General features: G+C 34.8%; 10 protein-coding genes and 2 pseudogenes across 12 annotated transcripts; 4 read left to right on the top strand and 8 right to left on the bottom strand.

Moving 5' to 3' along the window:
• Positions 1-49,491: 49,491 nt before the first annotated feature.
• LOC114395032 (spermidine hydroxycinnamoyl transferase-like) lies at positions 49,492-51,409 on the bottom strand. Its single transcript, XM_028356720.1, has 2 exons — positions 50,252-51,409; positions 49,492-50,032 (listed from the first exon to the last, which is right to left on the bottom strand). Exons 1-2 carry the CDS (start codon positions 51,335-51,337, stop codon positions 49,724-49,726), a joined length of 1,395 nt encoding a protein of 464 aa, XP_028212521.1. The 5' UTR covers positions 51,338-51,409; the 3' UTR covers positions 49,492-49,723.
• Positions 51,410-54,390: 2,981 nt separating this feature from the next.
• Positions 54,391-55,610, top strand: LOC114396962. Its single transcript, XM_028359116.1, has 2 exons — positions 54,391-54,472; positions 55,192-55,610. Exons 1-2 carry the CDS (start codon positions 54,391-54,393, stop codon positions 55,608-55,610), a joined length of 501 nt encoding a protein of 166 aa, XP_028214917.1.
• Positions 55,611-72,918: 17,308 nt separating this feature from the next.
• Positions 72,919-76,743, bottom strand: LOC114396707 (transcription termination factor MTERF6, chloroplastic/mitochondrial-like). 2 transcript variants are annotated; one of them, XM_028358829.1, is made up of 2 exons: positions 75,374-76,743; positions 72,919-74,021 (listed from the first exon to the last, which is right to left on the bottom strand). In XM_028358829.1, exon 1 carries the CDS (start codon positions 76,592-76,594, stop codon positions 75,383-75,385), a length of 1,212 nt encoding a protein of 403 aa, XP_028214630.1. In that variant the 5' UTR covers positions 76,595-76,743; the 3' UTR covers positions 72,919-74,021; positions 75,374-75,382. The 2 variants fall into 2 exon arrangements, with proteins under 2 accessions (XP_028214630.1, XP_028214631.1); XM_028358830.1 differs by having other exon boundaries at positions 72,919-73,811.
• A 3,562-nt stretch (positions 76,744-80,305) lies between these two features.
• LOC114395318 (transcription termination factor MTERF2, chloroplastic-like) lies at positions 80,306-81,833 on the bottom strand. The gene has a single exon (XM_028357064.1). It carries the CDS (start codon positions 81,594-81,596, stop codon positions 80,382-80,384), a length of 1,215 nt encoding a protein of 404 aa, XP_028212865.1. The 5' UTR covers positions 81,597-81,833; the 3' UTR covers positions 80,306-80,381.
• A 281-nt stretch (positions 81,834-82,114) lies between these two features.
• Positions 82,115-83,432, bottom strand: LOC114396961. Its single transcript, XM_028359115.1, has 5 exons — positions 83,305-83,432; positions 82,901-83,088; positions 82,616-82,791; positions 82,330-82,429; positions 82,115-82,239 (listed from the first exon to the last, which is right to left on the bottom strand). The coding sequence occupies exons 1-5, from the start codon at positions 83,430-83,432 to the stop codon at positions 82,115-82,117; spliced, it is 717 nt and encodes a 238-aa protein (XP_028214916.1).
• Positions 83,433-94,495: 11,063 nt separating this feature from the next.
• Positions 94,496-95,611, bottom strand: LOC114396960 (protein MAIN-LIKE 1-like). The gene is made up of 2 exons (XM_028359114.1): positions 95,237-95,611; positions 94,496-95,125 (listed from the first exon to the last, which is right to left on the bottom strand). Exons 1-2 carry the CDS (start codon positions 95,609-95,611, stop codon positions 94,496-94,498), a joined length of 1,005 nt encoding a protein of 334 aa, XP_028214915.1.
• An 8,007-nt stretch (positions 95,612-103,618) lies between these two features.
• Positions 103,619-104,056, top strand: LOC114396958 (uncharacterized mitochondrial protein AtMg00860-like). Its single transcript, XM_028359113.1, has one exon. It carries the CDS (start codon positions 103,619-103,621, stop codon positions 104,054-104,056), a length of 438 nt encoding a protein of 145 aa, XP_028214914.1.
• A 2,038-nt stretch (positions 104,057-106,094) lies between these two features.
• Positions 106,095-107,718, bottom strand: LOC114396140 (annotated as a pseudogene).
• A 6,172-nt stretch (positions 107,719-113,890) lies between these two features.
• Positions 113,891-115,171, bottom strand: LOC114396957 (uncharacterized mitochondrial protein AtMg00810-like). The gene has a single exon (XM_028359112.1). The coding sequence runs from the start codon at positions 115,169-115,171 to the stop codon at positions 113,891-113,893; it is 1,281 nt and encodes a 426-aa protein (XP_028214913.1).
• Positions 115,172-120,357: 5,186 nt separating this feature from the next.
• Positions 120,358-121,601, bottom strand: LOC114396956 (annotated as a pseudogene).
• Positions 121,602-122,512: 911 nt separating this feature from the next.
• On the top strand, positions 122,513-123,190 carry LOC114395227 (probable calcium-binding protein CML13). Its single transcript, XM_028356947.1, has one exon. The coding sequence runs from the start codon at positions 122,533-122,535 to the stop codon at positions 122,899-122,901; it is 369 nt and encodes a 122-aa protein (XP_028212748.1). The 5' UTR covers positions 122,513-122,532; the 3' UTR covers positions 122,902-123,190.
• Positions 123,079-126,603, top strand: LOC114395226 (calcineurin-binding protein 1-like). Of its 2 annotated transcripts, XM_028356946.1 has the most exons (5): positions 123,079-123,211; positions 123,446-123,565; positions 123,650-123,690; positions 125,510-125,597; positions 126,384-126,603. In XM_028356946.1, exons 1-4 carry the CDS (start codon positions 123,113-123,115, stop codon positions 125,580-125,582), a joined length of 333 nt encoding a protein of 110 aa, XP_028212747.1. In that variant the 5' UTR covers positions 123,079-123,112; the 3' UTR covers positions 125,583-125,597; positions 126,384-126,603. The 2 variants fall into 2 exon arrangements, with proteins under 2 accessions (XP_028212747.1, XP_028212746.1); XM_028356945.1 differs by lacking the exons at positions 125,510-125,597; positions 126,384-126,603 and adding an exon at positions 124,555-124,753.
• Positions 126,604-144,179: the final 17,576 nt, after the last annotated feature.

Below are 144,179 nucleotides of genomic sequence, written 5' to 3'. Positions count from 1 at the left end.
CTATTGGAAAACCCGTATGCAGATTTTCATTGAAGCCATAGATTTAATCATTTGGGAAGCAATAGAAATAGGAACTTACATACCCACCGTAGTAGATGTAAGTACTAGCACCGCAACACAAAAACCTAGAGATAAGTAGACAGAAGAAGATAGAAGAAGAATCCAGTATGATCTTAAAGCCAAAAACATTATTACTTCAGCCCTAGGAATTGATGAGTATTTTAGAGTGTCAAATTGCACAAATGCCAAGGAGATGTGGGATACTCTCCAACTTACACATGAAGGCACCACTGATGTGAAAAGATCTAGAGTCAACACCGTTACACATGAACATGAATTATTTAGGATGAACCCTAATGAAAACATCCATAGCATGCAGAAAAGATTCACACATATAGTCAACCATCTTGCCTCTTTAGGAAAACTCTTCCCTAATGAAGATCTAATTAATAAAGTTTTAAGATGCTTAAGTAGGGAATGGCAGCCCAAGGTAACTGCTATTTCTGAAAGTAAAGATCTTTTCTCTATGTCTCTTGCTACTTTGTTTGGAAAATTGCAGGAACATGAAATGGAACTCCAACATCTTAATCAAAATGAAGAAATCAACAAAAAGAAAAGAAGTATAGCACTTAAAGCCTCTTCATCAATGCAAGAAGGAAATGAAGAAGAAGAATCAGAAGATGAAGAAGACTTCTCACTCTTTGTGAAGAAGTTTCAAAAATTTGTCAAGAAAAGAAGAATCGAGAAGCGTCAAAACTTCAACAATGGAAGAAGATCCCAAGAAGACTCTCAAATTCTTAGATGCTACAAATGCAACCAACTTGGTCAAATCAAAGCAAATTGTCCCTCAAATGAGGAATGGCCTGAGAAAAGTGATAAGAAAAGGTATGATGAAAGAAGGACCAAGAAGGCCTACATTGCATGGGATGACATTGACTCATCCGACGGTTCAGAGAAGGAGATCAACCTTCTAACCAAGGACTATGAGAGTGATGAGAACATCTCTCAAGAAGATTAAGCAAAAAGTAAAAAATATGACTTCCATCTTTGAAGAACTAGATACTTCAATCATGAAAAAGGTAGCATCAAAACCATTCTCTTTTAAAATTTTATTTTGGTTGAAATTTTCCTTTCAAATAATTTTGATTATGATGACTAACAAAATTTTATGTTTGTCTTGATTGATTGAAATTGTGAGTATGTGTTTATGTGTTCTTGATTGAGTTAATTTTCTTTCTCAAATCATGAAGTCTCCTTTAAATATTTTGATATTATCTATGATCTTTATTCTTCAATACTTGTGTTGATTATTGTGATATAATTGAATATATATATATATATGTTTCCTTTAAATGATTATGTATGATTTTGAATATGATATGTGAATTACTTGATTAAGATTCATTCATAAAGTATTTTAATATATATTTTCTTTAAGAAAGTATTTTGATATTTATTCAAATCCCTTTTCCCTTAAAAGTCATTCAACATTTAGTTTTGGCTATAATGCTCTTTGGTAATCGATTACCACAATAGAGTAATCGATTACATGCAGTTAAGTAAGGTGTAATCGATTACCAAATGCTGTAATCGATTACAACATGTCCCTGCTCCTATATATTCAGATTTCAAAATATGAAAACTGCAACTTCTCATTTTCTCGAAAACTCTCGTTCCCAATTCTTCCTTCTGCCATATCTCACTCATTTCTTGTCCAAATCACTCCCCACAAAGCCCAAACTTCATCTTTTTTCATTCTCTTTCACTTGATCTGATTGAAATTTCAAATAACTCCTTCTAATGGCAGAACCATCAAAGAAGCGAAAGGGTTCTTCGAGCCGAAGCCAATGACATTCTGAGACTCAGGAAACGCAGATTCCTTCCTCCATTTCCTCTTCCTCATTGTTCTCATCCGAAGAACAACAGATACGGTACACAAATATTTTCTCTTCTCGTTCCATTATTGATCCAAAATTCATTGACATGGATTTCTTTTCCAATGAGAGTTTTGAATGCATTCATGCATTTGAGAACTCCAATCTCATTCCTTTCATGTCTTTAAAATTACCTATTTATTCTGAATTAGATAAAGCCTTCTATTCTAATCTTGAAATTCAAGAAGGCACTTTAATTTCTGAAGTTTATGGGATAAAAATGGTCATTGACCAATCCCTATTCTATGACTTGACCCAATTATCTAGTGAAGGTGTACCATTTGAAGGTACACTGAATGATGATTGGAAATTTGATTTCTCTGTGCATGATGCCCGCCAGTTGGTTTGCATCAACCAAGCGGATATGAACGGAAGGCTTCTTACCAGTTCATTGGCTTTTGAAAGCCGCATCCTTCATTATCTCATTGTGCGTATTTTGCTTCCAAGATCTTCAAACCTTGCACAAGTTTCTGAGGAAGATCTTATTGTCATGTGGGCTTTTCATACAGGCCGACAAATTGATTGGGCACACTTAGTCCGATATCACATGCATAAGGCATTGCAATTAAATGCTCCATTGCCATATCCACACTTAGTCACTCTCTTCCTTCAACACTTTAACATCCCTCTTGATTCAGAACCTTATGTTCCAATCAAGAGATCCTTCTTAATTGGTGCCGCTGTGATTGCATCTTTTGGCTACCGTAAAGAGCATGATGGCTCTAGGGTAAAAAAGGGTGCTCCACCCATTAATGAAGAAGGAAACATACCATTAGGAGGGGATTCCTCTCTTCTTCAAAAGATTTTGGACAGGTTCGATGGTCTTCAAACCTTTGTTGGCGAAAGGTTTGATGCTTTGGAGTTACAAGTAGACATGCGATTCGATGAGATGGATTCAAGGATCACCAAGGTCGAAAAAGATGTCTCTTACATCCGCACAAGCTTTGATCTACCACCACTGCCGCCACCATCATCTTAGATTTCTATTATGTTTAATATTATTAGTACTTTGATTTCTAGCCATGTATTTGGCTATATTATTATGACATTTGAACATTTAGTATTTCTTTTACTATTTGCTTAGTATGACTAAACATCTATGATTTATGTTATAAGACTATGTGGTTTATATATGAATTTGGGTTATTCATGTTCTTGCTTCATGATTGGTATAATTTTTTTAATGAATGTCTTGTGTATGATTAGTCATTTAAATATGTTTTATATTTGTCACACACTTTAGATTTTTGTTGATGCCAAAGGGGGAGAGAAAATAGGGATTAAATCAAGAACACACATAACTAAATAACTTAATTTCAAGTAGAGCTTAAACTAAAAAACAAAGGGGGGAATATGTAGAATTAAGTGAGTGATCGACTAGGAACAAGAATGTGTATGTGTTTCTTGATTTCAGGGTTGTCATCATCAAAAAGGGGGAGATTGTAGAAGCAAGCTTCGTGATGATGAATCAAGTTGATTCAAGTAGTTTTGATAATGACAAAGATGATGACAAAAAGCCCAAAGAATGATTTCAAGATTAAGTCAACAAGAAGAAATCAAGAAGATTCAAGAATCAAGTGAAGTTTGATTTCAAGATTCAAGAAAAGATGAATTCAAGATTCAAGAGAAGAAATCAAGAAAACTTCACAAGGGAAGTATTGAAAAGTTTTTTCAAAAAACAAACATAGGGCAATTTTGTTTTTTCAAAAGAGTTTTCTCAAAATTTTCTAAGTTACCAGAGTTTTTATTCTCTAGTAATCGATTACCAGTTTCCTGTAATCGATTACCAGTGGAAAAGTTTGATTTCAAAAGCTTTCAACTGAATTTGCAATGTTCCAATTGATTTCAAAATGGTGTAATAGATTACAAGATATTGGTAATCGATTACTAGTGTATCTGAACGTTGAAATTCAAAATCAATTGTGAAAAGTCATATCCTTTCATAAAAAGCTTTGTGTAATCGATTACATGGTTTTGATAATCGATTACCAGTGACAAGTTTTAAATAAAAATCAAAAGATATAACTCTTCCAATGGTTTTCAGGTTTTTTTTAAAGGTTATAACTCTTCTAATGGTTTTCTTGACCAGACATGAAGAGTCTATAAAAGCAAGACTTTGACTTGCATTTTAAGAACTTTTACATAACTTTTTTTTGAATCTCTTTGAACATCTTCTTGAACTTCTTCTTCTTCTTTTGCCAAAAGCTTTCCGAGTTTTCTGGTTTCCAAACTTTGTTCTTTCTCAGAAAACAAAAGTGTGCTATTCATCTTTTTCATTCTCTTCTCCCTTTGCCAAAAAGAATTCGCCAAGGACTAACCGCCTGAATTCTTTTTGTGTCTCTCTTCTCCCTTTTCCAAAAGAACAAAGGACTAACCGTCTGAATTCTTTTGTGTCTCCCTTCTCCCTTGTCAAAGAATTCAAAACGACATAGTCTGAGAATTCTTTTGATTCTTCCCTTTCCCATAAACAAAAGATTTCAAAGGACTAACAGCCTGAGATATCTTTTGTTTCCCCTTCACAAAGTTTCAAAGGACTAACCATCTGAGAACTTTGTCTTAACACATTGGAGGGTACATTCTTTGTGGTACAAGTAGAGGGTACATCTACTTGGGTTGTTGTAACTGAGAACAAGAGAGGATACATCTCTAGTGGATCAGTTCAAGTGGAGGGGACATCCACTTGGTTGTTCAAAGAGAACAAGGGAGGATACATCCCTTGTGGATCTTTGCTTGTAAAGGATTTTAAAAGGTTGAAAAGAAATCTCTAGGACCGCAGGTCACTTGGGGACTGGATATAGGCACGGGTTGTTGCCAAACCAGTATAAAATTCTTGTGTTTGTCTTCTTCTTCCCTACACTCTTTAATTTCCGCTGTGAACTTTAATTATCACTTTTACTTTTGGTTAAGTTTCTATTTTTGTTCTTTACTTTCTTAACATTATAGTAAAAGCCTAATTAAATCTAGTGACATTAAGAAGGATAGATTTTTTAATTAGTAAAGTTTCATTAATAATTAATTCAACCCCCCCTTCTTAATTATTCCGAGGCCACTTGATCCAACATATGGCTAAGGGCGTAGAAGATCCTGGAAGCAGATGAGTTGTCATGATGCGCTCAGCAAGAATTAGTTAGCTAAGCGCACCACTTGAACCTCCAGGCTGAGCGAGCATGCCTGGCGCTAAGCCAGAAGTCATTTACATGCACTAAGCGAGCCAATCTTCCACTAAGTGCCCGACACTCAATGGACTTGCCTATTTAATGTTGAATCTCGAAATGAAGGGTGCTGTTGAGTTTTTTGGAGAGTTCTGGTTGTGGAAGAGACTGGAGATAACCGAGCTTGAAGAGGAAGCTATCTTGCAGAGAATTAGATGAGATTTTGAGTGATTTTGATGTTTTTAGAGGTGGAGAAGACATCCCCACTACCTGCAATCTTTCACTTTCTCTTCTCTTTGTTGTAAAAGAAGCCTCCCTGCTATGGAGAGCTAAATCCTCAGTTGGTTCTTCCTATGGGGTACTTGATATAAATACTCTTATATCTATCTAATGATGTTACATGTGTTCTTTGTGCTTTCAGTACTTCATTTTTAGTATGCTTTTGCCTTGATCATGTAGATGCATGCTCAGTTAGGGTCATTCAACATTGGGAATTGGTTTGATCCTTAGAACTTAAGAGGATGTGGCTAGTTTATCGTATTTTCACGAGGGATTAGGGTATGGTAACCTAGTTGTTGGTATGTTTATCTTAATGCAGTTCTGGTCAAGTTTAGTCCAACAAAAGGGATCTGAGGACGATGCTTGATTAGGATTGGGCTAAACATGCATGAGACATCGAGGTTTAGCAGTCCAGGAGACAACATAGAACACAAAAACATTGTTAGGTAGAGAACATCATTAATAACATCAGTTATCCAGTAGGAAGACCAACACGTTTTTTATATGTCTTCACACACCACTACTCACGTGATTTTCTGTTGAATAGTTTAGTTTACATACTTGTCCATACCACGCACCAAACTTTCATCCAAAGGCACTTATTTATTGAACCACAACTTTACCAAGTAAAACAAGTTTCCCGAGAGTTTGATACTCGATTCTTACCATTTTATACTACTTGCATGATCCGGTGCACTTGCCGGTCGTCGAACAAGCTGGGTTCTACAAGTGATTAATAAAAGATTTATCAAAAGTTGCCAAACCACTCAACAATTTTTTGAACAAGGACGTTGTGTTTGTGTTCAATGAAGAATGCGTGGAAGCATTTAATGATCTCAAAACCAGACTAGTATCTGCTCTGGTGATCACATCACCAGATTGGGGGCAAGAGTTTGAATTGATGTGTGATGCAAGTGACTATGCCGTAGGTGCTGTGCTTGGACAGAGAAAAGGCATAATCTTTCATGTTATATATTATGCCAGCAAAGTTTTGAATGATGTAGAGGTTAACTATGCCACCACTGAAAAAGAAATGCTAGCATTTGTCTATGCACTTGAAAAGTTCAGATCTTACTTGGTGGGATCAAAAGTCATCATTTACACTGATCATGCAGTAATTAAATATTTGCTCAACAAGGTTGATTCTAAACCTCGTCTGATAAGATAGATTCTACTGCTTCAAGAATTTGATTTGGTAATTCGGGATAAAAAGGGATCTAAATATGTTGTAGCGGATCACTTATCACAATTGGTTAATGAGGAACTCTTTTCGAAAGAAGTTGAGATCAGAGATGAATTCCATGATGAATCCCTGTTCATAGTGAATGAAAGACCTTGGATTGCTGATATGACCAATTTTAAAGCAACAGGAATCATCCCTAAGGATCTAACTTGGTAGCAAAGGAAGAAATTCCTCCATGATGCTTGATTTTACATATGGGATGACCCACACTTGTTCAAGATAGGAGCTGACAATCTTCTCTGAAGATATGTGACAAAGGAGGAGGCCAGGAACATATTATGGCACTGTCACAACTCACCATGTGGCAGCCATTATGGTGGAGATAAGACAACAGCTAAGGTTCTACAGTCTGGGTTCTTTTTGCCAATGATATTCAAGGATGCCCACCAGCATGTGTTGCATTGTGATCAATGTCAGAGGATGGGGGGGGCATCTCCAAAAGAAATGAAATGCCTCTACAAAATATTATGTTGAGGTCTTTGACTGTTGGGGGATTGACTTTGTAGGTCCATTCTCTTAGTCATTTGGAAATGAATACTAAGATTGTAGTGAAGTTCTTAAAGAAAAACATCTTTGCATGATTTTGGGTGCCCAAAATCTTAATCAGTGATGGAGGCACACACTTTTGCAATAATCAGCTACAGAAGGTGTTGAAGCAGTATAATGTAACACACAAGGTAGCATCACAATATCATCCTCAAACTAATGGCCAAGCGAAAGTATCAAATAGGGAATTGAAGAAAATCTTAGAAAAGACTGTTGCTTCAACTAGGAAGGATTGGTCACTCAAACTGGATGATGCTTTATAGGCATATAGAACTGCATTTAAGACTCTGATAGGCTTATCCCCATTCCAACTGGTCTATGGCAAGTCTTGTCACTTACCAGTGGAGATGGAACATAAAGCATACTAGGCCTTAAACTTCCGAACTTTGATGAAGCCGCATCCAGAGAGCAAAGGAAGCTACAACTCTCGGAGTTGGAAGAAATGAGACCGACTGCATTTGAATCTTCAAGGCTATATAAAGAGAGGGTTAAAACTTATCATGATAAAAAGCTGCTAAAGAAGGACTTCCAACCAGGACAACAGGTGCTGCTATTTAATTCAAGGCTGAAATTGTTTCTTGGCAAGCTCAAATCTAAATGGTTTGGACCATTTACCATCAAGGAAGTCAGACCATATGGAGATGTAGAGCTTTGTGACCCTCAATTTAAGAATCCAGACAGAACATGGGTAGTGAATGGACAAAGATTAAAGTTTTACCATGGTGGAACCATTGAAATATTAACCACCGTTCTATACTTACAGGAATCTTGAGGTATCATACGTCAAGCTAATGACGTTAAAAGAGCGCTTCCTGGGAGGCAACCCAGTCCTTTTGAATTTTGTTTTCATTGCATTTTTAGAGTTGGTTTATTTGAGGTTGCATGAAATCATTTTAAGCATGTTTTGTATTGCATAAAAGGGGTTGAACAACTTCTTTGAAGCAGTGAACGGAAAAAAAGTTAACTCTGAAAAATTTCAGCAGTCCACTCACTAAGCACACATCCCGCACTAAGCGGATTTTCCTTCTTGCGCTAAGCGTCTTGACCCCTGATCATCAGCTGTTGTGGTCTCGCTGAGCGCATTCTTCGCGCTAAGCCCAAAGATTTCTCTGGATTTGAATTCTTTCAAATTGGGCTAAGCGCATGGACTCGTTAAGTGCAAAAACTTCTTTGGATTTTAATTCTTTTGAATTGCACAAAGCGAAGCCACATGCGCTAAGTGCAACCCACTACTGCATTTCAGGAGCATGTTATTCGCTAAGCACGGCCACTGCCCGCTAAGCGAGAGTTGTAGGCCAATCAGAGCTGTAGAACTCGCTAAGCGTGACTCTTCGTGCTAAGCCCAAAGTCTTTTCTAGAAAATTTGAATTTTTTTGCATTGGGCTAAGAGAGTTTGCCCACTAAGTGCGTGTTTTTGGAAACTTAAATGTCATGTATGCTCACTTAGCGAGTTGACACGCTAAGCGAGGCATTTGAAACCTCCAAAAATAACGCATAACTGCCTTTGGCAGTTACATTTTTATATGTGCTTTTAAACTGCATTTTGGCATTTCATGGGTGTTTTTCTTCTCTGTGTTGTGCTCTCACTCTTTGCTTGCTCTCCTTGCCTCCTTCTTTGCATCCAATTTCAGTGATCCAAGTAAGCTTCCTTTAACCTTGTTTTTAATTTTTGTTTTAAACCTTAGGTTAGTTAACTTAGTTTATTGCTTTAAAGCTTTGTTTTTCATTTTGATTGCATGATGTTAGGTTAGTTTCTAGTTAGAATAATGTTAGGGGTTTTAATTCGCCTACAATGTATCTCATTTTGACATGTTTTGGTTAGGATTTGATGGCCTAATAGAGGCCTAAGTTGAGGGGGCTAAAAAAGCCCCAATTTTTCTGGAAATGGCGATGAACGCGCTAAGCATGCCTTGCTGTGCTAAGTGAGTTCATCACTTTTTGATGAATATCTGGGTTTCCAGATGAATCCGCTAAGTCGGCCCTGTCCTGCTAAGCAAGTTCATCTTTTCTGATGAATGATTGAATGTTTATGAACTCGCTAAGCGCGGTTGTGCACTAAGTGAGTAATGTGTTTCAGGATCTTAGAAAATTTTTTATTGCTTTCGTGTTCGTGGCTAAGCAAGCTTGCTCGCTAAGCCACTCAGCCCTATTGGCTGAATAAGCCTAGGCTAAGCGAGCTTGCCTGCTAAGCCCAAGGCACTTGTAATTTCTGTATGTCTTGCCATGCACTAAGTGCGCCCTGTCGCGCTAAGCGCAATTTACTCTCTATTTTTGTAATTGTTGGATTTAGGCTTAGCAAGCCTTCTCGCTAAGCCATTTATGTCCAGTAGTGTTGTCGCGCTAAGCGTAATTTGGTTTTTGTTGAGGAATTGGGCTTAGTGAGCTCGCTAAGCCAATTCTACAGAAAATTCTGATCTGTGTCAACTCGCTAAGGACGTGGCTATCATGCTAAGCGCATGAATAATTTTTCATAAGGTGCGCTAAGCGCATCTGTCGCGCTAAGCGCCTAATCTGAATTTTAGTTTTATTTTTCAGCTTGTCATTTCAAATGAAACCTGTTTTAACTTGGTTTCTGTGTTTCTTTTGTGCAGATGGCTTCTAGAAAAAGGAAAGTCGCAGCTTCCAGGCCTCAGTCTCACTACGATACTCATAGATTCACCTCTGAGGATGCCTGGAACCGCTACGCTCTCAACGTTCTTGGCCGGAACATCCTTTCGGAAAGGAACATGAAGCTTTTTGTCACAGAGTTTGATGAGTTCAGGACAAAGCTAGTCAGAAGAAACTGGCACAGGACGCTGACTAACCTTATGGAAGGGAGCATAGATGTGGCTCTAGTGAAGGAATTTTATGCTAATCTTTATGTCCCGGGGGATAAACCTCCAAAGCAAGTTAGGGTCAGAGGGCATTTAATTAAGTTTAATGCAGATTCCCTCAACACTTTTCTGGAGACTCCAGTTGTTCTAGAGTCAGGGGAGACTCTTCCTACTTACTCCAAGTTCTGCAGACTGAGACCAGACCCTCAGGAGTTGGCTGCCCGACTTTGTATCCCTGGTAGGGGATTTGTTCTGAATGCTGAGGGCCTGCAATGGAAGCTACCGAGGAAGGACCTCACTACTCTGGCATAGACTTGGAGCATTCTGTCTTATTTCAACCTTGCCCCTACATCACACACTTCTGATCTGAAGTTGGACAGGGCAAGGTTGGTATATGGATCAGTGATGAAGATGGACATGAATGTTGGAGCCCTCATCTCTGGACAGATCACTCTTAGGGCTCAGTCCAACTCCTCGAGGCTCGGATTTCCATCCCTCATCACTGCCTTACGCATGGCTCGAGGAGTCACCTTAGATTCCATGATTTTTGAGTCCTTCAGCCTAGCCATTAACTTTACTTACATAAAGAAGAACTGCTGGAACTTGGACGACCCTACGGCCAGCTTTCCAGGGACTCGCAAGGCCAGGGCTAGAGGATCTGAGGGTCCATCTTCTGCTACTCCCCAGACATCTACTACACCAGCTCCTATTCCTTTAGCACCAGTTCCTGCTACTTCCAGTCCCTCCGCTCAGAGCACAGACCTCATGATGGCAATGCTGCAAGGCATTCACCAGGGTCAATACCTGGTGATGTAGAGTTTGCATAGTTTGGCTCAACATCAGCCAATTATGAGTATGGAGGAGTTTTCTTTGCAGGTGGCCTAGCCAGGAGTCCAACCTTCTTCTCACGGAGGAGGTGAGGCCTCCACAGCTCAAGAGCCTCAGGCAGATCTGGAGACTACACTTGTTGCTCAGGAGGATGATTTAGAGGCCATTCCCCCAGAGTCATTTGTACCAGAAACTGATCCAGAGGCGGATCCAGTGATTGCAGAGGCCAATCCATAAGCATCACCACCAGTATCTACACCAGTGCCAGAGCTAGCACCCCGTAAGGATCACCAATAGGCACGCCTATGCTGCGTTTGACAGATGATGAGACCATGGATCAGGACCCACCGCAGGACCAGTGACAGGATTTTTACTATCCTGTCTTTTGAACACTTTTATTATTATTCTGTTTTAGTAAACTTTTAATTTGGTTTCATATTTATGTTTCAGTTTTTAAAATTCAGTTTATAGTTTTACTTTAGTTTTTGGATTGCTTGGTAGCTTGCTTTAAACTAGTTTGAACAGTATATTTCATTTTATTCAGTGGTTTGATGTTTGATTTTTTAAAAATTCAATGTTTGTTGGTTTGAATTGATCGATTACATGATTTGAGTGAATTGGAATGTGTAAATCATATGTTTTGAATAAGCATGCAGTGATTAGAAGAGAGAGAACATGGATTAGGATCATGAATGAAAATGTTAGTTAGTTTAACAGTTTGATCGTGAAGGTACTCATTAACCCCAACCCGATGAGTGTGTGATCTTGAATTGTGAGAGAACAACTAGCATTAAGTAATGATTTTTGCATGAATCTCTAATTATGGAATGAATGCATAAGTTTGAAAATGATGAAGCCCATGTTTTGTGTGAATTAACCACTTAGCCAAAAAGCTTACCTTGTGAATGAATGACATCTCCTTTGCACCCATGATTGAGTTGAAAATCAGATTGTTTGATTGAACCTTGAACCTATGGACTACATATCCATCTACCTTGTCTTAGGTTATAGGAGAGCATTATGGTTTAAAGCAAAATTGTCCCAAATTTGGGGAGTTTATTGGCTGATAGCTTCTAATGATAAGAAAATATCAGCACACACGGTAAGTCAATAAAAAGCAAGTAAAGAGCTATTGAAAAAAAAACTATAAGTATTCAAAATAAAAGTGTGTGTGTTGTTATCTAAGAAGAAGTGAAGCTAAGAGCTTTAAGGCAAGTAATTGAAGCTGGAAATAAAAAGAAAAAAAAAGTTTATCTAAGGTTGGATGCTCTCCTAGAACTTAAGCCTTTGCATCCTAGAAAAACCATGATTTATTTACAGCCCAGCCTCATTACAAGCCTATTAAAGTCCTTCAGATTCAGTTTGTGTGTTTTTGAATGTATGGCATGAGATGAAGTGAAAAGACTGAGACTTATGTTGGTTGTTGATTGATGGAAAGCCTAAACACTTTTGCTTGAGTGAAACAGTGACCGTGAGGCTTCGGTTGATGATCCTTCCTTGATACCTGTCATTCTTGCTAGCTTCTTTCAGCTCTGATGCTTAATAATCATGTTCATATCTTTGAAAAGCTGCATGTCTTGTGAGAAGTTGTTGATTGAAACATTGTATGCCATTCATGTCATGTGATTAAATTTTTTGGAACAAACACCTTGTGAATAACCACTGTGAGTTTGTAACTTAAGGACAAGTTAACTATTCTTTCTTTGCTTGAGGACAAACAAAACTGTAAATTTGGGGGAGTTTGTTAGTCGTCTTTTACGACTAAATTTTGTATAGAAAAGTTTTCAAAAATGTATATTTTTCTCCCAATTTATGGTTCTTTTTGGTAGGATTGTAAATATTTCTTGTTTAGTTCTTATATTTGCTCAGTAGAAGCTTTCCATATGAATTTAATGTAAATTTTACTTCAATTCCAAGTAAAAAGGAGAAAATTTTGAAGGTGCAAAAGCTGCTGTCTCGCTAAGCTTGGACCGTACGCTTAGCGAGACTCAACCGCTAAGCGAGACATCAGCCACTTAGTGAGTGAGATGAATATTGAAGAAAGTCTGCCATGTCATCACACACTCAGCGTGTCATCAGCTCGTTCAGTGAGAAGATTGTCTCTTCTGTGCTTAACGTGAGAATGGCACTAATCCAAATTTCACTTACTCGCCCTAAGCGTGAAGTTGGCGCTAAGCGCGCCTTCGCGGACAAAAAGCCCTTTTTAAGCCTGAATTGCAGAGAATGAAGGGAGGTCTGAATAGACTACGTGAGCCCAGTGCTGCACGAAGAACAGAGGAAAAGATGCGTAAGGAAGAAAAAGGCCCTAACTTTTAGGTAGATTTTAGGTTTAGGAGTGATTCCTAGGTTCTTAGAGGTGGAGGAGACATCCTCACTGCTTTGTAATCTGGTATTTTCTCTTGAAACCATTCTCCTATTTGTGAAAGGTACTCCCTTGTAATGGAGGGCTAGAATCCTTTGTTGGGAAATTCTGCTGAGTACTTGATGTAAATATTATTACTATCTATTTGAAGTTATTTTTATGTGTTCAATGTTTCTATTTGTGCTTATGTTATGCATGCATGTGGCTTGATCACCCATTTGTGTGTAAGGTTAGGAGCTTTAGCATTGGAAAATGTACTACATCCTTAGAACTGGATAGAGCAGGGCTAGGTTATCGAACTGTCGGACATAGAGTGCGATAATTTAGTTTTTATCATGCTGTAATTGTAATGTTGTTCGATTAGGCTAAGTTCAACAAGAGACATATGAGATTGAAGTTTAATTTGAATTAGGCCAAACTCGCGAGACATCGGTGTTTGGTATTTGTGCCTTCAGCATAGAACACAAAAATAATTTCCAGTAGAGAAAAACCCTAATTGCATCAAGTATCTCAGTAGAAGGACCCAACGCTTTTACATATTTGTTTTCACACTCACTTGCTCACAATTACTGTTTTTACTTAGAATAAAATTACTTCTGTTTTTACTTCATGATAATCAATTATTTATGCAAATGCCTATTTATTGAATGATGCTTTGCCAAGTAAAACAAGTTCCCTGAGTTCGATACTCGGTTCACACCGTTTTAATTATTTACTTGATGACCCGGTTAGATTTCACATCCACAAAAACAAGTAGTACTAGGATGCGAACAAGTATTTTGGCGCCGTTGCTAGGGAACTTCTCTTTATTTGGGAAAGTTTAGTTCAGTTTGTAGGTGTTTATTCTTTATTCTTTGATTCATTGTTTTGTTTTTCTGAATATTTGTTTACTGCAGAAATTATTTTTCTTCGGAATTGGTTAACTGCTGTTTATTTTTAGTTGTGTATGCATAGAAAGTCCTCTACAGGTAATTTGGTTCTAATAGACTTGGAAATCAAAGCAACTTGTAGAAGGAATAGAGCAGAAAGGTGTAGAAAATTTTAGCAAAATATAGAAGCAGCAACAATTCTTGAAGAACCTCAGTCTTTAGAGTCATTTTCTAGTTTTCCAGAAACAAGGGAATCAGATACAACATTGCTTGAAGCCAACACAATGGCTGATGAGCAACCTAAACGAGTAACCCTTGAAGACTACTCAAGTACAAGTGTGCCACAATTTTTCACTAGTATTGCACGGTCGAAGGTTCAAGCTCAGAATATCACATATCCACATTCTTTGATTAAGCTTATACAGGGCAATCAATTTCATGGTTTACCCAATGAAGATCATTATGCACATCTAGCAACTTACATTGAAATTTGTAACACAGTCAGAATTGTTGGAATGCCAGAAGATGTTGTTAGGCTCAGCTTATTTTCATTCTCACTATCTAGAGAAGCCAAGAGGTGGCTGTATTCATTCAAAGGTAATGCTTGAGGACTTGGGATGAAGTTGTGGAAAATTTTCTGAAGAAATATTTCCCAGAGTCCAAGACTGTAGAGGGAAAGGCTGTCATCTCATCCTTTCACCAGTTCCGAGATGAATCTTTGAGTGAAGCACTAGAAAGATTCCATAGCTTACTGTGGAAAACTCCTACTCATGGATTTTTTTAGCCCATACAACTGAATATTTTCATTGATGGGTTGAGGCCACAATCTAAGCAGCTCTTAGATGCTTCTGCAGGGGGTAAAATAAAGCTTAAGACTCTTGAAGAAGCCATGGAACTAATTGAGAATATGGCTGCTAGTGATCATGCTATCTTGCATGATAGAACACACTATCCCACAAAGAAGATTTTATTAGAGTTGTCATCACAAGATGCTCTATTGGCGCATAATAAGTTGTTGTCCAAGCAACTCGAAACTTTAACAGAAACACTGAGTAAGCTGCCAACTCAATTACATGTTAGTTAGCCTTCACCTTCTTCTGTTTTGCAGGTTACATGTTGCACACTTTCTGGTGGAGCTCATGAATCAGGCTGTTGTGCTCCTACTAAAGAATCAACACATAAAGTTAATTATATGGGGAACCAGCCAAGGCAGAATTTTAATGCAGGTGAATTTTCTGGATTCCAACAGTTCCAACATTACAACTAGCAACAAAATCAGTGGAGGACTTACCCTGGTAATCAATTCATCAAAGACCAGGGTGGACCATCAAATAGGCTGCCATAACAAGGGCCTAACCTTTATGAGAGGACAACAAAGCTGGAGGAGACTCTTGCTCAATTCATGTAGGTTTCAATGTCAAATCACAAGAGTACTGAGTCAGCCATTAAAAATTTGGAGATCCAGGTGGGACAATTAGCTAAACAAATAGCTGACAACTCTTCCTCAAAATTTGGAGCCAACATAGAAAACAATCCAAAGGAAGAGTGTAAAGTTGTGATGACCCGTGGAAAAATGGCAACCATGGCTAAAGAAGAGAAGGATGAGAAGATAGTGGATAGAGAGTTGGTAACTGAACTAGCATCCGAACCGGAGGAAAATTTTTGTGAACTTGAGGAGATAAAAGATGAAAAGAGTGACCAGGAGAAGGAGAATATAATAAGCAAGAATGGGAATGAAATAAATGATGAGAAAAATAAAAAAAAAAGAGAAAGAAGAAGAAAAAGAAAAAGAAAACAATGAAAAAACTGGAAAAAAAAAGATGAAAATAAAAAGAGTAAGAGTGAGCATTCCAGAGAAAAGAAGAAAGAGGTAGCTCCATCTAAGGGGAAAGAAGTGTCATATCCATTGCTACCTTCTAGGAAGGACAAAGAAAGACATCTTGCGCGTTTTCTTGACATCTTCACATGCCCTTCAGAGAGGCCTTGTAGCAGATGCTACTTTACTCTAAATTTCTAAAGGATATGCTAACCTAAAAGAGAAAGTATATCCACAGTAACATAATTGTAGTGGAGGAAAACTGTAGTGATGTGATTCAACACATCTTTCCACCCAAGCACAAAGATCCAGACAGTGTCACTATACCTTGCTCGATCGGTGCAGTCTCGGTTAGTAAGGCTCTTATTGATTTAGGAGCCAACATAAATTTGATGCCGCTCTCTATATGTCAGAGGATGGGAGAGCTGGAGATAATGCTGTGGAAGCAATGACTTCCAAGATTATTTTGATGATGCCAAAGAATCAATAGTTAAGCAAGTTCCAAAGAATCAGGAGTCAAAAATCTTCAAGAATCAAGTTTCAAAGAATCAAGATTCAAGAATAATCAAGTCTCAAGATTCAATCAAGTTTCAAGAATCAAGATTCAAGAACAATCAAGATCAAGATTCAAGACACAAGATTCAAGAATCAAGAGAAGACTTAATCAAGATAAGTACTAAATTTTTTTTTTCAAAACATTGAGTAGAACAAGAATTTTTCACAAAATCTTTTACCAAAGAGTTTTACTCTCTGGTAATCGATTATCAGAAGGTAGTAATCGATTACCAGTAACCAGCATTGTTTTCAAAACTGATTTACAAAGCTGTAATCGATTACCATAATCATGTAATCGATTACCAATGTTTTAAAACATTAGATTTCAAATTTCAAGAGTCACAACTAGTGATAAAACATTTTCAAATCATTTAAAACTTGTGTAATCGATTACACAATACTTGTAATCGATTACCAGTATTTCTAAACATTTTGATTTTCAAATTTAAACATGAAGAGTCACATCTTTTGATGTGTAATCGATTACACTATAATGGTAATCGATACCAGTGACTGATTTCGAAAAATAAATTTCCAAAAGTCACATTTCTTAAAATGACTTGTTTCCGAAATTTTTCTCAAAAGTTACAACTTTTTAAGTGACTAGTTTTCAAAAGAGTCACAATTTTTAAAAGGTGACTTGTTTTAAAGAAATTTCCAAGAGTCACAAACTTTACTTGAGTCATCAAATGATTATAAATATGTGACCATGGCACAAATTTCAAATACAACTAAGACTGATTCCTTTCATTCAAAAAGACTTATTTCTTTCATTCATTTCTCTTCATCTTTCTAAGAGTTTTTGTTCAATACTTTCTCTTTCAAGAAAAGTTTATTGACCAAAAACTTGTGTTATTCTTCTTCTTCATTCATTTCTTTCTCTTGCCAAAAGATTCAAAGGACTAACCGTTTGAGAATTCTTTTGTTTCTTCCCTTCTCCCTCTTGACAAAAGATTTCAAACGACTAACCGCCTAAGATATCTTTTTCCCTTTCTCTTTATACAAAAGATTTCAAAGGACTAACCGCCTGAGATATCTTTTGTATCTCATTGACAGAGAATTCAAGGGACTAACCGCCTAAGAATTCTTTGTCCTAACACATTGGAGGGTACATACTGATGCAATCCTACCCCCCAAAGGTATTGGATAGAAGACTCCAAGAGGATTGGGCTAGAGCTACTAAAGAAGGCCCTAGGGTTCTCATGAACCTTAGGGTAGATTTCTGAGCCCATGGGTCAAGGTTGGATTCACTCTTCTTTGTAAATGTTAGAATTGGTTTTTCCTTCTTTTGGGCCTTGTATTTTGGCCATTCTAGTAGTATAGGGTTTTAGCCTTGTATTTCAGGGCATTTTTAGTAGTCTTTGTAGTAGGGACTTTTTTTTGGTATTTTCATGTATTTTTGGAATGGGGGTGAGCTTAGCTATTATAGGGTGTGTGTAGCTAAGCTCTAGCTTTTCATCTCAAGGAGGTGAGCTTAGCTATTAGAGAGGTATGTGTAGCTAAGCTCTAACTTTTTTAGGAATCTTCTTAAGGAAGCTTCTCAAGGAGGTGAGCTTAGTTATGAGAGGGGTGTGTGTAGCTAAGCTCTAGCTTCTCAAGGAAGTTTTCTCAAAGAAGCCTCTCAAGGAAGTTTTCTCAAGAAAGCTTCTCAAGGAAGCTACCTAGTCTATAAATAGAAGCATGTGTAACACTTGTTGTAACTTTGATGAATGAGAGTCTTGTGAGACACAACTCAAAGTTCAACTTCTCTCCCTTTTTCTTCCTTCAATTTCGTGCTCCCCCCTCTCTCTTTCTCTCCCTATTTCTTTTCCTCCATTAAAGCATCCTCTTCAAGCTTCTTATCCAAGGCTCATCTTGGTGGTGAAGCTCCTTCTTCCATGGCTTATTCCCTAGTGGATGGCGCCTCCTCACACCTCTTCTCCTTTGTCTTCCGCTGCATCTCCATGGTGGAAAATCACCATTAAAGGACCACATTGAATCTCAAAGATCCAGCCTCCATAGAAGCCCTACAAGCAAGCTTCCATCGAGTGGTAATCAGAGCACAAGAGCTTCAAGTAGGTGCTCCTTAAACCTCCATTAATTTTTTGCTTTACCTTCTCTTCCATTGTTGTTTCTTCATTTTTTCTCCATGTATCTCCTCACATGTCTTGTGCTAAATGTTGTTAACATGATTCTTTAGAGTTTCCACCGATTAAACTTGCTATAGAAGCTAGATTTGATTTTCTATGGTTCAAATTTCTTGTTCTTGTTCTTGAACCATGAATTGTGTTGAGTTTTGTTTCCTTTGAGTTTTGTCTTGTTATTTTTTGTGGCTGAAACCTAAACCATAAAATTCTTACAAAAATATTAAAGTAGAATAAAATCTCAAAAATTTAGAGTGACTTGTTCACCTATTGTAGTTTTGTCATAGAAGTCATGTCTAGTCATGAAACTTGTCACATAAAATTTCTTATGTTGTGCTGAATTTTATTTTCTTGTTTCTTTGTCTAACTCATCTGTTCATGAGTGTATGAAATTCTTTTAGCCTATTATTTGATTTGAGTCAAATCTTGCATGTTAATTAGTCCTTAACATGTTCATGCAAAATTCTTAGAGAGTCTTTGATTGTGAACCTTTTCTTGAACTTTTAGGTTTCCTTATGATTGTGTCTATTGTGAATTTGAATTTTGGTGATTGAATTGCTTGCTGAAATGTTGATCCTAAGTGAATATTGAACTCCTAAAACTGTGGTAAACAATCCTAGTGAGTTCAACATACATAGGAAGGTTGAAAGTAAGCTCAAGGCAATCAATATATCATGCTTAAAAAAAAATATCGCTGGTGCTGGCAGCTTGGACATACAAACTTGTAAAAATTACTGAGAATTGGTTACTTCGAATTTTGAGCTGAAATTTTTACTGCATTTTCTAGACATCTGGAAAAAAGTTATAAAAAATGAACCAAGTGATTTGGATGAAAGGAAAAAATACTAAAAATCACACAAGTTGGCAGAAAAATCAGTATCCAGGAAAAAAAAAGTGAAAGGGAAGTGTGCTTGTTGTTTTGGCTCAAAATTTATTCTATAATTGGTGCCTATGTTATACCAATCTTAGTTCCAAAATTTCAATTGAAAATTAATGTGAAAAAAAGTGCCAAAGCTAGAGGTTTGTTGAGTCTTTTTTTTAGTTTTTTTTACTCTACTCTAAAGCCATTCTAAGTTTCTCTTTGAGTCCTAGCTTACTTCTATGTCCTTTTCATTGCTTTAATTGTTGAATAATCCTTGAAAAATTGTCTTGTTAAAAAATCCATTGTCTTAAATTTCATTTCATTTTTTTTGGTCTTTGGTTATTGCTTGTCTCTTTGTTTCCTTGTTTGTAGGTTGCCATATAGGGAATTAGAAGGAGGATTGGTACCATCCCTTGAAGAATTTGAGTCAAGAAGAAAGGGGCCAACCACCTTAAGAGCTATTGGACTAAGAAGCACTCCAAATTGAGTGAATCACCAAAGAGAGAACAACCACCAAAATTGAGGACCATTTTTTAATTTGCAATTTACTTACCTTCATTGCTTTCAAGTTTTGTAACAAAAAGGCCTTTCATTGGAAGTGTGTTGGGAGCCTCCAATAGGTTACCAAACTTCCATTAGTGTGTAATAATTTTAGGTAATTTTTCCTTAGGATAGTGAGTGTTTTGTTGGGAACCTTGAATGTGGTCATCCAAACACTCTTAGGATTCGCCTAGTTTACATTTCTTGCTTACTTTCATAGCTTATTTCCTTTACCTTCCATTGTCAAACCGCCTAGATAGCTTTCCTTTTACCAATTAGTTTTTTTACCTTATCTTTCACACCTTTTTTAATGTTTATTTTGGCTAGTTTCAACCATAGTTTCTTTTACCTTTTGTTTTCAAACCTCCAACAAGAAAGAACCACAACTTAGGAACCAACATGAGTCATCATTCATCTAGTGTTAATGGCGAGGGTACTAGTCAAAAAGACCATTTATCTAGAATCTTAGATGAGTTGAGTTCCCTCATGTTATGGAAAGAAAAACAAGAGAGAAAAGAAAAAGGAAAAAAAAGAGTGGAAGAAATAAGTCAAGATGAAAGAAAGAAAATAAGAGAGGAAGAAAGAAGAAAAATAATGAAAGAAATGAAAAGAGAAAAACATGCCTCCTATAGTAGTCATAACTCTTGCAAAAGCCTAAGTGAAGAACTTCGTGACTATTACAAAGGAAGGCATAGGTCACATCTTATACCTCACTCCCATAGAAGAGAAAAGGAAAGAAAGCCTCAAGAGGCTAACATTAACCTCCCATACTTCCATGGGAAGGACAATGTAGAGGCTAACTTAGTTTGGGAAATAAGGGTAGAGCAACAACTTAAAAAGAAGTCTACATCAAAATCTTATGGCTCTCACTATTATCCAAATAAAGATCAAGGTCAAGGCATCTTAGGGGTGACACCTTCTAAGCCCAAAGATGATAAGGGGAAGACAATAGAAAAGCAAGCCCCTAAGGCTAGTATGCAAGAGAAAACTAGCTCTATAAAGTGCTTTAAATGTCTTGGAAGAGATTACTTCTAAATGCCCCACCATAAAAACCATGATTATGAGGGGTCAAGACATTTATAGTAGCCAAGATAAGGCTACTACTTCACCTTCCTCTAGTGAAAGTGAAGAAGAAAAAGGGGAAGAATCTAGTGAAGAAATCTACCCCCAAGAAGATGGACAACCATTAGTGGTTAAAGAGAAGTGTAAGGAGGTAAACTCATTTTACAATAAAGATAGACATTAAAGAAACTTTCCCTCTTAGACAACCTCCACATCTTCTCCTTTGTAAAAAGACACTTGTTAGCACTGCCACACCTCTTGGGCTTGAGGTTATTCCTCAAGTAAAGGAGTTGTTGGATGAGGGTTTGGTTCGTAAGAGCTTAAATCCTTGTGCTTTGTTGGTGCCCAAAATAGGTATTATTAGGCACCAAATCCCTACAATAAGTGATATGATGAATGTGTTGAGTATTGCAACCCGCTTTTGTAAAATCAGTCATGCACCCAACGTCTTCATGATTCATGTACATAGGGACTCATTAGGTAGGTTTGTTGTTATTTTTGGTTTTAATACAAACTTGGGTGCTCATATGGGACACCTTAGGTTTGTCGTATTTTTTTTTGTAGGAATAATCAACATAAAAATACAGAAAAAGGTACACTTTATTACATTACTTTCCTTAATTTTTTAAATAGTGATCAAGGGGTTCCCACAGACCCTAAGAGAATAAAGGTCATTCCTGAATGGCCTACTCCACCAAGTATAAGGGAAATCTAGGGCTGCCATGACTTAACAAACTTTTACAAAAGGTTTGTCCCATATTTTTCTATACTTATAGCACCACTCATTGAGTTGGTGAGGAACCATGTTTTCTTATGGGAAGATCTCCATGAAAGGGGTTTTCAAACCTTACCCTACTCTAACATACCCAACACCACTAATACATATGTTTTTATTCTTTTTATTGGTGTCAAGGGAAGGAGCCCAGAGTATGAAGAACCTCGGGATTTGAGGTCAAATCCTTTCCAAGGTGGAGGGGATGATGCAATCCTACCCCCAAGGGTATTGGATAGAAGACTCCAAGAGGATTGGGCTAGATCTACTAAAGAAGGACCTACGGTTCTCATGAACCTTAGGGTAGATTTTTTAGCCCAAGGGTCAAGGTTGGATTCACTCTTCTTTGTAAATGTTAGAATTGGTTTTTCCTTCTTTTGGGCCTTGTATTTTGGCCATTCTAGTAGTATAGGGTTTTAGCCTTGTATTTCAGGGCATTTTTAGTAGTCTTTGTAGTAGGGACTTTTTTTGGTATTTTCATGTATTTTTGGAATGGGGGTGAGCTTAGCTATTATAGGGTGTGTGTAGCTAAGCTCTAGCTTCTCATCTTAAGGTGGTGAGCTTAGCTATTAGAGAGGTACGTGTAGCTAAGCTCTAGCTTCTTTAGGAATCTTCTTAAGGAAGCTTCTCAAGGAGGTGAGCTTAGTTATGAGAGGGGTGTGTGTAGCTAAGCTCTAGCTTCTCAATGAAGTTTTCTCAAAGAAGCTTCTCAAGAAAGCTTCTCAAGGAGTGATAGAAGATGTTTTTGTCAGAGTTAAACATATTACTTTCCCTGCAGATTTTGTGGTTATGGATATAGAGGAGGATATTGAAATCCCCATAATTTTGGGACGTCCTTTCATGTCAAATGCCAGTTGCGTAGTAGATATGGGGAAAGGTAAATTAGAACTAAGTGTGGAGGATCAGGAAATTTCATTTGATTTATTTGAAGCAATGAAGCACTCAAGTGATCAGAAGGTCGTTTTGATGGGGAGAAGGTAGAACGAGAGATAGAATTAGCAGCTGCGGCCATGGAACTGCAGTTTCCTTTGGAAAAAGAACTGAATAATCATGTAGAATTTCTAACCAAGGAGGAGGAAGATAAAGTGCAGGCTTGTATTGAAGAGTTAGATGGTGCAAGGGAAAATTCTACTAGACACACTGTGTTTGAAGAATTGAAGAACGGTAGACCAATAGAAAAACCCAAAGTGGAATTGAATGTTGGATCGAGTGGCCTCAGAATAATTAAGAAGGGGGGTTGACTTAATTATGAACGTGTCTTGACTAATTAAAAATTTATCATTCTTAATGTTACTAGATTCAATTAGGCATTACTACTAAGTTATGAGAAAGTAAAGAACAAAAACAATAACTTAGACAAAAGTAAAGCGGAAATAAAAGTACACAGCGGAAAAGTAAAGAGTGTAGGGAAGAAGAAGACAAACACAAGATTTATACTGGTTCGGCCACAAACCATGCCTACATCCAATCCCCAAGCAACCTGCGGTTCTTGAGATTTCTTTCAACCTTGTAAAATCCTTTACAAGCCAAAGATCCACAAGGGATGTACCCTCCTTTGTTCTCTTTGAAAAACAAAGTGGATGTACCCTCCACTTGAACTGATCCACAAGAGATGTACCCTCTCTTGTTCTCAGTATAGCAACCCCAAGTAGATGTACCCTCTACTTGTACCACAAAGGATGTACCCTCCAATGTGTTGGGACAAAGAATTCTCAGGCGGTTAGTCCTTTGAATCTTTGTAAGGGGAAACAAAAGATATCTCAGACGGTTAGTGCTTTGAAATCTAATTCTTAAGGGGAAGGGAAGAATCAAAAGAATTCTCAGGCGGTTTGTCCTTTGAATCTTTTGTAAGGGAGAAGAGAGACACAAAAGAATTCAGGCGATTAGTCCTTCGTTCTTTTGGCAAAGGGAGAAGAGAATGAAAAAGATGAATAGCACAATTTTTTTAACAAAGAACTTTTCTTGGAAGAGAAAGTGTTGATAAAAAACTTTTAGAAAGATGAAGAGAAATGAATCAAAAAATTCTGTAGAAAGATATTGAAAGATTGATTGAAAGATGTGGAGATGTGATGTAAAGGTTGAAAGATAGATGATTGATTATGGTGATAATTAATATTGAAAACTCATGTCGTGGTCACATATTTATAATCTCTTGATGACTTTAGTCAAAGCTTGTGACTCTTGGCAATTTCTTTAAAACTAGTCACTTAAAAAAGTTGTGACTTTTGAAAAAATCTTCAGAAACAAGTCACTTGAAAAATTGTGACTTTTGGAAATGTATTTTTCGAAATCAGTCACTGGTAATCGATTACCATTAAGTGGTAATCGATTACACATCAACAGATGTGACTCTTCATTTTGAATTTTGAAAATTAAAATGTTTAGAAGCTCTGGTAATCGATTACAAGTATTGTGTAATTGATTACACAAGTTTAAAATACTTTAAAACTGTTTAAACATAAGTTATAACTCTTGAAATTTGAAATCTTAACATTTTAAAACATTGGTATTCAATTACTACCTTCTGGTAATCGATTACTAGAGAGTAAAACTCTCTGGTAATGATTTTGTGAAAACTTCTTGTGCTACTCAATATTTTAAAAAGCTTTTTTAGTACTTATCTTGATTAAGTCTTCTCTTGATTCTTGAATATTGAGTCTTGAATCTTGATCTTGATTATTCTTGAATTTGGAATCTTGATTCCTGAAACTTGATTCTTGAATCTTTGGATTTTGCTTGACTCTTGATTCTTTGGCATCATCAAAATAACCTTGGAAGACATTACTTCTACAATCTCCCCCTTTTTGATGATGACAATCCTGAAATCAAGAGAATGTATACAAGTCTTGTTCTACCATTCACTCATCCCTTTCTCCCCCTTTCTTTTTGAATTTATGCTTGAAAAAAATATAATATCTTGATTTCTTAAAATACCCATTTTTCTCTCCCCCTTTGGCAACATCAAAAAGGCCAAAGTGCGTAAATCATACAAAATTTAAAAACATACAGAAAACATATTTTGTAAAATAAATATAAAAGATTCTAAACCATTCATGAAGCAAGACATAAACCACATTATAATCCAAACTACATAGTCATATATCACAATCCATAAATATTCAGTCATACTAAGAAAATGTTAAAAATACTAAGTGTTCAAATGTCATAAGCATATAGCCAAATACAAGGCTTTAGAAACAAAACATAATAATAATAATAAAGTCTAAACTGATGGTGGTGGAGGTAAATTAAGACAGTCGCGAATGATGGTGACATCTTCTTCAACCTTTGTGATCCTTGAGTCCATTGCATCAAATTGCATGTCCACTTGTTGTTCCAAAGCATCAAACCTTTCATCAACATAGGTTTAAAGTCCATCAAACCTGTCCAAAATACTTTGAAGGAGAGAAGAGTCTCCTTCAACCGTTAATTGTCCTTCATCATCATTTGGTTGAGTACCCTTTTTTACCCAAGAGCCATCACGCTCTTTACGGTAACCAAAGGACGCAACCACAACAGCACCGACCAAGAAAGATCTCTTGATTGGAACATAAGGTTCAGAATCAAGAGGGATGTTAAAATGTTGAAGGAAAAGAGTGACTAAATATGGATATGGTAAAGGAGCATTTAATCGCAATGCCTTATGCATGCGATATGGGACTAGGTGTGCCTAATCAATTTGTCGGCCGGTATGAAAGGCCCACCTGACTATAAGATCTTCTTTAGAAACCTGTGCAAGGTTTGAAGATCTTGGGAGTAAAATACGAACAATAAGATAATGAAGGATGCGGGTTTCAAGAGCCAATGAACCGGCAAGAAGCCTTCCGATCATATCCACTTGGTTGGTGCAGACCAACCGGCGGGCATCATGCACAGAAAAATCAAACTTCCAATCATCGTCCAGTGCACCTTCAAATGGTACACCGTCACTAGACAATTGGGTCAAATCATAGAAGAGGGATTGGTCAATGACCATCTTTATCCCATAAACTTCTGAAATCAAGGTACTTTCTTGAATTTCAAGATTAGAATAAAAAGCTTTTACCAATTCAGAATACACAGGTAATTTTAGAGGCATAAAGGGAATGAGATTTGAGTTCTGAAATGCTTGAATGCATTTGAAACTCTCATCTGAAAAGAAATCCATATCTATGAACTTAGGGTCTATGATAGAACAAGAGGAGAAAAGGTTTGTGTATCGTATACGTTGTTCTTCTGATGAGAACAATGAGGAGGAGGAAATGGAGGAAGGAATTGGAGTATCCTGAACCTCGGAATGTCGTTGACTTCTACTCGAAGAACCTTTGCACTGCTTTGATGGTTCTGCCATTTGAAAGACTTTTTCTAAATTTCAATTGGTTGAAATGAAAGATAATGAAAAAATTTGAATTTTGGGCTTTGTGGGGAGTGATTTGAAAAAGAAATGAGTGAGTTATGGCAAAATGAAGAATTGGGAATGAAGGTTTCGCGAGAGCAATGGAGGTTTCTGATTTCTGATTTCGAAATTTGAATTTATAGGAGCAGGGACGCGTTGTAATAGATTACAAAATTTGGTAATCGATTACACTTTTCCTGACTTGCTGTAATCGATTACAGTATTGTAGTAATCGATTACGAGAGTGCTTTTTAGGAAAACTAAGTGTTGAAAGAATTCTTAGAGTGAAAGGATTTGAAAAGGAGTCAAAGTATCTTATATAAAAAAAACTCTTATATGAAAATAAATATATATAACATAATAGATTTAAAAAAAAACTTTATGAATGATCACATATCATACAAAAATCATGCAAGAATCATATGTACTATCAACTTTTTGTTTTAATATTAAACTTCATGCTTCAAGAAAGAAAATAACTCAATCAATCATATAAGCACATAGCAATCAATCAAAACAAACAAATAAGATTTTGTTAGTCATCATATAAACAAGTTAATTGAAAGAAAAAATTCAATCAACTAAATTTAAAAGAGAATGGTTTTGATGTTACCTTTTTCATGATTCAAGTGACTAGATCTTTGAAGATAGAAGTCAAACTTTTGCTTTTTGCTTAATCTTCTTGAGAGATGTTCTCATCACTTTCATAGTCTATGGATAGAAGGTTGATCTCCTTCTCTGAACCATCGGATGAGTCATTGTCATCCCAAGCAATATACGCCTTCTTGGATCTTCTTTCTTTATAGCTTTTCTTCTCATTCTTCTCGGGCCATGACTCATTTAAGTGACAGTTTGCCTTTATGTGACCGAGTTGATTACACTTATAGCATTTAAGTGTAGGAGAAACTTCTTGGGATCTCTTCCCATTGTTGAAGTTATGGCTTCTCTCCATTCTTCTATGTTTGACGAATTTATAAAACTTCTTCACAAAGAGTGAGAAGTCTTCTTCATCATCAGATTCTTCTTCTTCTTCTTCTTCTTCTTCTTCTTCTTCTTCTTCTTCATCTTGTATTGAGGAGGAGGATTTGAGTGATATGCTTCTTTTCCTTTTTTCGGTCTCTTCATTTTGATTGAGACGTTGAAGTTCCATTTCATGTTCCTGCAATTTGCCAAACAAGGTGGCAAGAGACATAGAGGAAAGATCTTTGCTTTCATAAATAGCAGTTACCTTGGGTTGCCATTCCCTAATTAAACATCTTAAAACTTTATTAATTAAATCTTCATTAGGGAAGATCTTTCCTAAGGAGGCAAGATGGTTGACTATGTGTGTGAATCTTTTCTGCATACTTTGGATGTTCTCATTAGGGTTCATCCTAAATAATTCATATTCGTGTATAAGGGTATTGACTCTAGATCTTCTTACATCATTGGTGCCTTCATGTGTAAGTTGGAGAGTATCCCACATCTCCTTTGCATTTGAACAGTTTGACACTCTAAAATATGCATCTATTCTTAGGGCAGAAGTGATAATGTTTTTGGCTTTAAGATTATATTGGATTCTTCTTCTATCCTCATCAGTCCACTTATCTCTAGGTTTTTGTGTTGTGGTGCTAGTGCTTACATCTACTACGGTGAGTATGTAAGGTCTTATTTCTATTGCTTCCCAAATGTTTAAATCTATGGCTTCAATAAAGATTTGCATTCGGGTTTTCCAATAGTGGTAACCCTCACCATTAAAGATGGATGGCCTATGGATGGAGTTTCCTTCTGGAAACAGAGAATTTAAGGAGGCCACGAATCTTGAAGTTATGAAACTTTCTACAAGATACCTGCTCTGATACCACTTGTTGGATCAAGTGGCCTCGGAATAATTAAGAAGGGGGGGGGGGGTTGAATTAATTATGAACGTGTCTTGACTAATTCAAAATTTATCCTTCTTAATGTTACTAGATTCAATTAGGCATTACTACTAAGTTATGAGAAAGTAAAGAACAAAAACAATAACTTAGACAAAAGTAAAGCGAAAATAAAAGTACACAGCGGAAAAGTAAAGAGTGTAGGGAAGAAGAAGACAAACACAAGATTTATACTGCTTCGACCACAAACTGTGCCTACATCCATTCCCCAAGCAACCTGCGATTCTTGAGATTTCTTTCAACCTTGTAAAATCCTTAACAAGCCAAAGATAAATAAGGGATGTACCCTCCCTTGTTCTCATTGAAAAACCAAGTGGATGTACCCTCCACTTGAACTGATCCACAAGAGATGTACCCTCTCTTGTTCTCAGTATAACAACCCCAAGTAGATGTACCCTCTACTTGTACCACAAAGGATGTACCCTTCAATGTGTTGGGACAAAGAATTCTCAGGTGGTTAGTCCTTTGAATCTTTGTAAGGGGAAACAAAAGATATCTTAGGCGGTTAGTGCTTTGAAATCTTTTGCTTAAGGGGAAGGGAAGAATTAGAAGAATTCTTAGGCGGTTTGTCCTTTGAATCTTTTGTAAGGGAGAAGTGGGACACAAAAGAATTTAGGCGATTAGTCCTTCGTTCTTTTGGAAAAGAGAGAAGAGAATGAAAAAGATGAATAGCACAAGTTTTTGAACAAAGAACTTTTCTTGGGAGAGAATGTGTTTATCAAAAACTTTTAGAAAGATGAAGAGAAATGAATCAGAAAATTTAGTAGAAAGATATTGAAAGATTGATTGAAAGATAGATGATTGATTATGCTGATAATTAATATTGAAACTCATGCCATGGTCACATATTTATAATCTCTTGATGACTCAGGTCAAAGCTTGTGACTCTTGGCAATTTCTTTAAAAATAGTTGCTTAAAAAAGTTGTGACTTTTGAAAAAATCTTTAGAAACAAGTCACTTGAAGAATTATGACTTTTGGAAATGTATTTTTTGAAATCAGTCACTAGTAATCGATTACCATTAAGGTGTAATCGATTACACATCAACAGATGTGACTCTTCATTTTGAATTTTGAAAATTAAAATGTTTAGAAGCTCTAGTAATCAATTACAAGTATTGTGTAATCGATTACACAAGTTTAAAATACTTTAAAACTGTTTAAACATAAGTTATAACTCTTGGAAGACATTGCTTCCACATTGAAGACTCTACCTGCACACTTGAAGTATGTATTTTTGGATGACAATGAAGCCAAACCATGTTGGATCAAGTGGCCTCGAAATAATTAAGAAGGGGGGTTGAATTTATTATTAATGAACCTTTACTAATTAAAAATCTATCCTTCTTAATGTTACTAGATTCAATTAGGCTTTTACTATAATGTTAAGAAAGTAAAGAACAGAAATAGAAACTTAACCAAAAGTAAAAGCGATAATTAAAGTGCACAACGGAAATTAAAAAGTGTAGGGAAGAAGAAGACAAACACAAGATTTTTATACTGGTTCAGCAACAACCCGTGCCTACATCCAGTCCCTAAGCGACCTGCGGTCCTTGAGATTTCTTTTCAACCTTGTAAAATCCTTTACAAGAAAAGATCCACAAGGGATGTACCCTCCCTTGTTCTCTTTGAACAACCAAGTGGATGTACCCTCTACTTGAACTGATCCACAAGAGATGTACCATCTCTTGTTCTCAGTTACAACAACCCAAGTAGATGTACCCTCTACTTGTACCACAAAGGATGTACCCTCCAATGTGTTAAGACAAAGTTCTCAGGCGGTTAGTCCTTTGAAACTTTGTGAAGGGGAAACAAAAGATATCTCAGGCGGTTAGTCCTTTGAAATATTTTGTTTAAGGGAAAAGGAAGAATCAAAAGAATTCTCAGACTATGTCGTTCTGTATTCTTTGACAAGGGAGAAGGGAGACACAAAAGAATTCAGGTGGTTAGTCCTTTTTTCTTTTGGAAAAGGGAGAAGAAAGACACAAAAAGAATTCAGGCGGTTAGTCCTTGGCGAATTCTTTTTGGCAAAGGGAGAAGGGAATGAAAAAGATGAATAGCACACTTTTGTTTTCTGTGAAAGAACAAAGTTTGGAAACCAGAAAACTCAGAAAGCTTTTGGCAACGGAAAAAGAAGAAGAAGTTCAAGAAGATGTTCAAAGAGATTCAAAGGTTGTAAAAGAATATATGAAAAAGTTGTGTAAAAGTTGTTGTTAAAATGCAAGTCAAAGTCTTGCTTTTATAGACTCTTCATGTCTGGTCAAGAAAACCATTAGAAGAGTTATAACCTGTAAAAAAACCTGAAAACCATTGCATGAGTTATATCTTTTGATTTTTATTCAAAACTTGTCATTGGTAATCGATTACCAAAACCATGTAATCAATTACACAAAGCTTTTTATGAAAGGATATGACTTTTCACAATTGATTCTGAATTTCAACGTTCAGATACACTGGTAATCGATTACCAATATCTTGTAATCGATTACACCATTTTGAAATCAATTGGAACGTTGCAAATTCAGTTGAAAGCTTTTGAAATTAAACTTTTCCACTGGTAATCGATTACAGGAAACTGGTAATCGATTACTAGAGAGTAAAAACTCTGGTAACTTAGAAAATTTTGAGAAAACTCTTTTGAAAAAACAAAACTATGCTATGTTTGCTTTTTGAAAAAACTTTTCAATACTTCCCTTTTGAAGTTTTTTTGATTTCTTCTCTTGAATCTTGAATTCATCTTTTCTTGAATCTTGAAATCAAACTTCACTTGATTCTTGAATCTTCTTGATTTCTTCTTGTTGACTTAATCTTCAAATCATTCTTTGGGCTTTTTGTCATCAACTTTGTCATTATCAAAACTACTTGAATCAACTTGATTCATCATCATGGAGCTTGCTTCTACAAACCAGTCATAATTAGCATCTCCTTGAAGAAGGCAGAAGAGAATCAGCTGGTGCAGATTTTGAAGAAGCACAAAGCAGCGATTGGATGGCACATCTCTGATTTGAAAGGGATCAATCCATTTTACTGCATGCACAAAATTAATATGGAAGCTGATTACAAGCCAGTGAGGCAACCCCAAAGATGACTGAACCCAGCTATGAAAGAAAAGGTGCGCAAGGAAGTACTTAAATTGTTGGAAGCAAGACTCATTTATCCCATCTCAGATAGTGCGTGGGTTAGCCCTGTGCAGGTTGTTCCCAAGAAGGGGGATATGATAGTGATTAAAAATGAGAAAGATGAACTAATTTCCACAAGAACTGTCATCGGATGGAGGATGTGCATAAATTACAGGAAATTGAATGATGTTACTCGTAAAGACCATTATCCACTTCCCTTCATGGACCAGATGCTTGAAAGACTTGCAGGACAATCATTCTACTATTTTCTGGATGGGTACTCTGGCTATAATCAGATTGCAGTGGATCCCAAAGATCAGGAGAAGACAGCTTTCACTTGCCCGTTTGGCGTGTTCGCTTATAGGCGTATGCCTTTTGGTCTTTGTAATGCTCCGGCTACGTTTCAAAGGTGCATGATGGCAATTTTTTTTATATGGTGGAGAAATGTATTGAAGTTTTCATGGATGATTTCTCTGTCTTTGGCTCATCTTTTGATTGTTGTCTATCGAATTTGGAAAGAGTATTGCAAAGACGTGAAGAGTTTAATTTGGAACTTAATTGGGAGAAATGCCACTTTATGGTCCAAGAAGGCATAATGTTGGGGCATAAAATTTTAGTGAGGGGGATTGAGGTGGACAAGGAAAAGATTGATGTCATTGAGAAACTCCCTCCTCCAATAAATGTCAAGGGAGTGAGAAGCTTTTTAGGACACGTTGGGTTTGTTAGTCGGTTAATACGACTAACTTTTGTGTAAAAAAGTTGTGTAAATTGTATTCGACTCCTTCCATTTACTGTTCTTTTTGTAGTATTGGGAGTACTTTTTGTTAAATATAGGTAATAAGTACTTAGTATCCCACTTTTGTGTATTTAATAACTTTTCCATTTCAATTTCAGGTAAAATAAGCAAGTTTGTGGAAGTACTAATTTTAAGCCGCTCGCTAAGCCAATTCTATGGCTTCGCGAACCATCCGCTAAGCGCAGCAGTTCATGGCTAAGCGAGTAGAAGATCCTGGAAGCAGATGAGTTGTCATGATGCGCTCAGCGAGAATTAGTTAGGTACATGCACCGCTTGAACCTCTAGGTTGAGCGAGCATGCCTGGCGCTAAGCCAGAAGTCACTTACATGTGCTAAGTGAGCCTATCTTTCGCTAAGCGCGTGACTCTCAATGGACTTGCCTATTTAAAGTTGAATCTCAAAATGGAGGGGAGTTGTTGAGTTTTTTGGAGAGTTCTGGCTGTGGAAGAGACTAGAGAGAACCGAGCTTAAAGAGGAAGCTATCTTGTACAGCATTGGACGAGATTTTGAGTGATTTTGAGGTTTCTAGAGGTGGAGGAAACATCTCCACTACCTGTAATTCTTTAATCTTTCACTTTCTCTTTTCTTTGTTGTAAAAGAAGCCTCCCTGCTATGGAGAGCTAAATCCTCAGTTGGTTCTTCCTACGGGGTACTTGATATAAATACTCTTATATCTATCTAATGATGTTGAATGTATTCTTTGTGCTTTCAGTACTTCATTTTTAGTATGCTTTTGCCTTGATCACGTAGATGCATGCTCAGTTAGGGTCATTCAACATTGGGAAATGGTTTGATCCTTAGAAAATTTTTGCAGAAAGGCGTAGAAAAGTTTTACAGGATATAGAAGCAGCGGCAATTCTTGAAGAACCTCAGTCTTCAGAGTCATCTTCTAGTTTTCCAGAGACAAGGGAATCAGATACAGCATTGCTTGAAGCCAACACAATGGCTGATGAGCAACCTAGATGAGTAAACCTTGAAGACTACTCAAGTACAAGTGTGCTCCTTAACAATATGACAAGCTGGAGGCAAGTATATTTTTTTACCATCAGACCTTGGATGCAACAGCGATCGTATACCCATCTCAGCTAGATCTTGACGGGTATTCAAACCATCCTTCGTCTTGCCTTGAATGTTAAGGAGCCTCCCAAACACACTATCACATACATTTTTCTCCACATGCATAACATCTATACAATGTCTAATATCTAGATTAGACCTGTACGGAAGATCAAAGAAAATCGACCTCCTCTTCCATATTCAAGTCTTACTTTTTTTCTTCTTTTGGGTCTTTCCAAATATAGTATTCATGTGTTGAACCCGCTAGAAGACCTGCTCACCAGTCAACGGTATCGGTGCAGTTTCGTGCTCTTGAATTCCATTAAGTGCCTTTTTCAATCTCCTATAAGGGTGATGAGATTTTAGAAAATGATAATGCCTAGTGTAGACTATTTTTCTACCATGTTTAAGTTGTATGTAGCTTGTGTCTTCTTCACAGATGGGGCATGCATGATGACCCTTAACATCGTAACTGCTCAAATTCCCATATGCTGGAAAGTCATTAATGGTACAAAAAAGCATTGCACGCATTTGAAAAGTCTCATTTTGAAACCCATCAAACACTAAAACCCCCTCGTCCCACAACTTTGTCAGGTCTTCAGTTAACGGACTTAGATAAACATCAATGTCATTTCCTGGCTGTCTTGGGCCCGATATCATCATAGACAACATCATGTATTTTCGCTTCATGCACAACCAAGGAGGAAAATTGTAAATTACTAGTAGAACTGGCCATGAACTATATTGAGTGCTTAAATTGCCATAAGGATTCATTCCATCACTGGCTAGTCCAAGCCTAAGATTTCTTGCCTATTTGCCAAAATCTGGAAACAAACGATCTATCTTCTTCCATTGTGAGCAATCCGCTAGATGACGAACCATTCCATCGCAGTTTCTCCCATTTGCATGCCATGTAAGGTCTTTAGTGTCTTCTCCATTAGCAAAAAGACGTTTAAACCTTGGAACGATCGACAGATACCACAACACCTTCGTTGGGGGGCCCTTGTTTGAGTTTTCATCACTACTACACTCCTCATCATCCTTGACTTTGTACCGTGATACCCCACACCTAGGGCATTTGGACAATTCTTCGAATTCACGTCTGTACAATATGCAATCATTCGGGAAAGCATGAATCTCCTGATACTCCATGCCCATCGGACACAGTATCTTCTTCGCCTGATAGTAACTTTTAGGCAACATGTTTTCCTCTAGAAGCATATCATGCACTACTTGAAGTAGTGAACTAAAGCTTTTGTCACTCCACCCATATCTGGCTTTCACATTAACCAGACTTAACACCGCTGACAATAGCATCAAGGAATTCTTGCACCCCAGATACAAAAGCTTCTTTGAATCACTTTGCAATGTATCATACATAGGGGTATGTGCTTGCTGAAAAGAGTCTTGTCCAAGGTCTCAAATCATATCCTCCAAGCGATCTCCCATTTCTACATCAAACGGTTTAGATTGGGACCCACTTTACATGTATGTCAATTCACCATGCCATATCCACGTGGTGTAATTCTACTTAATCCCATCACACAACAGATGGTCCCGTATGTCGTCCAGTATTTGCCATCTTCCATTCAAACAATTGATGCAAGGACAATAATATTTTCCGTCCTCATCCGATCGACTTCTTTCTAAAGCAAATAGTAGGAATTGTTCCACACCTTCCTCATACACAGGGCTCAAATGGCTTTCATTCATCCAACTTCGATCCATCTAAAAAAATACCTCCTTCAAACTCCGAAACTCTTTGAATGCATGATATCTCACTTTTTCAATTAAGGTGTGGCTCTATCCCATTTAGGAAGACACATTTTTATGGTACATTAATGTGTCAAGGTTAATGTTATTTTGTTAAATTTGAAGAAATTTTGGCAGCATTTCGCATTGGTCTCTAAGTACACGCATGAAATCGGTGACATTAATTTGCCGATAATCAAGTATGCACTCAGAGAACAACTAGAAATGCTTTGTACCATAATTTCATCAAATTAAACAAAATAATATTAACCTTAAGACATGAATCTACCATTAAAATGTGAGTCTCCCCAAACTGTCCAAACAGACAATTCAAGATTGAATACAAACTTTCTACAAGAATCATTGTATTCAATCATAAATGGGAATCTAAGGTTCACTCATTATGAACAAAAGTTTAATCTTCAAAAAACCACATTAATGACATACAATTTAAATACAGTGAGATATAAGGCCACACAATAGATCAGGAATAACCCTAACAAAACAAGCAAGCAATGGCTACCGAGTTAGGGAAATAGACGGTGGAGGTATACAGTCTCGTCACACTCACCGCTCACGATAAGTCCTCGGATTGGTTAGCGCCGCTAATGAATCAAATGAGTTATCGTGAGCGACGAGTGTGACGAGAGTGGATACGTCCACCGTCTGTTGCCCTAACTCCACAACCATTGCTTTCTTGTTTGGTTAGGGTTCTTCCTGATCTATTGTGTTGTCTTATATCTCCAAAGAGAAACTAGCTAACTAATCGAAACGAGCGATTGATAATATATGTATACATACAAGTCCGTACGAACGTACCTGGAGTTGCTATAATCAAAGACCTTCCACAGCAATGCGAATTACCAGTAGCAAATGATAACCTGACAAAATGTGAAGTCAACAAAATTTAATGATTTATCTCACAAATTGCCAAGTAGTTAGTTATTTACCAAGTGTATTTTGTCTTTTTTTTAATTTAAATAGTATGTATTTAGTTATAAAGAGAAAGTAGTTAAATAATTGCTTATTGCATGCTTAACTACTTTTTCTTTCTCTTTTCTAAATTCATTTACTCCATATATACATGCATTTTATTTTTGAAACACTTTTAGTTTCTTCACGGTTCACAAATGTATACTTTATTTCCTATCAAGTACATTACATCTAGCACCTTCTATTTCAATTCTTTGGTAATTTACTCCCCTTGCCAACTTTCCTACTATTTACTAAACTTAATTTTTGTTAGTTTATTCCTTCTTAATCTACTTTTTGTTCATCAGCCAGTTGACTCACTAAGTAACCCACTATTTGATTCATTGCCCCCTAACTAACTAACTAACTAACAGACCTATCAAACAGCTTCTTAAGTTGCAGCCCCAAGAACAGTGTTGTTGATTCATTGTCGGGGGCATGAATTGAGTGATTAGGGTGGTAGGGAGGTTGCAGCCCCAGGGACAGTGCTACTGATTCTTGTCAAACCATAAGGGGCATGATTATGCTTACTTTTTGCTTGTTGGGTATATCTAAATATAATAATGTATAACAAAATTCTCATCAAGCCATGTAGTAATTGCTACTGAATTGCAGAATTGACCAGTTCAAAACAGTGGTAGCAGTGACAAGGAGCATGAGCATCCCTTGGCCTTAGAGACAAGAGTTGACAAGTTGAATGTCATGGAACAACATGCATATGAGAGGCTGCAGATGATTTCTTCCTATGTGTGATCTATGGATGTGTCCTTTGAAGTGGGGAGTCCAGTAAATGGTCATACCTCTATTACAAGCACTCCCAATCATAGATCAACAACAACCCCAAACCAGGTTGCTTCTTTGAATGTTGATTCTTCTTCCCCAATCTTGGAGGATAATGAAATCTTTCATTCTGATAAGCAATATCATGCAGAAGATGAATCAGTGGCAAAAGGTTCAAAAGATAATGTGCTATTGAGTAGCAATTCATATTGTTTTGGTGGGTCAGATAATGGTATAAGTGGAAATGTTCTGAAAAATGAAACATTGAAGAATGTGAGGTCTGTAAGGTCATCAGCAGACTCAGTTAGGAATATTGGGTCACTTGGTAACAATCATCTCACTAAGGTAAAGGAAAATGGTGTTAATGGAGATGGCCAAAAGAATGGAGCAAACATTCAAACCAGTGATAGAAAACATGCCAAGGTTTATCCAAGGGAAGCCAGAAATGGCATTTTAGACAACAAGATTGACCAATTGGAAAATAAGATAAAGATGGTTGAAGGAGAGTTAAGAGAAGCTGCTACTATTGAGGTTGCTTTATATTCAGTACTTGTTGAGCATATGGCCTTGACAATAGGACTAATTGCGTTGGAGAGCAAAACATTTTCATGTTTCACATTGGCAGTGGTACTTCTCACGATCAAGGATAAGCTATTCCAAGTGAGGCTACTGCTGGAAACACTCACTTAAGGTGGAGAGGACTTTGAAAATAGAATGGTGAGCTATTTTGTAGAGGAATTTAAAAAGAAGAACAAAGTGGACATTAGTCAGAACCCAAAGGAGGTTCTGAACTGCGTATAAGAGGGCAAAAATAACATGGCACTTGCATGGATAACAAAGTGGACATGTAGATAATGCTTAATGTATTGATATTTTCTACCTCTGTAACTGACATGGTGATATAGAGTTATGCATAGGATAAATGTTATAGAATCGATATACTGAAACATTATATCAAAAGTATTTTCTGAATTGAGTTATAGCATCCATCCAGTTATGCCCAAGTACTAAATCCATGTAATACTACATAATTATGCTTCGTAACTCACCACTTCAAGGAGAATGAAGTCTAGGAGCTTAGATTGTTTATTAAATCATGAAATTTGGTGCCTGATGTGTCATTATTTTCTCCTATTTCTTAACCCTTTTTGTCACCATTTTAATTACTGATTAGCCTTAATAGTCAAATTAATTATGCAGTTTATCATTTGGGCCTACTTGACTAATTTTGTGTTTTAAATTTAATTTCAGGAGAATTATAACCAATTGGGCTTGAATCCGGAATTGGGCTTGGAGTTGTTATTTTTGGCTGATTTTTTGTGTGGTAGTTTCTTTTGATCCATATTTTGTGTGAAAAATACCAGGAGCACTTGGTGTGGCAGTATTTGAGAGAGACAAAAATTATGGGAACTTGTTTTTAGCAAAACTTAAAACGGCCATAACTTTTGCTTCGGGTATCAGAATGACTATTATTATATATGCATTTGGGGTAGAAAAAAATTTCCCATACTGTGGCAACTGGCTTTAAACTCGAAAAATCAGCCATTTACTAAGTTTTTTTTTCAAGTATTATTGTCCTATTTTTCTAAACTTTTCTTAGGTAGTTTTCATAGTTAGACTTTGAATTTTTGTTTGAAATTTTTTGTGCTATCTTTTCATGATTTTAGGGTGCTCTTCACAAAATTTCAGCTCATTTGGGTATCGTTTGAGTATAACTGTAGTTTTACCCCCCTTGTTAGGTGCTTGTTGAGAAACACATTATTTGCTGCATATAGTGCATGACTAAGGGCAATCCAGGTGATTTACAACCCTTTGATCCTGAAATAGATAGAACCATTCATAGATTAGCTAGAAATAGTGTGCATCCTAGTCATTCTATGCATTTTGAGCATTCTGTTGCTGGTGATTCTAAATATTCTGATTTTGAGCATTCAGCTATTAATTTTCATACTGAGAACATGGCTCAACCTAGACCTCGTGAGAGTACTCTTAGGGAGATGGTTGCACCTGATTTCACTTATGAAAGCTTGTGCATTCAATATCCTGATGAGGGTGTTCCATATGTTCTCAAGAGCAGACTAATACATTTGCTGCCCAAGTTTCATGGTCTTGCAGGTGAAGATCCTCATAAGCATCTTAAGGAGTTCCATATTGTTTGTTCCACCATGAAGCCCCGTGATGTCCAGGAAGATCATATCTTTCTAAAGGCTTTTCCTCATTCTCTAGAGGGAGTGGCAAAAGATTGGCTATACTAACTTGCTCCCAGGTCCCTTTTCAGCTGGGATGACCTTAAGAGGGTGTTCTTGGAGAAATTCATCCCTGCATCTAGGACCACTGCCATCAGAAAAGACATTTTAGGCATCAAGCAACTTAGTGGAGAGAGCTTGTATGAGTACTGGGAAAGATTCAAGAAATTATGTGCAAGTTGTCCTCACCACCAGGTTTCTGAGCAACTCCTTTAATATTTCTATGAGGGACTTAACAACATGGAGAGGAGTATGATTGATGCTGCCAGTGGTGGAGCTCTTGGTGATATGACCCCTGCTGAGGCTAGAAATTTGATTGAGAAGATGGCTTCCAACTCCCAACAATTCAGTGTAAGAAATGATGCTATTGTCCTTAGAGGAGTCCATGAGGTGGCCACAGATTCATCTTCATCTACTAAAAATAAAAAGCTTGAGGGAAAACTTGATGCCTTGGTCAACCTAGTAACTCAGCTTGCCATGAATCAGAAATATGCACCTCTTGCAAGAGTCTGTGGTCTATGTTCTTCTGCAAATCACCATACAGATCTTTATCCTTCTTTGCAGCAATCTGGAGTCAATGAGCAACCTGAAGCTTATGCTGCAAACATTTATAATAGACCCCCTCAACAGCAAAACCAACAACAACAGAATAATTATGATCTTTCAAGCAACAGATACAATCCAGGTTGGAGAAATCATCCAAATCTGAGATGGGCAAGTCCTCCACAACAACAACAGTCTATCCCTCCTTTCCATAATGTTGTTGGTCCAATCAAGCCATATGTTCCTCCTCTAATACAGCAGCAGTCACAACAAAGACAACAAGCAACTGAGGCTCCTCCTCAACCTTTCTTAAGAGAGTTAGTGAGGCAAATGACCATCCAGAATATACAATTTCAGCAAGAGGCAAGAGCCTCCATTCAGAGTCTGACAAATCAGATGGGGCAGATGGCTACTTAGTTGAACTAAGCTCAGTCCCAAAATTCTGACAAATTGCCTCACAAACTGTGCAGAATCTGAAAAATGTGAGTGCATCACCTTGAGGTCTGGAAACCAAATTCAAGTGCCTCCACCAGTAGCAGCACCTGCACCTGAACCTGTCAAGCTTCATTCTACACCTGAAAAAGAGGATGAGATAGTTGCACAAAAGAGCAAGCTTCCTAACAAAAATTTTCATGCAGGTGGACCTTCTTCTAGTAATTCTAACTTATCGCAGCCTCCTATCCCTCTTCTATTCCCACCTAGAGCAATTCCAAACAAAAAGATGGAAGAAGTGGAAAAGGAGATCTTGGAGACCTTCAGGAAAGTAGAGGTGAACATACCTCTGCTAGATGTCATCAAGCAGATTCCAAGATATGCCAAGTTTCTAAAGGAGTTGTGCACCCACAAAAGGAAGCTCAAAGGCAATGAAAGGATTAGCATGGGCAGAAATGTGTCAGCATTGATAGGTAAATATGTTCCTCACATTCCTGAAAAATGTAAGGACCCATGTACTTTTTGTATACCTTGCATTATTGGGAACAGTAAATTTGAGAATGCCATGCTGGATCTAGGAGCATCAGTTAGTGTCATGCCTCTGTCCATTTTCAATTCTTTATCTCTTGGACTCTTGCAATCTACAGATGTGGTGATTCATTTGGCAAATAGATGTGTTGCTTACCCCGTAGGTTTCATAAAGGATGTGCTGGTTCGGGTTGGTCAACTTATTTTTCCTATTGATTTTTATGTTCTTAATATGGAAGAGGGATTTTCCCATGGTTCAGTTCCAATTATTTTAGGCAGGCCATTTATGAAAACAGCCTGAACCAAGATAGATGTTTATGCTGGCACATTGTCTATGGAATTTGGTGATATTGTTGTTCATTTTAACATTCTTGATGCCATGAAACATCCATCTAAGGATCATTCTGTTTTTTGTACTGAGATAATTGATCAGATTGTTGATGATTGTATGTTTGATTTTGATTCTGTTCTTTATGGTAGGAAACATCCATTTTTATCTGATTTGCATACTTGTCATTCCTTATGCATTGAATCTTAATCTGAGTTTGAATTTGATCATGTATCTGATTTTTATGCTGAGAATGAATCTAAATTTGAGTCTGATTCTGATTTTCTGGGTGTTGTACCTCTTGATGTTGATTTTTTAGAGTCAGAATGCACTAACCATGTTGTAGGAAGTACATACACTTCTGACTTGCTTTATGACGTACAGGTTGAGGAACCTTCTTCTTCTCCTACCCTAGTTCCTCCCACTGTTCAGCCACCACCCACACTAGAGTTGAAGCCCTTACCAGCAACCCTCAAATATGCTTACTTGGAGGACAAGGAAAAATTTTCAGTGATCATCTCTGCCTCCCTTGCTGTTGAGCAAGAGGAGAAGTTGTTGCTAGTTCTCAAGAAGCACAAGAAAGCCATTGGATGGACTTTAGTAGAAATTCTTGGTATTAGCCCATCTACCTGCATGCATAGGATACTTTTAGAGGATGCAGCTAAGCCAGTGAGGCAGCCACAGCGGCGACTCAACCCCATCATTCTAGATGTGGTGAAAAAGGAAGTGACCAAGCTCTTACAAGTTGGAATCATCTACCACATTTCTGACAGCCAGTGGATGAGTCCAGTCCAAGTGGTTCCTAAGAAGACAGGCCTCATAGTGATTAAGAATGAAAGGGATGAGTTCATCCCCACCAGAGTGTAGAACAGCTGGCGAGTCTGCATTGATTATAGGAGGCTGAACCAGGTAACCATAAAAGATCATTTTCCCCTGCCTTTCATTGATCAAATGCTTGAGCGCTTGGCAGGTAAGTCTCTTTACTATTTTCTTGATGGTTTTTTTGGTTATTTACAAATTCATATTGCTCCTGAGGATCAAGAAAAGACCACATTCACCTGTCCCTTTGGCACTTTTGCCTATAGGAGGATGCCCTTTGGCCTATGCAACGCCCCTGCTACCTTCCAGCGGTGTATGCTTAGCATTTTCAGTGATTTTTTAGAGAGTTGCATAAAGGTGTTTATGGATGATTTTACTGTTTATGGATCCTCTTTTGATACATGTTTGGATAGTCTAGATAGAGTTCTTAGTAGATGCATTGAAACTAACCTTGTGCTGAATTTTGAAAAATGGGCATATCATTTCCAGTAGGGGCATAAAGGTAGACCCTGCAAAAATAGATGTTATTTCATAATTGCCTTACCCCTCTTGCGTGAGAGAGGTTCGTTCTTTTCTTGGTCATGTAGGGTTTTATAGGCGCTTTATCAAGGATTTTAGCAGAGTGGCCCTTCCACTATCCAATCTGCTGCAAAATGAGGTGGAGTTTGATTTTGATGACCAATGCAAAGAGGCTTTTGATTGCCTCAAGCGTACGGTGACTACCACCCCTATCATTCAGGCACCTGATTGGACAACCCCATTTGAGCTAATGTGCGATGCATCCAATTACGCATTGGGGGCTGTCCTTGCTCAAAAGATTGATAAGCTGCCTCGAGTGATCTACTACACTTCCAGAACTTTGGATGCTGCTCAAGCAAATTACACTACCACAGAGAAAGAGCTATTAGTGATAGTTTTTGCTCTTGAGAAATTTTGTTCATATTTACTTGGTACTCGTGTTATTGTTTATACTAACCATGCAACTCTGAAGTACCTCTTGAAGAAGGCTGAATCAAAGCCTAGATTGATCAGGTGGATGCTTTGGCTCCAAGAGTTTGATTTGGAGATCCGTAATCAGAGTGGTGCACAGAACCTCGTGGCCGACCATCTGAGTAGGATTGAGTGTGTGTTTGAGGACTCACCCATTCGGGATGATTTTCCAGATGACCATTTGTACATTTTGTATAGTATTTCTGATTCCTTCCCTACTCCCTGGTTTGCTAATATTGTGAATTATTTGGTTGCTTCTGTTTTTCCTCCCTTAGCATCTAAAGCTCAAAATGATAAAATTAAGAGCGATGCTAAGCATTATATTTGGGATGACCCCTATTTGTGGAAGTTGTGCAGTGAGCAAGTTATTAGGAGATGCATTCCAGACCATGAGATTGACTCAGTCTTGCACTTCGGTCATTCTTCCGCACCAGGTGACCATCTTGGCATACAGAGGACAGCTCGCAAGGTGCTTGACTGCGGTTTGTATTGGCCACCATCTTCAAGGATGTGTGGAGAATCTGTAGCACTTGTGAGCCTTGTCAGAGAGCAAGCAGCTTACTTTCATGGAGACAACAAATGCCTCAACAACCCATGTTATTCTATGAGGTGTTTGATGTCTGGGGTATAGATTTTATGGGGCCTTTCCCTGTCTCTTTTGGTTTTGTTTATATTCTCCTTGTTGTTGATTATGTTTCAAAATGGGTGGAAGCCAAACCCACCAGAACTAACGATGCTAAGGTTGTTGTGGATTTTGTTAGATCTAATCTGTTTTGCAGGTTTGGAGTCCCTAGAGCCATCGTTAATGATCAAGCCACCCATTTTTGTAACAGACCCATGTATGCCTTGCTCAAAAAGTATGGGGTCGTGCACCGAATTTCCACACCTTACCACCCCCAAACTAATGGGCAGGCTGAGATTTCTAACAGGGAGATAAAAAGGATCTTAGAGAAGATTGTGCAGCCGAACAGAAAGGATTGGAGCACCAGGCTGGATGATGCTCTTTGGGCGCATAGGACTGCCTACAAAGCACCCATAGGAATGTCGCCTTATCGGGTTGTCTTTGGCAAGGCATGCCATCTTCCTGTAGAGATAGAGCACAAAGCCTACTGGCCTGTAAAGACCTGCAACTTCTCTATTGATCAAGCTGGTGAGGAAAGAAAGTTACAACTAAGTGAGCTCGATGAGATCCGTTTAGATGCCTATGAGAATTCCAAATTCTACAAGGAGAAGACCAAGAAGTTCCATGATAGCTTGATAGCTAAGAAGGACTTCATGGTTGGACAAAAAGTTTTATTGTATAACTCTAGGCTCAGACTCATGAGTGGTAAGTTGAGGTCAAAGTGGATTGGTCCTTTTGTGGTGACTAATGTTTTTCCTTATGTTACATTTGAGATCAAAAGTGAATCCACAGATAAGAGCTTCAAGGTCAATGGACACCGGCTAAAATCATTCCTCACAAATCCCTCCTTAGTGGATGTAGTGATGGAGGAGACCTCCTTATTTCACCCTACTTCTCTTCCGCCATGACTTAGGGAGTTTTCTTTTCCTATCTCCTTCTTTACTTTTATTGCACTTGTCCAAATTTATGGATTGCTTTGACTGCTCTTGATCTTATGATTGTGCTACATTGAGGACAATGTGTTGTTTAAGTGTGGGGGGGGGGGAGATTGTTCTTTAATTTTTTTGGGTTTTCTTGTTTAATTTTGTTAGGTTTTCTAGGTTAATTTTGTTATTTTGGTTTTATGTTTTGTGTACAACATTGCATGTTTCTCTTTTAATTTTGGGTTATGTACAGGTAATGGGTAATTGTTTTTGAAATAGGAGTTTCTTGGCATTTTGTGAATTGAAATCCTTGTTTTTCTCTACATGTCAAGTTAGTTTTGAAAGTTCGAATTGAAAGTGATAGATTTACCCTTGGTGAGAATTTGAGCCATCATCATCTATTTTATTTGGTGTGTTTTGCCTCATTGATTGCTTGCACAATAGCCTTGGCTTGACTCTTGTTGATACTTCTTGCTTCACATGCATATTAGGAGATGATTTAGGCATTTTGTTCTTATAAGCCTCTAGCCAAATGAGCCTACCTTGAATTAATTCCTTTGATAGCCCCTTTGAGCCTATGTTCCCCTTTCTTTGTTTTGAAGCTCATTACAAGCCTTAAGTGAAAAACTATGATTTCACCCTACCCTTAAGGAATTTTGGAGCTTTGGAATTGTTTTGGGAATAAGTGTGGGAGGGTATGTTTCATTGGATTATATGTTTTTGTTGGCTATGCTTGATGATGTATTTTAGCCATGCTTGATGTATATACATATATTGCCTAATTGTTGCTTTATTTTTCAATTGCTTTCAATTGCTACTGTTCACGTTAAAAAAAACAAAAAAAGAAACAAAAAAAACAGAAAAAGAATGAAGTTGAATACATGAGGTCTTGGTTTGAAGACTTGGATTGGTTTGAGGACTTGGTTGACTTTGTTTTGGGTTTACTTTTTATGCTTAATTTTTAATTTTGGTTTTGGGGTTTACTACTTTTTCTTAGTTCTCACTTATTCCCCATTGCTCCTCTATTCTTTTGGGTTTTGGCTACTTATCCCATACTTTCCTCTACCTTGTCCTTGGCCACATTACAACCTTAAAAGACCTTTTGATCCTCATATGCATGTGTTTGTGGTGTGGTTGTCAATTTTAGAGTCTTGCCAAGTCTATGTGGTGTTTGTTTTCATGGGTGCTCTGAGAGTAAACAGTAGCCTAGACACTTGAGAGATAAAGTGCATATCTTATGAGGCTTTATCACTTTTCATTCTTGAGCTGATTGACTATCTTGCCATGTTTGAGATGCTTGGATGATTTTCATGACTGTCTTGATTCTTTAACTCTCTACATGTTGGATGTTGCCCATTCCTTTCATTCCTTGAGATTCATTGAGAAATATGTAATTATTTTTGTGTTTGTTTATTTCTCTTTAATGTCTCTGGATTTATTCCTTGCTTTACTTTTTGATTTTGCCCAGGAGTGCAAAAGGCTAAGTGTGGGGGGATTTGATGTGTCATTATTTTCTCTTATTTCTTAACCCTTTTTGTCACCATTTTAATTACTGATTAGTCTTAATTGTCAAATTAATTATGCAGTTTTATCATTTGGGCCTACTTGACTAATTTTGTGTTTTTAATTTAATTTCAGGAGAGTTATAAGCAATTGGGCTTGAATCCGGAATTGGGCTTGGACTTGAAGAGTGCAGATAATTTTATTTTAACAAATCTTATCTTATCCAGATTTTATTTCATCTAGATTTTATTTCATCCAATCTTATCTTATCTTGTCCAGATTTTATTTTATTTCGTTTATGAGCTTGGACTTAAAATAGATTTGTAAGCTTTGGGGCTGAGGACCTATATAACAAAACTAGGGTTTTAGTTTAGAGAGTTTTTTCGGGGAGGAGAATAATTCTAGGATTTTATAATTCCAATTTTTACTGTTCACGTAGAATAAAATTCGTTTTCTGCAATTTTGTTTCTGCTTCAATCTACAATTTTGTTTTTCTGCTGATTAATGGATGGCTAAGTCTCCAGCGTTATTTTCTCTTGAGGATCAAGCACAGCTCTCTTTGAGGTTTTGTTATTACTATTAAATTCTTATCAGTTTTCTCTCTTTACCAATTACTCTGTATTTGTTGCTATTAATCCATGCATGCTTAGTGCTTGATTAATTGTCTTTGTGCTTAATTTACGTTCATGCTTAATGATCAGTTTCGTTCATGATTAATTGGTGTATGTGTTGCTTAATCACATAATGACAGCCTTATGTTAATTTTCGCTTAGTAATTTAATTTAGGGTTGGATTAAGTGGTTGAACTGGTTAGGGATAAATCCTCGTAATCTAGGATAAGAGACTTGCTTGTGAATCAAGGGGAAACAACATGTTTTAATTTTGTTATTTTCTAATTAAAATTTGCTTGCTGTTTAAATTGCAAAAACAAACACCCCCCCCCCCCACACTCCAATTCGTTACTGTTTTATCACTATCTATTCTGAACGTTGGCTGACCATTGCTCGTTGGGAGACGAACTAGGATCACTTCCTAGATACTGCATTTTTAATGTTTATTTGATTCGGGTAGGGCCTCGATCAAGCACTCATTCCAGTAATGCAACTCTTGATTATGTGTATGCAAATCTATAGGGACCATCAAGAACTAAGTCACATAGAGGGACAAGGTATTTTCTATCCTTAGTAGATGACTTCTCTAGAAAGGTTTGGGTTTACTTTCTAAAACACAAGAATGAAGTTGTCAAGGTGTTTGAAGAATGCAAAATTTTAGTTGAAACTCAAACATGAAGAAAGGTGAAGAAGTTAAGGACAGATAATGGACTTGAATTCTGTGATGAAAGGTTCAAAACCTTGTCCAAACAGAATGGTATTGCTAGGCACATAACTGTGAGAGGGACACCACAACAAAATGGCTTAGTGGAGAGGTTCCACAAAACAATACTTGCAAGATTTAGGTGCATGTTGAATCATGTTGGTCTACCAAATTCCTTTTGGGAAAAGGTTGTAAGCATTGTTTTCTACTGCATAAATAGAAGCCCATCAACTGCCATAGGCTTTAAAACCTCACAAGAAGTTTGGAGTGGCATGAAAGCTAATTATAATGAATTGAAGACATTTAGTTGTATTGCTTATGCTTATCTAAAGTAGGATATGTTGGAACCAAGGGCCTAGAAGTGTATCTTCATAGACTATCCACAAGGAGTGAAGGGATACAAGCTATGGTGTTTAGAACCTGTACACAAGAAGTGCATCATCAGCAAAGATGTAGTGTTTAATGAACTACAAATGGAAAATTTAATTATGCCATTCAAGTTTGCTAGAAGTCAGAGTTCGCAGGTTCAAGTGAAGTCTGAAGAGAGTGTGACTACTCCTCATGAGGAATCAGTAGTGGCAAGATACAAGTTTGTTCCTGCATCTAGACAAGAAAATGAAGAAGCAGCTCAGGATTATTGTTTGGCTATAGATAGGGAAATGAGGACAATCAAACCTCCTAGAAGATATGGTCATGCATATCTGACCTCCTATGCTTTAATAGTTGGAAAGGAGATTGAAGATGATGAGGAGCCTCAGTCCTATGACGAAGCCATAAGTAGCAAGGACAGTTCAAAATAGATTGAAGCTATGGAAGAAGAAATGAATTCTCTAGAAAAAAAATAAAACATGAACACTTGTAGATTATCCTAAAGGGCAATCAATTGTTGGATGTAGATGGCTATTCAAGAGGAAAGAAGTTATTGAAGGAGTTCAAAGTGCAAGGTTCAAAGCTAGGCTTGTAGTTTGTGGGTTTACCCAAAAGGAAGGAGTAGATTTTGTAGAAATCATCTCACCTGTGGTAAAGCATAATTCAATAATAGTTATGGTAGCTCATTTTGATATGAAGCTTGAGCAGATGGATGTCAAAACAACCTTTTTGCATGGGAAGCTGGATGAGACCATTTATATGAAGCAACCTACTAGTTTTGTCAAAAAGGGTGATGAACATAAGGTATGTTTGCTCAATCGATCCTTATATGATCTTAAACAATCTCCTAGAATGTGGTATAGGCGTTTTGATGATTATATGATTAAAATTGGATTTTCTAGGAGTGTTTATGACTATTGTGTGTACTAGAAATGTCACAAGAATGAGAAACTAATTTACTTGTTGTTGTATGTTGGTGATATATATGCTACTGACCAGCTAAAGCATGACTGAAATTTCTAGAGTTAAGAAATTGTTGAATCTAGAGTTTGAGATGAAAGATCTTGGACATGCTAAGAAGATCCTTGGTATAGAAATAACCACGAATAGGGAGGAAAAGTGTTGTACCTATCTCAGATAGATTACCTCAAAAGAGTCTTGGAAAGATTCAATTTAAAAGGAGCAAAGTCAATTATCACTCCCCTAGCACAACACTTTAAGTTGTCTAAGGAACAAAAACCAAAGTCTGATGAAGATATAGCTTATATGCAAAAAGTGTCATATGCTAGTGCTAATTTGCAGTCAATAGTGGCCTTATCCACTATTGAAGTTGAATACATAGCAGCTAATGATGCTGTAAAGAAAACACTGTGGTTAAGAGGCTTGGTTCCAGAAATACTCCCAGTGAAAGAGCTGAAAACAATTGTAATTCACTGTGACAATCAAAGTGCAAGAGTATCATGATAGGAAAAAAAAAACATGTGGATGTCAAGTATCACTTCATTTGAGATACGATCAAGAGTGAAGTTGTTGCTGTTGAGAAGATATCTACAAATGAGAATGGCATGCATGCTCACAAAGGCTTTCTCCTTTGAGAAGTTCAACTATTGTTTATAGTGGTTGAATATTATTGGTTCTAACTAAGCGTTAGAACATGGTGAAGATTGTTGTATGTGATCCAATATATATTAATTGGTTAGTTCGGGAGTAGGTTGATAACCTTAGGTAGTTATTTTTTTGTTATTCTATTAATAACAAATGGCATACTATCACAACTATCACATGTAGATAAGTTTTGTTTTTCCTGATAATAAAACAACACAGCTCCTTTTTTGTTCCCAAAATATTTTCTTTTCCACAACCAATTCATCTTGATTCATAACAATCTAAATTATGATGAGAATATGGATGACCAATCATTGGGATTTACCTCTATGTTATCATCGTTATGGACTATGATTATTTTTTGTTTATTCATTTCACTTGTATTATTCCACTTTTAGTTGTGAATATCGTATCATCCACATTTACACGTTTAGTTGTGAATATCATACCTCTATGTTACCTCTTTTGAATATCATTCATTTTGATTCATTATTTTGTCTTCTTTCATAATTACCTTTACAACTACAGTAAAATGTCCAATTTTGTTGTGAAACTTGATTTTACTATTATAATTTTCAAAATTTGCTGATTTTTTTTCCGAAGGAATATACAATAAATCTTGCAAATTTTTAATATATAATTATTTAGCGTTGGCCTATTTCTTTTATATTTTAAAACAAATACAATAATTACATAATATTATCTCAAATATCAAAAGTAAAGTTATATAACCAAATCTCGAATGAAAGTGTCTTTAAATTATTTAATTTATATTCAAAGTTAATTAAAACATTCTCCACATATTTCCCAATAGATTAAAAGACAATGGAATTATGAACAAAATTATAGCTAATCAGTCATATTCAAGCTTATAGTTAACCCACATGGTTAACTAAATTTATTAAACATGAGAAATTGCAGATCACACGTAAATTAAGCTCCCATACAAGAAGTTCAAGATAGTAGCGATGTGAATATAGTTCACATATCTTCATAAAAATATTTCTTGAAAAGCTGCATATGTTCCATCTGAAAGTGTATGGACAGAATAATAGAGCCGTCACCATCAGGGCTTTGAATAATCAGTGCCCTATCTTGTGTAGATACACTTCCTAGACCTAAATACACAGGCTTTCCCCAGCCAAAATCTGCTTCGTGCATTGGCATGCTCATCCAACTTGTAATAAGAAGGTTAGGGTTCCCATAAAACAAGGCATCCTTTCCTTCATTTTGTCCAAAGAACAAAGCCCTTGCATTATCCAGTTGCTCCTGACCTCTAATCACATCTATCTGTGGAAAAAAGGGGAAAAAAAATCAGTGTTCTCTATTAGTCTATTGAGAGTTTTACATAAATAAATCATCACACCTGATATGTATGATTTTATAGCTTAATTATTTTAAATTTTCCTTATCTAAATATAAGAAGAAGAAGAAGAAAAGTTTCAAATTATAAAAGTAGTAGTGTTAAAGGAATAGATACCATAAGGGTACCAAAAAACTTGGTCCTACCTGTGACCATATATACTCATATGTAACCACTTCAATTGCTTCCCTTATCTTCTGAGCAGCATAACTCAAAGAATTTGATATGACATCTCCAACGTGACATGATGCTGTTGTTAAGGACAAAGCATTCCCAAAATAATTCTTAGGGAGAGGTGGAATTAGTCTATTGCGAATATCGGCATTGAACCGAACTAGAGTTGGTTGATTCTTATCTAGTTCACGAGCCTTAGAGGCACATCTCCATATATGTGCAGCAATAGCTTCAAATCTGCTATAAGGTCTTGACCCTTCTTTTGTTGAGTCATCATTGGCCTTCTTCTTCAGCTTCCCCACTTGTTCTGGTGTTAGCTTCAGCAAGGTGGCATCAACCTTCTTGTTTTTCTCTACTGTGTTGTCAGATCTTCCCAATATAAGTGGCAAAGGCTTGAACTCCAGGTGATCAAAGCGCGGCGGCGACAGAGGGTGTGGGAACTTGAGCACTGTTCGATCCAGAAATGGCATCTCATGTGGCTCCAATGTGTCTCCTCGAGCTAACTTTGCCCAAGAGTTGATAAACTGAATGGCACCAACCCCATCACACAAGATATGGCATAAGGCAACTCCAATGGCAAAGGATTTACCACCATGGAATGTTGTTACTTGAACTAGTAGCGAGGGAAGTTCCTCTATAGGGCTTGTGTAATCAACCGTTGGAACCAAGTCCTTGATGGACTCACGTAAAAAGTCTCCATAATCATCCAATGTTTTTGTGGATTCAGCTTCAAGCAACACCACCCCTTTTGCATTGCAATCCAATTCCAATCGACCACTACCTTCTATCCTTCTCAATCGACCGGCTATTGGATAGTAGTGAACCAAAATCTTGCTAAGAGAGTTTCTCATCCTCTCAATTAATGTATCATGGTTGTGTTTTGCATGGAAAATGTAGATGGTGGGTGTGTGGCGTAGACGTGCCACTTGATCAATATCAGATAGCCATAAAAGGCCCTCCGGAGTTGGTTCATTTGGAAGGACTGTGTAAGATGCTTTAATGGTTACCATTTTTGTAAATGGCTTGGATCTTATGTGCTTCCTGGAGCTTTGCATCATGCGAACATCTATATATAGAAAATAAGACTTAAATGTGTTTAGTCCCTCGATTTGTAGAATGTTGTTTTTAGTCTCCTAAAGTGAATTTGAGGGATTAAACAGAGCAAATTTTAGTGCTCCAGAATTATGTTGAGGAATTAATTTAAAACAACATTTCACAAATACGAAGAACCAAAAAAATAGCAAATATTTTTAGTTGGGAAACTAATACCAAAACTGTCCCAAATTAAACTCTCTTTAATATACCTATCTACTGCAATAAATAATTCATAAAGGGTATATTTTGTTTTACACAAGCATAAAGAACATCCCACCATCTATAATGGTTAATATAAGTCATAACGATTTTTGTCTCTTAACTGAGTGTTTTAAAATTTTAATTTTATCTTTGGATATAAAATAAAACATGTCATGAAGGAAATATCTATCTTATGTGTGTTTATGTTTTTGGATGAAAATTAGTCACAACTTCAAACAAGATTACTTTGTGCTAATACTATAGTAAAAAAAAGAATAGCTAGCAACAACACACATTACATTGTTCTCTTTTTAACATATACTCTTAGTTTAAAGTTTATTACAAATAATAAAATCATAACATTAAATAAGATATATGAGACCCACCAAATTTTATAATTTTCAATAAATTTTAAATAATAAAAAAATATTTAAAAGAGTGCATTAAAAAAATATATTATTAATATTTAATTTTCAATCATAAATGATCTTCCAAAAACTTGTACCATGATCTTTCAATAGAATGATAGTTTGTATAAAAAGTTAATTTTGTTGATATAAAAAGTTTGTATATTTAATTAGTGCATCATATTTTTAATACGTACGTATAAAATGCCATATTATTGTCGCTAATCCATGTAAGTTATATTTTTTGTATTAAAAAAATTATAGACAAAAAATAAAATTTGAATTAACAAAAGTAAGTCTAGATTTGTACGTAAAAAAAAAGAGTATATCATATTCTTTTTTATAAAAATCATATTTTCGTAACAAAGTTGTGTTGTAGAAGGAGTTGAAATAGTTGGCTTAAATAATTTGGTTTCTGTCTTGTTTTAATGTTGGCATCTGTTTTGATACTCTTAGGGGGTCCATTTGTTTCTACGTTCTTTATAGGGTACAGGTATACATTAACATTCATCTTGTGGGGTTCAGTGGGGAATTATAGCTGGTATCTTTTGGTAGGTTTTGCTTTAATTTCCTCTGCATTACTTGTCGACTTGTGTGGTAGGATTTGCTGTAGTTTCCTCTGCATTACGTGTCGACTTGTTCAACCAAGAAAAATACTAGAAATATATCCTTTTCAACACATTCATTTTTATTAATTGAACTATCTTGAAATATCTTTTACCAGCAAATTCTGTAATAAAAAGATGCTAACAATGTATTTGAATGAGGAAATTTAAAAATTCTGAGAAATTTTAAATTTTAATAATTTTAAATACTTTAATTGAAATTTTTTTATTTTCAAAATTTTGTATTTAAATAAAAAAAATTGTGAGAGTGAAAGAAAATGAATCGCGAGTTCGAGAACGAGATTTTGAAAACTTTCAGGTGGAAGAGAAGATAAAAGATATAAAGGAAATACGAAAACATTTTGAAATTTAAGTTCTTATGGAGAATTTCAATTTTTCATAATTTAGAAGAAAATTAAAATTTTGCATTTTTAATTGTTTAAAATTTTGTTTTAAAATTTCAAAAATTTAAATTCTTTATAAAAAAAGCATCCAAACAATAAATTTTAGATTATAAAAATTTAAATTCTCTTGATAAATTACTTTTCATAATTAAAATTATCTATCCAAACGCACTTTAAACGTGTAATAATTAGGGTGAGCCATTCAATTTTATATTTAGTAATAGTAGTATTAAATTATTGTCCTCCACGTTGTTGGATTCTGAACAACCGGCAAATTCTCTATAATACATGTTGGTGATGAGTCTTCAATCAACAATGCACAGAGAATCCTCATCAAACAATTTCCACACATATATTAGTATTTTTTAAAATTGAAATTATTACAACACATTGAATACCTTTTTTAAATTAATTTCCACAACCATTATTACTTTTAAAAAATATAATGATAAAGAAATGGTTTTCTTGAAATTAATTAACAGAATCAACATTAATGTAATAAAATATATTAAATTTTAAATTCATGAATTATATAGTTGTTTATGGGAGGGATTTATTTGAATAATTAATAATGTAAAAAATATTAATTATATTTTCAAAATTTATATAGTGATTATAAATAATTAAGGAAGCAACTCAAAGAATACACAATTTCTTTTTTTTTAATTATTATTGCATGTAATTATAATAGCATATAGTGAAAGAGTAAATAAAATAATAATTTAAGGGATAATTAGCAAAGATTCAAATTATTTGTTTTTGAAATAAATAATGCATTCTATTTATCAAAATAATTTTTCAAAAGGATGAATTAGTGACGGATATTAATGGTGATTTTGTCACCAAAAGGAGTATCACAAAAGTTTAACGAGGGATTTTGTAATGTAGCAATCACCTTCTGTCACAAATGTATATTTTCCGTCACTAACAAATATATACATTCCGTACTGAAAATAAATGAATAATATTAAAAACAAAAAAATTAAAATTAAAATTTAATGTTTTAAAAATATTTTTTAAATAATATCTCAAAAAATATTTAAAAATTTTAATTAAAATATTTTATCAAACACCATCTGCATAACACTCTCCGGGTGTAGCCCTCGTTGTTTTCTATTACTCAATTCTGTGACACAGGGACTCTAAACGTGTAATAGTGTGACCCGTTCAATTTTATATGGACTAATACTAATTTAACGGTCATGTCTATTTCACATGAATTTAAAATCATATCTTCACGTGTATAAATATTCATGGGAAAAAATAAAATAAAGTTACATCCCATCAAACACTAAAGACTTGATATATTTTTTATCCCTGATATTTTTTATTTTTTAATAAATTTTATTTTCTGACAAATTAATGTCATAAATTTTGTTTCTAATTCTTAGGCATGACAATGGGACGGGTCGAGGTTAGGTTTTGCTTACCCCACCACCGCTACATATACACAATGATTCTTTTGATCATGTCTTCAACAAGTAAGTAAATTAAAATTGGTGTTCTAAATTTCCAAATCGCAATCACCAAAATTCAAGATTTATTTTATTGTTACTGTTTAAGATCAAAGTATACGGGGAATGCTCTTTTAATTTATTTGACCAATAAGGATGCTTTTTTTATGCATTTGTTTGTTGACTAGATCATGTTTTTGGACAAGAGAAAAAAAATGATTCCTATTCGAGAATTTTCATGGGTTACTATAAGTTGTTACCACCAAAGTGGGATCACTTATTTTGATTCATGAAATATTTTTATAATTTGAGAAATTCTTTTAATCTTTGCATGTTATTGTCTGCCCAAAGGGGGTGGTTGTGTGTTTAGGTTGAGAGTTACAAGTAGATGGAGTTATTGGGGAATGCACTAAGTTAAGGATATGTCTTCCCAAAGGGGACTATTTTCTTAATTTTGTGTATGTTCATGGATTAACCCATCTGAGGTAGTGACCTTGGCTATAACATTGGTTTGTACATTCTTCCCAAAGGGGAATGTGTTATGGTACTAGCCTCATTTTGATAGCTTGTTTCATTTAGAACTATATCTTGTCCTGAATTTATCCTGATGCATTCTTGTGTTGACTTAGCAGTGAACTTTTATGTAAATAATTGTTCTTCTTCCATTGAGATCTTGAATGGATCAAATTACCCCAAATGGAAGGACAATTTGGAATTTTTCTTATGAATTTCTTATCATGATTTAGCTTTATGTGAGAGTAAGCCTATGATCAATGTGAAGAGCACACCTGAGAAAAAGAAACTTTTGGCTAAGTTGGAGAGGTCTAATAGGATAAGTATAATTGTCATCAAGATGATAGTCTTTGAACATCTTTTGAGTGATTTGCCAGAGAAAGTGACAGCCAAGGAGTTTCTTTACGCTCTAGGAGAGAGGTATCGAGTATCAGATAATGTTGAGTTTAGATGTTTAATGAAGCAGTTAATGGACATGAGATATGATAATGTTAATGGTGTAAGGGAATTAATTGTGAAGATGATTCACATCCAAACCAAGCTTAAATCTCACAAAATTGACATTAATGAGAAATTCATTGTTGAACATGCCTTAAATTGCCTACCCACTGATTTCACACAAATTAAACTTGCCTATAACACCATTGTCTGAAATGGACAATGAATGACCTTATTACCAAATGTGTCACTAAGGAAGAGAAACTCAAAGAAAGAAAAGAGTGGCATAGCCATATAATATGTCCAAAGCAAACCCACTTCTGGAAAGGGACATTGGAAAATACCAAGAGTACATCTAATGCTTCTCATAAATATCAAGGTTCTGGGAAACCGGGCAAAGGTCAACAACAAAATGTAGGAGGTCCTAAGTCAACTACCTTTAAGAAGGATACTTGGTGTGTAAGAAGAAAGGGCACAAGAAAACTGACTATAGGATGTTCAAGGTCTAGTTAAAGAAAAAGCAAGAATTTGAAGGTAGTATCTTACCTTTTGTGTGCCTTGAGTCTAATCTAGTTAATGTTCCTATAGATTGTTGGTGGCTTGATAGTAGTTCCATAACCCATATTGTTGTGTCTTTACAGGGGTTCAGAAATTTGAGGAAGTCTAGTCTCAGGGAAAGCAAACTATGGTAGGAAATGATCTTGAAGTGTTCGTGGATAAAGCAGGAGACATCAGCCTAGTTTTAGCTTCTAGATTTGAATTAGTTTTGAATGATACCTTTAATTTACCTTCTTTTAGGAGAAATTTAATTTTAGTTTCTTGTTTAGACAAACTTGGTTTCACTTTTACTTTTAGTGTCAGGAAAATAAATCTGATGTTGAACTCCCAAATTGTTGGTTATGGATCTTCAGTGGATGGTTTATATAAATTGTCTTTAGATCCTGATAATGTTTCTTCATCCTTGGTTGAGAGTTTTGTTGCTAAAAGGTCTAAAATTGAGGAAAAAATCTTTTGTGTTGTGGCATAAACACTTAGGTCACATTTCTAGGGAAATGGTTGAGAGATTGACAAAAACAAATATTCTACCTTCCTTGAATTTTGATGACTTGGGCCTGTGTGGATTGTACAAGGGGAAATTAAAGGTATCACTAAAACCAAAAAGAAATGTGCAACTAGAAGTTCAGATCTCTTACAGATTATTCATACAGACATTAGTGGGCCCCTAACTCCTACAATTTGTGGGAACAAGTTTTTCATCACATTCATTGATGATTTTTCCCAATATGGCTATATTTATTTTATTAAATAAAAATTTGAAGCACTTGAAAAGTTTAAATTTTTTTAAAACTCAAGAAGAAAAACAATTGGGAAAAATTATCAAAGTTGTGAGGTCTAACCGTGGTGGAGAATTATGGTAAATATGGTGCCACTAGGCAACATATGGGACCATTCAGTTTATAAGAAAATCTCTCAAGTGGAAACTTTTCACTACCATGAAAGATTGTGGAATAGTTTTGCAATACACCATGTTTGGGACCCTTAAACAAAAATGTTGTAGCAGAAAGGTGTAATAGGATACTTAAAGATATGATGAGAAACATGATAAGTAGATGTAACTTGCTAGAATTTTTGTGGAGGAGAAGCCTTGAAAACCATCTTTTACATTCTAAATAAAGTTCCTAGTAAATCCATTCCCAAAACTCCTTTTGAACTTCGGATAGGAAGAAAACCCAGCCTGAACCATCTTCGAGTCTGGGGTTGCCTAGCTGAGATGAAAATCTATAATCCCTTGTAGAAAAAGACAAACCCCAAGACAATTCATTGTTTTTTTATTGGATATCCAGACGCGTTAAAGGATATAGGTTCTTCTGTCCTGGTAGCGGGAGCAAAATTGAAGAATCCATGAATACCAAGTTTTTTGGAGCTTGAAGTGACGGACCCCATTGTTCTATCTAACGGAGTTGATACTGAGTCATCCGAGACTGTCTCTTTTCCACTACCTATTCCAAGTGTTGGTGTTTCCAATGTTATTCCAGTTGAGAATGTAGTTGCGACTGAAGATATAGTTGGCCCTCGAGCCAATGATCTGATTGATCCTCTTACTGTGAATGAAAATGAACAACCTATTGAGCAGGTTCCACAAGTTCATTTGAGGAGCTCGACTAGAGAGAGGATACCATCTATTAGTGATGATTTTCAAGTCTATCTCAGTTAAGATGCATATGATATTGGAGATATGGTTGATCCAAAGAGCTATTAGGAAGCTATTCTTGCCCTCAGTCAAAAAATATGGAAGTGTGAAATGGATGAATAGATGCAATCTATGTTAGTTAACAGTGTTTTGGAGCATGTTGAGTTGCCTGAAAAATATAAGGCAATTGGTTGTAAATGGTTCTTCAAGACAAAGAAAGACTTAGATGGTAACATTGAGAGATTCAAGGCTAGACTGGTGCCAAAGGGTTTTACACAAAAAGAAGGTGTTGACTTTAAATAAACTTTTTCACCTGTGTCTACAAAGGATTCTTTCAAAATCATTATGGCCCTCGTGCTCACTTTGATTTAGAGTTACATCAAATGGATGTAAAGAAAACTTTTTTGAATGGTGATTTGAGTGAGACAGTATACATACAACAACCTGAGGGTTTCCATACTGGTGGTAGTGAGAACTTGGTATGTAAACTAAAGAGATCGATTTATGGCTTGAAACAAGCTTCTTGATAGTGGTATCTAAAATTTGATGAAGTTTTTACTTCCATGGGATTTGAGGAGAATAAGGTTGATTAGTGCTTATACCTCAAGATCAGTGGTAGCAAATTTTTCTTCCTTATGTTGTATGTGGATGATATTTTGTTGGCTTCTAATGACCTTGGCATGTTGCATTAGACAAATCAAATGTTAACGAGATCCTTTGACATGAAAGATCTTGGTGAAGTTTCTTTTGTGTTGGGGACTGAGATCATAGAGATAGATCATGCCACATACTAGGATTGTCTCAAAAGGCTTTCAATAAAAGAGTCTTAGAGAGATTAAATATGCAAAATTATAAACCTAGAGATGTTCTAGTTGTCAAAGATGATGGATTAAGCATGGTCAATGTCCAAAGAATGAGATTGAGCGAGCAAAGATGAAAGATAGAACCTTTTGGGAGTGCTTTAGGCAGCCTTATGTATGCCCAAGTGTGCACTAGGCCTGACATTGCCTTTATGGTTGGCATTCTTGGTAGATACCAATCAAACCCTGGGAATGATCACTGGGTAGCTGCTACAAAGTTGATGATACTTACAGAAAACCAAGGAGTATATGCTTGTGTATAGGAGAGCTGACAACCTAAAGGTGGGGTAGACAGATTCAAATCTTGGTGGGTGCCTCGATAGTAGGAAATCCACTTATGGATTCATCTTCATGATGGCTAGAGGTGCGATATCCTGGAAAAGTAAGAAATAGACTCTAGTTGCCTCTTCTACCCTGCAAGCAGAGTTCATTGCTTGTTATGTTGTTGTTACTCATGTTGTTTGGTTAAGGAATCTTGTAATAGGACTTTGCATAGTGGATTCATTTGCTAGGCCATTGAGGATTTTTTGTGATAACAAAATTGCAGTGTTTTATATGAATAATAATAAGACCTCTAGTGGATCTAAGCACTTGAGGTTGAAGTACCTAATTGTCAAAGATCTTGAGAAAGATGGTTCCATAGTAGTAGAGCATGTGGACACAAATTCCATGCTAGTTGATCCCTTGACCAAGGGACTTAGGCCTATTGTTTTCATTCAACATGTTTAAAACATGGGCATTATGAGTTCTTTTGATATATTTGGTTAGTGGAAGCTTTGGATTTATGTTATTTCCCTTTATGTTGTTGAATTCTTATTTTAAATTCCGGGGAATAATGTACTGACGACATTCTGCATTAGATTTGATGAATAAATGATGAGATGAATTTCATTGTGATACTTTTGTATGTGTATATCAAATGTGAAATTAATTAAAAGCTCGATGTCTTTGGGATCACTATGCCAATGATTGACACCAGGATTGGAGCTAAGGCATGTTGGTTTTAAAATAAACCATATAATTTCTTGCTGAAAAAAAAATAACAACATGGCTTCTTAATCACATTAGCACATCATTTTATTACTACACTTCACATTGATGACTAGTCAACAAAGTTGGTGATATTTATGACTATGGAAGGTGTTGCATCAATAAGGGATGTAATTACCCCCATGATCTAGTGTTACATGACTTTGGTTGGATGAAGTCTTATTACGTGTTATATCTTGCGATCATTAGTTTTGTGACCACAATATGTTATTATCCCGAGAGTCATTTTTGAAAATGTTTTTAAATTAAACATATACAATTAATTATGCCTAAGTGGGAGAATGTTAGAATCTTCCTAATAATTATTGTGGGCTATAATTAATAGGAAAATTCTAACAGGAGAGAGAAGAACATTTTTATTTAAAAAAAATTATCTCAAATGATCTCTTAAAAAAACAAATTATCTCAAATAATCTCCAATTACTATAGTTTCCTTTAAAATAATTTAGTAGAATAAAAGATATTTACTACTACATAAAGGGTATTCAAAGACGGTTATTTTATGCTTTTCACGACAGTTATGAATCGTCTTTGAATTCATCGTCATGAAAAGGGTTAACTTTTCATTATAGCTTTTAAACCGTCTTAGAATCTTGCATTCTACATCGGTTTTCTAAGAAACCGTCTTCAAATATTTTTTTAAAAAAATGTTAAAAAATTAACGATTTTAAGACAGTTCATCAGAAGACAGACTTTCTAAGACGATTTTAAGAAGAACTGTCTAAGAAAGTAGATACTTTTTTTAAAAAAAAAAATTTCTAAAACGGTTTTATGAAGAACCGTCTTAAAAAGTAGATAATTTTTTTAAAAAAATAGGACCAATAAAAACATGAAAAAAGTATACATCAGTTTTTCTAAATAGATATTCAAAGGGGATAGACTGAGACACTAAATTGTTTGCAAGTGATATGTGTTTGGCAATGAAACACTACTAGAAAATTTACTTTTATCATCGTTAAAATAATATCGGTTTTATAGAAAACCAACGTAAACGAAAATGCAGCGATATAATCGTAAATAACGTGACTTCATTAACATCGGTTCTTTGAAAAATTGATGTTAACGTGAGTTTGTTAACATCAATTTTCTAGAAATCGATGTTAATGCGAGTTGGTTAACATCGGCTTTTCAGAAACCGATGTTAACGTGACTTCATAAATATCGGTTTTTGCAAAGACCAATGTTAACCAACTCACGTTAACATGGGTTTTTGAAAAAAAAACCGACGTTGTATTGTCCTATTTATAATATTTTTCGCACTTCTGGAAGTTCACTTGTCTCCCTCACGCTTCGTCTCCCTCATGAACCCTTTGTCACTCTCACTCTCACTCTCGCGGTGCTGAAACCATTATGGTCTCTCTCATGGTATCTTCATTGTCATCTAGCTCTCGGTCAATCTCACCCATGGTGAAACCACTCTCAGTGTCAGTCTCGGTCTCATTCTCGCTCACAGTCTAGGTGTCACTGTCACTCTCGCTCTCATGGTATGTTTTTCTCTCGAAGCTTTTTTCAACCGTAAAATCATGGTTTTGGTTCTGGTTTTGCAAATTTATTGGTGTTTTGGTTGTTTTCAATAGTGTAGGCCTTTTATTGGTGTTTTGGTTGTTTTCGACAATGTAGGCCTTCCAAAGTATCTAAGTCATGTTGAAAACAAACAATGTAGGCCTTTTTTCAACAATGAAATTAGTGAAATTTTACTTAGGAATTTTCAGTGAAATCATTGTTTATTCTGTTTGTTTTGCAGATTTATTGGTGTTTTGGTTGTTTTTGACAATGTACACCTCATTATTGTTTGTTTGCATGGTTTTGGTTCCTCCACTATCATATTGTTGTTTTGCAGATTTATTGATATCATATTGTTATGTCAGATTTATCATATTATATTAGTTGCATGGGATAAGCTCCTAGATCAGCATGGTGCATAGTTAGTTTGTGCATGGATCAGTTAGTGGATTTAGATGGTTTGACAAAATCTATTTAGTGTCATACTTATATTGTAAATAGAGTTTAGAAATAATGGATGAAGATCAACAGAATTGGAAGGAAATGGCTAACACAATGATGAAGAATAACAAAAAAGCAGAGGATATGTTCAACATTATTCGTGTAATGAGTCAGATTAGAAATTTCAAGAATATTCTTAAATAAACATGACATGATATAACACATTTGCTTATATTATGTTGCTTGTTAAATATAGCCTTATGGTGAAGTCAGTAGGTCATTTGTTGTAAGATGGAAGGATGAACTAGGGCATACTTTGCATCTGCTACACTCTAGTGGCAATATGCATTATGTTACATACAACCAAGATCTGATGAACCCAGCTCTACTAGCTAGATGGACACAACTCAAAGAGTTCTTTGAGCTCACTGGAAATCATTAGGTGACCTCGACCCACTTTGTACAAAGTGTTTTCCTCCTCACCATCTTCAAAAGCAACTCTGAACCAAAAGCTTACCCTAAATGGCACTCCTTGTCCCACCAAGTTCCAAACTCGGTCACTTTTAAAGTCTTGCAGACTGAGTATAAAGTGTCTTGCAGCAATTTGGTGAGTAATTAAACACTCCTCTGTATGTCAAATTTTAAAATCATATACATATCTAATATGAATTTCATGTTCATTTTAGGATGTTTCAAGTACCATGTATTCATTTATGAAAGTTGCAGGATTTACCCATCGGAACTTGGAAGGGATTACATAATGTAGGATATTTTATAATCATTGGAGGAAGACTACAAAAATTGAAAATTGATGGAAGAATTTTGCACAACCACAAAATTTACAAGCTGAAACCCAAATGATATTTGACTTCCCAGATACAACTTCTAACTTTGTTTTATTTTAGATTTGTTTGTAATTGAAGTACTTTACTACTCTACTATTATCAATCTATAAATTTTTGTTTATAAGTCTTGATGATATATTTTGTGATAAATATTGGAACATCTTGAACACATTTATGGTATATTTGTTTATAAATGTTTATAACTACTCTTGTGCATGATATACTTTGTTTATAATTTTTTGTGCATTGCTTATTTTATGAGTTTTTTTTACAACTTTGAATGATAAGTTGTGATATGAATAATTACAGGTTGGTAATTTAAAAAATTATAGGATATTAAAAAAAATTCAAAAAAACAAAATTGGCTTTTAGAAAAACTGATGTTGTCAGTAAACAACAACATCAGTTTTTGGAACTGATGTTGTTTACTAACAACATCGGTTTTTCTAGAAAAACAAATGTTGGTGAGAAGCAAACAATATCGATTTTAATTTTATAAAAATCAATGTTATTTTTTGGTAAAACAACATTAGTTTTTAAACAACTGATGTTAACATTAATACTTTACCGTAAGTAGTTTCAACATCGGTTAATAACCGATGTTAAAAGTCCTTAATAACTAAAGTAAAAAGCCTATTTTCTAATAATGAAAATAAAAAATCAACCCAATGTGCATAAAATTGAACTTGTATAAATTAAAGTCTACATGTCTAGATTCTAGACAATAACTTGTTCTCATAAATAGAGTTTTATTTAAGACTTAAGATATTGTTATGTAATAATTATATAAATATGTGAAATATAGGTTGCTGGAAAACTCAATTTTGTCATGTCTTGCATTAAGATAAATAAATAATGTGAAATAGATAAGGAAACCAAGAATATTGTAAATACAAAATAAATAAATAAAAGTTTGATTGTTTATCGTCAAAGTTGTCATATTGTCTACCACTTTATTTGATGGTATGGATCCTATGATCTGATTCCAGCTAAGATCTCTAGAAAACATGAACCGGTCATAAATGAGTTTGTAGCCAAAATGGGAGAAAAAAAGTATATATTATAATCTAAGACAAGATCTAAAACCCTTTTTCTGGTCAAGGTAAAGTACATATTGAGAGCATATACATGCAAAATGTATGGTATAGTATACATGCAAAGTTCTTGGTAGAGTGTATAAAACACTACAGGCTTTTTAATTTCTAAGGTAAGAGTTAGAAGTGAGAAGAATAAGATTTCTAAAAATTAAAAGGAAAAGAAAATAAAATTGAATATTATCATTTATGAAAGTATGTTATGAAGCAGCAGAGCAAGGAAGAATTACAAGCAGACAGTGGGGAGACAAGCACTAACCTTAGGGCCAAAAGGAAATTGAGCAAACCGCACCATTTGGAGGATTTCGTAACCACCTTTGCTCCTAAACGTTGAGCTGGCAGCCTGCTAGTGGAGAGTGAGGATACATGTCTGCTACTAGAATCTTATTTTTTTATTCGGTTATTTGCATTTGCTGACCTTTGCTCCTTAGGACCTGTAGAGGAATTAGAATAACAATTCAGCATTCATGTGCCTATATATATAAATGTAAGATGTAATGGAATGCAAGCGATATAATCAAAATTTTCCTCTCCTTAATCTCCCTTTTCTGGAGGTCTCCTAGTCCTCGAATTCTAGGAACCATAAAGCAGAATTTTTGCTCATAACAACTTGGTGCTTTCATTAAGCTCCAATGGCAGACGATGAACTCTCCTCCGAGTGCTTGGACCGTCTCGAAGCTGCCATTGCCAACCTCGCTACTGCTCAACTCCATTCCATCGTGACTTTCGATTCAATAGTCTCCAAACTTGATACCATTCTTCTGAAACTGCATATTTCGATCCCATCTTCTTCATCAATCTACAGCCACCACGCCGGCGAGGAAGTTCCCAGCAACGCCTGGAGGAACTTGTCCTTGTGGGTACGCCGAAGTTGTCATCATAGGTGCCCCTCTGCCGATAATACACAGTGCGGCGCAAGCGGTGTGGTTGTCGTCACGACCCGTATCGGAGCCAGAGTTCTCATCCATGCTACCCCTTCTGGTGACAAAACACGTGGCGGCACAAGTGGTTTTGTCGGAGGTGTTTCGCATTGTCCACCAACACTACCGCCACGACCATTGCAACACAGTTCCTTACGGCAGCGTCATCTTGCACACCGATGCCGCTAACTGGTTCTGCCTCCGTTCCACTAATAGACATTCACTCATTCCTACACCCATTCTAATTTGGGATCCAGGTTCAATCTTCCTACAGCCAACACCTTGAGGACAAGGTGTTTTTGATGGGCCAGGGAATGTTATGAAGTGATAGAGCAAGGAAGAATTACAAGCAGACAGTGGGGAGACAAGCACTAACCTTAGGGCCAAAAGGAAATTGAGCAAACTGCACCATTTGGAGGATTTCATAACCACCTTTGCTCCTAAACGCTGAGTTGGCAGCCTGCTAGTGGAAAGTGAGGATACTTGTTTGCTACTGTTAGTTGCTATTCACGACTAAGTTTTATATTGAATATTTGCACAAAAATAGCACTATACCTCAAATATTTTCGTGTTTATTTTGATTTTATATAGTGGATACTCCCATTTTGTAAATTAATGTTGAAACCACTTCAATTTCAGGCTAAAAGAAGAGAAGGTTCAAGTAGTTGATGTCTCGCTAAGCGAGGCATATGCGCTTAGCGAGTGACATCCGCTAAGCCAGGCATACAACTCACTTAGCGTGTTGGGAAATCCTAGAAGAGGATCAGTTAGAGATGTGCTCGCACAGCGCACCGCAAGCTCGCCCAACAAGTAGGTTGTCTCTTCCCGCGCCCAGCTTGCTAAGCCAAAATTCACTTACTCTCGCTTAGCAAGTCAGTCTCACTAAGCGAGCCTTCAGAAGCTGAAACGTCCAAGTAGCCTTTAAAACACTGAAGTTGGTGGAAACTAAGAGAAGAGTCGAAAAACAGAGCCAAGGGAGAAGCCGAAGCTATAGAATTCAAGTCACCAAGAGAGCTTAGGTTAGAGGAGTGAGATTAGGGTTTTAGAGGTTGAAGGAGACATCCTCGACCCTTCTTTGCCACTTTCTTTCACTCACACTATGTTCTTCCTTGTATTGTAAGCTTATTTCTTGTAATGGAAGGCTAAACCTCTTGGTTGGGAAGTTCTGCTAAACCCTTAATGTAATATTCTTTCACTATCTATTTAATGTTGCTTTTCTATGTTCATTGCTTCTATCCATGCTTATTTTATATGCTTGTGGCTTGATCACCCATTTGTATGTATAGTTAGGATTTTTAGCATTGGAAAGTACTTTAAAACCTCAAAACTTGGTAGAGCAAGCTAGAAAACTGTATGTCTAAGAATGGAGTGCAGTGATCTAGTCCATATTATGTTGTAGACTAAATGTAACTCTTTTAGGCTGAGTTTGTTGAGGGATCAAGGACAAGGTTTAAAGAGAGTTAGACTCATTCACTGGAGAGATATTGGTTTGAGTAATTTCTCAGCATAAGAACACTAGAATAGCATTAGATAGAGAAAATTCCATAACAACATCAAGGAAAATTTAGTAGAACGACCTGACGCTTTTTACTTGACTGTTTTTACTTCTCAAACTTTAGATATTTAGTTTGTACTGAAATAGATTTTAGAACAAAATCCCAACTTGATATTTACTTGCTTTCAGTTTATACAAATGTTTGCTCACTGAATATACAGTTTTGAGTGAAACAAATTCACTGTGGATATGATACTCAGTCTTACCGTTTTAATATACTACTTGTGCGAATCGGTGCACTTGCCGAACTAGCAGCATAACAACTACCATAATCTTATTTTGTTATTCGGTTATTTGCATTTGTTGGCCTTTGCTCCTTAGGACCTGTAGAGGAATTATAATAAAAATTCAGCATTCATGTGCCTATATATACGAATGTAAGATGTAATGGAATGCAAGCAATATAATCAGAATTTTCCTCTCCTTAATCTCCCTTTTCTGGAGGTCTCCTAGTCCTCGAATTCTAGAAACCATAGAGCAGAATTTTTGCTCATAACAGAGTACTTCCATAATGATGTTGTATAAACTCAATTATACTAATAATTAATACTTCAAATATCATGAGAGCTCTGGCTTATCATATCAGAGCATGATTTTCACATTTCACTTATCCTCCACCACAAATCAAGAACATGTCAACTAGAGTAATATATTAAAATATAAAATGAAGTTCATAAATGCAACAAATCCAAAAAAATGGGTCGCTGAATGTTCTTTATATCTGTAAATGAATCCTAATTGGAGAAATTATTAATTTTCAATTGTGTTCTTTATAACCATGCAAATATTAACTTTCAATTGTGTTCTTTATAATTGTAACTACCATGAGTATATGAATCCGAATTGGAGAAATTATTACTAGGCTAACAAGAAGGAAAATGAAAATGTCTAATAACTTGCCCAAATATGTGGTAAGCCATGACACCCTCTCCAGCTTCTCTGCAAAAGTTGTCCTTGACATCTGTAGAGCAGTGTATATTAATTGAAAGATTCCGAAGTAGATTTGTAAATATAATTCAAAACAGTTAGAAATTTCAACAAGCAAACTGAAAAATATCCTATTTTATATACCAAATCCACTTCAGTATGAGGTTGGGCAGGAATGTGAATTAGCATACCATTCAACTTCCCAGATGTCATAGAACCCTTAGCTTCCAATTAGCATATCGATCATTACTATCAATACCATCATACCTATGTGGAAACTGGACATAGCAAACATGTTTTCCAAGGCTGGGATCCATCATAAAGCATATAACTTCCCTCAACACCTGCAGATACTCGAACCTGCAAGTTATATAAATCACCACCAGTGAGATGATTATGTTCGCAAACATGTGTGGAGATAAGGAAATAATTGCATTTTGAATGATCTAGAACATACACAGCAGAAAAGTACCTTATTCAAACTTGACTACTCACAGCCTTTGTCCGAGCAAAACAAAGGAATGAGATACTTGCTCTCAATATATATTATTTAAAAGGAGTGAAAAAAAATGGGACAAAGGCAGTATACTTAATTTAAAAGCTCATTTCGTTTTTACCCTTCAATTATCACTTTGACCCTTCTAGGTATACTACCAGCATTGCATGGCAATTAGTTCTTAGCATTAGACATTGGTCCATTCCCCCCTCGAATATGTGCTATCTGTAACCTTGTACTGTAAATGGTGAAAGGTTACAGTGAACTAGTATTCTTAATAGATGGTGTTTCGAGTCGTTGTTCGAAGGGACCCTTGGGAAGAAAATAGTGATGGTGTGATAAGGTGGTACGAAAGAAGCTCTTGGAAAAATGACGCAGTGATGTACGTGTATTACTGATTGATAATATCAGCAACTCTGTTCTCTATCTATTAGCATTACAAAGTAGAAGTTCCAAAATCAATGTACATGGTAATAGGCGGCCATTTGTGTCATTTTATTGATGGGCAGGCCTATGGTTTTTTGGTCAGAAATTTTATAGCGTAGGATGGAAGGAACATGACATCAGAGCTTCTAGAGCTTCTTTATTAGAATCAATTTTGGGTGGTTATTTAATTACTTTTTGTGCATTTTATAGTATCATATAGGATTCTAAGAATTTTTTTTAATAAGGTTAGATTCCACTTTGTGTTCTTAAGTTATTTTAATTTTGTGAATTTCATAATGAATTAATCTTATCAAACCTCACTTAAATATTTTATCAATCAGTTTGAGAGAAAGACATTAAAAAATATTTTTTTTTAAATGAGAATAGTTCTTAAAGATAAATTCAACCTAAGCTAATGATCTCCCGAGCATGTATAATAGGTTTGGTAAAACTTAAGAATCTAGATTGAGGATCCTGACAAAGATAATAGAGTAATAGGTGTAGTGTAATGTTGTTCTCACCACCATCACAAAGATAATAGAGTAATAAGTGTAGTATAATGTTGTTCTTACCACCATCACCATTGTGACTGCCCCATAAAATAAACACAATAAATAATGTTAGAAACCACAAGGTTTATTAGATAAAAATAGAAATGGATGAAAAAAATAATAAATATAATAATACTATGATCTGTAATTCCAATTTTGAGAGGAAAGATGGATAAAAAAATGGGAGTTGTGCAAGATGAAGTGTGGGAGTTGTTATTGATGAAAAACTATATATAATTTTTTTTATAAAAAAAAAGAGAAAATAATTAAATTAAAAATGAGAGAAAAGTTAAAAGAAACGGTCATGTTTCATTTTTACCCTTAACTAAAAACATGAATTTATTTACAAAGATAATTATACATGGCATAAACGTCTTGTACAAAGAGAAACCAAAAAGAAGTTACAAGAAGTAGTTGACTATTTTCATTTTCATATAAGATAATTATTCTCATAGATAGAGACTATATATAAAGAGAGAGAAGAAAGTGATATAGTAATAACTTTAAAAGAATTAATCCTCATTTTTACTATTTATTCTTTTGACATCTAAGTATTAAGATTAGCTACTCTATTTTTGTGAATATCAAGATTAAATGCTCATTATAACCATTAGCTTTATAAAAAAAAATGAATGATGAGACTAGAGAGTAATTATAAATATATATGAGAATTGTTATCTTATATAAGAATAATAATGACTAATATCAACTATTAGATTAAAATGAAAGAGTCTTATTAAAATACTTTAAATTCAAATTAAAATATCATGTAACAATAAAATCTCTAATAGATTTACCCAAAAAAAAATTAAATCTCTAAAAAATCTAAATTATTACATCTTAAAATCATTAGTATAATCGTTATTGTTACGGTCATCATGATTATCATCAGAACTACTGATATATATATATATATATATATATATTCTTTTGTCCTATGTATAGAGATCTGAAAAAAATTTGTTTAATTTCATTGTGATTTTAGCGTCGTGCAGGTACAAAATATTCATATTTATATATTATATGTAAAGGTTGAATAATCATTAGTTGATTTAATTATCAAAGAACGAGCCAGTTATTCACAAGAATTAGTTTCTTTCATGCATTTTTGTATACTGTTTCTGTTAACTTTTTTCACACATCTTAGCAATGTCTGCTTCCAATAATGATAAGAAAACAATGAATACTCTCAACAATGATCAAAATCAAGAAACAATGAATACTTCAAGCAAAGGAATAGCTACTTCCAAAAATCTTATGGAAGAGTAAGTAAAAATTCTCCATTGTTCACAAGAAAATATTTTATAACATTAACATTTCTTTAATCATTTTAACATATACATTTTGCTCAATAACCTTTCTCCAATATTGGATGAAAAAATCATCAAGGTTCGAGCTTGAAGAATTTGTGAGACTCGATCTTAGCATCTATGAGAAGAAAGATTTTATTAGCACCGATATGCTGTTAATTGATGAGGAGGTTTCAAATCTTATTCTAATCTTTAGTTGCACTATAATAATATAATATATTTTTTATGTTAATTTTTTATAATGTTCAGCCGGTAGATCAAGATTTTAGCTAGTTGAACAACAACTATTGATTTGATCCAATATAATTTAACAATAATGCATAATTGAATTTTAATTGATAATTAAGCATATAAACTAAGAAATGTTAATGCATGTTTTAATTTGTGTTATGCATAGTGAATTTCAATACATATATTTTACTTTGTCTTAGTTTCCTTTTTTATACTTTTTATTTTCAATTATTAATTTTAATTATGAAACTTTTTAACATTGAAAATTTATCAATATAGCTACTTTAAATTTCAACAATATTTATTTATTATTATATTGTTATTATTCAAATAGAGGTAAAGTGATTATCTCGGTAATTAATTAAAAAAAAGGTAACAATTACTAAAATCAAGTGCTGAGATAACTTCAATAAGTAGTAAGTACTGAAATTAAAAACAAGGAACAAATAATAATAATAATCTGTAACTATAGTCAATCACAAGATTTTATGATTTTTTAATCTTAATTCAAAAATTAAATAATATAAATATAAATAGTTATAAAATATTCAAAAATAGTATAATTATTGTTAATGATGTTGTCTTTTTGGATTCACTGATATTTCTTATAAAAAGATAATTCTAATAATAATTAAATAAAAAGATATAAATTCTAAAATATACAATATATTTTTATAGAAAATAACAATAATAATAATTACTACCTCTACCCCACAATAAGTGTCATTTGATTTTTAAATGTAACATTAATTATTCTTTTTCACTAATATCCTAATAAATGTTACTTTAGTTTTTAAGTCTAATAGTATTAACATTATTATATTTCATCTAATTAATAAGGTTAGTTTTGTAAAATTATTGTTTTTTAATCTATTTATTAACCTTTTCAAATTGGTATAAAATAAATTAAGATGACACTCATACGAAGGATGTATTATTATTCCTAGCGGAAATAGAGGTACTACCATATTTGTGTATCCATATTTTTATTGTGCTAAAGTTTATACAATTTACCTTATTATTGGGTTATAGTATAAAGAAATGTGATTATTGTAAACATAGATATAAAAAAGAGTCATAAATATAACAGAAACACACATGCGTTGTGGTATGTCCATATTTCTATTTCGCAATTTTCACTAAAATTGAAATATTTTTCTTATTATTGAGTTATGGTATGCTATAAAAATCTGATTATTATATACATAGATATAAAAAAGTAATAAATATTAAGTAAATTAGTCTTCTTGATCCTCTTATTTACTATGTTCAATTTGCTCCCTTATCTTTAATAGGTTTAGTTAGTCCTCTTTATTCTAAGAAATTAAATTTAGTTTCTTTATTTTTACAAGTTTCAACTTGGTTTCCTCTGTAACATGAATTTAATTTGGTCTTAATTCGCTATGTTAGCTCCAAACATTTTAAAAAATACAGTTAAATTTGATTTAAAATATAAATAAATTGAATGATTGTTTTTAAAAATAAAAAGATTAACTTAAATATATTTTAAAAACAAGGACCTAATTAAAACTCATAACAATAAAAGAACAAAATTAAACCTAATAAATGAATTGATTGATTTCTTTCTTGAAAATTTATTCACAACAATGTTGTTTTTCGATGGGATACATAGAGTAGTTTTGTTTTTTTTTTTTTTTTCAAGATATGAAGAATGTAACCAACTGTTGTTTACAATCTGTCATGTCTTTTATATTAAATTCTAAATTAGCTCATTGCTCTATTCTTGTTTTTTGATTTTTTTTAATAAATTTGACATTGGTTGTTTGATTTTATTTTTAAGATTCTAAAATGCTATTATTTACACATTGTCAATTTTTTTAAAAATAAATTATTGTTATTGTTTTATCTTATTTTTAAAATTCCAAAATAATATTAGTTAAAAAATGACAACCTTTTAACTTTAAAATTTCAACTCAATAGTCGTTTTGTATGTTGTTAACCTTCTAAAATTCTTGGTCTCCACTACACTATTTGCGCTGCACTCTTTGCGGCTTTTTCTTTGAACGGTCTAGTTTTCTTTGTTTTTTAAGTTTAATTTAAATCAAATAATTACATAATCTGCTTTGCTGAAAAAAAAAAAGAAAAAAAAACTGCTTGTTTTTTTTTAACAGAAAGTAACGTTTTTTAAACAATAACTGAATTAAAAAAAGAGATAACATTTTTTATTCAAAAAAATTACTGAATTACAAAATGATAACTGTAATACCTTCAATTTAACTCGAAGTAAAAATAATATCAAGATCCAAATTCCTCCCGCAATCAAATTTTTTACAAATCGAATAGGATTTAATGATGATAACTTGAAAGATTGTTAATTGTTGATAAGATAAATAATAAAATCTAAATTAACAATTTGAAAATTTTGTTACAAATTAAAATTGCAATCTTTACTTTCTAAATAAAAATTAGAAAATCCATTATTAAAAAGTTGGTTTAAAATTATATTATGTTTCAAACGTTTTTTTTTTAGTTTTGTAAAATTTATTGTGGTTTCTATTCTTTATGACATCCAACATCCATCGCTATTTAATTATAGTTTTGGTAATACAAGTATACATGATTAAATAAACTAAAATTATACACATAACTAATAAATGATGTTTTTCCCACCTAATAAGAATATAATAAGATCTTACTATACGGGATAAAGAATGTCAAATACAATTCTTAATCTCCTTATATGTCAAACCAAGTAGTCTTGAGAAAATCTTGTAAACCAATAAAAAAGAGAAATTGAGATGGGTAACGATTCATTCACAAAACACATATGTTGTATTTGTATCCTTGGCTGGAGGCCTCTTATGGCCTAAATTGTTACATATCATCTAGTGTTTTATTTTCATTTTGTACATGATAATTTCATTCAGTGCCCTGCTGAAAAGCTCACACCTTTCTATCATCGGATATATTCTTGACTATAAGATTGAGCTCATTGAGCTTCACAAAATACTGCACTTTTTAGGCTCTGAACTCAATCAGACCTGAAACAACGAATAGAAGGGGAAGCGGCGTTGCAAAGGGGAGGCAGGAAAGAGATTTTTTTGTAAAATAAATCTGTAATTAGTAAGAAATTTGGTTCCATCTAAATATTCACCATAAAGTGATCCAAAAAAAATACATTAACATTTTATTCCTTTACTTTATTGAGTATTACATTTCTCACATTACAAATCATTTCAAAATCCACCACATTCATCACAACTGGTTGAATTTATTGTGTCTCGGCAACTAATTTAGCTCATTTTGAATTTTTAATCACTTCATCTTCACAGCCAGTTTGTCGAAGTGTAGTGTTTTGAATGAGACTGGCAGACCAGTTTGTCAACATAAAACTGGGATTTTGGCAAAAGGATCATCTCAAATTTTGCTAAAGGCACTTAATTTGACTCTTGATAACGGTAGATATCAGAGCTTAAGAGCATATATAGTTCTTTGAAGAGATAAATCAGAATTCCAAAAAGGACAAAACAATGAAGTCTTCGTATCTTATTTCCCATGGAAACTTAAGGCATGTAAGCTAGATAAAGATACATTTTGTACTTGGTTCCCCTTCCAAGCCCCAACAACCTAAGGAGCCTCCACTTGAAGGCAATTGATGATATCAGCATACAAAAAAGTACAAAAATTTGCTCAAGAACAGGCATGGTCAAAAATCAAGGTCAAGAATCATCTAGATTGGAATCAAATTGAATAGTAGCAAAGAAAACTAATACGTGGAGCTGATCACTCTGATATCCATATATGTATATCAACTAGAGGTTTTTAAGAATATTTCTCTAGACCAAACCCAGCTCTAGTAAACCTCAAATCTCCATTTGACATTGCTTGACTCAACTTTGCAAGCATTTGTGTTGCAAGGAACAGAATTGTCTTCAAAGGACCTAATCACATTTCACCTTATTCATCTATCTTTTGATTGCTTCAGAAAATTTGGAATGCTTGAAAGTTGGTTTCCAGAAGTGAGATGTATGCTTGAGGCACTCCAAGATAGATTCTAAATAACATTTCGTGTTTAGAATCAACTTAAACTAACATTGCTGTAGTCTAGAACACTTTAGTTCAGAATGATTGAAAGAGATATTGCTTTTGGGAAGATATATATAACCAAATTGTGGATAGCAGACAAATACAGACATGCTATTTCGATTCTTCTGACATAAGGAAGATATATCATTTGACTTCAAAATCAAATTGCTGTCTCACACTCAGGTACCAAATATGCAATTAAGATAAAGCAGGTGTCAAATCCAGGTAAGGGAGATCAGAGCAAAAATATTAACATATCAAGTCATCAGTACAGAGCTAAGATCCCTAATAACATATTTCCATACAAAAGTACTTCTAAAAATTCAGTTCTGATAATCACAGATCTCACCTATTTTGAACTTGAAGCATAATGATCTTAGATGTCCTCGCAACATAAAAAATGAATTATTATAAAAGAACAACCTTTGTTTATGAAAAGAACAATGGGGAAGAGAAAATGTTACACTTGCTTTCCAGTAGCTAATCCAATATTTCACTACAAACAATATCAATATCATAACACTCATTACCCATAAGGATAAAAAATTAAAAATCATTTGGATGTATCCATGATTTCACATAAAAGTATGCACTAAAAGAAATTTGACAGGTAAGCAAACAAAGTGACGACGGAGGAAAGTGAACTGCAGGTCTAATTAATACCCCCCCCCCCCCCCCCGGTTAATATTCTCATCTTCCATGGTTAATCCACCAGAGTTGCTTGCATCAGTATCCAGCAGAAAAATAAAAACTAACTCTACCTGAGTGCATTCCAATCCAGTTTCTATCAGCCTCCAAACCCCATAAATGTTTATGAAATTTGAACAGGTTAAGTTAGTGGGTAAACCAAGATTCATAGGCTAAGATGCAGTACAAGAATAATCATTCCAAAGCCCCTGATGATCCACAAGACTTTCACTATTATCGGGTAGTGATAGTCAAATGTACACTTACAAGTTACAACCTTATCCACATGTGTAGAAATCGTTTAGACCATAACCTGTTGTCACTAAAAAAGGTCACCAAATGACAAGCTTACCATTGAAAACATAGAAACCTGGAAGTCAATCTTAAGAATGAAATAAACAGTTCCTGAAGAAAACCTTCATAAACGATAAAACACTAGGCACTCTTTTTGGTGTCAAGAAGAATAATAAATCAACCACGATCCCACAAATAAAAAATTATCAGTAAGCAGATTTAACTAAAGGAGCATTGAATCAGTATGCTATAAATATGACTCAAACCACAAACTCCCTCTATGGCTCTACCCCAAAACGTACGACTCAAAATCAAGGAAAAGAAATAAATCAACCATGATACCACAATTCAAAATCACTAGTAAGTGGACTCAGCTAAACGACTACTGAATCAGTATGCTATCAATCAGACTCAAACTACAAACTTCCTCTACCCCAAAACCTACAGCTCAAATCTTCAAGCACAAAATGGAAAATTGAGGTCAAATTCAATCATAGCAACGTGATGAACAACAACTGAACAATTGAACAGTTAAGAGTCAGCAGAAACCTTTACAATCTACAGCACCGAATCCAGGTGATCAACGTGCCCTTTATACACCTCCATAAGCCCCGGTACACGATCCTGGAACCGCCCCACAAACTTCTCCAAAAACAACTTCTCGGTGATCAAAATAGCCGAGCTAAGCCGTGAGTCACTCTTCACCAGCCCCCTCTCCTTCAACACCTTCATAACGCGAGACCGCGGCATAATTGTCTTCTCCAAGTTGGGGCTGAGAACCCCCGGAGTCCGAAAAATATCCTCTGCAGGCCACCCCATATCCTTAACCAAAAACCTCATGGTCCTCATGACCTTATCCTCCGACATCAACATACACTGAGGGTACCTCCTGAAGGCACAAAGACACATCTCATTAGACCAACCCCACCTCTCATAAACCTCCACCCTCTTCTCCCAAGCCTCCTTGCTAGTCCCAACCACCACCTTCACCGCCTCCACAAACATGGTTTTCATCGGATCAAACCCGAATTTCACCACCTTCTCCACAGCCTCCACGAATTTCGTGTGCTCCACACACACCACACCGAGGTGGTTGCACACCAGGTGGGCAATGGGGCCCTGCGGCACCCCTACACCTCTTAGGTGCTCCACGTTGGGGATCAAATGGTTGATCAAGCCACGGCCGGTGAGGCACCAGGGAACACGTTTTAAGGCCAAAACAACCTTGTCTCTGTCTCTGAGGACAGTGCTGAGGATGTTGTAGCGCGGAACAAGGCAGTACTTGAGGCTGCCTTCCAAGAGGACGGAGTTTCCGATGAGGAGTTTGGGGAGGTCGGAGGTGGAGAGGCCGATGGAGAGGAAGAACTGGAGCTTGGGCAGAATGGTCTTTTCGGGTTTGATCTTGAGGACTATGGGGAAGCGTTTGACAAGGAGGGACAACTGGAGTTCGGAGAATCCGAAGGTTTTGAGGAGGTTAAGGACGGCGTTAGGCTGATCGGGGGATTTGAGGTGGACCCTTTTAGAGAGCTTGAGGGCCCACGCGGGGGACAGGTTGCAGGTGTTGATGAGGTAGGAGAGGGTGAAGTTAGGATTTTTGGTTTGGGATTTGGATTTGGATTTGGAAGAAAAGGGGTTGAGGAAAATGGATGGTTTGTGTTGTTGTTGTTGTTGTTGCAGTAAAGAAGAGAAATGGGTTCGGGTGGTGATGAATGGAAAAGAAGGGGCTAGTGTTGAAATCAGAGATCTTTGCTTAAGCAAGGTAAGCATCATTTTTTGGTTGAGTAGGTTTCAGCTTTCAGATGCTGTGATTGCAATTGCATGACACATTACGAGGAGAGTCCCATTTGTGGGTTGCACAACACAACGGTGAGTTGTTCGATCACCTGTAAAGAAATCGGGTTATAGAGGAGTCATTGGAACCCCCTCCTTAATATTAATTTTTTCTTAGCAGTTCTTTTTGGATATGTACATTAATAATTTAAAAATAAATAACTAGATTTATAATAATTTTTTTAATAGTGAAAATAATGATTAAAGTATTTGTATAACTCTCATAATTTTATATTTTTCAATCATTTTTAACATCACATTCCTTTGAAAACATTTTGATTGAAATTTAAAAGAAATAAAAAATTTTAATGAGTCACACTCCTTATTTAATAACTCTCGTAGTTTTTCTATTTTTTTTAATAATTTTTAACCAATAGTAAAGTGTATGTTAATAAGAGTGTGTTACTAACATTCTTGTTAAAATTAAATTCGTTTTGATGCAAAAGCTACAAGAGTAGTTACAAATTAGATCCAATGATAATCACGTCTGACCAAGTTAAAATTCGCATTTGATGGCTACAACCATGAAATAATAGCACATGTCTAAACTTCATTCAAAACCCATATTAACATGAAAACTACTATTGCGTGTGCTGATAGACACAAGTTGAGGGATTGTAGGAGGTGGTTCCAAACATACACAAAGAACATTTGTATATAAATTGTCATACATTCCAATGAACACAAAAGCGTGTTTTTGGAAGGATTCAATGGAATAGACATTTAGTGTCTTCAAATGTAAATTCAGACACAAATTTAGAGGGTGTTTGTTTTTACATTTAAGTTTCAAATGATTGAATGTTCATTGAAATTGTATGAATTAAAATAAATACAAACTCACGAAGAGTTTGTGTTGATGAGTAGAGAGGAGGAGGAGGGAAGGTTTATGTTGTTGGGAAGGTTTTTCACATTCATGTATAGTTTTCCAATTATTTCAGGATCACTAATAGTGCGGTTCAAGCCGAACTGTTAATATAAAATGGTTAGTTTGATTTTTTTCTTTGAGAAAAAAGTTTTTTGCATGGCCCTAATTGAGAGTTTTTCAAAGTTTGGTTCAAGCCTGCATCTTTTTCAGAGACAGTCTATAAAAGTCACTCATGGTTTAGACTGTTATTCCAAGTAGGGGTTCCAACATTACTTTAAGCACATTTTAAAGGTTCAAATTTGAGTTACATAATTCACAAAATTTCTAGAGGCTAGAACTGTTGTGTATATATACAGTTTGGAAAGAGAGGCATCAAATAGAATTCTCAATGCATAGTTCAAACTAGCAAGTTCTTGAAAACTAGAAATAATAGAAACAAAATTCGTTATATAACAAAAAAAAATATCTACAAAATTGAGTAATCAAAGAGAAGAAAACAGCAATTGATTCTGAATAAGAAAACAATCAGTCCTATTAAATCTCAAATTTATTTACATTGTATATACCAGATTACAACCAGTGCTAAAGCACAAGATTTTGCATTCATTGTGGAGTCAACAACAATTATTACAACACCATACTCAACATAACAGGATGACCATCACAATTTTATAAGGACTGACTTATAAGGTAAGTGACCCTCCACAATTTTTTATTTTTTATTTTTTGTTAGGAAATACTTGAGAAGGCTAGAATATATTTTGATCATACATATCAAGTCCATCGACTACATACCAGAAGGAATCAGAAATGAGTTCTATATCTGTAATCAACAAAACAATTTAGCAGAAAACACAGGAAATATTAATAGGCATAACCATTAGGCCTAAGAAATGATAGTGTGAGTATAAGAGGTTCAAAGAATAGATAAAAATAAATTATTGGAATGTTGTCACTAGCAAGACATAAGGAAACAAAAATTAAAAAATAACGAGGAACAACTAAAGTAAGGAAGCTGTAGCTAACATTTGTAAGCTTTAGCTTTCCAAAATCAATTTAATTCATTATTAGAAATGTCATCAATTTATTATCTTAATGTCCGTAATCAGTGAATAGTATAATGGAAACTGGCATAAAGAAGAATGCAAGATTATTTTACCAAATTATTGAAAAGTTCAAATGTTCAATCAATTTGAAACTAAGTACAAAGTTCACAAAGAAAGACAATAGGTTAAATAATGGTCGACATCTAAGAGCACGTACTCAAACTATGTAAATCATAACATCTAACAGAAAATAGAGCTTCAAAATCAGTGTATCAGAAACTCATTGTAAACATTTCAAAGCTTAAAATAAATTATCATCCTCTGAAATCAGTTCAAATCATGCAAGCTGCCAATACCATCACCAAAACTACCACTCACCACAATCACATAGTGTATACAAAAAAATTATAGAATATAACCGCTATCAATCTTTCCCAATATGTTACTAGATAAAATTATTAGCATGTTTAGATTACACGCAAGAATCAATTCTACCCTATAAAATAATGGTGATACCATGGAAAAGTATAAGCAACTATTTGTGGTTTTGCCTTCACCATGGAAAAAGTAGCTGTTCCTAGTAAAGGACAGTAGGAAAACATTAACATCAGAAAGGACCAAAGTCATTAGCATAGGACCAATATTAGCATCAAGTTTCCCCTTGTATTTCATACACACAGAGAGCTGTAGGTCTTATTTGGTCCGCATCACCCTTTGGGATTTAAAGGGTTAACATCTTGGCCCGTGACATCTATAATTAAAGCAGCCCCTAAAGCTAAATAAAGTTCTGCAAATTTGAAAATGAAAGTGCACCATGCCATTAGCTATAGCTTTTGGCTTAATGGAAAGGGCTGGATCCAAACTTTGATCATAAAAGTTGATGCTATTAAATCCCTTAGTGCATTGTTCTTAAATATCTACAATTCTTCATTATTTATACAGAGTTACGGACTTTGATTACCAATATTATTTGCCAAAGTGACCTTCCCCTATTTTCTAGTTGATCCCACAAATAATCTAAAAATCTGCTCAGAACTCAGATCCAAAGGACAGAATTCTCCTTCTAAGCCTTTCCCCTTAGTTGTCAGTCCTCAAATGATCACAAAATACAATACCCACTCATCTAAACTCTCCCCCAATTTAAGCGCTAATTCCAATTTTTTACAACTTTAACTGCTAAACTATTCTAACTAACTACTCTCAGGAACTATCAAAATCATAAAGATTACCAGCGGTTGACAAAATTTCAAATCTAAACGTATCAATGAGTCCATGTAACAGTATGCACTAACAGGTTATAGGGACAGTTTTATGTTAAAGGAGCTACATGATAGTAAGAAATCTTAATAAATTCATTTATTAAATAATGAAAATGGTAGCACGACTAAATGCAATTTGGTTCAAAAAGAAATAAACTTTGATAATTGATTCCCTCTGCATGCTTTAATAAAAAAGGGGCTCCTAACAAGACATTTTATATAGTTTATGGTAGTTTGAACTATGTAACATGCCTATCAAATGTCAGTTTTGTTTAAAATGAAAAGTATAGTATGGTTATGTGATAACAGAACGAACCTCAGATGAAACAAATGTTTCCCATAATAGATAAACACGTTTAAAACAAAAAAGGTAGAGATAAAGATAAATTTAATCAGAATTACCCCATAATAGAACGAACCTCAGATGAAAATCATCAGTAAGTAGATTCATGCACTTCGTTATAAAATTAATAAGATAAAGTAAATGAAACTCAAAGTTTAATTTAGCACTAAAAAACAAAAAGAAGTTGAAAGTTAGGACTAAAAACCTTCAAAGACTATATTTCATTCTGATTATTGATCAACCCTTTGTAGACATCAGATAAATGAGGCAAATCATCCCGAAATTTGATGACAAATTTCTTCAGAAAGTTTTTCTCATTTATGCAAATAAAGGAACCGAAGTGAAAATCATTCCTAAGCAGATTATTTGATTGCAAGATTTTAATTACTGAGAATCTAGGGATAATCCTCTTCTCCAAGCTGTAAGATAGAACAAGAGGATAATCAGCAATATCTTCTGATGGCAAACCCATATCCTTCACTAGGAAACTCATTTTTTTTGTATATGTCTCCTTTGACAACACCATAAAAAAGGGAAACTTGCCAAATGCTCGAAGAGCTATTTTGTAGCTCCAGCCCCACCTCTCATAAACCTCAAATTTTGAATCCAGCATTGCTTTACTAGTAGATAAAAGCAAATGGACAGCCTGCACAAAAGATACTTTCAAAGGATCACACCCAATTTCCTTAGCAGTCTTGACAGCTTCCACAAATTTGGAATGCTTCCTATATGCTGCACCAGGAAAATGGCCCATCAAGAGAGAGATGGAAGTTTGAGGCACACTAGATTGCCTCAAAACCTTAATGTTTGGAACAAAGTTATTCATCATGTCACCATATGTAAGACAAAAAGCGGTAATTTTCAAAGATCTAACAACTTTCTGATCATCGCCGACTATATCACGCAGGATCTCATAGCGGGGGATGAGGTAATTTTCCAAGCTACTCTTCAAGATAACATAGTTACGAAGTAGGATCTTTGGCATGTCAGTGTTGGAAACCCCAATAGAACGGAAGAACTTCAGTTTAGGCAAAAGGGTTTTCTCTGCCTTTATAATAAGAACTTTGGGATATTTCTCAACGAGTTTTGCAACCTGGATTTTGGACAAACCATAGTTGTTGAGAAGATCAAGAACAGCATTTGGGCCATGTGCGTTTTTCAAATTGACCCTGTTGGAGAGCTCCTTGGCCAGTTTTGGGGACACCCCACATGAGTTAATGAGGTAAGACACAGTAAAGGTGTCACCTTTGTGGTGGTTTCCATCTGATTCAGAATCAGAAGAGGTGCCTGAAGTGAGTGAAGTGAAGGAAAAAGGGAAAGCATTGTGTTTGTGTTGCAGAAGAGAACCCAATTGAATATGGGTAGTGCTTTGGCGTGCGAATGATGATGATGCAGTTAATCTTGCCATTTGAAAAAAATTAGGCATCATTTACTCACAGATATGTAGGCTCCACTCTGAGTTTCAGACTATTGGCATAGCACGTGAAAGCAGGGTATGCGGTTCAACGCTGCAACCACTTCCTCTTCCTCGCAAAGAATCTTGACAATGTTATACTTGCAAATGACAGCGTTTGCCGTAGGGATTTTGGGAATGTGAGAACTGGAAAACGCCAATGTTACCTGCTTTAAAAGTTGTGAAACCCAGGCCGGGATCATGGATCACTGGTCCAATCCATGGGTCAGTATTTGACCTGATTTGACATGATATATATTAAAAAATTTAAAATTATATATATATTTATTATATTTAAATATATAATTAATATTATTTTATTAAGAAAAATTTATTCATATTCCTAAATTCAAAATAACTATTGAAGTATTATAATTCAAAAAGACAATTACGCAAATTCATAATAAATTTTAAAATGAAAACACAAATAGCATCAACATGATAACATCCATGAGTTACATCCAAGGAGTCAATGTTGGGTCAATTTCAAGTAATCATTCTTCATCAAAAGATTGAAATTTTTCACCGATATTACTTTCATTTGGATTAACATCTTCCATGGTGTTGTTTGGTGGTTGTGACACATCATCATCCTCATATTCATCCAGATTTAATTTATCTATGGAAACATCATTATAGATTCAAATTAGCAATTAACATAAATACATAAGTGATACCTAATAAATACTAATGTTATTAAGAAACATACCAATATCATATGGAGTTGATTGAATGAACATGTTTGCAAGATCATTACGTAAAGTCTCCACCTCTTCACGAGTTAAGAATGATGGTGACTCCTCCAACACCTAATTACAATGATCATCAAGGGTTTCCAAATTGATTGGGTCATAATTTCATTGTCTTAGTTGATTCCTAAATTGATCAAAATGTTCATATATCAACAATTAAAAAAAATCCTGGCAAAATAGGTAAACAATCAAAGTATAATCAATATAATAATACCTTTGTTGTAACCTCAAGTTATAACAAACATAAACAAGGTCATTAAGCTTTTGATGTTCTAACCTATTCCTCCTTTTTGAATGGATCTGTTCAAATATACTCCAATTTCTATCACAACCCGAAGCACTACAAGTTTGGCTTAAAACACGAATAGCCAATTTTTGCAATTGTGGAGCACTACATCCATAACAATCCCACCATTGATCTAAAATAAAACATATAAAGAAATAAATCAAATGCAATGAATATATTATAACTCGCTAAAATAAATCACAAATTAATAATGTTATCAGAGTATCAAACACTAAATTTACCTAGCACGACTTTGTTCTGTTTACATATTGCAGCTTGTATAGCAAAATCTCCTTCAAAATCTTTATATATCCTCATGCCTTCATTTAATTTATCTTGCAACTCAAGATCTCCATGTGTGTACCTATCAATGAGTTCCAAAATGCCAGATTCTGTGTTCTTATGCTTTTCAAATTCTTCAGCATTGAATCTTCAAGCCAGATTTAACTAATAACCAGTTTCATGTAGATCTTTGCGAAGCTGTGAATCCCAAAGCCTATCAAGGACTTCTAAATAAGGCTCCACTTTCCTCTTATTTCTCTAAAACATCATAACCATCTCCTCCCAGGCCTTATACATAGCCTAGTAAAGAAAACCCATGGCGGGTTTATCTTCACTATCAACAATACGTAACAGACAAACTAACGGCTCCGTAAGCTTCACAATATCAACACACCATTTCCAAAAACCAGAGTCCAAGATTTGCTCCACAAATTTTTTAGCCTTGGAGTCTTTGGCATAAGTTGGGCTTATCCAATCCCTAGATGTCACCATGGCCCTTAATGCATCCTTTTGGCCCAATATGCTTTGCAAGGCAATGAAATTAGTTGCAAATAGAGTTGGAGCTGGACAAAGTTCTTCCACTTGTATGTTGTTTCATCAAGAATAATGCATAACAATGATTATATATGTACTTAGTTATTTTTGAGGCAAGTGAAACAATCTCACTTACTTCCTCAAATTTCCCAAAGTCTTGCAACATTAAATTAATGCAGTGAGCAGCACAAGGAGACCAATATACTTTAAGAAACTCTTTTTCCAATAACCTACCAGTAACAACATAATTTGCAGCATTATTGGTTACAATGTGAACAACATTTTACGCTCCAACATATAACACCATCTCCTTGAAAAGCTTAAACAACATTTCAGCAGCTTTAGAAGCATAGGAAGAAGCATCAACAGGCCTTAAGAAAATAGTCCCTTTAGGATAATAAACAAGAACATTAATGAGAGTTCTTCTAGAGTGGTCAGTCCACCCATCAGCCATCAGAGTACATCCAGTTTCCTTCCAAACTTCTTTGTAACTTTCAACAAGCTTTCTCACTTCATCAACCCACATATTTAACAAAGGACCACAAATTCTATAAAAATTTGGGGCTTTATACCCTGGACTCATGCTACTAATAGCATCAATCATGGGTTGATAATATGTTGAGTTAACTGCATTAAATGGAATTGAAGCATCTATCATCCATTTTACAATGGCTTTGTCACACTTTTCTACAATTTGCTTATTTTGCAAGACACTCTTCAAGCAAGGTTGAGCTCCAGGAGTTGTTCTAGGCATGAAATACTCATCTACATAAGGAGTGTTCTTCCCCTTTTGAGACATGAAAGAAATTGGTTTTGGAGTTCCTCTTAATTCCTCAACTACTCTCACAAGGTCTTCATCCATTTCAAATGTATCACTTTTTTTAGATTGTTCTTGCTGCACTTTTCTTTTCTTGTTCTTTTCAATCTATTCAAGTAATTGCTTCATTTCATGTTGGACATCAACAGGAACCTTCTTGCAAGCCTCTACTTGGCCTTTTTGTCCTGCCAAGTGAGCCTTAAACTTGTTAATACCACCTCTCTTAATTCATTTATCACAATAAATACACATCATTGTCACTTTTGTAGCACCCTGATCAATTTGTTTACAATGTCCCCAAGCTGGATCATTTTTTCCTCTAACATTCTGAGAAATATTTGGAGTGGATGCTTCTTGAGATCATGGAACTTTAGTAGATGACATGTTCAAGTCTAATTGCAAACATTAACTTCATTAGTTAGTGATCATATCATCATATATGATATTCAAAGAAAAAAAAAACTAGATTTTTAATAGAGAATACAAATATTCAACTCTAGGTAAAAGCACCAATATATCATGTTTTAAAAATCTTAGAATGCATATTTTTTAATATTATCTTGACAAATGCATTATATTCACATATACAAAAAATTGTTGGGCCAACCTGTTTTGTGGAAGCTTATTATCATAAAATTAACAAGCTGCATAAAATTAACCCAAACTCAAGCTTCTATATAGAAAAGTACCGAATATCCATAATACAAAAAGAAGATGATAGGATACATTATTCTCTTCCCATATTAATCTTTGTATTGTTTAAAGTTTAAATTGTGATAGGAAGACATTCCTTTCAGTATATTTTGGTACTAATTATTAACATGATAGTGATGATACCAAAGTATACTTAAAAATCTAACTAGCTAATTAATACATAAGTCAAATGCAAATTATGTACCTTTTCTTGGCAAAACTGAGACTTAACCCAAAAATGAATGCTAAAAAAAAAACCAAAACTGAATGCTAAAAAAGAAAACTCATGCTACTAATATTAGATAATTCTAAATATCTAATATTTGCAAGCATCTAGCCTTAACCCAAAACTGAATGCTAAAAAAAACCTCCAGCTGTTAAGATCTTCACATCGTTTCAAACAACACTAAGATACATATGAAACAGGAAGCTTGTAAGGAAAAATTTATTTTGTATATTATGTGTCCAAGTATCAATTTAAATGTATAAAGCAGAACTTGAAGCATTGAAACAAAATGTAGATATTTACTATTCAAATTGTTTTACTTTAGTGAATAATAAGGCAATGTATATCAAACCAACTTCACTACTTATGCCTATTGGATACAAAATTAAGAAGGTGTTATATCCACTAAGGAAAAGTAATATTCAACTTAAGAACATAATAAGATTCGCCTAGTGCTACACTTCATGAAAGCAGGTTTACATTGAAATTTAATACCTAAACCACAAAAAGTGTGATGGGGTAAGTCCAAAAACCTCTTTAAATGCAAAGAGAAAATAGTCGAAGACCCAAAATAGGAAAATCGTGGAATTGTCGAAGAGAAAATTATATATATCAAGAAATGTCGAAACCATGGAACTGTGGAAAAGCAAAAGCAAAATTAGTTGTGTAGCTAACCTTGTTTGACAAAAAAGTAATAGACGCGTTAGACGGGCTTCTAGTTGGGACGTCATTTTGATGATTTTGTATTTTTTTTACACGAAAACCCAATATGGGTTTTAAAAACCAGCCGGGGCACCGGGTTTGCACAAACTCGATCGGGTCTAACCGAGTCATATCGAGCTAGATGCATGATCGGTCCAATAATCAAACCGGCTCGATTATGACATTGGGTCCTAGTCGGACCGATCCAACCTGCCAGGTTAGACCAAATTTTTTAACTATGCCTGCATTCACGCAGTCGCGGACCGTCTGATAATCAGATGGTTAGTATTTTAAAAGTGTTTTTTAAGTTAAATTTATTAAAATAATTTATTAATCATTGAATCTTCATCATATAGTTTTAATCATTTAACTGTGGGAACGTGTGTTTTCACCAACTACAGAAAATCCTGATCCCAATAGTCATTCTTAGATAAGAAAAATAAATAGAATAAATACTTAATTCTAGTAATTTATTTTTTAAGAGCTTTTTTTATATTTTTAATATTAACATTTTTTTTTGTTGTATAAAAAATTATTCGTATTTATGATATATCATAGAGGATAAAATAGTTTTTTCATATATTATTACGTTAAATTGATTGGCAAGTCTATGTGTTTTTACCAAATTTTTAACTAAGTTTTTTTAAAAAATTTATTTGAATCCCTGAAACTTTATTATTTTTTCAATTGATTTATCTCATCTATCTTCGTTGAGTTAATTATTAGAATTTCAACCTTTCCAGATCAATTAAACATTCTTTTAAAAGGTAGAGACCTATGCAGATCAATTTAATATTATATAATATTTCAAATAATAAAATAACATAAAATTATAAAAATCAAGATATAAAATTCTAAATTACTATTAATGTCTAAAATATATCTTATAAGATTAAAAATTAATAATAATAATAATAATAATTATTGACAAAATAATTAATTTCTACAAGTAGTACTTAAATATGTATTTATATTTATCTTGAAATATTTTTATTTAATTAAAACACCTACTCAAATCAGTTTTGAACCGATTTTCACTGGTTCTTATTGATTTTATACCGGTTAGAGACTGATTTTCATATTGTTTCTAAGAAGAGATAGGTTTTTTATCCCTACAAAAAAGAGATAGGTTTTTTGGAATATATGATCCGGTCATTAAACTAGTTTCAAGTCAAATTGATCGAATTTATGATCCAAAAACTAAAATACGATGTTGTTTGGTTCAAGTTTGTAGTTCATTCAGTCTGAAAGTACAAAATTCATAAAGAAAGACTATAGATTAATAATGAACAAACATCTAAGAGCAGATACTCAACCTGAGTAAATCATAACAAATAACAGAAACTCCTTGTAAACCTTTCAAACTTATGATAGACAATCATCCTCTCAAATCAGCTCAGATCAAGCAAACTACCAGTAACATCACCCAAAACTAGCACTACAAGATCCATACTCCATAGTGTACACAAATCACTCAATGTAAAGAAAACAGAGAACGTAGAAGCTACCAATCTTTCCCCACGTGTTAGATGACAAAATTATATCAATGTGGACAACGTATCATATCTATACAATTCAGTAGTGAGAAAAAGGAACCAGTACCATCCAAAGCTACAAGATTTCAACTTGAGCGAGTGTCAAAATAAACTTGCCATTTTCATTTGACTACACGAAAAGAAAAAGAAAAGTTTCTATGAATGAATTAAAGCCTCCAAAATGCATCTCCATCTGAGTAAAGTCATAGGACCAAGGTTTTGCCTTGTATTCACACAGAAAGCTGTTGACCTTATTTGGTCAGCTTCAACCCTTGGAATTCCATGGGTTAACTGATTCCTAGCCCATGACACCTGTGATAGACACAGCCCCCTTAAGCTAAATAAAGTCCTGAAAATTTTAAGAGTGTTGCTAGGTGCACCCAGCAAAATTTATAAATGGCAAAAATGCCCTTGGCTTCTTTTTTCATTATAAAAGCTTTTTTTTCCCGAAAATGCACACAGCTCCATTTTTGTTCGCTTTTTTTCTCTGTTTTTGTGCGGCATTGTCTCCGGTTTGTGGGTTTGTTGTGAACGGTTAGGTGCGGTGAAGGTGAAGGTACCGGTGTTGAGCGCTGCGGTGGTCAGCGACAGCAAACGAGATACGCAGAAGGTGCTGGCTCTGTCGAAAATGTACAGATCATGTACGGATCAACTTGATCCGTAAGTTGGTGTGTTACTATTACGGATCAACTTCATCCGTAAGAGTAATTATTTTTAATATTTGATATTTTTTGAATTAAGTTTCCCTTTTTTTTAAATTATTAATTTGTTTGTATGACCATTTTTTGTTTGAGTTGGTTAGATGGATGAAGATGAGTGGATGTATGAAATAATGTTTGAACAAGCGGATATGGATTATGAAAATGAAGAAGCATGTGGTGTGAATGAACCACATGTTGATTGTTCCGATGTATTCAATATTTCTCATGTTATAATGTTAATGTTTGTCACAGATTTAATAAAATGAATACTGGTAGAAAACTTAAATTATGTGGATTGCTTTGTAGGTGTTTGAGTGTCGAGAGGATGTTTTGCGGTGGGCTCAATCCGTTGCTCATGAAAACGGATTTGTGGCGGTGATTTTAAGGTCGGACACAAACACAGGTAATAGAGGAAGGACTACATTTGTGTTAATTGACTGTGAAAGGAGTGGCGAGTATAGGTGTAGGAAAAACGAATTTATCAAAAGAGACACTGGAACTAGGAAATGTGGGTGTCCCTTCAAGCTTCATTGCAAGCCAGTGGTTGGAGGAGAAGGCTAGATGGTGAAGTTGATTTGTGGAGTGCATAATTATGAATTGGCCAAGCCATTAGTTGGACATCCATATGCGGGGCGATTGACTAAAGCTAAAAAAACACTTATTGCTGATATGACGAAGTCCATGGTGAAGCCAAGAAACATTATGCTAACTCTGAAGCAACACAATGTCAATAGTTGTTCGACCATTAAACATATATACAATACAAGGAGTGCATTTCGTTCTTCCATAAGAGGAAGCAATCTTGAAATGCAACATCTGATGAAGCTTTTTGAATGTGATCAGTATATTCATTGGCACAGAATAAAGGATGAAGACATGGTTCGCGATATCTTTTGGTGTCATCCTGATGCAGTGAAGTTAGTCAATGCATGTAATTTGGTGTTTTTGATAAACAACACCTACAAAACAAACCGATACAGACTTCCACTACTCGATTTTGTCGGGGTGACACCGACTGGGATGACATTCTCTTCCAGTTTTGCATATGTGGAGTGTGAACACGTTAATAATTTGGTCTGGGCTTTACAACGCTTTGAAGGCCCATTTTTAAAGCATGATGCCCTCCCTGAAGTTATTGTCATTGACAGAGACCAAACATTGATGAATGCAGTGAAGGCTGTATTCCCTGATTGTACAAATTTGTTGTGCAACTTTCACATAAACAAGAATGTGAAGGCCAAATGTAAATCACTAATTGGGCAAAAAAAATGTTTGGGATTATGTCATGGATTGCTGGGGATGTCTAACTGATTGTCCTTCAGAACAATAGTTTGATGAATGCCTGAAGAAGTTCGAAATGGCTTTCGCACCTTAGCCAATGTTTGTTGACTAAGTCAAGGAAACATGGATAATACCACACAAGGAAAAATTTGTTTCCGCTTGGACTAATAAGGTGATGCACTTAGGAAACACAACAACAAACATGTATGAAATTGTTCAACTATTTCTATTAACTTTGATGAATTGATGGAATTGTATTATTGTATATGTTTATTTTTATTTGTGTATTTGAAATGTAGGGTTGAATCTGATCACTCTTCTTTAAAAAGATTGTTACAAAATAGCCTTGGAGACTTATGCAGTGTGTGGGATGCCATGAGCAACATGATTACGTTGCAGCACATGGAGATTAAAGCATCATTTAAAATAAGTACACGTGTCGTTAGACATGTGTTCAAAAAAACCTTATACAGGAGGCTTCTTGGAATGGTTTCAAGGTATGTTTTAAATCAGATTGCTGCTGAATTAGAGCGTGTTGACTATGCTGGCAAGAATCCCTCAAGTTGTGGTTGCGTGGTGAGAACCACGCTTGGTCTTCCTTGTGCTTGTGAGCTATCCAAATATGTTGGTGATTGCATCCCACTGGATTCAATCCATATGTCTTGGAGGAGACTAAGTTTTTCAGACCAAGGGTTATCTGAGCCCAAAGTGAGCATCAAGGCAGAAATAGAAACAATATCCAAAAGATTCAAAGAACTTGATGTTTGTGGCAAGTTTACTTTGAAGACTAAACTTTGGGAATTGCATACCCTGATCAGAATTCGATGTGTCCTCCTCCAGCAAAGGTTAACACAAAGGGGGCACCGAAGAAACCTATGAGCAGGAACCCAAGGTCAACAAAGCGCGATCCATCTTACTGGGAGTATGTAGATTCCTTTGAATCTATGCAAAATAGCAATTCGTCGGTGAAGCATAGTGCATCATCCTCTGAGCAACTGAATCGAAGAACGATGATGCCCATGTTGGACCAGTTTTAGCCATTTATGCACGACTTCATTGATAAGATTGTTGATGTCAAAGTTGATGGTAACTGTTGATATCGGTCGATTGCTGGTTTATTAGGTATGGGTGAAGACTCTTGGTCAGTGGTCCGCAACCATCTGCTTAAAGAACTTAGCAAATTCTCAGAAGACTGTATCAAGCTCTTTGGTGGCACGGAGAGATTTGAGGAATCAAGGATGTCACTACTTGTTGATGGGTTAACCAAGGTATGTAATTTATGTATTTGATTTTTAGGACTTAATTTTGATATTAAGTTTGACGTGTATATTTGTTTCATTCAGGTGACTACGGATAAGTGGATAGATATAACCGACATGGGATATGTCATTGCATCAAGGTATAATGTAATCGTTGTATCCTTGTCTAAACAACAAAGCATGACATTCTTTCCTCTTAGAAGTCAACTGCTAGCAAATTCTTCATTGTATCGTATAATTTGTATCGGTCATGTGTACGACAATCATTTCGTTGAGGTACATTGTAGATATGAAGTGTTTTTTTTATATTTATGCAATGAGTTTTGTAGGATTGAGTTAACACTTTTTTCTCACATGTACAACAAGTTTATTTAAAAGAACGTTGTCCCTTACTGCCTGTAGCATTGTTATGGTCTAGCAATTGTCATTCGCAGGCGAAGCCGTGGCCAAATCCATATATTAGTAGAATGCAGCATTACAAGAGCTTTGTGATGTTCAAGAGAGACTATGTTGACATAAATGATGATTGAACATGTAATTTATAATGACTGATCGTTTTGAATTGGATTTTCACATTTATGTGTCTTTGTATATTTGTTACGTCCACAACAAAATTATTACTTAATTCTAAAAAAGCATGTATGATATATCGTTGTCTGAGTTGACAATACATTGTGAAAAACGTGTATGATAAATTGTTGTCTGCATTAACAGAAAGTGCGTGACATGACCTTGCATAGCAAGACTACACATGCAGATCTGATGCAAGATAAAGCGTATCACGTCATTGGTGTAGTTGACAACACATACAGAAAGCATGTGCATGCGCATTTTTAATCTTTAAAAAATGCAACACTGATATTAAAACTCATATATATATATATATATATGACACTGCCTAAGACTATAAAAAACCACAAGTTTCAGTCGTAACCCAACTCTTACAAAAAAGTATGGCATTCTTGGGAGAAACAAGCAGTCAGACAATTGTGAACTCCACATTAGGTTTTATTTTTTCAAATGGATCCATTATTCACAACGATAATGATGTTTCCTTTCAAGCTTCCACTCCAGTTCCCATTCAAGTACCTAACGGTTGTGATTTTCAAACGTTAAAAACCAGAATACACAATACCCTTAAGCTAACCAACAAGCAATTTTTGGATGAAATTTACTACCGGCAGCCTTTCACATATGCAGACAATCAATTTCGGTTTCAATGTATGCAACTGAAAAATGATGCTGATGTTAATACAATGTTAATGTGTAATCATCAATATTTGTTTGTTGGTCCAATTGAGTTATTATGTAGCATTCCTAGAACACCATATGATATTTTAAGCTTACTTCAAGCCACTATGACCCCTACTCATGATGCCTTGCTATATTACAATAAGAGGTGGAACATGTCACGCCAAAATGAGTTTGTTGGTTACTCGTTCACAGGAAAAAATCCTAAAAATTTTGACATTCCTTCCGGATGTACCATGGATGAACTGAAGAATTTGATCAAGCAAGTTGCGCCTGCTGGGATTCCCCTTTATGTTATTCATGAAACACAAATGATAAGGTGATTGTTTTTTCAGAAACCAAGTCACCATAAGTATTCAAAAAAAGTTATAAAATTCAAAATAATTGAACTCAAAACCAACGATGACGTGATTAAGGTGTTACTTGAGTCTAACTACTGGAAAAAGACTAGGCCTATAGAAATTTTAGTTGTTTTCAGTAAACTTGTAATAAAAATGGAAGATGAGTTGTCCTTGTCGCAAAATTAGCATAAGTTAGTCATAGTATTTGATGCAAATTTAATTTCGTTCGATTATGTTGAAGTTAATGTACGGTTTGAATTAATGTATCGCATAATCGTTCTTTTTTTGTTTTTCTGGAAATGGAAGACAACTTGTTGTTCTCTGTTAAATTTTATTTATACTACTTTTACTTTTTTTGTCGGTGTTACAAATTTATTTTAAATATAAAAAAAACTACAACAAACGAAAAATAACAATTAATTGTAAAGAAGTGTTTGTATTTTACCCTTTCTAGTTTATAATTCAAAGAGAGTTGGATAATAAAAGGCGATCAAGGAAATAAGTTGATATGTAAATTGAGTAAAAAAAAGTTGATATCAATAGAAAATAATTTAATTTTTTTTAAAAAAATAGAAATATCTTTTATTTGCATAATAAATTAACAAAAAAATTTATTTTGATTTGATTGATTTTTATGTTAAAACAGATAATAATAGCTACTAACTACTTTTGTTGCTCCCAATGAGTTAAGATCGTTAATTATTACTAATTATGTTTGATTTCCTTAAGCAAAACCTTGGATCTAAATATTTTGAATGAAAAAAATATGATTGAATGAAGAAATCCGACGTAAGATGATTAGTAAAGCTCTCCAGTAAAGATTAATCTTTAATGAAAAAATTGACACAAATATTAATTAAGATGAAAAACTAATTATAAACATGAAAATTATTACTGCTAGTTGAGCTTAATTTTGACGGTTACAGTTGATGAGCCTACCATTAGTTTGATTTGTTATTAATTTATTTTCTCGAGCCCTTGGATTTAGTTTATGATTCATGATTGGATCAATCATCTAAACGACATCAACCAGGTGCTTATAATTATACCTAGTATACCGATAATTAAATTTTAAAACATATTTAAAAAAACACTTTTCAAAAAAATATTTAATAGGCAATCCTAATATCATCCATTAAGCTAGATTAGACAATCCTAACATATACATCAAATTTCAATATAAAATGCGTAAATAAACTACGACTGATCTGTGTGCCGCTTGCATCGAGACCTAACATAAACTAGCTGGTCTTGTGTGACACTCTTGGCAATCCTGAGACATTCTTCAATCAGCTCATGTGTCGATGTGTCTGGCGTGACCACCCCTAGGTTGAGATGGCTCTCCAACCTCTCCGCAATCGCATGGCAAGCTTCCTGTTAAATACAAAACAAACAAATTAGACAAATTATTATGAAAAAATTGACGTAAATGACGTAAATTATTAGTAACACTTACCACTGCATGTCTCGGCTCGGCCACATCGGACCTTGCAGATGTTGACGGTGCTGTTGGCTCCGTGATCGGACGGATATCTATGTCTGGATCCGGAGTGGCAACTCTGGGCTACGTAGCATGACCATCTGCCCGAGGATCTGATGGCTGGCCCGGTGTCATGAATGGATGCGAAATGCAGAAGAACTAGTCGATGTAGTCGCTGGCACACTGACCTGGCACGACGCACACCTCACTTGCTGCAACCATATGGTCCGAATAGCGCATCCACCTATCATGTAAATCATCATACGACACCCATGAATCGACAGGCGGAGCAGGAATGGTTTGGGTGCATCCAAATTTTTGCATGACCCTCTCTAGTCGGTAATACACAGCAACGGCCCCCAGCGTAGGAGACCGAAATAGCATGAGATCATATGGAAGTCCCGGATCGGTCGGTGTTCCCCATTTGGGATCCAACAGACATCTGGAATCCAGAGTCAGTCCAGGCACTCCCTATACGTCGGTGTACGTATACTTTTCATGGTCTTCTTTGTAGTAATCTACCTACAAGCACGCGGTGAATCCTCGTCGTAGTCCGGATCAGCAATGGACTTCGCGACTGAGGGAAAGTACTCGTATATCCAACACTATAGAGGTAACATGAAAATCATAAACATTAATAATGAAAGTCTAAAAAAATTTAAAGTTAAACATTGTTGAACCTCAACGAATCAAAAACATGTTTGTTACCTGCAGCAGCGTGATGTAACCACCAAGCTATCGGCTGGTGCTGATAGAAGCATCGTTGAGGCGGTCATACATATCGACCAGCGCAGCTACTCCCCAGGCATACCTCCCAATCTGACTGACGCCACAAAGGGCCTCCAAAAACACAACATGAACATTGGTTGCACTCTTGTTAGCAAAAAGAATGCAACCCAAAAGATGAAGATATGCGCGAGCCACAGCTGTCCAATGACCTACCTGGCATCGACGCTCATAGATATCACGTACCCATTGCAGGTGTACATACGGTCCACGACACTGCCCTGTCTCAGCCCTGGCAGCCTCTACAGAGACCATCAATAAGTCCACCAACATCTGTACTGTATCATCCACGTGCAAAGGCTGAAAGGCATGCAAGTCACCAACCACGGGCAGATGCAGAAGAGACGAGACGTCGTCCAGCGTGATCGTCACCTCTCCCAAAGGGAGATGGAAACTAGACGTCTCCTGGTGCCACCGCTTGACAAACGACGACAAAAGTCCCCGATCGCCAGTGTCTATCGAACATGCAATCAGAGGACTTAGTCCTGTCCCAGCAACTAGGCCCTCAATGGAAGGGACAGGCCTGCCTAAACTATGGACCTTCCTCCCGTGAGAGGATAACTTCAACTCAGGACGCTCCTGAATTGAAGTATAAAGGAGCACACAATTTGTTGACATCATCATTTAAAGGAAACAAAATCAATGATAAAGTATAATTAACAACTAACTCAAATTCAATATTATAAATACCTCTCCTGTGCATACGCTGCCTGTAACGTGATCCGCATACTCGGTCAGCACGGATGGGTCGCTCGGACCACCCAAAAATCCCTCAGGCTCATCCTCAGCAGTCTGTGTGCCTGTGTCTGTAGTAATGCCTGGCCGAGTGTCCTGTACATCACCTCCTGCCATCGGCTCATCCGCATATAAGTCATCCTGAACAGCAACTCCTTCAACCTGTGTCGCAGGGACCACTGGCTCATCGTGCTCAGCAGTGACAGCTACTCTCTGCCTGTGTGCGGATGCAGTAGGCTGTTGACGTTGCGGAGCATCATTAGAATCATCACGATCTCCTCCGCCAGTAACGTGACCTAAGGTACGACCTAATCTTTTGGTCCTAACCATGATCTGCAAATCAATACTGCAAATTCCATCACTGATTTCATTCACTCAAATTTCATTGGTCTAACACAAATTTCATCGACTCAAAGTCATGCAAGTTGTCAGGATTTCATTGACTGTAGGCCTGTCATTCAATTAATTATTTATTTGCAAAGTTGTCAGGATTACATTTATGTATTTCAAAAGTTTAGTTTAAATGTGTATTTTTTAGAAATTTTAGAAAATTACAAATCTATCAGGATTTCATTTATCTACAAGTGAAATGGGTGCAGTGATCAAAGAAAATAAGTAAGTACGACTTCATTTACGAAAAAACAAAGGTCTAACAAGATACTAAAGTCAGCAAGTGAAATGGGTGCGGTGATCAAAGGTAGTAAGTACAACTTCACAGAACGGTGATACACATGGACTTAAGGGATATCCAAGGAGTGTATGAAGAAGAAGGGCTCTAAGAATTATCCATGAAGATGCATGCCTAGGTAGAAAGGTTAAATGGAGGGCTCTAAGAATTACACATGAATGCATAGAAGAAAGTAATTATAGTGGTGGAGTGAGGCTTGGAGAAGAAGAAGATTGTAGTGAAGGGTGGAGGGATGATGGAATTCAAGTTTTGAATGAATGTGGCAAGGTGAGTGGCCATTCTTCAATTCTAATTGGTTCTACTTCTAATGATGTTACTGCACAAGAATTTGATGATGAAATTGAACTCTAAATGAAGAGGTCTGTCTCGGTGGATAGATAAATGATTCTTCTATGAGAATTTATCCAAGTTTTCAAGGGATATACATAAATGATTATTTGCATTAAAGCATTGTTCTATATTTGTCTTCCCGTATTTCATTTACATTAGGTGTGTGTTTCAGTATGCTTAATATTAACCAAAAAAACAATATGCATAATATTTTCTACCCACTCTACTCCATGATCCAGCGGCTAGCTATTCTCATCCATCAAGCACTTACTTGTAAAGATGACTACATAAGCAAATATTCACATGAAAAACTTTCAACATTATCTTCATCTATATCTTTTTATTTTGGAGATCGATATGACCCATATATGTTTTTGGAACTCAAACTACATGTACTTAATTATTTACTATTTGTTTCCAGGTTTCTTAAAAAATTGATAAGGTTTTAGAATGAATAAGACTAGGTATCAATCATGGTACCTTTTAGTAGAAATTTTCAGTTTTGAATACTCTTATATTTACAAAGTCAAAGAAAAAGTCAATGGAGAAAGTTAAGGCTACTTGCCCATTGATTAAAATGGACTATGACATCTTTCTCAAAACTCCTAAGGCAAGACCAAAGTTAAGGCTAATGTTGCATCTTCAAACACCGAATTAGCATTGAGCATTACAAAACACTACACTGTTTCTAAGCTTCCAAATAGACCAAGTTAAGGCTAATGGGAAAACACCTTTAATGTGTAGCCATTGATCGAGGCCGTACACGAATCAAATAAACATTAAAAATGCAGTATCTAGAAAGTGATCCTAGATCGTCTCCCAACGAGCAATGGTCAACCAAACGTTCATAACAGACAATGATAAAACAGTAACGAATTTGGGGGGGGGGTTGTTTGTTTTTGTAATTTAAACAACAAATTTTAATTGGAAAATAACAGAATTAAAACATGTTGTTTCCCCTTGATTCACAAGCAAGTCTCTTATCCTAGGTTACGAGGATTTATCCCTAACCAGTTCAACCACTTAATCCAACCTTAAATTAATTTACTAAGCGAAAATTAACATAAGGCCATCATTATGTGATTAAGCAACACATACACCAATTAATCATGAACGAAACTGATCATTAAGCATGAACGTAAATTAAGCGTAGAGACAATTAATCAAGCACTAAACATGCATGAATTAATAACAACAAATACAGAGCAATTGGTGGAGGAAAAATTGATCAGAATTCAATAGTAATAACAAAACCTCAAAGAGAGCTGTGCTTGATCCTCAAGAGAAAACAATGTTGGAGACTTAGCCTTCCATTAATCAACAGAAAATGAAATTGCAATTGGAAGCAGAAAACGGAATTGCAGACTGAAGCAGAAAACAAAATTGCAGAAAACGAATTTTATTGCTACGTGAACAGTGCGCATGAACAGTAAAAATTGAAATTGCAAAACCCTAAAATTATTCTCCTCTCAAAAACTCTCTCTAAACAAAAACTCTGGTGTTGTTATATAGGTCCTCAGCCCCAAAGCTTACAAATCTATTTTAAGTACAAGCCTATAAATGAAATAAAATAAAATCTGGACAAAATAAGATAAGATTGGATGAAATAAAATCTGAACGAAATAAAATCTAGATGAAATAAAATCTGGATAAGATAAGATTTGATAAAATAAAATTGTATGCTCTCTTCAAGTCCAAGTCCAATTCTAGATTCAAGCTCAATTGCTTATAATTCTCCTAAAATTTGTTGGATCAAGTGGTCTCGGAATAATTAAGAAATGGGGGTTGAATTAATTATTAATGAACATTTACTAATTAAAAATCTATCCTTCTTAGGCTTTTACTATAATGTTAAGAAAGTAAAGAACAGAAATAGAAACTTAACCAAAAGTAAAAGCGATAACTAAAAGTGCATAGCGAAAATTAAAAGTGTAGGAAAGAAGACAAACACAAGAGTTTTATACTGGTTCGGCAACAACCCGTGCCTACATCCAGTCCCCAAGCGACCTGCAGTCCTTGAGATTTCTTTTCAACCTTGTAAAATCTTTTACGAGCAAAGATCCACAAGGGATGTACCCTCCCTTGTTCTCTTTGTAACAACCAAGTGGATGTACCCTCCACTTGAACTAATCCACAAGAGATGTACACTCTCTTGTTCTTAGTTACAACAACCCAAGTAGATGTACCATCTACTTGTACCACAAAGGATGTATCCTCCAATGTGTTAAGACAAAGTTCTCAGGCGGTTAGTCCTTTAAAACTTTGTGAAGGGGAAACAAAAGAATTCTCAGGCGGTTAGTCCTTTGAAATATTTTGTTTAAGGGAAAGGGAAGAATCAAAAGAAGTCTCAGACTGTGTCTTATTGAATTCTTTGAAAAGGAAGAAGGGAGACACAAAAGAATTCATGCGATTAGTCCTTTGTTCTTTTAGAAAAGGGAGAAGAGAGACACAAAAAGAATTCAGGCGGTCAGTCCTTGGCGAATTCTGTTTAGCAAAGGAAGAAGATAATGAAAAGATATAACACACTCTTGTTTTCAAGGTTTGGAAACCAGAAAACTTTAGAAAGCATTTGGCAAAGGAAGAAGAAGAAAGATATCAAAAGGTTATCAAAAAGTTGTGTGTAAAAGTTGTAATCATGGTTCTTTAAATGCAAGTCAAGGTCTTGCTTTTATAGAGTCTTCATGTCTAGTCAAGAAAATCATTGAAAGAGTTATGACCTTGAGAAAAATATGAAAAACATTGGAAGAGTTACATCTTTTGATTTTTGTTCAAAACTTGTCACTGGTAATCCATTACCAAAACTTTGTAATCGATTATACAAAGCTTTTTATGAAAGGATGTGACTCTTCACAATTGATTTTGAATTTCAACGTTTGGATACACAGGTAATCGATTACCAATATATTGTAATCGATTACACTATTTAAAAATCAATTAGAATGTTGCAAATTCAGTTAAAAGCTTTTGAAATCAAACTTTGCTATTGGTAATCGATTACAGGAAATTGGTAATTGATTACCAGAGAGTAAAAACTCTGGTAACTTAGAAAATTTTGAGAAAAACTCTTTTGAAAAACAAAAATGTGCTGTTTGTTTTTTTGAAAAATCTTTTCAATACTTCCCTTGTGAAGTCTTCTTGATTTCTTTTCTTGAACCTTGAATTCATCTTCTCTTGAATCTTGAAATCAAACTTCTCTTGATTCTTGAATCTTGTTCTTGAAATCATTCTCTTGTATTCTCTTGGGCTTTTTGTCATCATCTTTGTTATCATCAAAACTACTTGAATCAATCTTGATTCATCACCATGAAGCTGCATAATTAATTTGACAATTAAGACTAATCAGTAATTAAAATGGTGCAAAAAGGGTTAAAAAATAAGAAAAAATAATGACACATCAGCCATGACATAGTGTCTTGGGTGAGAATGTAATATACAAGAACACAGTTTCCAATTTCAAACTAATATAAACTTAATCAATTAACCCTAAATCCTAATTTAAAAAAAAACTCGTTGTTTATCAAATATAAAACAATTTTAAAAATTAAAATTGAATACTACGAATCAACTTGATCCGTAAGCTGCTGAAGACACTTACGAATCAACTTGATCTGTAAGTTTTTTTTAAGAAACTTACGGATCAACTTGATCCATAACCTAATGTCTACATTTACGGATAATCTATTTACGCTTGCAGATCATCCTAACTATGACAACGACGAACGAAAAGCCATGGTTTGGGAGCTTACCTAGACGGTGGATGGTGACAAAGCTCCCTCGACGGTGGATGACATCGTTGCTCTTCGCGGAAGCCTCCTCAATGCACCTCGCAACCTCTTCACGGAAACCTCCTATTCATGGCAACAATGGTGGCAAGCTCCTCAACGAAGAAGAAGAAGAAGAACCTGTTCCCACAACCTCCTCTTAACGACAACAACAAATGGAAACGTCGGTGACGTGAGCAACAACAATACAAAAATGGCTGAGGTGAGAAAGAAGAAGAACAAAACGCTGTGAGGAAGAAGAGAAGAAAACGCAAGCAGGGCGAAAGAGAGACAATCTCGCATTATTTTCTTAAAAATAAGTTAGGGGTATTACGGCCTTTTCACTACAAGTGTTGGGTGCACCATCAAAAATGCTGGATACACCTAGCAACACTCAAATTTTAAGAAAATGAAACTACACCCATGCCATCGGCCATAGCTTTTGGCTTAATGGAAAGGGCTTGATCCAACTAGACAAAAGATAGCAAAACTCCAAATTTTTTATCATAAAAGTTGATGCTACTAAATACTAATCCCTTGGTACATTGTTCTTAGATGTCTTATTTATCCAGGCTTTGATTACCATTTACCAACTTTATATGTGAACATAACCTTCCCCTACTTCTTAGTTACTCCCACAAATAATTGAAATGTCTGTTTGGAATGAAAAACAGAAGGAGAGAATTCCCTTCTAAGCGATTCCCCTTTCATACAACTCAGTTCTCAAAAGGATTTTAATAAAATGCCCACCACTCTTCTAAACTCTCCCCCTGTTTAAGCTAATTCCATCCTTCTAACACTTAAACTGCTGAACTATTCTACCATAAAGATTACCAGCAGTTAACTAAAGTTCAAATCTAAATGTATCCATGACTCCACATACATGTATGCACTAACAGGTTATGTTAGGACCCCAGGGATGGAATCCAACCCAATAGCTAGGCCAACTATCTAGAGAGTATATTCTAGATGGAATAAGAAGGGGAATGAAAATTAGTTGCTGAGTCGGCAGTGTGAGCGACAGTAGTATTGGCTATAGGGGAATTCTGTTAGGGGGGAAATTATTATGGAACATTGTGGTTAGTGACTATGGGCCTCTGTTAGAGTTGTGCTCTAGGAACTATTATTCCTCTGCATTTTCTTGTCCATATTTCATAATACATCACATTCCATCAGTATTATCTTCTATTGTTTCTGTTAATTTTCTATTCTTGCTTGAGGTCCCTAACAAATTGGTCCAACCTGCCACATCTATTTGAAACCGTGAGACCTATTTCTTAGTACACCATCGTTGCCGACAATGTTGCGGATGCCACCGAAGAAGATGGAAGCAAAGGTAGCAGCGCTCGAGAGTGAAGTTGCGAGCCTTTGTAGTGTCCTGGTCACAATGCAATCGAAGGCTAAAGAGAATCAGGCGAAACTCCTCACCTTGCTTGAGGAGCGATTGTCATTGAACGAAGGGGAAAAATCAGTCATGAAGACATCTTTGAATGTGATTGTTGATGAATTTCACCAAGCAGTGAAGAAAGTAGAATTACCCCTGTTCAGTGGTGAAGACCCAACAAGATGGATTGCACGAGTCGAGATCTACTTCCAGATCCAAGAGACACATCTAGAGATTCGTGAATTTGGCCCAACTGTGTATCGAAGGCTCGACGATTCATTTTTTCAAGTTGTTACTGGACGACAAGACAAAATTCATGTGGAAGAAACTCAAAGTAGAATTGCTAGAGCGGTACGAAAGTATCGATGAAGGGGATGTGTATGTACAACTCGCCGCACTCCAACAAACAGGGAAAGTAGATGAGTATATCTAGGAATTCAAACATTTGATTGCTCAGGTACCTTGTCGCCCTGATGATCAATACTTTGGGTATTTCATGCATGGATTAAAGGAAGGAATCAGGGGTCGGGTTTGTAGTATGTGAACGTTGGGAACTCTATTGCATTCTCGGTTACTCAATTTGTCATGAGTAGTAGAGTGTGAGTTGTCAGAGGGGGAGAGTATATGACCAGGACGAAGGAGCGTTGGATTTCGAAGCAGAACCGGGTCGGGTTGGTCCAATCAAGCAAACCAGAATCCTTTCTCCCCTTGCACAAATTTGGGCCGTCAACATGGGTATTATTAGGGAACGTCCTATGTCAACAAGGACACTCGTAATGGTGATGCTATTGGGTCTGGGCTTGGTCCTCCAAAAGGACCGTTTTGTGACAAAGATTGTAACCAACCCACAGATAAAGGTATATGCTTTCTACCTTACCATGAGTTCCTTGAACACCAACAAAAAGGACCATGTTACTAGTATGGGGGGAATTTTCATTCACGGTACCAGTGTCTTGATCATCAATTAAGGGTGATGCTCATTGACGATGATGATGAGGAAGAGGGGGAATTACAAGTGTTTTCCGCAGAAGGGGAAGTCGACACAGAGTCAAACAATGAGTGTAGTGTGATGCATTTGGGAAGCTTGCGTGTGCAAAAAAGGTGGGCAACCTCAAATGCTGAAGATTCGAGGCACCATAAAAGGGGTTCCAATTCTGATTCTGGTATATAGTAGAGCCACCCACAATTTCATTTCTAGGAAATTAGTGACATCTTTGGGCTTGTAGGTAGAGGAGACTCACACAATGAGAATTAAAATGGGCGATGGGTACAGAGCCACAACATAAGGAACTTGCAAAGGAGTTGAGCTAAAGTTGGGAGAAATCACCATTCCCATTGATACACTCTTGTTTGATTTAGAAGGGATCAACATTGTATTAGGGATATCGTGGCTAGCGTTTCTTGGTCGCATGTGGGTTGATTAGGGCAAACAGAGCATGCAATTTCAATTAGAGAACAAGTGGGTGGAATTACAAGGTGGGGCCAAAGGAATGGCAGCACAGGTTGCTTTTCAAAGTCTGTTTGGTAAACCTTACCACATGGTCGAGGGGTTGCTGCTTTGCACAGAGTTACAGATTAGTCATTCTAGGCCCTTAGGGTTTGATCGTGACGTGCTGTCTGACCAACCCTTTTCAGAAATCACCAGCCTTTTGGATGGGTATTTTAAAATTTTTAGGGAACCAAAGGGATTATCGCCTCAACGTGGTAAAAAGCATGTCATTACCTTGATGGAGGGCCAGGGGGCAGTGAATGGGAGGCCATACCGGTACACACGCTATCACAACAATGAAATTGAGAAGCAAGTCAAGCAATTTATGGACAATGGCATGATTCGTCCCAATCAAAGTGCATTTTCAAGCCCAGCAATTTTGGTGAAAAAGAAAGACGAGACATGGCGGTCATGCGTGGATTATCATGCTTTGAACAAGTTGACCGTACCGGATAAGTTTTCCATTCCTATAATTGTTGAGTTATTAGATGAATTGCATGGGGCACATTATTTCTCTAAACTGGACTTGAAATCTGGGTACCATCAAGTCTGAGTTAGGAAAGAGGATATACATAAAACTGCATTTAGGACCCATGAAAGACATTACGAATATTTAGTAATGTCTTTCAGGTTGATGAACACACCCTCTACCTTTCAATCACTGATGAATGAAGTTTTTAGAGACATGTTGAGAAAGTCGATATTAGTTTTCTTTGACGACATATTGATATATAGCTCCGATTGGAGGTCTCACATTCTGCACTTAACTGCTGTTTTGGATGTTTTGAAGAGAGAGCAGCTGGTGGAAAACTGGAAAAAATGTTACTTCGATCAAACAACCGTAGAATACTTGGGTCATATCAATTCCAAAGATGGTGTGGCCATGGATCCCAACAAAGTTAAAAGTGGGATTGAGAGGCCGGTTCCAAAAAATGTGAAGGGGGTGCGCAGCTTCTTAGGACTAACCGGCTACTACCGCAAATTCATCAAGGACTATGGGAAAATAGCTCACCCTCTAACTGACTTGACTAAGAAAGATGAGTTTAAATGGGGAGACTCAGAACAAACAGCTTCTGAATTTCTATCAAGGAATGTGATATTTGTCAACATCAAAAGTATTTAGTGGTGGCTCTTGAATTTCTATCAAGAAATTTCTATGGATTTCATTATCGGGCTCCCCAAATCCAAAAGATACACTACAATTCTTGTGGTTGTGGATCTTCTGTCAAAATACAGCCACTTCATCCCATTAAAGCATCCTTACACAATGAAGATGCTGGCTGAGATTTACACTAAGGAGGTGAGGTGATATGTTTACATGGAGTTCTAGCTTTGTTAGCGGTTTCTGGAAAGAACTATTCAAGCTGCAAGATAGTCAATTGAAGATGAGCACTGCTTATCATTCTCAAAAGGATGGGCAAACGAAGATAATTAATCACTGTCTTGAGACTTTCCTTTGTTGTTTTATCGCTTATCAACCCAAATTGTGGGTGTTGTGGGTGCCATAGGCCGAGTACTGGTACGACACCACGTTCCATGTCTCTACGGGGACCACCCCCTTTGAGGCAGTGTATGATCCGGCCTCCAATGCCCACTTGTTTCCTCATTGGCAAGACCAAAGTGGAGGTAGTGCAACTGGAGTTGATTGATCGCGATGAAGCCTTACAACAACTGCAGCATCATCTCCTCTGAGCCCATAGTAGAATGAAATCTCAGGCTGACCGCAAAAGAACAAACCAGTCTTTTGAGGTAGGAGACTGGGTTTTTCTGAAATTGCGATCTCATGCGCAACAAACTGTCATGACTCGCATTTGTCCCAAACTTGCCCCTCATTACTATGGACCTTTCCAAATTGTTGAACGCATAGGGATGGTGGCATATAAGGTTCAATTACCTGAATCGACTCAAATTCATCCGGTTTTTCATGTATTGTCATGACTCGCATTTGTCCCAAACTTTCCCCTCATTACTATGGACCTTTCCAAATTGTTGAACGCATAAGGATGGTGGCATATAAGGTTCAATTACCTGAATCGACTCAAATTCATCCGGTTTTTCATGTATCGTGATTGAAGAAAGCTGTGGGAAAGTACCCAATTGAAGAGGAGCTTCCCATTGACTTGGTTAGTGACACCACCCTGATCTTTGAGCCAGCTGATGTCTTGGCTACTAGACACATCACTCAGGCTGGTGATGTAGTCAAACAGCTTTTGGTGCATTGGAAAGGAAAGTCCATAGACAAAGCTACGCGGGAGAACAAATTCAATTTTCGTATACAGTTTCCACTTTCCAGACTTGAGGACAAGTCTGTTCTTGAAGAAGGGGACAATGTTAGGACCCCAAGAATGGAATCCATCCCAATAGCTAGGCCCACTATCTGGAGAGTATATTCTAGAAGGAATAAGAAGGGGAATGGAAATTAGTTGTTGAGCTGGCAGTGTGAGCGACAATAATATTGGCTATAGGGGAATTCTGTTAGGGGGGAAATTATTATGGAACATTGTGACTGGTTACTATGGGCAGAGAGCATTTGTGTCTCTGTTAGAGCTGTGCTCTGGGCAGAAGGAACTGTTATTCCTCTGCATTTTCCTTTCCATATTGCATAATACATCACATTCCATCACTATTATCTTCTATTGTTTCTGTTAATTTTCTGTTCTTGCTTGAGGTCCCTAACAAGTTATAGGGACAGTTTTATGTTGAAGGGGATACATGATAGTAACATATCTTAACAGAACTCATTTATTAAATAATGAAAACGGTTAATTGTAGAACAGCTAAATACAATTTTGATTCCATAGAAATAAACTTGGGTTAATGATCCCCTCTCCACACTCCTATAAACAAGGGGCTTCTTCAAATACATGCTATTTAGTATATAGTATAGTATATAGTTTATGGTAGTTTGAAGTGTAGACATGCCTATCACATGTCACATTTGTTTAAAATGAAAAATAGTAAAGGTTATGTGATAACAGAACAAACCTCAGTGATGAAACATGTTTCCCATAAGAGATAAACACATTTAAAACAAAACAGGTAGGGATAAAGATACAGTTCATTGGAATTAACACTGACCAACAAAACATGGCACACATCTTTTACTGTCTTGTCTGGTATCAACAGAAATAAATAGACTAAGATACTGAAAGTGAAAATCATTAGTAAGTAAATTTATACACTTGATTATAAAATCAATATTTTATAAATCTGACAGAAAGTCCCTCTACCAAAGAAAAATAAATTGTAAAATGTTGATATAAAAAGTAAAAGTAAATGAAACTCAAAGTCCAATTTAGCAGTCAAATAAAGAAGTTGCAAATTAGAACTATAGCCTGCAAAAACCTTTAGAGACTATACTACATTCTGATGATTGAACAAACCTTTGTAAACATCTGATAAAAGAGGCAAATCATCCTGAAATTTGATGACAAATTTCTTCAAAAAGTTTTCCTCAGTTAAGCACATAAAGGAACTGAAGTGCAAATCTTTCTTAAGCAGACCTTTTGAACACAAGATTTTAATTACTGAGAATCTAGGTATAATCCTCTTCTCAAAGCTGTAGGTTAGAACCTGAGGATAATGAGCAATATCTTCTGATGGCAAACCCATATCCTTCACTAGGAAAGTCATCTTTTTTGTATATGTCTCCTCTGACAACATCATAAAATTGGGAGACTTGACAAATGCTCGAAGAGCCATTTCGTGGTTCCAGCCCCACCTCTCATAAACCTCAAATTTTGAATCCCACAAGGTTTTACTAGTAGTTAAAAGCAAACGGACAGCATGCATAAAAACCATTTTCGAAGGATCACAACCTATTTCCCTGGCTTTGTTGACAGCTTCCACAAATTTGGAATGCTTCATATATGCTACACCTGTAAAATGGACCATCAAGAGAGAGATGGAAGCTGGAGGCACATTAGATTGCCTCTGAACCTTAATGTTTGGAACCAAATGATTCATCATGTCACCATTTGTAAAATCAAATGGGGCATTTATCAAAGCAGTAACAGCTTCCCCATCATCACAAACTACACTCTTTAGGATCTGATAACGAGGGATGAGACATTTCTCCAAGCTTCTAAACAAGATATCACGGTTAGCAATTAGGATCTTAGGCATGTCAGTGTTGGAAACCCCAATAGAACGGAAGAACTCGAGTTTAGGCAAAAGGGTATTCTCTGCATCCTCAAGAAGCACCAAAGGTTGTTTCTTCGCAAGTTTTGCAACCTGGATTTTGTCAAACCCATAGTTGCTGAGCATATCAATAACAGCATCTGGGCCATCTGGGTTTTTAAAATTGACCCTGTTGGAGAGTTCCTTGGCTTTTCATGGGGGCACCCCACATGAGTTGATGAGGTATGACACAGTAAAGGTGTCACCTTTGTGGCGGTTTCCATCTGATTCAGAATCAGAAGAGCTGGCTGAAGTGAATGAATTGAAGAAAAAAATTGAAGCAGTGTGTTTGAGTTGCAACAGAGAACCCAATGGGATATGGGTGCTCTTGTAGCGTGTGAATGATGATGACGCAGTTAATCTTGCAATGAGGAGAAAATTACGCACCATTTACTCACTTTAGATTTGAATGCTCCACTCGAAGGCACCTTAAGATTTTTGTGCTAGGAACAAGTAGTGTTTGGTGTTTCACAGCAAAGCACGTGAAGATAGCAGGGTATGCGTTTCAACGCTGCAGCCTGCAACCACTTCCTCTTCACTCGGGAGTTGCTTGGGGCAGCATACTCTTCACTCGGGAGTTGCTTGGGGCAGCGTCTATGCTGGGCACCCAGCAACTTTTCAAAATATGGAAAAATATCCTTATGATATTTTCGGTTACAAATAACAGTTTCATTTTTTTTATTTCTAAATTATTATTTTTTTTCATAAATTTTTCATAACTTAGTGTAAGTTGTTGTTTCTCTTAAGTGTAATTTGAAAATGTATTTAGTCTCCAATAATATATATGTGTTTGTGAAGAGTATACGATTAATTTTGATTGATTTCCATTATTGGAAAAGGAGAGGAGTGCAAAAAAAAAAAATCAACATACATATGAATTGACAATTCATATGATCATATGGATTGACAATCCGTATGACTATACCATACAAATTGATGAGGGTTAGGGTTTTTTTTTTTACTCATACGAATGAGTTTTTTTTTACTTGCTCATCAATATGAGTTTTTTTTATGGATTGCTAATCCATACATGACCCATAAAAAAAAATTTAATTTTTTTTAAAAATATAATTTACGATTTAATTTAAAATTAATAATCCAAGAAGGAATCAAACTTGGGTCACCTACATTCATTATTAATAGAACACTCAAACCAACTAAGCTAATAGACACATTATATTATAAACAAATAGTGTCGTTATATATAACACTAAAATTTCTAATTTATATTTAATGTATATGTAAATTTACATAATAAATTTTGTGATGATTATTTTTTGATATAATAATTAATTTTTTTACATATATAAATTATAAATAAAAATGATAGGTTTAATAAGTATTTACATATGTAAAAAATATCAAATTTATTTAATTATAAATTGCTATAAAAAACATTTCAATACATCATTCAATTAAATATCATATTTATTTAATTTTTAATCATTATAATAAATATTTAAATACATCATTCAATTCAATATCAAATTTGTTAAATTATCAAATTTTGTAAATAAATTAAATGAATAAAAAAATTCTAAAAAATAATTTAAAAAAAATTAAAACATATGGATTCATAAATATATTTTAAATCTTAAATTATGGTTTCAATAATTTTTAATATATTTTTTATAACTACTATATCATTATCTTAAACTTTGTATCTTGAATTTTAGTTTCCATATTTTTATAACAAGATTTAAAATTAATTTTTTCACCAATCTAATCTTAATTTTAGCAATCTAATATTATCTTAGTAGTAACTAATATATTTTTAAATTTGATTTCAATCATTATCTTAAACTAACAATCTTATCATATCTTAAATTTAAAATTTTGGTTTCAATATTTTTTATAACTACTAAATCAAATATATAACAATTTTGGTTTCAATATTTTAATAACTACTAAATCATTATCTTAAACTTACAATCTAATTATTATCTTAAATTTTGGTTTCCATATTTTTATAACAATATTGAAAATTAATTGTTTCACCAATCTAATCTTAATTTTAGCAATCTAATATAATCTTAGTAAAAACTAATATATTTTTAAATTTGATTTCAATCATTATCTTCAACTAAGAATCTTAACATATTTTAAATTTTAAATTTTGGTTTTAATATTTTTATAACTACTAAATCAAATATTTTTCATAAGTAATATCTTTTAAATATTTGTTTTGATTTTTTTAAAAAGTTAGACAAATATAATATAACAATATTGAGACTTAATTGTTTCACCAATGTAATCTTAATTTTAGCAATCTAATCTAATCTTACTAATGACTAATATATTTTTCATAAATAAATTCAATACTTAACATATAAAATAGAAAAAATTATAAAATTTCACTAACATTACAAAACAACATTACACTACGAAATAATTTAAATAATAATTGACAAATCAAAATTAAAAAAAAAAACAAATTTAGAAGAAGAAAAATTGAAAAAAAAATTATTCAACAAAAAAAGCCATATGGATCATCAATCCATATGGTTCATACAGATTGTCAATCCGTATGAACCATACGGATCATCAATCTGTATGGGGTTTTCCAAAAACAAAAAAAACCATACAGATTATCAATCCGTATGGTTCATCCGGATTGTCAATCCGTATGAATCATACAGATTGATGATCCATATGAGGTTTTTCCAGAAACAAAAGAAAACCATACGGATTAATGATCCGTGTGGGGTTTTTCCAGAAACAAAAAAAAAATCATACCTATCATCAATTCGTATGGTTCATCCAAATTGTCAATTCGTATGAACCATACAGATTGATGATTCGTATGGGGTTTTTTTTCTAGAAAAATGTCATTTTTTTGTTGGAGAGGAAGAACAACAGCAATGACGCGTGAAGTGGAGGAAGAAGAAGGAAAGAAGAAAAACCGCGTCCGCACGGGAAGTGGAGGAAGAAGTCACAACCATGAAAAAGAAGAAGGACAATGGTGACAGGAACACCAGAAGAGGAGCAAGCATATCAGAGGAAGAGGAAGACAAAGAAGCGGTCGTAGGCAGAGGAGAAGGAAAGTTGCACAGACGAATAATTAGGAGTATTTATAGTATTGGGGTTAAGGGCATTTTGGACTTTTCACCATCGTTGCTGGGTGCCCCAACAAAAATGCTGGATGCACCAAGATACACCCTCTTCACTCGAGTCTTGACAATGTTATGAAACAACACAAATCAATTTTTGTACTCAAGTCTTGACAATGTTATGAAACGACCTCAAATTGCATTTTTTTACTTTTATTTTTTTTAATTTTTAAAGAATTTTATCTTAACAAATTAATTTAATGTATTTTATTTTTAACTTTTAAGAAATTTATGAATTTTATCATACGTTATTTATTTATTTATTAACAAGTATAGAAATTGAGATAAAATTTAAAAAAAAAATAAAAACTTGAAGATGAAAATGTAACTATTTTATAATAAATTGATAGAGAATAAAATTCAAAAATTTCTTAAAAATTAAAAATAAATGAATCAAATTAATTTATTAAAGATAAAATTTATTAAAAATTAAAAAAATAAAATAAAAGAGCAACTAAACTATAAATTAATAATGTATACAATCTGTAGGACCAACTAACTCTTCGAGCATAATTTGCATGGTTCATTGAGGTTCCATTATTTTATTACATCTTGGGTCCAAACCAAAAAATTCAAACTTGATTGAATTTTTTTATTATTATTAAAAAATGGGACAAAATGATTGATTGCGAAAAAAATTTCTTATTCTTATTAGAAGATCTGATTGAATCCATATATCTTTGGTTAAAAGAAAGAAAAATATTCTTCTTTGAGAATAATAAAAAAAAGAAAAGTGTTCAATATGATAGAATTAGACATAGCTATTATTTGGAACGGAATAAAAGAAGAGGAGAGATTCTCAAACCAAGAAACAATGACTTCAAAAAAATTAAACGAGGAGTCACATGAAATGAAAATTTTATGTACAATTCTTATAAAGGGAGAATAAGGATGACTTATCTCTCAATTTTTCCACTACACCTAAAAAAGCAAACTCGCTGGGGAGCGCCTTGCGTGCATTGCACGCTTAGTCATCCATAGGCACGGGCGACAAAACTTGGCAGCAGAGAGAGTGAAGGAAAAAAGAAAAGTGACGGATAATTGGATGACAATTTGACACGTATCTGAAAGCTAGACAAGAATTAGCATTTTTTTACTGACTAAATACGCAATTTAGTTCCTGACTTTGTACCCCTTTTGTATATTAGTCCCTAACTTAATGTTAAATTCAAAATAGTCACAATCTTTGCATAAGTTTTGCAAAATAGTCCTTCTGTTAAATTTTAAAGTAACGCTGTTAGTGAGGTCAAGTTTAGTGTCACGTGGACTATCCAATGTGGCACTAAAGGATGACGTGGCATGACACGCGGACGTGCCTCTTAAAAGATGCAACGTCATTTGATGATAACAAAACGAGTAAATAGGCAATTTAGTCCCTGACATTGTACTCATTTTGCATATTAGTCCCTATCTTTGCATAAGTGTTGCAAAATAGTCTCTATCTTTGCATAAGTGTTGCAAAATAGTCCTTAAGTTAAATTTTAAAGTAACACTGTTAGTGAGGTCAATTTTAGTGACACGTCATTTGATGATGATAGAATGAGTGGCTTCTTCAAATCTGATGGTTTTGAACCAATTGAGGCACATATAAAAAAAAGAACTCACATACACTTGCACAAATAAAAAGAAGCAAAAATCCACAGCAACAACCTTATCTTTGAAGTCGTCAACGCCAATGGGTGAAGGTTATGCCTTGCACAATTTCTGGCGGTGCAGATTCCTCCTTAGATTCCTTGTCATCTTTTGATTCCTCCGGTTTTTTCTCTTCTTTCTTTTCTTCTTCCTCTGATTTTTTCTCCTCCACTTTGTTTTCCTCTGGTTTTTTCTCTTCCTATTCAGAACACACAAAAAAAAAATCAGAACCCGAAATGATACATTGATGGTAATTGAAGAAAAAAAAGAGGAAAAGAGAATGGTTATGCAGACCTCACCCGTTGGTGTTGACGGCTTCAGAGATAAGGTTGTTGCTGTGGATTTTTGGTTCTTTTTATTTGTACAAGTGTGTGTGGGTTCTTTTTCTTATATGTGCCTCAATTGGTTCAGAACCATCAGATTTGAAGAAGCCACCCATTCTATCATCATCAAATGATGTGGCACTAAAATTGACCTCACTAACAACGTTACTTTAAAATTTAACTTAAAGACTATTTTGCAACACTTATGCAAAGATAGGGACTATTTTGCAACACTTATGCAAAGATAGGGACTATTTTGCAACACTTATGCAAAGTTAGGGACTAATATGCAAAATGAGTACAATGTCAGGGACTAAATTGCCTATTTACTCGTTTTGTTATCATCAAATGACGTTGCATCTTTTAAGAGACACGTCTGCAGGCCATGCCACGTCATCCTTTAGTGCCACATTGGATAGTCCACGTGACACTAAACTTGACCTCACTAACAGCATTACTTTAAAATTTAACGGAAGGACTATTTTGTAAAACTTATGCAAAGACTATTTTGAATTTAAAATTAGGTTAGGGACTAATATGTAAAAGGGGTACAAAGTCAAGGACTAAATTACCTATTTAGTCTATTTTTACTTGGCAAAAATGCCTCCTCCTAACTAAAACATGTTTTTATTATGTAATTCAGTGTTAATAGACAACAAAAATGTATTTTTAATGTGTAATACTTTTTCGTGCCCCCTACTCTAGAACAGAAATAGGTTTTCGACTTGCTGTTGTGCACTAGTAGTCAATTACATAAATGGAAACAAGTTTATATTTTTTAATTGAGTGTTAAAATACATAAACGGAAGGACTGCGGTAAGACCGGCGATTTTGTACGGAACAGAATGTTGGGCGGTCAAGAGCCAACATGAGAATAAAGTAGGTGTAGCGGAGATGAGGATGTTGCGGTGGATGTGTGGTAAGACTCGACAGGATAAAATTAGAAACGAAGCTATTAGAGAGAGGGTTGGAGTAGCGCCTATTGCAGAGAAGATGGTGGAAAATAGACTTAGGTGGTTTGGGCATGTAGAGAGAAGACCGGTAGACTCTGTAGTGAGGAGAGTAGACCAGATGGAGAGAAGACAAACAATTCGAGGCAGAGGAAGACCCAAAAAGACTATAAGAGAGGTTATCAAAAAGGATCTCGAAATTAATGGTTTGGATAGAAGTATGGTACTTGATAGAACATTATGGCGGAAGTTGATCCATGTAGCCTACCCCACCTAGTGGGATAAGGCGTTGTTGTTGTTGTTGTTGTTGTTGTTAAAATACATGAAAAATTGTTTCAACCATGTAATTGGGCAAAATTTAGGTTTATAATTTGATATTATTTGTTTTGAGAAATTAAACTCTTTTAATATAAATATTTCTTGCTCATTATCATTTAGAAGAAAACTGATTAATTGTATAACTTTTTTGAAACGTGAACACTCAGTATTGATACTAGAGAGACAAGGGATAATTATATAGCATAGTGTACAATGATTTTGCATAAAGTAATTAAATGTGAATTGATTGCAAATTAGAAAATTCTAAATATAGAATAAGTTTCCTAAATATGGTTAGCTGCAATATGGTTTATTTGCTAGATTGATTTGTGTCACTTAAAGCAGATTAGTCTTCCGAAAACTTTCCATTATCAGTAGCACAATCATAGGGATCTGTTTCCGACAACTCTTTGTTTCCTTTTTTTGCCAGATTGATTTGTGCCACTTAAAGTAGATTAGTCTTCCAACAACTTTCGATTATCAGTAGCACAATCATAGGGATTTGCTTCCAACGGCTCTTTGTTTCCTTTTTTGCATGATTGTCATTCAACAACTGATTATTGTTAATATCCTCCCTTAAACAAGGATGAGGTTGAAGGCAGAGTTTGGTCCGAAAATGCATGAGAGTAGCTTTAGACATGGGCTTAGTGAACAAATCAGCAACTTGATCGTTGGTAGGAATGTGGTGAGTGACAAGATGGCCAAGAGCAACTCGTTCACGGGCATAGTGATAATCCAATTCAATGTGCTTGTTGTGGGCATGAAATACTGGATTGATGGTCATGTGAAGAGCATTGAGATTATCACAGTATAACAGTGGAAGGGATGCAAGTGAAATGCGAAGGTCTTGCAAGAGAAAGGTAAGCCATGTGAGTTCAATGGTAGTTTTTGCCATGGCCCTATATTTAGCTTCCGTGCTGGACTGAGAAATTGTTGGTTGTTTCTTAGCACACCATGAGATAAGATTTCTTCCAAGATAGATACAATAACCGATGGTGGAGTGTCGATTGGTAGGACAACCTGCCCAATCTGCATCAAAAAAAGCAAAAAGATCAAGTGTGGTATTTGAAGTAAAGTGGAGACCTACATCAATAGTTCCCTTGACATATCGTAATATATGATGGGCCATTTGTAAATGCATAATGGTAGCATAATGCATAAATTGGGACACAAAATTAACACTGTATGAAATATCAGGGCGAGTAAGGGTGAGGTATTGTAAAGATCCAACAAGCCCACGAAAGTAACTTGGATCATCATAGGGAGTGCCATTGGACGTCATCTTCATCTTAGCTTCAAGTGGTGTGCTCTTTGGTTTACAATCAACAACTCGTTCAAGGATGGTAAGGGCATAGTGTGACTGGGATAGATGAAGGCCATCAGTTGTCTGGAGTATTTCAATGCCAAGGAAGTGATGGAGAGGGCCTAAGTCTTTCATGGAAAATTCGGACTGTAGAAGTTTAATGAAGTCTGAAACTAGAGTGGTAGTGGATCCTGTGAGGAGTATATCATATACATAAAGAAGAAGAATTAGTGATCCAATATTTGAGTGCCAAATAAATAAGGATGGATCAGCCTTACTACAAAAGAAACCATATTTAAGAGGAAAAGAACTGAAACGATCAAACCAAGCGTGAGGTGCTTGTTTAAGGCCATAAAGAGCCTTTTGAAGTTTGCAAACATAGTTGGGAAATTGAGGGTTAGCCATGCTAGGAGGTTGCTCCATGTATATGTTTTTAGAAAGTAAACCATGCAAAAATGCATTTTTTTTACGTCAAGTTGTCAAATGGGCCAATTCTTAACAAGGGCTATAGTGATGATTAATCGGATGGTGCCTGGCTTGATTACAGGAGAGAATGTTTCAGTATAATCTACTCCATTAACTTGATGATATCCCTTTGCAACAAGACGAGCTTTGAGTTGATCTAAGGACCCATTAGGTTTGAGTTTTTATTTGAAAACCCATTTAGAGCCATTAACATGCAAGTCACGGGTGCGAAGAACAAGTTCCCAAGTTTTATTTTTATGTAAAGCCTCAAGTTCTTCGCACCTGGCAGCCTTCCATCCAGGATGAGCTAATGCAGAGCAAATATTATATGGGTTGCATAGAATGTCTAGAGATAACATAGTGATTAAGGCATACTTTGTAATTCCGTGTTGTGAGCGAGTAACCAAGGGATGAGTAGGTACAACATGTGGAAGTTGAGTCTGGGTAGAAGAGGCAGATTCAAGTGGTTGTATTGAGGTATGAGGCCTAAGCTCAAGGTCTGGATCAATTGGTGAGTGTTGTGACTCAAGGTTCTCATGTTCAGGCAATGAGGGTTGTTCTGGTTGACCAAAAGATGCAATAGGAAGTTTTAAGGCAAGAGATTTCATTAAAGGATTTGAGCATGGTGGAGCGGAAGCAAAAGCTGTTGTTATTGTTGTTAGGTCTGCACAAGAACTGGAGTTAGTATGAGGTAGCCAAGAATCAAATATGCTAACTACATGCTGTGTAGGAGAGGAAATTGTATGATGACAATTAGTTTTATATTGAAAGAATGACTCGTCAAAAACAACATGTCATGAGATAAAAAATTTCTTACTAGAAGGATGAAAGTATTTATATCCTTTATGTATATCACTATATCCAACAAACACACAAGGAAGGGTTTTAGGGTCGAATTTGTTATGTCGTGCATCCCAAGTGTAAGGAAAACATTTAAAACCAAAGATACATAGTGATGAATAGTTAGGGTGTGTGCCATGTAAGACAAAGTAAGGAGTTTCAAAATTAAGAGAAGACGACGAAAGTCTATTAATAAGATAGACAGCTGTAGTGAAAGCTTCAACCCATAGGCATAAAGGTGCACCACTATGAAATAACATAGTCATACCTAATTCGCGTATTACTCTATGTCTCCTTTCAACCATACCTATTTGTTTCGGTGTATATGGGCAAGAAACTTGATGTATAACACCTGTTAAACAAAAATGAGTTGAAAGTTTGGAGTTGATGAATTCACCTCCTCCATCATAATGAAAAACTTTGATTTCTTTGTTAAATTGCTTTTTAACATATTGTTCAAAAGATAGATAAGCATTAACAAAGTCAGATTTATGTTGTAAGGGAATGATCCATGTGTATTTAGAAAAATCATCAACCAAGCATGCATAATATTTGAATTTGCTAATAAATAAGACAGGAGTAGGTTCCCATAAATCACAATGTATTTTTTCAAAGATAGAAGAACTAGAGTGTTCAAAGGAAGAGAAAGGCAATTTAGTAAGTTTTCCCAATTGACAACTATCACAAAGATGTTCTGATTTCAAGGTTCCAACTACATCAATTAATCCTTTGTTCTATAGTAACTGTAAAGCCTTTATTTGAGGATGTCTTAGGCGTTGATGCCAAATGTCTGTTGATCCTGATTTGAAACGATTAGAAAAGTATAATTCTGACATAGAGGAAAGAACATATAAGTCACCCTCATGCCTCCCGATGATAATCGGTTTCCCTGTTTCTCGTTCCTTAACACAAAAATCAGCATTAGAAAACTCCTAATTAACAAGAAATTGTTTTGTTAGTTGGCTTATAGAAAACAAATTTTTTGTTAAATCAGGGACAAGTAAGACATCATGAAGAGGTAGAGTAATATTTTTTTGCTTAATGAATGTGTCTCCAATACCATGAATTGGGAGAAAAGAACCATCACCAATAAGCACAGAGTCTATACCTGAATATTGTTGGATATTACTCAACATACTTACTTTACCTGTCATGTGATTAGAGGCTCTAGTGTCAGAGGTCCATTCTATTTCAATAATTGTATTGTCTAAGGTAAGGGTTGCAAGTGCTTGAGGTATATCATCAAATTGAGTTGGTTTCTTGGACACCGACCAACATATCTTTGCTATATGGCCCATTTTATCACAGTATTGACATTTTTCATTCCGATACTGTTCTCGTTCTACAAGAGTCATACGACATTATCCCAGTGGTGGAGGACGTCTTTGTTGTGTGCTCATAAGGATTTGGCTTTTATTTTGGTTCCTGGGTTGTTGAGACTGAAATCCTCTCCCAGTTGACGTGAAGGTTTGAGAATTCCTTTGATGTTGAGAGGAATACTAACGAGATTGTTGTTGTTCGCCATAGAAAGCCACTTGAGGAGTGGAAGAATTGTGCGTATTGGAATGATTGGAGAACCAATTGCAACATTGATCATGACTTTGGAGTTGTGAGATTAACTCATAGTATGATGGCCTTGGAGGTTTTAGCATGGTTGTTGTGAATGTTTCATACTCGTGCTCGAGGCTTATGAGGAGATAGAAAACTTTCTTTGTCTAGGACAGGTTTCCCAATTGGAGCAAGGTTGTCGCATAAACCTTGGAAAGTACGGATGTGTTCACCAATACTTTGATCATCTTCCTTATGGAGGTATGTCATATGTTGATGGAGTGTGAATTCACGTTCTTGCGAGTCTTCTGCATATGAATCTTTAAGTGCAGTCCAAACAGCATGAGCAATGTCTAAGCCAACAACGAGTCCAAGTGCTTCCTCAGAGAGTGTTTCAATTATCCACTCTCGAAGAAGACGATTTGTCTTGCGCCAAGCAATGAATTCGTTAGTTAATTTTGGAACAAAATTTTATGTGTTTGTTGTGTCATTGGAATTTGGTGTGGTGTATTGAAGAGGGGGGGGGGGGGTTGGATCATCATTCGTAAGATGACCAACCAAGTCTTGACTTTCTGCTAATGTTAAGGCTTGTTCATGCTATAGTGGGTAGTTTATAGGGGTGAGTATGAGAGAGATGAAATTGCCAATATTTAGAGAAAAAGAAGTCATGGTGTAGCAAGGTGTTCACAAAAGTTCTAGATACCAAGAAGAAAATTGATAAATTGTATAACTTTCTTGAAACGTGAACACTCAACATCGATACAAAAGAGACAAGGGATAATTATATAGCGTAGTGTACAATGATTTTGCATAAAGTAATTAAATGTGAATTGATTACATATTAGGAAATTCTAAATATAGAGTAAGTTTCCTAAATATGGTTAGTTGCAATATGGTTTAATAAACAACTTTCCATTATCAATAGCACAATCATAGGTATCTGTTTCTAATGACTCTTTGTTTCCTTTTTTGCTAGATTGATTTGTGTCACCTGAAGCAAATTAGTCTTCCAACAACTTTTCATTATCAATAACACAATCATAGAGATATGTTTCCAACCACTCTTTATTTCATTTTTTTACATGATTGTCATCCAACAGCTGATTATTGTTAATACATTTAACTTGTACAAAATTAAACTATTTATTGAATGTTTTATTTTATCTAACAAAGTGAGGATAAAAACATTTTTTCACAAAAGTTGGAAGAGAAATTTATATTCAACGCAAATGACGAATAATTTACCTCGAATCGTGTTAAAATTTAAATTAATTGAAAAAAATATGGTCTGAATGAAAATGTGAATTTAATCGGCGTTGAAGTTGCCTATATGAAGTGCATTTGATGGAAAATGGAAGTCATGCATATAAATAATTGACGAATGTATTTTCCTCTATGAGCTCAAAGAGGCTTAAATATATATACATATTTTTTTTACTTCCTATGATATAAAATAATTTTTTTGGATAATCATTTAAAATTGTATTAAGATAATAATTTTAGAAGAAAATAAGTCATATTATATATATATATATATATATATATTATTTTTGCTAATATTGATATAAATTAGTTCCCACGAGTAGTGACCAATATTGATAAAGAATCATAAATGTATATAAAATAAATATTTTTTTTAATATGATTTATTCTATTCTCAAAATTTAAATTCTAAATCACTTGATTAAGGGACACAAGTCGATATAATTTTGTTTCACGGTTAGTAAAAGTCATATTATATATATCATAAAAATAATTCAATTAAGGAATTGTATTTTTTTTAAATAAAAATAAATATATTTTACTGAATTAAAGATAGTGAAATTAAATAATCAAATGCTAATTGAAATACGAAAAAAATTAAAGAAATATTTTTTTACTTTAATCAAAGATATTTTATTACAAGTTACTTTCAAATTTAGATATAAATTGTAATTTAAACAACTATTATAATTTACAACAAATATAAAAGGTTTGATGTATCACAGGATAGAAATACTTGTACAATACAATTGCTGAAGCTACCCTCAAAAATCAAAATGCACAACATTTCCCTGCATAATAGAAAAATAAACTATCAATTCAGTTCCTTAAATATCACCCTCTCTTAAAATAATCCTTAAACTAATAAAAAGTTAGAACTGTGTAATCAATTCATTATAACAGGCGATGTAAGAAATAGTGAATAATAGCTTACACTCTTTCCCTGCATGTTATTTAATACTCTCGTACTAATGTAGAAAAGTTTTCAAACAAGGGTTTCCCATTTAATACAACACAGATAATGCTAGTTTCTCAAAAGAACAAAACAGAATGCCCACTTTTCTACCCTCACCTCCTAATTCCCTACTTCTAAGACTTTAACTGCCAAACTATTCTAACTAGCAACTCTCTGGCCCTATCAACAACATAAAGACTACCAGTAGTTGACTGATGCTCAAATCTATATGTATCCATGACTCCACAAAACAGTATGCTGAAACAAGATTACTGACAATTTTAAGTTGAAGGGGCAACATCATATTCATAGCTTGTATGTAAAACATCTTAACAGATTCATTTATTAAAGACTGGCGATGATAGCACAACTAAATGCAATTGCATTCCATTAAAGTAAACAGTAAAGTTTGGTCATTGATCGCCTCTGCACGATTTAACATACACGATTATAAAATCCATATGCTATAAAACTCAATGTTTAATTTAGCATTGAAATAGAAAAAGTTTTGACAATAGCCTGCAAAAACCATCAAATACTACATTACTTTCTGATAATCAATCAAATCTTTGTAGACATCTGGTAAAAGAGGCAAATCTTTCTGAAAGTCGATGACAAATTTCTTCAAAAACTTTTCCTCAGTTATGGTCATAAAGGAACCAGTGTGAAAACTATTATCGAGCAGACCTTTTGATTTCAAGATTTTAATTACATGGAATCTAGAGATAATCCTCTTCTCCAAGCTGTAGGCCAGAACCGGGGGATATTCAGCAATATCTTCTGATGGCAAACCCATAGCCTTCAATAGAAAACTCATTTTTTCTCACAAACATCTCATTTGACAACTTCACAAAAGTGGGATACATTCTAAATGCTTTAAGAAACATTTCCCTGTTCCAACCCCACCTCGCATAAACTTCAAGTCTCGAATTCCACACTGCTTTTCTCATAGTTAAAATCACTTGGATACCCATGACAAAGGTCGTTTTCAAAGGATTAAACCCGAATACCTCAACCATCTCAACAGCTTCTACAAATTTCAAATGCTTCACATACACTGCAGGAAAATGGATCATCAAGAGAGAGATGGAATCTTGAGGCACACCAGATTGCCTCAAAACATCAATGTTTGTTGCCAAGTCTTTCGGGTTCAGGCATAATGAATGGGGGCATTTCTCAAAGCTCTAACACCTTTCTGATCATCCTCAACTATACCCCCGAGGATCTCATAACCTGGATGAGGCACTTTTTAATTAAGATTTTTTTATAACTCTAAAAAGTTTTTTTAGTATTTAAAAATATATAAATTTTGAGGAATTGTTTTTATGAATTTTATCATTATTTTTAATATAAAACATCTATCAAACAATTTCACCAAAACTCTTGAGATTTTGTTATATTTTATTTTTTATTGATTACTAGACTTTTTTGTCTTATCACACATATATTTTTTCTTTTTAATATTCTTCAAGATGTATGTGTCGTGTGTATACATACATACATACATACATACATACGTGTGTGTATATATATATATATATATATATATATATATTATATTTTTGGAATAAAAAATGTCAAATACATTCATTTTCTATGTATTTTTCTCTTTATTTTTTAAATTAGATTAATGTTTGTTTTATTTGCTAAAACTAATCACGTTTTTCTTATATAAATTATGTCAATCACATGCTTGATACAATATTTTTATGATTATCACCATTAATTTCGTCATTTGTAACTTAATAATCCTTCTACCAATTTTTTACCCTTATTACTCATTTTTAGTATATGTTTATTATTGCATCTCATTTAAACATATCATTAGATTTATTTATCATGAAATAATTGTAGTAATTAAAAAAAATCATAAAATCAACATATAATTTTAAATCTATTGTTCAAATCCAAAAGTGGAAATAAGATGTTATTGAAAGAAAGGTTAGTATATAAAGATATAAAGTTAGAACCAATATAGTTATTAAAAGATTAAAAAATTATATTGATTTTAATTTTTTTTATCCAAACCTCACCATCTCTTATTATTTTTTTCGGTAACTCTTATTTTGAGTGTGTTTTTAAAAATTCAAAGAATCCTTTCAATCCTTTAAATTCTTATGATATATATTCATTAAAATTCAAACTATCATAAAAGTTTTGTAAAGAAATATGATAAAATATATGGAAAATAATCAAAGCTATACTTACAGGAAAGGAAAATCCCACAATTTTAAGTGGTATGATGGTGGAAAGAAGGATATATGGAGATCTCTTATGGAGTGAATGTCGAAGTAAAAGGCGAACAATTGAAGGCAACACAACTACATCAAGTAATGAAAAAAAAAATAGTGAAGATGAATAGCATATGGAGATCTCTTATGTAGTGATGGAAGATATCAACACTACCACAAAAATGATATTTTATTACGCAGGTTCTACGGCGGTTGTATAAAAGCCGATGTCGTAAGTAAAACGGTGACATTTTTATAAATAATTGGAAAATTTTAAAGACAGTCTTGATAAACCAGTCTTTGAAAATACATTACGACATCGGTTCTTGTAGAATCGATGTAGAATGCGAGAGGGAATATGAACTGACTCTCTCAGTCCTAGCCTTATTTTAATCTTTCTCCCTTAGTTTTGCAAAATAAAACCCTAAATTCCTCCTTGCTCTCTCTCTCTCTCTCTCTATATTTGTGCCTCAGCATCATCGATGTTTCCTCCGTCGACGATTCGTTTCTCGATGGAAACCCTCTCAGCCACCAACCTTCAGGTTATCTTTCTCTTCTCTACTCATTTAACTGCAGCCATCGTGGCCGAAGAGAACCTCATGACTCTCTTCGACTTCCCCCGATTCCTCGATGTAATGGCCAAAGACATGAAACCCGAACCCTTCGATCGCCAACTCCGTGATGCCTTCAAGGTCCTCAACAAGGACTCCACCGGCTTTGTCACTGTCTTCGAGCTCCGCCACATCCTCACCAACATCGGCGAGAAGCTCGAGCCCTCCGAGTTCGACAAGTGGATCCGTGAAGCCCGTAGCGCGACGTCGTTTCTGGAATGGTTCAAGGGCGATTCTTAGAGCGCACTCGCTTGTAACTTAAGTGTTTAAAACACTTAACTGAGGAATCGAAGATTTAAACCCTAATTTGCTGAATCTACACCGAGGCGATACAAACTGCGTGATCATTTAGCATTCTGAAGATTGAAAAATGTTATGAGACTAAATTTGAGGTTCTATGCATCCTGGTAGCTACTTGAATTCGCAGCGTTGAATTATTAGTTATGATAAAATGGCTTTGGTTTTGCATTTTCATTTCTCAATTGCAGCTATCAATGATACTGACTCGAAAAGTCAGTGGGAACCTTTAGCTCCCACGAAAGAAGCACATGTACGTTTTCTCTCTATTTCACCCTCTTCTATGATAAATGATGATGTTAAGCACTTCTGATAGCTTTGCTTAGGGTACAAAGATTAGGACTCTTGATACTCTTAATAGCTCTGTTAATTCATATATGTATGTACCATTGATTCTTTTCTTTTTATTTTTTTTAAATCCTAATTCAAATGCTACATTACCATTATTGATTCCATATAATTTTTCTTTTCTTTTCTGTTATTTCAGGAATTTCATCTTTCCCAAACTTATCATGAAGGACTTCTCAAGTTACAAGCAAAAGAGTATGAGAAGGCTCGCGAGCTCTTAGAATCTGTCCTTAAATATCCTCTTATTGCTAATGCTCAGGTTTTGGTTTTTGCACAACAAACAATTTGCTCAATCTGTTAATGTCATTTTGGATTGGTGGTATGATGTGTTTTCTGTTATCAGGTGGATAGTAGTGCCAGTGATGGTCATCTATTGCAACTCAGGTTTTGATCTGCACTATACTACATTTTTTCTATCAAGTTGTCCATTGTTGTGTCATTGTTGTTTGCTCATAATCTCCCCTTTCAATTAAAAAATCTTGCACGACCAACTAAAAGCCTAGAATGCGTAAAAAATAACAAGAAAGTGGTGTTAAAGTTTGTGCTAGTCTGTTAGAGTTATTTTAATATTTTACTTCAGTTTTTGATCGGTACTGTGCTCGTGCAAGAATTTCTCCTTTTCAATTTGTAGTCTATTAAAGTAACATTTGACATGAATATATTACAATACATTCCTTTCACCTCAAGTTTTAGGGTGCTTGATTCTTGTATCCTGATAAATCTGCCACTACTTTGAATTTTCATGAAGCACATAACGGGTGAAGTTAGTTTTAAAACTACCCTTCTGGGTGGGTATGAGTAAAACAAAATGGATCTTAGTTTATTTGGTATCACGTAGGTAAAACCTATATACACTTAGTTCATACTTGTTGCAGTTTTCATTCTTCTATCTGCACAAGTTGTCACTTTGCTGGCAATGCTTCATTTAACCTGTATTGATATATGTGTACAAATTTTAGTTTGTTTTAGGAGGGATATTTTGGAATATAAAAAAAGGGTAATACGCTGCTGTAGGTGTCACGCCCCAGCTTTTATATTCTTTAAATTTAAATAGCTCCATTGTTTTTGTTCCGAAGCCCACTGTTTTCTGCTCAAACAATTTGGAACATAGAAATAACTTAAACAGGGGCAGGGGAAGGGGCAGGGGCAGGGGCATGGGCAGCTTAAACAGAGATCCAATGTTGTGATGAGAGAGGGTGCAGCTTTTAAGGTTTTAAGGTTTAACTACTTCAGTTTGTGATGAGATAGGGTGCAGGGGCAGCTTGAACAGAGATCCAATGACCCGACAAAAGCATGCAAAGTAGTGACACAACCCAATACTCTAATTTTTTTATTTTCCATGGCCATTCAATTTTTTTGGGAAGAAAAGTGATGGAATGAAGCAATGAGCAAGGCATGGCTATATATATAAATATGTGAGGTGTGTCATGTGTTTACGTGAATGATATTAAGAAAGAAAAGAAGAATCATTACTTAAGCTTCACTGCAATAGTCAAGACCAAGGTTAAAGATTGTTGTATAAAAGGTGAGTTTAAATTCAAATGACCTTGACTATTGTATAAAGGGATTATTGAATTTAGTTTAATAAATTGTAAATCTTCTGATAGGAATACAAAAAAAAAAGAAGAAGTCAAGGTCAAGCATTATTTGATTTTAAAATATTTATTGGGTAACAAGGTGCCTTTTAAATGTAGAAATTCCGACATCTCCTTTGAGTAACAAGATGTGTAAATTTTATGTGCATGATAATATTCTTGCCGATTAGATTCTAATGTTTTAAAACATTTCACAGTTAGATGGGAGTGTTTTAAAATATTCTTTGGTTTATTGTTTATGTGTATGCAATGTAATAGTTTTTTAATAGGGATTCAAATTAACCAAGCAAATTAATATAGTTGTTATTTTTTGTAGTTAATATAATAAAATATATAGCTAATTTTGATGGTTGGAATTCTTTGTATCCCTCCTTCTGTCCTTTACAATCCAGTGATTTATTATGGATCCCATTGATTTTCTTAAAGATAATATTGATTTAGTTGTACTAGTTAGTGACTTTCATTTTCCTACTCTTGTAGTGCTTGATACGTAAATTGACTGCAATATAAATTGTAGTGATGTAATTAAGTACAAAGGCAATTTATGTTCCTTGGTGACATAAATTCTAAAATTGAAAGAGGCCTCACTAATCTCTTTTTGTTGGCAGTATCATTATACCACGTGCCTTGTTAGCTGCTGCTCTTTCAAATGATTTGGTCATACTAAGTCTGCAACTGTAAAGCCATAAATTTCAAGTAAGTAGAGAGCTTTTCTAAATCTTGGATTTGTTTAATGCAGTTCTTAGGATGCTTCATTATCTTTATTCTTATGATTATTCATTTTAAGTATAATATTCATTTGTTAATTTGAACTTAGTTCACATTGGAGAATGATTTAGTTGAAATCAGCTTGAGAAAAAAATTCCAAATGTTCGAGAACATATCCAGAATTTCTAAAGGAGAAAATAATTAAGATACTATAGATTTACTGGTAGGATTAATAAAGTACTTTTGGTGGAACATTGTGTTTCTTTGTTATAAGAATTTCATTTTCATAGTTCTCTAAAGTCTAAACCTTTGCACCAATATGTTTGTTTCTCTTTTTCTCTTAAAAATTATTGCTTTGTTTGGAATATCAAGACATTAAAAAATGTCATGCTTGCATACATCCAAATGAAGGAAGGGCACCCTGCCAAATCATGTTGCTCCTTTTACTTCTAGTATGCAATCTCTTGGTGTGTAAATTTCTTTTTCTGGCCCTGTTTTTCTATATGTTATTACTTTGTTTTGTTTACTGCGTTGAAAAGAAATCATGGTCAAAACAAGTTTGTCTATGCACGAATCCATTGTGATATGTGACCCTAAATAGGGATAATGCAAGATTTCATTGTGTTGATATATAAAAGAAGAATGATTTATTTAATACAAGAATTTGTATATTTGATTTTTTCTGTGTGAAAATTTTTAAATTAACATAATATTGATATGAATTAATTCTAATGTGTCAAATTTATACTCATGAGGTTGTTTAATATTGATTAGCTTCTAGCTTATGGGTGTTGAGAAAGGCATCAAATTGGAAGGCTTGTCAGTGGTATAGATCTTTAAGGCACTTGAAGATTTGTTTACCTTTGTTGGTTAGTTTCTAGCTTATGTGTAAATTTCTGTTTACCTTTGTGCAACATTTGTTTTTGTCACTTTTCTTTTGCAACATTTGAATGTAAATTATATCAAAAAATATGTTTTTTTTTTTCTTTTTCTAGTGTGGTTTGGCAGCTTGTGATACTGATGAACACCTTACAAGGAAGCCTCTCTAGAGTGGCTTTTTAGTTGGTGTCAGTTTCCCACATCAGGGTCTTGTGAGACCATAAGGAGCAAGGTTTTTGAACAAGAATTTCCTCCTTTATGTTACTAAGTCCCAAAACATGGAAACTATTGATAGCAAATAGAAATAAATTTCATTGTAGAGGAATAGAAATGACTACAAGTCTAGAAAACTATCCATGGGATTATTTGCAGCTATTATGTATTACTAAGAAATATTTTATGTTCTTTTAACGTATATGAACTTATGCAGGGCATACTCATGTAACTAAATACTATATTTGCAGGCCTACTAGTGAATTTCCTCATCCTCTTTCCCATGTTAAGAAACCAATTGGCTACAAAGTGAGTTCTATAGTGTCTGTTTATATTTTTTTAATTTTAATTTTTTAAGTATGAACTTATAAGTCATGAAAATGTTAGAATCTTAATTGAATTAAAATTAAAAAATTACAAACTTACAAGAATTATAAATGAAAAAAATCAGAGAAGCTAAAATTGGAAAAATATCAACTTATAGACATTAAAATTAAAAAAAGAAACCTATAAAAATTATAAATGCAAAAATACTAATTTATCTGGAAAAAATAAATTTAAGCCTTATATAAATTCAGATAAAGTGTATAATAGGACTAATAAATTAGAAAGGAAAAGTATATATTTGACTAATATACAATTGCATGTTGACTTATTAATGTGAAATGTTTTAATTATTATATAATTACCTAACATTCTAACAATTAGAATCTGTTTGTCTTTCACATCTTATAGACACCAACTTGCTCAGTTAGAGAATGGGTCGTTGATGTGCCATCATTTTCTTCTATTTTCTAAACCCTTTTTGCATCATTTTAATTTTTGATTGGTCTTAATTGTCAATTAATTAGGCAGTTTTATTATTTGGGCTCATTTAGCTAATTTGATGTTTTTAATCTAATTTCAGGAATTAATGAAACATTGGGCTTAATCCGGATTTTGGTTGTGGACTTGAAGAGGGCAAATAAAGCAGCGCTTACCTTAGTTAATTTCTAATTAGGAAATTTCGCAATTTTATTTTATGTTGTTCAGTGTTTATTTCGTTTTGGGCCAGAGTATTGTAATAGGGCCCAGTGACTTTGAGTGACTCTTTTTAAATAGCTGCCTTGGGATTCGTGCAGGGCATTCTATTCTGCTAGGCTATTTTCATTATTCAGAGCTTTGGTTTTAGGTTTTCACGTTTTTCTGTTCCCTTGTTACAGTTTTCGTTCTTAATGCAAATTTCCGTTTTCTGCTTCTAATTACGAGTTCATTCTTGCTTCTTCTTCTACGTTCATTTACGTTTCTGTTCATTTACGTTCTTGTTCATTTACGTTTCTGCTTCATGTTTCATTTGCGTTTTCTGTTTGAATCCATGGAAGGCTAGATTTTCTGGTGTTGTTTCCTTTTGAGGACGAAGCCTAACTCTCTTTGAGGTTTTGTTTGTAATGTGGTTTCCTGGCAGTTTTCCCTTCACCAGTTATCCCAATTTCGTGAATATTAATCAGTGCACGCTTCGTGTTCGATTAATTGCCTCTGAGCCTAACTTGCGTTCATGCTTAATGGACGAAGGGCTAACTGGTGTATGTGGTGCCTAATCACGTATTGAAAACCCTAAGTTGATTTTCGCTTAGTAAATTGAAATAGGGTTGGATTAAGTGGTTGACTGTTAGGGACGAATTCTCCATAACCCAGGATAAGAGAGTGGCTTCTGAATCAGAGGAAACAACCCGTTTTTAATATTAGTAGTTTCGTATTCCATTTTATTTGTTCTGCTCTTTAATTACCAAACAACCAAACCCCCCCCATCGTTACTGTTACTGCAAGTATATTATGAACATTTGGCTTGTCACTGCTCGTTGGGAAACGACCTAGGATCACTTCCTAGTTACTGCATTTTCATGTTTATTTGATTCGGGTACAGCCTTGATCAGTCGTCAACATGGGTCAATACTGAATTGTACTACTAAGGTGCACAAAAATATGAACTAGGACACAAAAATATATTTAAGTGTGCTTTTTACATGCTAATTTGTTTTACTTCATCTGGAAGGGTTGCAAGGAACTTTCTTATGAGTAATTAGATATCCTTCAATTAATATCTATATCATTTCCTGCATCTTCATTTCACCTTTATCCTTCAAATTGTTTTAGTAGTAGATTGTTTTATGTTTTCTAAGATGAGCTAGATTGAGTACAGATTATATTATGTACCGATAATTAGTATAATTATATTTTTTCTGTTCACAAGTGCTATAATGCATTTATTGCTTGAGTTATATGTCCTGTATTAGAAGATTAATATGATTTTTTTTAATTATCTGGTATTGGCCTATGATCAGGATTTTGTCAAGAGTTTTTTTCCTAGTACTTTCCTGGTTTCCTTTGTGGCTTTGGTATGTTTATGTCAATTAGCTTAGCATTTGATTCATCTATGTCCATTTTACCAAGCATCTAATATGAGCTAAAAAGTATCTTTAATGAGTATTATTTGAACAACGTAATGTTAGAGCTGATACATTACCTTATCTTATTATAAAGTATTACAATTATTATATGAAAAGTCATTTTAAGATAATTTTTATTGTTTTTAATTTTTTAGTGACATTAAATTGAAACATGTCATTCTCTTCTTCTTTTTCCATCGTTGTTTGGTCCTTGTGTTTGCTTTGTTTCTTTTTTTTTTTTGGAACTAAGGTCTTCATTTAGATCTTTATTAAGTGTGCCCCATTTAGATGTTGTTTTCGTCATTTCATAATAATGCTTTTATTATTTTAAATTATTTTTTTTCAAAATAACATTCTAAGCCAATCGTTAGCTAATGATTGTCTTAGAAAGTTACATTTCTAAGACGGTTGTTAGCTAACCACCATCTTAGAAAGTAGTACCTTTGTAAGACAGTCGTTAGCTAACCTTTCTAAGACGGTCATTAGCTAACGACCGTCTTAGAAATGTACATTTCTAAGATGGTGCTTAGCTGACCACTGTCTTAGAAGAAAATGTTTTTCTAAGACGGGTTTTATAAAATCGTCGTCAAAAGTTTTGGCTTTCAACGACATTAGATTCAAAGATGGGTGACCACCGTCTTTGAATGCTCTTTTTGACCGATGTAGTCACAAGTGGAGATGTTGGGACAAAGAAGGAAGAGCTAGCATTAGCAATGTCCACTCTTAGTAAAGTTGACTATGCTAAGAATTGGATTGTTGACTGGGGATGCTCTAATCACATGAAAATTAATAAAGAAAAGCTTATCAACATATTCAAAATATAAAGGTGATCCAATGGTTGTGACAATACATAATTCGAGATTACCAATAAGTCATATTGGTAAAACAAAGGTCACGCCTCTACTCAATTCAAAGCGTGTGCAACTTCAAGGTGTTTGCCATGTACTTGGGATGAAGAAAAATTTATTGTCAGTTTCTCAATTGACTGCTTCAGGTAATTATGTTGTGTTTGGTCCTAATGATGTGAAAGTTAACCAGGAGTAAAAATTATTGGCACACCATTTATAGAAGGGAAGAAACATGAATCTATCTATGTTATGTTAGGAGAATCAACATACATAGATAAAGTAAAAAATAAATGAGAATGTAGATCTCTAGCATGCCTGGTTAAGACACGTTAGCTATCACAATCTAAAACTAATGATAACAAAGTCTATGCTCAAAGGCCTTCTTGAGATCGATGTTAGAACATATCCCACATGTGCAGGATGTCAATATGGAAAGGCTCATCAACTTCCAATTTAGTAGTCAACTTTTAAGGCCAAACAATCATTAGAGTTAGTTCATGTCTCAATGTGTTTGGGTTTATAAACAATCATCTATGAGTGGATAAAAATATATGATGACTTTTCAAGGTATGTTAGGGTTTTCTTTATGAAAGAAAAATATGAAACATTGACCGAATTCAAAGAACTCAAAGAAAAGGCTGAAAGTAAAGTTGGTCGAAGGATACAATGTTTACGCCCAGATAATGGTGGATAATACACTTATGATGAAATAGATATGTACCTTCAAGAGCATAAAGTTAGAAGGTAGTTTACTTGTCCTAACACTCCACAGAGATTTGTCGAAGTATGTTGAATGCCAAAAACATACCATCTAGATTTTGGGTTGAATGCATGAACGCTGCAACTCATGTAATTAACATATTTCCTTAAGCACGATTGGGTTTTGTTTCTGATAACTGCTAATTATGAGTATATTTTGGGGTTAATTATATAAGAATTTGTAAATTTTATCTCCTAATTCTTCCTTTTTAAGCAAATAATTATTAAATTAACATCATTTAAGTTTTTTTGCATAGAATATTAAAAGTGATGAACTTATGATGCTTAGTGAGTAAAATAAAGCCCAAGAAAGCAAGGATAATTAAAAAAATGAGACTAATTAAGGAAATCATGACTAATTAAGGAAATGAGACTAATTAAGGAAACCAGGCTAATTAAGGAAAACAGACAAATTAAAGAAAGAAGGACTAAATAAGGAAAACATGCTAATTAGTGAGTAAAATAAAGCCCAAGAAAGAAAGAATAATTAAGAAAAACAAGACTAATTAAGAAAATGAGGCTAATTAAGAAAAGTAAGTTAATTAAGGAAAACAAACTAATTCAAAAGTTCGCTAATTTGCACCTATAAAAGAAGACGAGAGAAGAACGAAAAGACCCACAAAAATTCCTAGAGAATACAATTCCTTATAGAAGGCAAAGGCTAGAAGAAGGAGACGCAAGCATTGGGAGTCATTCATTCCTTCCATTTCATTTCTTATCTTCTTCCCCTTTACTAAATATTTCCCTCTTGCAATTGTAAAACCTCCATGACAATGAGAGGCTAAACCCCCTTTCTTGGGAACTTGGTAGCCAACTACTCTTGATGTAATTTTTCTCCCTATTTATTTATGAATATTACATTTACATTATCTTTTCTTGTGCTTAATATTATTGCTTATGGCTTGATCACCCATTTGCATGGTAAGTTTTAGGGGTAGCGTTGGGAAACATTATTTTCTAATAGAACTTGGAAAGAGTATCTAAATAAAGTCATCACCAAGCATAGGTTGATATTTGTTTATCTTGTTATAAATCTCTATTCTTAATGCAATTTAGTATTTTAGCTCTGCAAAGAGATTTGGAAGATAAAATAGATAAATTAAACTATTTCATGCAGGGGACTAAAGTTAGAGTATACTAGTAAATACAGATGTAAATTGAAATAATCATAAATATAGAAACATTATTAACATTACATCAAAGAGTAGCTCTGGTAGGCTAAGTTCCCAACATTTTCATCTTCTGAATTTCCTTCTACAATAATATTGGATTTTCTCATATTTTCTGTCTTTAATTAATTAATTTAAATTCTTGTTTAATTTCTCCTCTTGTTTAATTTAATTTTTTGTCAATTTAAATTACTATTTTTCTACAATCTTTTCAAATTAATTTTCTTAACTTTTTTTATTAATAAAATATTCATTTACCTAAGTACAAATAAAGTCCCTATGGATTTGACACTTAGACTTTTTTGTTTTAACTTTACTAATTGGGACCAATTATTGCACTTGCCAATTCATCAACATGTTTTTGGCGTCGTTGCCAGAGACTTTGTTCTTTGTACTTGGTATTTTGGATATTCTAATTTTAATTGTTATTTTTCCTTAATTTTTCAAATTTAAATGATAAAAAAAAGATGAGTATCTTTTTCTTGTGAGTCTATGCTTGCAGGGTGGAACCTTGGAAGAACTTGATCCATGGAAGATATTTTTGAGTGATATGCTCAGGCATCGAAGGCTTCTTAGTAACCAATTAAAGAGGTTGCCTGAGTATGTTGAAATCATTCAATTAAGGGTCAATCACTCACAATCGGTAAATTGTGATTTTTGTGGAGGAGAGCATTTCAATGATAGTTGTCATCTCTATTCCATGGAAAATTATTGGTGGGAGCAAGAGTTATACCCTTAAAATCAATATGAAGAAGAAAGACTTTATAATCTTGAGAATGTGTTGATACAATTCATGGAAACATCTGAAACTAACTTCAAAGCCAATCCACACGCAATTCAAAATCTGGAGATTCAAGTTGGTAAGCTAGCAAAAGAAGTGGTTGAATTACCTTTTTTAGTCACAAGGGAAGAAAACTTTGTAGAGGCTAAAGCTCATGAGGAGAGTCTTTTAGAAGAGCATGATTCAAGGGAAAAAGATGAAGAAAAAGAAGAAAAAAGTGAGGAAAGAACACAACAGTGGAAGAAGTGCTCACAAGTAGAAATTCAACAAGAAAATATTCTTCAAGTCAATACCCCTCCTCATCAACTGATTGGTAAGGAAGAAAGGCATGTAGAATGTGATAAATCTTTAAGTTTCATTCTCTCCTTGAACACCAACACTTCTCTTGCAATGGTATGGAAGGCATTTCCGGGATACATGTGTTTCATGGAGTCTCTAGTTAAGAAGCGAAAATGCAAGGAAGATGTGTTATATGTGACATTCATGCCACCTTGAAGGCATTTAACCCGTCAAGCTAGTGACGTTAAAGAAGTGCTTACTGGGAGACAACCTAAGATTTCTTACTTTATCTTTTTTTAGTTAATTGCAGTGTGTGTTTTTTTGTTATTTCTTAGGATAGTTGTGTTCAATTTATTTTAATAATAATGTGTGCTTGCCTATGCTCTAGGAGGTTAAGAAAACTATAAGAATGTCTTGCATGAGTGAAGTGATAAGAAGCGACCAAATGTCTGTACAAGTTGCATGGCCAAGAGTCCAACTTCCTTTTGTAGGGGGGTGATACCTTTGGTACTGATAATGATGATGATTACGTTGTGGACATCACTGCTACTTAGGAAGCTTGGGATTCAAGGCCCACACAGGATTGAAGCCCATTTTGATCAACATTTTTCTTAAATTTTCCTTATTTGTCTCTATTTATTTTCATTTTAATTTCTTGCATTTAGGACAGTTTAATTTTAGTAGTTTAAATTCATTCATTTAATAGTTTCAATTTAGTTCAATGCATGATAGAGAAGTGGGTACTTATTGATTGGTTGCAACACATTTGAGTGAATCAATTGCATGAATAAGATGAACAATATACTACTGGATATTTTTGTGAATTGTTGATTCTCATGCAAGTAGGTGTCAGTGTAAGTGATGGAGTGTGAACTAACAGTTCAAGAGTGAAAAGGTTAGTATTTCTGATAGAAAAACATGGAATGAGAACCTTCATACTTCAATGAAAACCCATAAGTTGTGTGAACTTTCAACTGTGAGAAAACGATTGATTTTAATTTCTTGATTTTGCATGATTCTTAGATTGTTTGAAATGTATGTATGATGTGGAGATGATCAAGGCCTTGTTTGTTATTATTCAGTCACTTAGTCAAAAAGTCATCCTATGAATGAATGCATCCCTTGCACCCTTTTTGAGCCTAATGTAAAATTTTTGTCATTGGAACCGAAGCCCAAAATGTGATATTTACTAACTACCCTTTCTTAGGTTGTAGAAGGGTACTCATGGATGTAGACAAACTTGTTCCAAATTTGGGGGAATGTTTTTGGGTGATTTTCTATTGTAGGAAAATAAATATACAACACAAGTTAAATTGAGTTACAAAATATCATATTACTCCAGCCCAGTATGAATGTTTTTACATTTGAAGAAAAAAACAAAATGAAGATTTAAAGAATAAAAGATGGGGTAAACCATCATCAAAGAAAATAAAGGTGTTGAAAAGAGTAGCAACACAACAAGGTTGGTGTTGTGAAAAATTCTAAGTTGTGGTTTATAAATAATTTGGTGGAATGAATGCTCTCCTAGATCCTAAGCTTTGAATCCTAGAAAAATCATGATTTCTTTGTTAGCTCAGTCATGTTACAAGCCTAATAATGTCCTTAGTGATCCACATTGTGCATATATGATAGCATTAACTAAGACGATGTGCAAATTTGGGAATTTTGCTATTCAGTTGTTATAGTTCAAACACTTTTACCGAGACACTTGTGGAATTGAGAGAAACACTAGCCTTGTGAGAACTGGAGTTTGATTATTATTCCTTGTGATTTGTCATTCTTGCTAACCATTTCATTTGACGTACATCTTGTTCTGCTACTTTCATGAACTTATGACAACTCTGAACTTGAGAATTCACTAATGAAGCTTTTTGGAATGTATGTAGTTATCTCATGAATTGTGATTGATAAACTCTGAACTTTTTCCTTTTGTGTGAGAACAACCAATGATTTAAATTTGGGAGAGTTTGATAACGACTAATTATGAGTATATTTTGGGGTTAATTAATATAAGAATTTGTAATTTTTCTCTCCTAATTTTTTCTTTTTGAGCAAATAATTGTTAAATTAACATCATTTAAATTTTTGTGTAGAGAATATTAAAAGTGATCAATTTATGATGCATTGTGAGTAAAATAAAGTCCAAGAAAGAAAGGATAATTAAGGAAAGCATGTATAATTAAGGAAATGAGACTAATTAAGGAAAACAAGACTAATTAAGAAAATGAGACTAATTAAGGAAAATAAACTACTTAAGGAAATGAGGACTAATTATAAAAAGTAGACTAATTCGGAAGTCTGCTAATCTGCACCTATAAAAGAAGAAGAGATAAGAAGGAAAAGACGCACAAAAATTCCAAAGAGAATACAATTCCTTATAGAAGACAAAGGCTAGAAGAAGGAGAAACAAACATTGAGAGCCAATCATTCCCTCTATTCCCTTTTTATCTTCTTCCCCTTTACTAAATATTTTTCTCTTTCAATTGTAAAACCTCTATGACAATGAGAGGTTAAACCCCCTTTGTTGGGAACTTGACAGCCAACTACTCTTGATGTAATTTCTCTCCCTATCTATTTATAAATATTACATTTGCATTATCTTTTCTTGTGCTTAATATTATTGCTTGTGGCTTGATCACCCATTTGCATGGTAAGTTTTAGGGGTAGGGTTGGGAGATGTTATTTTCTAATAGACTTGGGAAAGAGTATTTAAATAAAGTCATCATTAGGAATAGATTGATATTTGTTTAGCCTGTTATACATCTCTATTCTTAATGCAATTTACTATTTTAGCTCTGCAAAGGGATTTGGGAGAGAAAATAGATATATTAGGCTATTTCATGTGGGGGGACCAAAGTTAGAGTATACTAGTAGATGCAAGTGTAAATTGAAATAATCATAAATAGAGAAAAGTTATTAACATTACATCAAAGAGTAACTCTGATAGGCTAAGTTCCCAACATTCTTATCTTCTGAATTTCCTTCTACAATAATATTGAATTTTCTCATCTTTTCTATTTTAAATTAATTAATTTAAATTCTTGTTTAATTTCTTCTCTTGTTTGATTTAATTTTCTGTCAATTTAAATTACTATTTTTCTATAATCTTTTCAAATTAATTTTATTAACTTATTTTATTAATAAAATATTCATCTACCTAAATACCAACAAGGTTCATATGAATCTGACACTCGGACTTTCATTTTAACTTTACTACTTGGGACGAATTGGTGCATTTACCAATCCATCAACAGTTTCTCGATTTAAAAAGATATGGAATCTTAAACTAGTCGTGAGTTACTTCTAAGTCTTTGGGAGTGTTTGCTATGTATTTGTTCCTGATCATCTTAGAAGCAGGTTTGACAAAAAGGCGATACAATGCATCTTTGTTGGCTATCATGATCAAAGAAAAGGGAAGAGGTGCATTGATCCAACACAAATAGGAAACACATGTCATGGAATGTTGTATTTGATGCATCGTCTTGGTGGTCAACAGAATATGTTGATCTACCAATACAAAAGAAATAGAAGAAAAGTTGCATGACAAGCTTGGTATGAGGGTAAAGACATGTTTAACCCCTGAAAATTCTAGAAAATCTACACTAGAAATTAAAGATGAAGCTGAAATTCAGAGGAGTCTGTAACACCCCAGATTCTAATTCAAAACATTGCTTGAAAGATTCTCGTTAATTCTCTTTATTCTTGAAATAAGTGTCAATAAATTAATACCCTCTTCAAAACTCAAGCAATATTTTTTTGAAAACATACACGGATAAACTTTATTGTAAAATGCATGTAAAAAAATTTCATTAAAACGTATAAAAGCACATTAACATCATTTCTTGAAAGTGGGTACAATTAAAAAAAACAAGTTTATAATAATTGCGACTTTCAAAAAGATATGAACCTTGCAACAAAATAATTAAATACAAGGGTGAAATAACATAGTCTTCATACATTATAATAAAAAGTACCATAATATTGTATCATAGGAAAATAAAATGTAATTACAACCCATAAATGTCTAAAAGTAAGTGTAACATGTAAATCTGTAACAAATATGACAATCTGAACTTAAGTACACTCAAATCTAAAACGGATACACCCAAAAGAAAACCTAGGTCTTAGAGTAGGCATCTACTTGACCCAAGGTAACAAATTGTATCTAAGACGAATTTTCGGAAGGATCATCCACATCCTCCTTAGATAAAGGCTATAACTGCCACAACAACTATATGTGCTCCTTTATCTCCGCAAGCATGAGACCATCATGGTCTCCTCTAACATCAATACTTGAAAGTTATTGGCAGTAGGGATGAGTCCTCCGCTCCTCGAACGCCACAAACAACACACAAAGCATGTAACTTACATAACCATGGTGTATAGTTTTTTTAGGCAAACAAGACTCTCAATGTCCTAGAGGGCATAACTAACACAATTGACATAAATGACTATAGTACTTAACACCATTGATTATCACTTTTGACATAGTTAAATACTACACTTGGCATCATTGATAGTCACATTGGACACAACTGACTGTCAGACTCAACACATAATAATGCCTAACAATGCCACTAAGCCTCACAGGTATTGGTGGCCTTGCACAACCACATGGATGATAGTTAGGAGTGATCGCCGCATATAAGTACAACGTATACAGATCCCCAAGCACCCAATTCCAAAAAATACAGTCTCGGAGCCCGTCAGGAGTAGCAGGGTGAGGCCTATGAGTTCCCCATGCCAAATAAGTGTATCAAATGCCGGGTAGTCATCGCTCGCTAATTCCCTAGGTGCTTTGAACCTCTCCGTCCACTATACCCTAGTGTACCCTATAAATCATCCATTTCTCAACATAAACCTCATTACCTCACATATTGAACATAATCACATATCTTACCATCTCACAAATGTACCATAATCATATACCTCACCATCTCATAGAAGGTATCTAACCATAACCACACCATCTCATAGATGAAACTTAATAACAAAACATATCATCTCATAGATGGGATAAAACTAATGGCTCCTCACTCTTCCTTCAATCTTCTTGCATCTTTTCGATGCATTGCATACATCACACAAAAGAAACATTCATACACACAGAGAGAGACGAGGCTAAAGTGTACATAATACTTTTAGGGAACCATCTAGGCACCTCAAGTGATAGAAATCACTTTTTACACAAATCTACCAAAAATTTGATAGCATAACGACTATATTTGCAACATCCCAAAATTTATAACAAGCAATTTGCCAAGGTAGACCAAAATGGGTACAGGTGAATATCAACATATTGCAGAAATATAAGTCACACGCCACAAATACATGTGTCGAGGTTCACACTCTATCGGTCTTAGGCATTCACATGCAATAAAAAAATTTCATTGTTCATTCAAGAAAACTCCAATTTAAGTGAAATTTAAGGTTAAGCCTAAGTTTTGACACCCAAAGAACTCATTTTTAACCTTAAAAACTTCAAGAAAAGCAAGATACCACAGATCCAGCCGAGGCAATAGCTATGAAATTTTGAACATCAACACAACGTGCAATAAAGTCTAGCTTCCAAAGATAACAAGATCAAGGTTCAAGAAGTGGAAAGATCCCCCTTACCTTGATGAAGTGATAACTACTAATTATGAGTATATTTTAGGGTTAAATTATATAAGAATTTGTAATTTATTTATCCTAATTCTTCCTTTTTGAGAAAATAATTTCTAAATTAACATCATTTAAGTTTTTGTGCAGAAAATATTAAAAGTGATGAATTTATGATGCTTAGTGAGTAAAATAAAGACCAAAAAAAGCAGGATGATTAAGGAAAGCAAGGATAATTAAGAAAAGCAAGCTAATTAAAGAAATCATGGTAATTAAGGAAAGCAAGCTAATTAAGGAAAATAGATTAATTCAGGAAAGTAAAGGTGAGCTTAGCGCGAGAAGCCCTCTTAGCTAAGCTAATATGCACCTATAAAAGAAGAAGAGAGAAGAAGGAAAAAATACATAGAAATTCCAAGAGAATACAATTCCTTATTGAAGACAAAGGTTAGAAGAAGGAGAAGTAATCATTAGGAGTCATTCCTTCCTTCCATCCTCTTTTCTTATCTTATTCCCCTTTTGCAATTGTAAAGCCTCCTATGACTATGAGAGGCTAAATCCCCTTTGTTGGGAACTTGACAACCAATTACTCTTGATGTAATTTCTCTCCCTATCTATTTATGAATATTACATTTGCATTATCTTTTCTTGTGCTTAATATTATTGCTTGTGGCTTGATCACCCATTTGCATGCTAAGTTTTAGGGGTAGGGTTAGGAGACGTTATTTTCTAATAGAACTAGGAAAGGATATCTAAATAAAGTCATCACTAGGGATAGATTGATATTTGCTTAGCTTGTTATACATCTCAATTCTTAATACAATTTACTATTTTCGCTATGTAAAGGATTTGGGAGAGAAAATAGATAAATTAAGCTTTTTCATGCGGGGGACCAAAGTTAGAGTATACTAGTAAATGCAGGTGTAAATTGGAATAATTATAAATAAAGAAAAATCATTAACATTACATCAAAGAATAGTTTTGGTAGGCTAAGTTCCCAACATTCTCATCTTTTGAATTTACTTCTACAATATTATTGGGCTCTCCAATTTTTCTGTTTTTAATTAATCAATTTAAATTCTGGTTTAAATTCTTCTCTTGTTTGATTTAATTTTCTAGCAATTTAAATTACTGCTTTTTTCATAACCTTTTCAAGTCAATTTTCTTTAACTTCTTTTATTAAAAAAATATTCATCTACCTAAGTACAAACAAAGTTCCATGAATTTGACACTTAGACTTCCATTTTAACTTTACTACTTGGGACGAATTATTGCACTTGTCAATCCATCAACATGAAGCTTGCACGAAAATGCTCAGATGACTCAAGAACTTAGATCTAGATATTCCCAAGCTTCGAAGGATGAAAATTTTTTGCGCATAAAAGATGAAGAAATGAGTAGAAAAGAAGAGATTTAAGATACCAAAGCTTCGGGCAAGAAGAAGAAAATGAATGTTCAAGTTTTAGTTTTTGGAGAGAAAATGGTAAGAAATGATGATAAATGATACAAAGCTATGCCTAATGTTATTGATAAGCTCACTTGACAAGCTTGAAAGACCCTTTGATGGCCATGTTGGACGTGCCAAAGGGTGCCATAAGTAGGTAGCTTTGGTTTTTAATTTTTAACTAAAATAGGCTAAAGTAGGCTTAAGCAAAAATGATAAAAAAATTATTATTGCTAAAACTGGTAAATCTTATCCTAATCTTCTAGATTAGTGTACTAACCTCCCTTGGGATATGTCTACTTAGAGTGAACCTCACACAGAGTCCACTTACACAGAGACAAATTACATTGTGACTTAATATATAGTGCAATTCTTGCACAAATGAAAGTTTAGCTCAGACAATTTTTATTTCTCTACCAAACTTTACTAAATCAATCACGCGCACACACATAACACAAAATCCTATGATTAAAAACATATAACTACTGAAATTAAATTCATATATGCCCAAATGACACACACAAAGTTTTCTATGTCAGTTTAAGTTATAATTTTTCAAGGTGTTTCAACTCTAAGTTATTTTAATTATTCTACATCATATAATTAGACACTTTAATTAGTCACCTACTAATTAAATGAAAACTCTATCTTTAAACTAGTTGTATAGTCATTTATGAAAATACTTTCCACTTTAAAATCTTATGACTTAATTACCCCTTTTCTAATTCCATGATAACTAGATCACCATTAATATATCAACCTTAACTATCCTCACTTAATTTCTAACCTTACATTAATTACAAATTTCTTCTTTCAAGCTTCTAATTTCTATTTCTAGACCAAAATCCAATTATTTACATCTAGGCCATTAATGAGTTGACCACCGTTTAACCAAAGATTTATTCTTATTCTTTCTAGACTTTAGTTTAAAAACTTAAGAGCTTAACCATGCTAGGGTATCCTATGGTAATATCTCATTTTCTACCATTTCAATAGTCTAAAAACACCACCCAATTAATCACACAACAAAACAATAACATTGCCTACCACACACACATGAAAAATTGGGATGTTACAAAGTCCATGGCAGACTGGAGTATATAATTAAAGTCTAGAGGAAGAACACCTTAATGAGAGAGAAGTTCCTACGCAATCACAAGATCATTAAAGTCTATAGGAAGATCACATGTTGGAGTATATCAATAAAACCAAATCCATAATATGCTAATTTGGCGTTAACAAAATTGGATATGGTTAAAGAACCATATACTTATGACGAGGTATCAACAATGGAAGAATGGAAGAGGGCTATAGAGGAAGATTAGGATAAGATTTACCAGTTTTTTAGCTCCGACTTCTCTTGTCTGATTCTGCCATCGCACCTTTTTAACTCCGACTTCTCTTGCTAGCTTTAGACCTACAATGAGCGTCTCATACTCTTCCTGGTTGTTTGAGGCTTTGAAGTTGAGCTTGAAGGCTTGCTCTAGAGTGATATTGTCAGGACCTTCGAGGATGACTCATGTGTGGAAGCAAAGCTTCCAAGCTTATTTTGATAAAGACTCAAGTCAAGAATCAAGATTCAAGAAAGTTTCAAGAATCAAAGAGTCATTCAATCAAGAATCAAGATTCAAGTGAAGATTCAAGAGAAGACTCAAGATATGCAAGAACTTCAAGAAAAGCATCAAGATAAGTATAAAAATATTTTTTCAAAAGAAAAGATTGAATAGCACAATTTGTCCAAAAGAATTTTTCAAAGATAAATCTTTTACCAGAGTTTTTACTCTTTGGTAATCGATTATCATAAGGCAGTAATCGATTACCAGAAGCCCAAACAGTTTTATAACTGTTTTACAAAATAGTAATCGATTACCATGGGCATGTAATTGATTACCAATGTTTTGCACGTCGAATTTCAAATTTCAAGAGTCACAACTTGTGATAAAACATTTTCAAACTTGTGTAATCGATTACACAATATTTGTAATCGATTACCAGTGTTTCTAAACATTGGTTTTTAAATCTAAACATGAAGAGTCACAACTATTGATGTGTAATCGATTACACTATAATGGTAATCGATTACCAGTGACTGGTTTTGAAAAATAAATTGCCAAGAGTCGCAATTTTTAAAGTGACTAGTTTTTTGAAGAATATGCCAAGAGTCACAACTTTTAAAGTGACTAGTTTTCAAGAGAGTCGCAACTTTTAAAGTGACTAGTTTTGAAGAAATTGTCAAGAGTCACAACTTTTAACATGGTTTCTTCAAGAGCCATCAAATGGCTATAAATATGTGACCATGGCACAAATTTCACAACTGATCTTAAACTGATTTTTCACTGAATCATTCTCAACATCTTTCTAAGAGTTTTTTTTTCAATACTTGTTTTGTCAAGAAAAGTTCATTGGGCAAAAACTTGTGCTATTCTATTTTCCTCTCAACCTCCATTCTTACAAAAAGCTTTTCAAGAGACCTACTCTTGGTGACTATTTTCAAGAGAAGGTCTTCTTGGTTGAACACTGAACACAAGGGACCAACGTTCCTTGGGTTCATTGCAAGAAGCAGGATTTGCTTCTTGGTTGATCACTGGACTCAAAAGACTAACCACTTTTTGGTTCATTGCAAGAAGTGGGTACAACTTCTTGGTTGTTATCACTGGACTCAAAAGACTAACCGCTTTTGGATTCATTGCAAGAAGTGGACATAGCTTCTTGGTTGTAATCATTAAACACAAAGGAGGGGATTCCTTTGTGGTTCATTGCTTGTAAAGGATTTTACAAGGATAGTGGAAATCTCAAGTGGGTTGCTTGGGGACTGGATGTAGGCATGGGTTGTGGTCGAACCAACATAAATCCGGTTTTGCATTCTCTCTTCCATTATCTATTTTACTTTCTGTTGTCATTACAATTCCGCAAGTTATTTTCCTTCATTTATTATTTCAGTAACTTGTTAACAAAGAAATAATTGAATCTAGGGAACAATTAAGAAAGGGAAAATTTTAATTAGGAATAGTCAACGAAATCTTAATTCAAGCCCCCCTTCTTAATATTTCTAAGGCCATTTGTCCAACATCATGTCCTGCTTCCTTTTACGCTGGACAAACCATCCACATAAAGGGTCCATTAGTTCAGGGTGGTTGTGTCATTTCCAACGAATTCTACCAGAAAGTCAACCATGAATTGTATTAGACCGTTAAACTTGAACCTTTAGATTTTGGGTTAAAGTGTGGTGTGAAGTTCACTTATGTGGTTGCTCGAGACCCATTGGTGTAAATCTCTCCGGTGTTTTCCCCCTCAAACGCACAACAAAAAAACAGAAAAAGTTTCAAACTTCCACATTAAACATGAATCATTCTCAATTGAGATCTTGTTTACAAAAAAAGGGTTTTTGCAATGTTAGTTCAACATTGAATTTGTTAAAACCATCGTCGTAAAAAATACGATGACATTTTTGCAAATAATCATAACTTTTTAACATCAACTTTTTAAAAAACGTCATAGAAATCAAATTTCAACATCAGTTTCAAGAAAATTGTTGTTGAAATCAAGTGATCAACATCAGGTTTTTATAACCTTCATTGGATTTGCCCTTCATATACTTTCTCACAATCACACACTCTCACGACCTCTCACTTCTCACATGCAACCTAGCTCTCATTGCATCTCTCTTGCACCCATTGACATTCTTGTCAGCCTATGCGCATGAGTTGCTCTTTCTTGCGCCCTCTCATGTCTGACTTCCTCTTTCTCATGTCACTCGTGAAACTACGTCATGGTGTTGTGGCACATGACCTCACTTCATTGTCATGCCTCACTTCTTGTTTCAGCTTTCTCTATCGATGTAAGAACTCTTTTCTTGTGCCCTTGAGGTGGTTGCGTCATGGTTTTCTAGGGTTCATTCGTTTATGGTTTCTTTAATTGCTTGCTCAGGGGTGGGTGGGTATTTGTTGCAATTTGATTGCTTCTCTGCAAAAAAAAAAAATCGAATTAATTGATGTATGTTAGAATTTTCGTGTCTGTACGGGCAAGGGCAGAGATTAGAAAGAATAAGAAAAAAAGAGTCACAACTTCTAAACACGGTCCGAGCAGCTAAGCCAAAAACAATCACAAGTTCAACACCAGGTTAGTTAATTTTCATCATAAATGTGAATCTTAAATGAATTTTGATGAGCACCAA

The sequence above is a fragment of the Glycine soja genome, chromosome 18 (assembly GCF_004193775.1).
Source record: "Glycine soja cultivar W05 chromosome 18, ASM419377v2, whole genome shotgun sequence".
In the NCBI taxonomy this organism is placed as follows: Eukaryota; Viridiplantae; Streptophyta; class Magnoliopsida; order Fabales; family Fabaceae; genus Glycine; species Glycine soja.
The sequence above is the reverse complement of the archived record's forward strand: the minus strand, read 5'-3'. Positions and strand labels throughout refer to the sequence as shown.

Coding starts and splice junctions, on each gene's coding strand:
- LOC114395032 (XM_028356720.1), bottom strand. CDS start 51,337: ATGATGCAAAGCTCCAGGAAGCACATAAGATCCAAGCCATTTACAAAA. Junction 50,033..50,251: donor ATGAGTATATATGGTCACAG/GTAGGACCAAGT, acceptor TTTTTTCCACAG/ATAGATGTGATTAGAGGTCA.
- LOC114396962 (XM_028359116.1), top strand. CDS start 54,391: ATGGGACGGGTCGAGGTTAGGTTTTGCTTACCCCACCACCGCTACATA. Junction 54,473..55,191: donor TTTGATCATGTCTTCAACAA/GTAAGTAAATTA, acceptor ATCATGATTTAG/CTTTATGTGAGAGTAAGCCT.
- LOC114396707 (XM_028358829.1), bottom strand. CDS start 76,594: ATGATGCTTACCTTGCTTAAGCAAAGATCTCTGATTTCAACACTAGCC.
- LOC114395318 (XM_028357064.1), bottom strand. CDS start 81,596: ATGATGCCTAATTTTTTTCAAATGGCAAGATTAACTGCATCATCATCA.
- LOC114396961 (XM_028359115.1), bottom strand. CDS start 83,432: ATGGTGACATCTAGGGATTGGATAAGCCCAACTTATGCCAAAGACTCC. Junction 82,792..82,900: donor ACAGAACAAAGTCGTGCTAG/GTAAATTTAGTG, acceptor GTTTTATTTTAG/ATCAATGGTGGGATTGTTAT. Junction 82,240..82,329: donor ATCAACTCCATATGATATTG/GTATGTTTCTTA, acceptor ATGTTTCCATAG/ATAAATTAAATCTGGATGAA.
- LOC114396960 (XM_028359114.1), bottom strand. CDS start 95,611: ATGGTTAGGACCAAAAGATTAGGTCGTACCTTAGGTCACGTTACTGGC. Junction 95,126..95,236: donor GCAGCGTATGCACAGGAGAG/GTATTTATAATA, acceptor ACTTCAATTCAG/GAGCGTCCTGAGTTGAAGTT.
- LOC114396958 (XM_028359113.1), top strand. CDS start 103,619: ATGTTGAGAAAGTCGATATTAGTTTTCTTTGACGACATATTGATATAT.
- LOC114396957 (XM_028359112.1), bottom strand. CDS start 115,171: ATGGAGCAACCTCCTAGCATGGCTAACCCTCAATTTCCCAACTATGTT.
- LOC114395227 (XM_028356947.1), top strand. CDS start 122,533: ATGTTTCCTCCGTCGACGATTCGTTTCTCGATGGAAACCCTCTCAGCC.
- LOC114395226 (XM_028356945.1), top strand. CDS start 123,113: ATGGCTTTGGTTTTGCATTTTCATTTCTCAATTGCAGCTATCAATGAT. Junction 123,212..123,445: donor CTCCCACGAAAGAAGCACAT/GTACGTTTTCTC, acceptor CTGTTATTTCAG/GAATTTCATCTTTCCCAAAC. Junction 123,566..123,649: donor CTCTTATTGCTAATGCTCAG/GTTTTGGTTTTT, acceptor TTCTGTTATCAG/GTGGATAGTAGTGCCAGTGA.